Raw genomic sequence first — 104,381 nt, 5'->3', positions numbered from 1 at the left:
TTTTTTCATTTAGCAAACTGTACCAATAACAGTCCTCAGGAGGAGGAGGAGCAGCAGTCTTTAGGGAGGGTGGATCTGGTATGCGGGGCCTCTCTGACTTCCTACCTTCACACACTCTCTGCAGTAACACTCACAGATTAACTGCATGACCTCTTGGCTTTCTTCTCTATCTGTACCATGTCTGAGAACTCCGCGAGGCAGGGAGGGAGAAGCATAGAGCCAGATGTGCATGGTGTGGTATGGTCGGGGTGGGGGCTGCATAAGGGAGTTACCGAAGCCATGAGTCAGGCTTTGCAGCACTGCCAAAATGTCTGGCAGCAGGACGTTACAATTACATAGTGCAGTTGGTAGAGAGCAGCCACCAGCCGGCAAGACGAGGCCTTTTTCCGACTGGAATATAAGCGGATGCATGAGAACAGCTGATCAGTCTGCATGACGTGGATCCTGTTTTGCATTTCCTACAAAGCAGATGCAAAGCAGTTTCCAGCGGTTGATGCTGAAGGTGTGGATACTGTATGAACTTAAAACATTTTAATTTCTTGTGTAACATCTTCTCTCATTCCTCCATGACCACACGTCCTCCTTTTAACAGCTACAACTCCACTGCAGTGTGTTTACATTATGATCACGGTGCGTTTGCATCATGCGGAGCTCGTCCTCTGTTATCATAGACTTTTAAAAACATTAACTGCGTATAATTAAACAAATAAAGCAGAGAAAGCATCAATATTCATGATATAAAAAGTTCATATATGATGACTTACTTACACACTACCTGCTGACCCTTAGTGGTGATAACAGGTCAGTGCACCAGAGAGAGACAAATGTAAAAACAACCCCCCCCATCTCTGTCATCGGTGCGTCCATCTCCATCAGGATGGACAGCTTTGATTGTGGCCTCCAGCTCTCCGTGAACTGAGAGCTTTTTAACAGCTTGAATATTATACATATTAAAAAGCTTGGACTTTAAGTGCCAGACGTCTTTTAATGATAAGAAACTTCATTTATATCTTTTCAAAACATAATTGAACAGTACACAAAAATAAAGAATTAAAGGCTAAGACTGACGTCAGTTTATATTTTTTTTAATGTCAACGAAGAAGAGTCCATCTCTCAATACCGTCTTACTTCTCTATCCTGTCCTGTCTCAGGCCCAAGCCCACTGGTTCCTACTGATTCATCTTTAAAAGAATCAGTAGGAACCAGCATAATAATCACTAGGAATATGTCTGTTACTCATATCTCTGCTTCTTCCCTCCTGGGTTAAAATGCTGTATACTGAAGCCGCCTCCTGCTCACAGAATGAAAGACTGAAAAAACAAGAGCAGCAGTGGAAACTGTCACTGTTGTGAACGGCATCTTCCTATAACAGGACACAAAAATGTCTCTTTTAATGGACACTGCCTCTGTTTACATAAACAAAACCAACATACAAAGGTTTTGTAGACTAACATTTCAAGATATTCAGACAATGTCTTTCCAAATGTTCCCTTTGTCAAAGCTGTTGGGAGAGAACAAATGTTTTCCAAACATCTGATAATCTTTATTCTATTAACAGCAATGACAACATACCGGTTGCTATACTATAGTTTTTGGTGACAAAAATGACAAGCAGAAAAAGTGTTTTACTCACAGTGTGTATTGTTGCATTTACATAATATCTACACAGTTTTTTAATTTAGCAAATTTTAATTTAGCAAACTCAATTCATGATCCACAGGAGGAAGAAGAGTATTCTTCAGGGAGGGTGGATCTGGTATGCAGAGCTTCTCCGTCTTCCTCTCCTCCTACAGCTCTGGAGCACAGATGAACCACATGACCTCTACTTCTTTGGTTTCTTCTCCATCTTCACCATGTCGGAGAACTCTGCGAGGCAGGGAGGGAGACATAAAGAGCTGGATGTGAGTGAAAGCCATATTTTTTTAAAAGTTAATTTAGGCTTTTTAAAGAGAATTAAAGTATGCTCTCACAAAACAACTGTAACATATTGATTACAACACCTCTGCATCATGCTGAGCTTATTAGCCTTTTAAAAACTGTTTGACAAGTTTAATCAGACGCAGCAGAGAAAACACGTTCTCTATTTACTCTCTATTTACTGTGTCAAAAGTTATGTATGATTCAGCTCTGTCAGACATGAAGAGTGACTAACTGCTGACCCTCAGTGGTGACTACAGGCCAGTGCACCAGAGAGTGTGAAATGTAAAAAAGCCCTCGCCTCTGAAGTTGATGCGACCGTCTCCATCAGTGTCAACAGCCTGGATCATGGCCTCCGCCTCCTCATCAGAGAGAGGGGCTGACGGGGGGGCAGTCGGTACGGTCGACAGGATGTACCTGTGAAAAAATCTTTATCAGCTTGAATTATTTTCTTTTTTTGTCTTTGGTTGGATTTTTAACTCTGTATGTAAGGAGTCTTTTTATATTCCTAGTACTACTACTAGTACTACTAATACTAAGTAAGAATTGTAAAATAGGTTTTAGTAAAAATTCTTTCACAAAAACTTTTCACAGGCAGGTCAATCCAGAGTTTACGAGCCCTGGCAGCAAAATATGTATTAATGTGGTAGAAACACACATTTAAAGGATAAGGCAGACATAGCTCCATATTTTTCCCATGAAAAGACCAAAATCAACAAGTATCGTCTTTGTATCTCAGCCTGATATCTCGTCTTCCTCAGTGCCACAGAGCTCCATTGTTGTCCGAAGACTTCACCTCATGAGCCACACTGTTCCGCTGGGTGACATGTTCCTTCATTACCATGAACTCACTCACTGTAGTTTATTTTGAACACCATCCTGCTGCCCCAAATACTCACTAGAGCACCAAATGTGGATTCATCTGCCGCTGAAAATAGTCCCCAACAAATGCACTATTTCCTCCTGTTTGAGTAACGTTTAAAACCACAATGACCAGATGTTTTAAGAAATTACTGAGCCTTTTTAAAAAAAAAAATGAAAATATTTGTAATAATAACTTTGTGACACATTTGTAAAGATTTACTTTTGTCTTCATGGGGATTTGCTGACATCGTGTGCATAGAGTGAGGGCTCTTACTTGATCTCGTTCCACTCGATGTAGCCGCTGCCGTCTTTGTCGAGCATCACGAAGGCCTTCTTGATGGCCTCCTCTCTTTGCTCTGAGGTCTTGAACTGCCTCATATACTCCAGAAACCTGCTGTAGTTGAAGTTTCCTGCAGAGAATCACAAAAGGTGACATCAGACAGTGAAATCATCATCATGACTCACAAGTGAGCACCTCCTCCTTCATCATACTGGTGCACACACACAGTGTCACCCTGTGTCGTCATCTCCCTTGGCATGCAGTTGATGTCCTGCTCTGTGAGTGATGCGCCCATGGCCACAGCCACCTTCTTCACCTGCGGCCGAAAGTCCTCCTCCATGTTCTCCAGGTGTGATACAGGTGTGTCCTGAGCTGGAGATCAGGAGACCAATAACCAGACAGTTCAACAGTTTCATCAATGACTTTTTTATTTGACGTTTTAAAGTTAGGCGACTGGTTACTCTTCACAACAAGACTTTACATTCCAAATATAAGATAAACCTTCAAGGGATTTAAGTTTTACTGACATTTTGGGAAATACACTTATTCATTTTCTAGCAGAGAGTTAGATGAGAAGATTGAAGCTACATCCAGCAGCCGGTTAGCTTAGCTTAGCATACAGTGTACGTGTAAAAGTGTGTAAACAGTAATTCTCAGGGGTTATAAGAGCAGCGGTTGCCTGGCAACTGCTCCTGGCCCCAGCGGTATTGATCTCCACCTTTAATCCTTCTTTGTCTCCCTCTTTCCTTTACTTCCTCCCTTCCTTCTTTCTTTGCTTCATTTCATTCTGGTTTTCTTCTTTCAGTCATTTAAAACATGGAGATATAAGATACGAAGGCTGAGTACGCAGTCTGGGATCCTGCTGATCACTCCACAAGGACTGACAGGAAGTTGTGTGCTGGTGACATTTACTATATCTACCTCTTCATTTTGACTGAATCTCCAACAAGAGTTTGCTGTTCTTATTTGTAATTTCTTGGCAGACTGAGAGGCTTATTCATCATCACTGGCACCAAACGTTGCCCCACTCCAAATCAATACCACCTCAGTTACCTGGTTAAGTGATTAATCATAGCTCTGTTACTCATGCTGGGGTCATGGATACTTTCAGGGGACACGTCATTTCATATGTAGTGAATCCGTAAACAGCATGCAGAATGCAGCAGAGAGGGAAAGCAGCCAGTGAAGCTTCTCAATAAAAAAGCATAAAGTATTGCTGCATTTCCACTGGTTGTTTCATCATTCCTCTTCCCTTCAACCCCCCCCCCCCAATTTTACACCATCATTTGCACTTCAAGAACTCTCTTATCAAGATGAATGTGTGCTTTTTCTCATTGGCTAGAGGTTTTAAAGGCACACCGAAGCTCAAACAAGACCATTCAAGTTCTGAAGAGAAAAAGACAGAAACTGAACCACTGAGTCCACAGCTTGTTTACAACTATGACAAATTAGCACCATCAGGCGAAGCAACTCTGAAAATATTGGAAATCATTACCATCCCATCTAGCATTTTCCCCTTTCAACATATCCCATCCTGTGCTACTCACCAGATTCAAGGTTTCCCGGTCCAGCTGACCCTCCCCCTCTCTCCGTCTCTTATATATGGGAGGATGGAGCCACCAGTGGCCTTGCACCTGTCTTTCTCTCCCCAGCGGAGCCATTCTCCATTAAAGCCTTGGCTCCTGCTGCTGCAGACAGGACACATCTCTCCAGATGTACTGGGACAAGACCCCACATTAGGCCTGTTGATGGGGTTGAACTGGAGGACAGCCACCCTTTGGTGGTGTTTAACCACCAGCCAGCCTTGGCACGGCAACTGAAAATGATTCACAGTGTTTGGTGCATCCAGAGTTTATCATATTTCTGCAGTGGAAACTGTTGTGCAAGTTATACAAGTCATTCCTGAATGCATTCATGCTGCAAGATCTAATGAATAACTGATGGCAGCTACAGTACAGCAGCACCTTAACAGACACTTCACCAATAGCTGTTGTTGTTTTTATATACATTTCAGGCATTTTCACCTAGTTCTTCCTCTAGCTGGGCATCGTCCTTTCAATAAAGGATCTTTGGCTTCTTCTGTCACGGTTAGTTGTCAAGTGAATGACTCAAAGCTCTGTAGACGACTGAAATCCCAGTCTAAGCCAGCCACCCTGCACTTCTGCCAGGGCCTCACAGTCTCTGAGAATCTGGCACAAAGTCAGAGACAGATTTGACTGACACCAAATAGCCCAATCAGAGACTCAAGTTGTCCATCTATCTACTGTATATTTCTATTAATATCTCTCTCTCTCTATATATCAAATGATATTTTTAAAGTTGTGACTCAAGGAATGGCAACATCGCTCTCTTGGTTGTGTATACTTAGCAAATGTTAACTAAGATGCTGAACATGGTCAACATTAAATCTATTTAAAGTGTTTGAAAAAGAAGAAAACAAGGACTGTATTATTTACTTATCTACTCTCTTTCCTCCCATTTAACCTCTTGAACCCGAAGCCGTCTTTCACTCTGTTTTATTTCTGGGATCATGACACCCCGGATATATTGTTATTTTCAGGACACACTGAAGCTGCTCAGAAATGTAATCTTTGGACGAGTGGGTAGCACTGTGCATGTTCAAGACGCAGAGCACTTTGTAGTCGATTGTTCCTAAAGCCTGATGTCAGAGACAATCATTATATCTGACCCCTAACATATGTACCCATCAAAGGCGAGGAAGTGGAGGCTGAGAACCGAAGTCTGTCCCACACACAGCATAACCACTTTGATCAGAAACCACCGTCACAGTGATGAATCATTTCAGTACGAGGGCCCGGCTGCCCGCCAGCATCACGACAGGCAGGTAATCAGGTTTGCTGCTCGTTCGCCACACACTCACATACAAGAGCTAGAGGGCCGAGAGCCGGCAGATCGACACGGAGCTCTGCAGAGGAAGTCTTGTGCTACACACTTATGTAACTCAGTGTGCTAACATGTGCGTTAAGTAACGTATGAACAGTAAAACACTTCTGGGCAGTTGTGTATAGATCAGTGATCACACAAGAGCTGTGATATTTTTGAGAATTTCTTTTACAATTTTTGTGTGCAACTGTGTTCCTCAGAGACACTATTTATAGAAGAACACATGTCTACGTGCCTGTTGAAGCCTCAGATGCTCTGAGTTTGATTCCTGCTCTGTATTGATCCAGAGTATCTGAAATCAGAATTCCTACCCGGCCAGGCTGCCGGAGCACATCTCACCTGTCTAAAACATATTTTAAATGCTGGATATTGAAAAGACTCAGACGGGATGGGAACGGCAAAATCTTACAACAACTTGTCTTTCTAAAAAGTGTCTTCTCATTGCTCTAGATAATCCACAGACGTCATTGTGTTTCTGGATGCAGATGTTGCTGTTAGAGTTTTTCAAATGTATTTTATTGATGCTTTGAACAACACATATTTGGATGTCTGGATATTTGAAAACCACAGGCTCCTTGATATTATAATATACTATATTATACATACCTTTGTGTACTTTTGGTCTGACCTCAACCCCATCCAACACCTTTGGGATGAACTGGAATGCGAACTGTGAGCCAGACCTGATCATCCAACATCAGTGCTGGACCTCACTAACACTCTTGTGGCTGAATGGGAGCAAATCCCTGCAGCCTGGTTCCAAAATCACAAATACTTTGTTTGGCCCTGAAGTGTGATATATACTAAAGGGGAAATGAGATAGTAAAATTTACAGTTTAAAACCTGAGATTCATCTAAGTCCCCTCCCTTGACTAGATTTGGCACATGCTGACACTTACATATCTAGTAAATCTGTCTCTTCACTGTCTGTCACTGTCCTTTCTGTTCTCTCGGACATGTTACCACAGAGGAGTTTGTTGAGGGAAATTGGCATTATGGAAATCTGAAAATCTCATCAAATAAAACAGAAACTATGAGCACAGATACATAAAACTCACTGTGTGTGTTTGTGCATACAGTACACCACAGCAAGATCAAGTGAACTGTGTTTGTGTCAGGACACTTTCATCGAGCGATGTTTTGTTTGGACACACTTCGCTGAAACCTGCAAGTATAATGACTGCGATGCCATTGATCTGAAGGTTCAATATTCTCTCTTGGAGTGCTGACCGATAATACAGTGTGACTGCTACACTTCACTGGAGGATAGAGAATTAAAAACCAAAATCTTTCCATTCCTGTCAGTCTCACCGCCCTTTTTGAAAAAAATAAAAATATCTTTGGCATGAAGAAAAGTGTAATTAATCCCATTAAGATGCCTGCATTGGGTGTTAAAGGACTCTGCCAACAAGCCTCTGAGCCTAATTGAAATTGACTCCATAAAGACCCATTCAGCGGAGGCGTCACATTTAACAGACATACATTAGCGTGGTTGATTAGCACACCAGAGTTTTGCAGACAACTTCCTAACGATGTGTGAACACACGAAGCTGTATCCTGTTGCAGTGTGTGTAACACCACTGCACTGTACTATGTGTGAAAATGTGTTGAATCATGCAAACATTTCTATTCCTGCAAGATACAGTGAAGGAAAAATATCTCCAAAAAGGCACAGAGACAAACAACAACATACAGCATGACTGAGGAAGAGCTCTGACCTTCACAAATGTTACACGTTGCTGTGCATGTTGTATTGCCTCCACTCTAATGTGTCATTGGTTATCGTCGGTCAGTGGAGAGAGAGAGTTTTGGATTTGATAGGAGTGGTTGAAGGGCACTCAAACCAATCAGTGCAAGAAGAGGCCACCAATAAAGAGTCACTTTAACAAACTTCCAGGAAGTGACAGTTTTCCAGGAGTTTTCAGTCCACACTACACATTGCAGGAGACTTTGCTATTTGATTCTGAAACTGTACAGAAATGAATGGAGGCCAGTGGCTGCCTGGAAGGTGAGGAAAAGTACATTCTACTCTAATGTGACCCAAATAAAAACTCTTAAAGTCAGGGATGCTGCTAATGATTATTTTAAATAGCTATTCATCTGTTAATCATTTTTTCAATGAATCAGTTAATGAAATATTGAAAAATACTTGGGCAAAATGTTAGAAATACCTTTCAGTATAATGCACTCCAGTACAACACTACCACCCACTCAATAATAAACATTAAGTAGAATTATGACCTTTCTAGCTGTGTCAACACAAGCTGAGCAAGAGCTGTTGGGCAACCAGCTCTGTCCACTTGTGTCCCATCAAAAGCCTCAGTAACATCTTGCAGGAAAAAGCTTCCAGTTGTCTTTATGTTGAAAATGTTTTATTCCTAAGTTTGATTTCTTCTCATCAAAAACAAACAAAGAGAACTGGTAACCTGATTATATCAATCAGTTTGTGTGATGAAAGTAAACTATGAAATAATAAGTCGTCTGAAAGGACCAAACTGTATCGGTATTTTTGCACGTTTTAGCTCCTTGGAACGGTCAGCTATCCCTCCAAAAACATCGTTACCACCAAAGAGATACTGCAGTCCCTTTGAAAATTCTTCACAGTGTGTTCTGTTAAATTATTCAGAGCGACGGGAACATTGTGTGATTTTTTTTTTGACAGTAAAATTTAAATACAACAATATTCGATTCACCTCCACTGTATTTGGGTGGTGGCAGCTATCCCAAAACCTGAGACAGGAAATCAAAGTTACTGGCAATAATTTGGGTAAACCTTTAACTGTAAAGCATGTATATTTACAATATTGCCGTCTATGTGTGGTTTAGCCAAGTCATTCTGTCCCCCGGCCACGTACAGAAGGTGCTTGTACTCACTTGGTTTCCATTTATGCAATATGAAAATCACTCTTGAAACTTTCTTGAGTTGTGTAATCCATCACAGTAACCATCATGTCAACATGAAGTTTAGTCTGTTGAAATGTCTTTTTAATATAGATCAGATAAAAGTATCTTTATTAATCTTCATTTTCTTATTTCCTGTTGAAACAGGATGTTGAAGCAGGACAGAATGCAGTTAAGCACCAATAGAGAGAGAGAGGGTACAGGATTTGATAAGAGTGGTTGAAGGGCGGGACCACCGCGTCATTGGTTATGTTCAAACCAATCAGTGCAGGAAGAGGCCACCAATAAAGAGTCACTTTAACAAACTTCCAGGAAGTGACAGTTTTCCAGGAGTTTTCAGTCCACACTACACATTGCTGGAGACTTTGCTATTTGATTCTGAAACTGTACAGAAATGAATGGAGGCCAGTGGCTGCCGGGAAGGTGAGGAAAAGTACATTCAAATATCACAAACACAATATGTTGTTGCATGGTTTGCAAACTGGTTGACAGTAGTATGAAGTATATGTGATTTATAGTAAACTGTCAGAGTTACAGGTTACAATTATTCCTTTGGTTCATTGTTTTAGAAAGAAGACAGAAGACAAAGCAGGTGAATTCCTTTGTTGGGTGGAGAAACAGACTGTGGGGCAGCCAGCAGGGGTCTTAGCTTGTAAACAAGCAAAATGAGTTTTTCAAATGCAGTTCAACAAATTAACAATCTGCTGTTTCCAGAAGCAACATAACAAGGCTGTTGTTAGAACCACCGTGACAGACTCCTTTTACTGGGACTGGGGAGTTCCACAGCTCCTCTTTATCCCTGCAGAGTCGGTTACTGTATTTCTGTGACTGAAGCACTTTGTTTTCCCCATGGACACTGTTTCTGCCTGCAGGCTTCACACACATAAACAAACGTTTAGACCTCCTGATTGCTCTCCCTGTCTGTCCTCTAATTATTTGCTCATGCAGGAGAGGGATTCTTGGCTTAACAGTCTCAACCAATCGCAGGTCTTTTCTCCACACTTGCAGCTTCTCCTCTGCAGTCTAACCAGCGTGCACAGATTCCTGCTTTATACAAGCCGGTTTCCAGGTTCTGCATTAAACCGTCACATCCACACCGCTATCTTTGGGTGATTTATCACCTCAGAAGAAGACGTAATGTAGCTAAATGTACTGAATGTGAACGTTATGAGAGGTTATATTTGATTTATTTTATTTGATGATTAAAATATGTTTATATACAATAACACAAGGGAAAGACACATCCAATGTAAAATGATTTGTATGTATTTTGATTGAATACTGCTGAGATTTATTTTACATTTTTTTGTCTTTTCTTTTTTTTTTTTTACACATAAAGCGTTAGTCCAGGTGAGTCAACAAGGTTGGGAACCACTGCTATAGAACATGGATGTGTAGACCATAAAGCAGTATAATATAATGTAACAGAGAGTCTATATTAATGTAAATGATTCAAGCAACAGTGACTTTGACAAGTCTAAAATGTACAGAGCGACACAATCTCTCCATTTACAGAATATAAACTTTTTGCTTTGAAACTGTGTCTCAAACATCAGCTTCTCAGGAACCATTAAACACAGTGTTGTTTTCAAACTGACCGCAAAGCAGTTTTAAATGTACAACAACTCTGTTCTGACAGGGTTTCACAAAGCCAGAATAGTCTCAGTCAACAGAATAAAAGCTCAGTTTCTAAACTGACATTAAAGTGTTGGAGTTACAGGCCCGGTGGAGCGGATCCAGGCGGAGCTGCCGGCTGAGACGGAGTCCAGAGTCCAGAGTCTTTTCAAGCCCACAGTGAAACCAGAGAAGACAGCTGCCCGGGTGCAGAGTGACCGAGGCTCCGGGGGGAGCTGTTAAAGCTGGGCCTGAAGCCTGCGCCGGGCCCCTGCCATCCTCCCTCATCTCCCCTCGGGGGCAGCTCTGAATTGTGGGGTGAGGATGGAGATGGACGGGGGGGGTCTGGGTGCACGGCTGTTTAAATTCCACCAGTGTAAGTGCGTTTCTGCTTTCGTCAACACAAAGTGGACTGATATGCAGAAAACGCTCAGCATGATCTGATCTGCATGATGCTCCTCTGCGTGGGAGCAGGTGCAATTAGCTTTGTGCATGAGCTGAATTAGCTGATAAGAAGTGCGGCGACATACTGTAGTTAACCTAATGCTCATCACATTTCATGTGAAGTGACTGGAAAGCACAATCCCGTCTGCCGGCGTTTCACCCCAGAAATCCATCTTATCCTCTCCTTTCTGTTTCCAGGGAAACAGCAGACATGCAACACGTTGTATCAGAGACTAGAATATGACGTGACGAGACAGTGAAGCAAGACAAGGAGGAGGTGGAGGAGGAGCGAATACATTTAGGAGGAACATTCCTGTCAGAGACATCAAACATCCAAAAATAGGAACTTGTATGTAAAATATAAACATCTCCCTCCTCTCTGAGTCCTTCTTCTCATCAAACTGTGACTCCATTAGAAAGCTAACAGGTGATGACAGAGATGACAAGCATCATCCTCTCTTCTCATTCCTCTGCTTCCATTGTCTCCACAGGTAGATGAGCGACCAGGTTACAGACCTGCATCATGTCATGGTCACTAATGCTTTAATCCCGTCTCTGTTGGCCCTCCTCCCCATCTGCTGCAGATATAATTTTCGGTCATTATAATCAGTGGGAAAATGAAGGTATTATTAATGAAATATATGTTTGCTGTTGTAGAATAAACAATAGTAATCATGTTAGAGGCATTCAAAGAGTTTTTGGTGATTAGAATGATTATTTTCATGGGGTGGCAGACCCGTCTCAAACCCCTCACAGGTGAAAGATGCTGGTTAGTGATAAACGACGAAGCCAGCACATGAATATCTGCCTATGGAGTCAAAATGTTTTATTGTTTTTGTGATTCCAGAGACCCCCACCTGAAGCTGAGCCTTCAGGTGGAGCGCTGGATGGGTGTGACCTGGACCAGGACTCCAGAGGAGCTCACTGGACTGGACTTGAAGCTGGATCACACTGGAGGTTGAGGGATGGAGGTAGGTTTTGTCATGCCGGCACTCAACAGAAGGCTGGAAGCAGTCCAGTTTTGGATTTTAAAAGGAACAAAAAAAGTATTTTACAGTCATTTAATTACAGTTTAGAGGTATTTGTACTTCACTTGAGCATTTCTATTTTATGCGACTTCTACTCCACAAGCTTTAAGAAGTAAATATTGTGTTTTTTCCCGTATTACATTGATTTGACAGCCACAGTTATTTACAAAAGCAGTTTGTGTTAGATGTGTTGTTCAGACCACTTCTAAATGCCTGCGGGTGTCCAGAACAGGGTCCAAGAAAACCATTTCTGAATGAAAATGACCCATCACGACATGAGGCTGTGGGGGCAATCGGATCAGAGCACAGTCCGCTGATTGAGTTGATCAGCAGGGACAAAATGCATAAATGAGAGAGAGAATTCTTAACTGAACTTTTGCAAAGATTTCTCTATTTGTCAGCCAGAACCTTTGCTTGCTGGAGTCACCATGTTTTGATCTGTACATCGTTTCTTTAAAGCACCACTCTGGATGTGATCTTGGCAGCCAGCTCAAGAGAAGCTGCCAGAATGGCTCGATGTGAAAGTCTTTGACACTATCTATCTATTAATTATACACGATACATTACATAACTATTCCTCCACGCAACACAGAGCAGGGTGCACAATAAGAACGATGGAGAATCTGACAAAGACTGGATTTGTGCTTAAACGGATCTTTTTCCTCCTTTTTTGGCAGCTCAGTCTGTGACATTTCTGTCTCTGTGTGGGAAGAAGAATTACAATCATAGTAAGCTTGTAAGATGCACGAGGAAAAGTTGACTCCCTCTGCTGCCAGGAATCCAATCTGATGGGCAGAGAGGAAGAGGGAGGCAGAGGAGGAGGGGGATTGGGAGAGGATGAATGTTGTCGGTGGGGGAGGGGGCCTCATCCAACATGTATGAACAGTAGGATTAGAGCGGGGATAGTCCAGAGAGCCAAGTCCCGCTGTGTGCCTTTCCCCGGTGTTACGTCACAGTCTGTTCATGGGAGATCTTTTAAAATATCTCTTCTTATCTAACTGACACATACAGTAAATTCAGGACAGAATGTTTTGGCGTTGCAGGTGAAGATGCACCAGTTTCAGCTGCAACCTTAAAATAAAACATAGCCTCAGAAGTAGATGCTTGCTCCTCATCTTTCCATCCTATCTGATGATGTACTGTATATTTCAACATGTCCAAGCAGCACAGTAGCCTATCCACAGCCTCTCCCAGCCCCCTCCCCCCCCCCCTGCAGACAGAGCGCAAAACCCGCTCCATAATTTCTAGCATTACCGAGCAAGATGGCGCTCTTGCTGCCAGCACCTCGGACAGCTCCCACCGGCGCCGTGTCACGTGTCTGATCTCCTTCAGATGATGTGGCTGCATCCAGGTGTCGCGTGAAGCTGTGCGCCAGAAAGGGAAATTCAATTCTGGATCAACTTGATTTCTATTAAACAGGACTTTGTCGTCCAGCCGCTCTCCTCCTCCTCCTCCTCCTCCTCTGCAGCGACAGTCTAGATCTAGGAGTTCAGGAGGAAAAGAACAAGATAACAGCCGGCATCGGCCTGCAGTGGCTTTACACTGGAAGAGGAGTGCGTGTCTCAATCACACCGGTGCGAGGAGACATGGAGGGGCGCGTTCAGAGATCACCAGGAGCCGCTTCGGAACGGAGAAATGAAGCTGTGTTCAAGAAATAGTGTTGCTTAGTTTGTTGCCCCCCTGAGCCCTGCAGTTTTTCTTTTGGTTCTGCAACGCCGGTTATGAAGATGTTGGTCCTCCTGGTGACGATGTCTTCAGTCCTTTTCAGCCCCGGCTTTGCCCTCAGCTCCCATTTCAGCTCAGGTGAGCCGACATTCCGCTGCAAACACCCCCGAACAAAGCTGTCAGGGTGCTGTTGTTTGATAGTAATCATTTTAGTCTTTGCACGGACACGATAGCCTGCATATGTTCACCTAATTCTATAAGACGAGCAGGAGGCTATACGTGGCTAGAGCATATAGAAATGATGTAATCTTCCTCATTTGCGGTTGTCAATCCTGTGTGCGTCCTTGCGCGTGTGTATAAAAGGAGATACAGAAAGCGGGATAGAGGAAAATCCTGTGTGTAAATGATCACCTAGTTTTGAATTTCATAGACAAACATATAAGGTTTGTTCCCCTCAGCCCTCAGGTCAGCTGAGCAGTTTAAAGGTGCAGCAGGTATAAAGGTGAAAGCTAGAAGTGAAGGTGAAAGGTGAAAAGGAACTGTAGGAGTGGAGGAGCAGGGGCGTCCTCTAATTGGAGCAGGAGGATGTAGCTGGTGTTATCCAATTAGTCCTGGAAAAGAAGAGGATTATGGGAGATGATGAACGGAGGCAGATCGCCTCATTGTTTCTCACATGTTGGTGAAATACTCAGAAATCACTGCAAAGCAAATGCCTATTTTTTATTATGCAGCATAAGCAGCTACTGGCCTGTCATTCAGGTGGTTTCTATGGCAACCAAAAGGTGCAGCAGTCTATGGCTTTCCCATCTCTTGTTTCCAGCAGTGAATAAAACAAATGATCTTACTCCTACAGTGCCTGGGACATCGTAGTGAGGACACTGGCATGTTTTTCTTCCTGGATTGTTTATGAAATCGCCGTGCAGTGTTCAGTGTGCCATAAAACAGAAGCCTAATGTGCGTGATGGTTTGCCTTCCACTTGATATCCTCCAAATACGCTGAAGTGGGTCTCTACTGCCTTTCTCGCAATGGCTACCTTGGTTTCATAATGCCCTCTGGTCCTTTTCAAAACACATTAATTGAATTGCATAAATCAACCCTCCAATCCAGCGTTTTGGTCTCTGCAGCAGTTGGTTTGTAGCCGATGACCAAACGAGAAAAGAAAGCTTTTTATTCTCTCTTACGTCTTTCTTTTACTACAGATTAGGAACCAGGGTTTGTTTGTCTTTTCTGACTCCAAACCAGATGTTGATTTAACTGCACTGCATTTGGATTACCGCTTGGATCTCCATTCTGTTTTTCTGTTTGAACTGACAAAGATCCAACTGTGATTAAAATGTTGTCTTTTAAATCAATTTGTAATTCGGACTGAATGTGTTGGTGTTCCAATAGACTTAGAACATTCCTTTCTCTAAAATAACATCTGTCAGCTATTGTCATGGAGCTGACCAGGATACCGAAATCACGACTGGGATCATTTTGAAGGAACATTTTGGTCTTTTTAATCCTAGGTCTTACTCTTGTGACGCGTGTCTCTGATTTCTCTGAGGAGTGATGAGGCGTGAGTGATCAGATGGCTTGTTTGTATAATTTCCCCCCCGAGGATCAATAAAGTCTTTCTGATTCTGATTCTTATTACCTTGGGCTTTCAATTTTTAGAGAAAAAAAAGATTTACTCGTTTTCAAATGTTAATCTCCTCTGATTTTTTTTTTTTTTGTCTTTAGTTCAATTTAATATTTTCTGTGAATATCAGACAAAACAGGCAGTTTGAAAATGTCAACTTTGGCCCTGGAAAATTACTTTCTGACAGGTTATAGACCAAATTATCATCATGGAAATGAGCCCTACATATTATAGGTATTCGTTGAAAAAGGCCCTACTTGATACGTAGCATTAGTTCATTCAGTGAATCAGTCCCTTTAGAAAATAAACACACAGGAAGTAAAGAAGTCCGTCAGTGTTTTGGCTGGACAGAGACGTATCTGCCAGGTCAGATTCAGCCATATTTTGTTTGTGAATGTGTTTGTTGGAGGGTGCATCAGTTGCACAGACATGTTTTCAGTTAATTGATGATATTAATGAGGGGATGACAACGTGGGGGGGGGCAGGAAATGAAAGGATGGAGGCAGAGAAGTAACCTGATGGAGCTGAGAAATGGCAACGTGAAAGCCAAAATGATTTAAAAGAGAGAGAGAGAGAGAAGGGAAGGAAGGTGCTTGTTCTATAACTATAACATCTTCCTCTCGTGCCAAACCGCGATGATCACTGTGTAGGGCGGGGGTATTGGGATGACATCATAAAGGCAGGGCTTGGTATCTGTGGTGGTGGAGGGGGGGGTTTTACTGGCAGTGCTGGCTGGTTTCCCGAGCCCCAGGTTATCCATTTCACAATTCTCAGTGGGCTCCTGGCTGCGAATACAGAGGCACACTCTAATTATATGGACACAAAACAGACGAGGGAGCAGGACATTGTGTGTTTGAAAGCCCTGTGGACTTCCCTCTCTTCAGGCTATCGCTACACCAGCGGGTTCACGTGCTGGAGGACACAGGCAAGGAGCTGGAGGAGCAGGTAAACCCAGGGGTAAAGTCAGAGGGGCTGTTGGCACGGAGGCACTTAAGTCAGGAGTAGATGTACATAGCTCGAGGTGGGCTGTCTGTGGGTCTTTGCCTTTCATGCAGAGAAAAAACTGGGCTACAGTGGAAGCACAGAGAGGGGATTTGATTGAGGAAGTGAGAAAATAACTTAGAAGTTGCATCATATGCAAAGTATGTACGGTAGATGGTGATATGTTGGCTGAAAGAGAAGCTCTCGGGGGAAACGATATCTGTTGGCAAGCTGAAGAATTGGAGGGCTCTGGCTATAAACTGGATTCATGCCATTTACAACAATTGAACAGCCTCTAAAAGCTTTCTCCTCTGATCTACACCTCAAAACATCCTGTTAGGAACAACTCCCCAACACTTAGACTGATCTGAAAAGATGAAAGCTCTGTGGTAGTCTCAAGTTGTGAATATCCGCCAGCAGGATGCCTTTTTTTTTTTATACAGTGTTTTCTGTTTCTGTAGAACGACGGCTTGTTCAGAACATAATCATTCCCATATTGAAAGGCCCAGAGTGTCTTAAGACAGACATGCCTCTGATTGCTAATAGCTTCTGCACTCTGAGTGTGTGTGTGTGTGTGTGTGTGTGTCTGTAAGAATAGCCTCTGATTGCATAAAAACTATTTTTGTTGAAGGAAACAAACAGACTCTTGTTCATCCGTCTCCACCTCTGTTCAAATTAATTTCCAACTGTTGTGATCGAGGTGAACTCCCGTCAACCTCAGATGAATGTAAAAGGACATAAACATCACAGTGGAGGATCAGATACACAGACAGAAACCCCCCCCCCCACTGTGATGCTTTAATGGCTTGATGCTATCAATGAATATGGTGAGCAGGCTCTAAACTGCTGAGATACTATTTTTGTGTTTATGTAGACAGACGGCATCTGTTATATACAAACAATTATTATCATCATCGCTTCATAAGGAAATTTAACTGTTGAGTCTCAAATTAGTGAAACATGTTCATCACAGTTTCCCAGAAGCAAAGACGACTTCTTCAGATGCTTATTATAAGAGAGAGAGAGAGCGAGAGAGAGATCAAAAGATCTGCAGTGTATTATTTAGCTTAGTTTTCCATCTGTTGCAGTATGTTGACCCAACAGACCGGAATAGAATCGAGGCTCCCTGATCATCACAGAGCAGCTTCTTTCCCCCTCAAGTGTAAACTTAAAGATGGAGTCATGATGATTTTAAATCCACGTGGAGACACCAAGGCACACTTAATGAAATAGTAATGAAATGTAATTCTTCATTGATTCTGGGGGGAAATCCTCTTTGTGTCTTCCCCGCTGCAGGGTGGACAGGGTTGGTTAAGACACAGGAGGCTGTAGAGATTCAGCGTCTCGAGCACTTCAGCTTCCTGCTGACGGACACTCTTCTTACTATTATACGTCACTTTGCTCTCAGGAACTTGTTGGAAATAGATTTTCTCACTTTAACATGTGATGTGATGATTCTTTGAGTTCTGTAGATCCCTAACTTTCTACTTTGGATCATTAACATGCTCTCTGAGAGACTTGTTCCATATCATAAGAAGGTTTTGGAATTAAATCTTTACTTCTAATAAGATCCTTTTCTGAACTCCTCAGTACTTTTAAAAACAGTGCGTAATAAAGATATTTCGGCATTGCCATAAAATTGCGTCGATCACAAAGCTTTATATACTAGAACCAGCAGTAAACCGCTGCGTATATCACTGTGTGAAACCCTGAGGATGATGATGGACTGCTGAAGCTTGAGTTTACAACAACAGGAGTCAAAGCTGTGTTTTATCTCCTCATCCTCCCATCGATTGTTTCTATTGATAGTCCGACGCAGGCAGAGAGTTTCAGACTCGCTGCGTCTCTGATTTCTGATGCATGATCTCTGCAGTGGTGTCCTTGAGCAAGGTTTACTAGCCTGTCACTTCCATGTTGCCCTGTTGTAGGCCCGGCTAATGGGATGAATGATGGAGTGTGAAACCAGTCACCTGTTCTCTCTCTATCTCCACGGTGCTGCTGCTCCGTCCCCCTACCTGGATCTCTGTCTCTGCAGCTCCTAAATTTCACAGCGACAGCCGTGTTTGATCAGAGAGATTGTTATGTTTTGACAAAATACATAGCAGGCCTAATGGGTATTTTGTCCTCAGAGCCAGCTGAAATGTGAGGGCTTTCCTGTAATATAGCATCTGTGTTGGTGTTTCAGCACAATGGACAGCTCCTCCAGTGAACACAAGCTGGGCAGCGAGCTGAAGAAGAAAGCTGAGGCTACTTGAGTTTTATATGTTTTGTATAAATGATCTATTTTGGTAACACACCCGTTTATTTAGCATTTATAAAAGGCGTTTATTAGTGCAATAAAAAATGTATTAACATATGTAGATGGATTGTAAATATTATATTTGTTAATTGTTTATACACTGCTGATACACCAGAAATACTTTATTGATCCCTGGGGGGAAATTACACAATTACACAGCATGCACGCTAAATAGGGAGGTAAAAATACATGATTTATATATTTTTCTATTATCTTAAATTATGAGTGCGAGGATAAACCCCTTTTTAAATGAACCATCTTGTTTTCAGGGGGTTTCTCAAAAATCACATCCGGAAAATGTGATTACATGATTACACAGACAAGACTGTCGCCAGCCCTACACAGTGGTTACAATACTCTTGTGTCATCACCCTGCCATGAGAGCAGGAATTCATATCCCAGCTCTTCATGAATCCCGTCCCTCTCTCGTTCTCTTTTTTTCTACTTTCTTAAAAACAGAAATCCGGACTGACAGGCTAACCATCTCAGAAGAGCGTCTTCAGTCATAATGGCTGCCTCACACATCACACCAATGTCCTTTTTATTAGATAAAATAGCAAGCCTCAAAATAAAACAATTTGCTCTCCGGATGAAATCATGCGAGCTATTATTTATTTTATTACCCTGCATGTCCGTGTAATTATGAGTATACTAAGGGAATAATTTCATTTCCTGGTTCCTTTTTAGCCCCTCAGCTGAGGCATTAATGACAAATTGATTCGCTGTAGAGCGATACACTGTCAGAGAGACATCCAGTTATCGTCTTTGCTCTGTTTAGTCTGTGTGCACAAGAGAGGCTGATCACTCAAGGACAGGAAAGTCAACAGATGAGTGGAATACTGCACTGACTGGCTGACTGATTGCAGAGCATTTGCATTTCCAATCAATGCACCACATTGTTGATTTATTTTGATCCTGGTCTTGTCCTCTTTGGGTGTTGAGATCATAAAATGTTCTCTTCTGTGTTCATACCTGTGTCATCTTTACCGCATGTAGCCCTCTTTGTTTTCCCTGTTAGTGTTGTTCTTCATCTCTCTCTGTATCCCCGTCTCTATATCTATCCATCTCCATCTCTCTGTGAACTGTGCTGTGGAGGCCCTCCCCGTCCCTGCAGTATCACAGCAGGCTGTTAGGCCTGTGATTTAGAGGGATTCATCGCTGGCCACGCTTGCCTGGCTGAGAAATGGGGTGATTGGCTCAGACTCCAAGTGTGTCCTGATGCAGAGAGAGAGAGAGAGAGAGACTACAGACCAGATCTGAAGCTCCTCGTGTAAGTTCAGGCCTGAACATGAAGGCATTGTCACACAGATCAGTTGATCATCAACCTCATATTCATTCACGTCTAATTGGTTGATTGATTGAGAGTGTTTACATCAATCCCCAACATTTACAGATACAGTACAGATACATCAAATATATTGAGTATATGAAAAAATCGCAAATACCTTACCTGACATCTAATTTGACTAAACCACTCCGAGGCGGGCCTTTGTCACTCCACAAGTACTGTGTGTGATTCTTCATGTCCTTTTGTCGTGCCTGAACATACTGAAACACGTTAGATCCGCGTGACGGTTGACCTGAGAGCTCAGTGCCAGTGACCACCCACACAGCTGATAAGCCACCATATGCATCAGCAGCTATAACACAGCAAATACTCCCTCAGATGTGTCTCCATGGCAACACATCTCACCGAATCAGCGTGTTGTCATTCATTACAGGTTAATTCAGCATTTCAGAACTCTTTGACCAATCAAGGTCTGAGCGAGTGAATAAAACACATTCTCTCTCTCTCTCTCTCTCTCTCTCCTGCTTGCTTGCTCTCTCGCTCAAATAGGCTACATCATAATTTGCACGTGAGCAGTCGGACACCACACGTGAAGCTGCAGCAGCTGGAGGAGTTTGGTTTTTCATGTTATGATGGGGAGTGACGAGAGACTCATAACTGAGTGTGTGTGTGTCATTTCTTTCTGCACTGACTGAATATTTTATAATGCGTCTTCGCTGGTGACGATGTGTTTAAATCTGCGAGTGAATGTGTGTGTACATGTGCGTATGTATACTGTATTCGCACATGTCGATATCAGAGCAAGAAAAGAGAGCATCTGTGTAGTTTGTGTGTGGGTGGATGTGTGAGTGTTTGCACGTTGTGTGACAGCATTTGCTCCAGTTTCTAGTTTTGGCCGTTTCCCCTGCCTCTTCCCGGTCACAGATGAGCTCATCCAATATTTAGAAGTCACCCCGGCCTGGATCAGTGTTCCCTGATCACAGCCAGTGACCATGAGTCCCGCATGGCCAGAGCTGGACAAGTACAATCCTCCAGATACACGGACACACTCTCAATTTCAATTTACATTTTCAATTTTCTTTTTGGCTAGACAAGCAAGTACCAGGCCAAGGCATACAGAGAAGGACAAAAGCAAATAGAGGGAAAAAAGAAAGAAACATTTTCTTTACTTTGATGTACTGTAAAGTGCACAGGCTTTTTGTGTAGTTGTCAGTATGTACAAATCCATTTTTGCAAGTGGGCATCAACAAAACCAATTAAAAATATGTCATTAATTTTGGCCAAACTCCTGATTAAAATATCTGGCTTTTTAGCTGCTGAAATGATGTTCACCAGCTAGTTGCGAACTTTGTCTGTCTGCTGTCTGTGCTGAAGTATACAGTGCATTTAGCAAATCAATACCTTTTCAGTAAAGTTGCAGGCTGTAAAAACACAAAAAACACAGTGCTGAAAAATGATAAATTGCTCCGTAGAGCTGAGAGGAACTGTAAGTGGCAAACTAGTGACGCCTTTCACATTACACAAAGCCATTTGACCCATTGTTAATATAAAAACAATCAGCACTGGTTAGACAAACTGGTTATGTAAGAAACCAATTCGGCCTATGAACAATGGGCATAGAAAGAAAATATGATATATCTTGTGTACCCTTTATGTTCGTAGAGTATATTTAGTTTGTTCTTCATGCCAGAAGCTCCATACAAGATTTAACATGTCTCCTCTGCCTCAGCATGAATCCAGTTTTATGAAACAGCCTGTACGTGTTCATCACATGTTGCCTCATGATATACAAATTACTCCAGCTCAGGCAGCAGTACAGCTAGTACTAAATTTGGGTGCCATTTCCTGCTAAGAGCACTTCAAATACATAATGTTCCCGGCCATAAAGCCATTTCACATGCAGCCACATACTGAAATGAGGCAGCCTGATATACTAAAAGTGTCTCCATGGCAACTGTGCTTCGAAACCGGCGCACAACAGGGGGGCACTTTGGAGAGGGTCCGCTCCCTGTGATCATGCATAATCACGGCGGACACATATCACAAACCTGGCCAGCATCCCTCATTAATACTTGAAAAGACACTGCAGTTTGTAAAGAGATGCTCCACAGTCTCTGTGTTCTTCACCTTTTAAAGTGAAGACACTTGATTAGTTAAAAGCTGCTTTTATGTAAATGTCCGGGGTGAAACAAGAAAAATGCCACCACATTGAAAAGTTCTGGTGGGTCTGAATTTGCAAAAGTCTGTCATTTCCCATCTGCAGTAATGACTGTCATCATAAACTTCGAGATTCAAATGAAGTGATTTTCTCCGGTAATGCAGTTTCCTTTCCTCAAAGTGTCGTCTACAGGTTGTGTTTGTGACATGTGGCGGCCTTAGAGGTGAACGAGCTCCCTTCTTTCTTACTGTAATGGTGACAACACTGCAGCCAAAACTACTACTACTAGGGGAAGGAGAGTGAGAAATGGCAGGTTGAAAAGGGGGATCTCATCCCCCCTCATCCCCCCTGAAATCGCCTACTGGTTATTACATAAGTATTACATAGCTCAATAATACAAAGTGAAGCGAGAAACAGGGAGAAAACACAGAACTGCTCATGTGCTGGTGGTGCTCCACAGTGTTGTGCTGCTGCAGATGGTATTTTTAAAACATGTGAAGTAAAATTCAGCAGTAAATCGAATCGTTATTCAGTTCAATCCACTGCTGGTTCTGCTGCTGCAGCCTTGGTCTGGTGTGGCCTGTAGCTCATAGTGGCTAATGCTAGCTAACGTTAATGTGTTACCGACATTACTGAGTCACTGACTTTATGACTCTTCTCTACGTGTGCTAATGTTACGCTGAGTTTAGCATGATTTTATCACAAATGTTACCTATTCATACATCCAGCACACACTGCAGCATTTCTTTGGGAAGATGTATGTGTGTGTTTTGCAATTGTTCCTGCATGGCATCTGTGATGTGGTGTCACATCTGAGCTTGTGCATGAGTGCCAGTGGGGACAGAGGGCAGGAAGGAGAGATTCATTCTGCTCCAGCGACCTCTCTTTCATCCACATGCAGCTCCTGCGTCTGACGAGGGATGGCAGGAGAAAGAGTTTATATAAATAAATAAAACAATCTGTGACTGACTGTGAGTGAGCGTTGGAAAAGAAAACAGGTTGCAGTTTGTGAGAAGTGGAAGGCAGCTCCCCGGGGAGAAGGGTGAGGAGAAAGGAGGAAGTTAGAGATTAAGGACATAGATGGAGGACTGCAGGAACTAATAAACATGGAGGAATAACTGAAACCATGCTCCACAGACTGTGATGTGTGATAGCTTATATTTTCTCTGCTCCGTTGAGTCTCCCCGACTGAGATGATTCATCCAGATAAGAACCACAAACAGCGGGACGTGTTCATGCTCTGCTCTCATACTCTCCGAGGTTCACTCAGGTGAAACATGTAATGTTCCTGCGTGTTTCCGACTTTCCGATGCAATAGTACAATTTGTCAGACGTTTCTCTTCACTTTAACGGTACCTGTGCATGCATACGCAATGGCTCTACATCTGCATAAAGGCTTGTTTTGTTTTCATGCTGCACTGGTGGCGGTGAAGCTGTGCTGCACGTGAGCTGCATGCTCCTGGGACCCATAATCCCCTGCTTCTGTGCTGCTCTCCCCACTACAAGAGCTTGATAAATGCCAGGCTTTCACTACATTTCACACAGAATAATATTCTAAAGTTAACATCTTGACAAATACAAATATTCATTGATTGTGTTCACTGAATATTTATTTAATGACATTCAAGATCTAAAGGATTCATAAGTGTGTGTATCTAGCTGCTCCCACACTGACAAATATGAAGATAAATATAATGCAAAATGAAATAAAAACAAATAAAAAGGCTCAAGACTTTATAAGTTGCAGAAGCACTACATTCTTAATCTGTTTCATATGTGTTTATTATTATATGATAAACATTCAGCCGACACAGCCGTGTAAACTCCCCTCACCTCCACCGCTTTGTTTACTCTTTTGTTTAAGTTAAGTCCTCACAGTGGGTTCCCTGTTTCTCCACTTTATGACAAAGCGAGCCCACAAAGAACAACATTACTGCTGTTTATGCCCGTATAGAGAGGAACCCACGCACACACACACACATGCAGCAAATCCCATCATCCTCAGGGACAGTGATGTCTTATTAAGATGGAGAGAAAAGAAGGCAAACAAAGGAATGACATTAATGTTTGTTGTGGTGGGAGGTCAGTGGGAGGGATGTAGCTGCACCACTGGTTCTCTCAGTGTTGTGACCTTTTTAACAGATCACACACACACACACATGTAGCCCGCTATGTGGCCACACACACTTATAGCTGAATACCAGAGCTGATAAGAGAGAGGAAATCAAACAGAGAAGTCTGTAGGAACTGTTTATCCGTCTCACTGAGGGTTCACTACTGATCCTCTGTGAGTGTGTTTGACACTGAAATGTTGATGGACGGTCCAGAGAAGGAAATGTCACCGAGCGATGACAGCAGGTCATCAGACTAATGGACACAGCTTGAACTTAAGCCTCAAGGTTGAAGTCCCCTGTGGTGGAAGAAGAATTCAAATATTTTAGCCTAAATAAAAGGATTAGGGTTGCAACACCACAAGTGAAAAATACTCCATGATGATTATGGCAAGTAAAGGCAATCAAATACTGTGTACTGAGGTATAACGAGTATTCACAGGAAAAATACTCAGTGTGAAGAAATGTGCTGGTGGAAAAACCTCCTACCTCCAACTTTGGGGATTGTTTTTTTTTTTTTAGGTCGGTTGAGGAAGGAAAGGAAGGCGAAACAGCACAAACAGAATGGAGGAAAGACGAAGGGAGGAAGGAAGGAAGAAATGAAAGTATGAATAAAGGAAAGAAAAAGGAAGATGTTGGAAAAAAATGAAAATTAACAATATTTATCAACCAGGAGGCAAAAACAAGAACGTTGGAAATACTGAAGTAAAGTAATAGTACCTCAAATATTGTACTGAATTACTTCTGTTCCACTGCTGGACGTCCTGCTGATGTGCCCGTCAGCCCCCCAGGGAGCTGCGTGCTGGATAAACCAGACGAGGTTGAGGTGTTTGTGGGCAGTGGGTTGTCTGGGGAGGGAAGTGAGAGCCTCAGGTGGAAGCTGCTGTCTTCTGCAGGAAGCAGACAGCTGAGGCTCTGCCCAGCATACTGAAGTGTCGGTCTGCCGGCAGGAAATATCAGGTGAACAACTCGTCCATGCACACATACAAATACACACTGAAATAAACACACTCCTGACAGCAGAAGAGCCGACGAGGGTGATCTGAAGAACTATTCTCTTATTTGTACAAGGTTGCTGAACAGAGATAATATGGCTGCTCCGGGGAGAAGTGTTTCATGGTTAGTTGCTTTGAATTACAGCTTCCTGTGTAATTAGGTTACAGAACGTGGGCTGCCTGCTTATATGGACGGAAGGAAGACCTGATTCCTGCTTCATATGAATAGCTAATCCTCTAAATTCCTTTGTATGATGGGTTCAACCAGCACAATGTTCTGTAACTGCACTGGAGGATCTCACAGTGTGCTGGGGAGCAGCAGGATGAACGACACTGAAAGGCTTCAGGAAGGGAAATGGAGGGTGTCGAATTCCAACACAGGAAGTTGTGACGTGTTATGAATACACAGAGGAGAGGTGTCTCGTTCAGACATATTGGGAGTTGTTACACAATTCAGAATTTACGTCATATCTGCCTTAAACACGAGCAGCCAAGTGAGAAAGATCTGACTTCATAGGGCAAGTTGTGATCATAATGACTGCTGACTGGGTGAGGAAGTTTTAAAAGTACTGACTGTGGGATTTGCAAAAGGAGGTCTGGAGTAAAATACAGGCTATTGTGGAAGAGCAAAGTTGCCTTTTATGTTTTTGTGTAAAACGACATCCTTGTTGCTGTAATATACGCAGTTTTGGATGTAGAATGGTTCAATTTAACGGTGAATAGAGACCCATTGGACCGTCATAGGTCTTAATTCTTGTTATGAGTAGAAATATTATTATGAGGTAGATTGTGTTGAGTTGTTGCTTCTTTGTTTTGGACCATTTCAGAGCTAAATTAAGTTTCATCATTTGGAATTTTAATTCACTCTATTGGTTTATCTTCTTTGAATCTAATTCATCAATGAGAGTCACGCTGTGTTTCCCAGAAGTCCCACAACTCCAAAACAATGGTCCTGAAATGGTTGCATTCAGCTGTGGGATGTACATGTAGGTGTGAAAACGATAGTGATGAGAGATGCAAACACACACAGCACTATCACAGTGCATCCTCAGGCTGCGTTACATTCAGTTCTGTTCAACGTATTGTTTATGGAAAAAACTGGTTCGTGTTCTTTTTCTACAAAAGTTTTCTTCGTGTGAATAAATACTGAATCAAAATCCTGCTGTGCTCTTTAGAGATAAAAACACGCCGTGGAACTGGCATGTAGCTCACTCGCTCTGTCAGGCTACAGATTCTCTGCACGGGCAGCTTTTCAGTCATTGCCACCATTTGCTCACCTGCTCACCGATGACCTACAGGACTGGAAGGTAGTAGTGATGAACTGTATGTTTTAGATAAGCTCCAGTGCTGGAAATATTTTGGTGTGATGTGACGTCGTCCACTGGAGTAGGAATAATAGGCCATCAAATTATGCGCCGTGCCTATAGCGGTTAGCAAAGCTATTCATTTCCAACTTTCCTTTATCTTAAAAGTGTTGCTCTCCTACATTCTGCCAAAATACAAGAGTGGTGGTTTTATTTAGGCGAGAGTGTAGAAGGTTAATTTCCTTTCTGGTGTCAGAGGCAAGTTGTTCTTTGTCTTGGCACAGCGACTGAGAGCATTAGGAGGGCATTTGAATTAGTCTGAATGGGATTTTGGGGAAGCAGTCGCCATGGAAACCAGTTGATTTTTTTCGCAGCCTGTTCCTGAGTGAGAGACACCGGCAGCTGTTCACCAACATTTGGTGGTGTTTACATTCAGATCTCCAATGGCAAAGCAAAGAGGCATCGCAGGTGTTGTCCGTCTATCTGCCTGTATGTCTATCTCTCTGTGTGTCTGTCTCTCTGTCTCATGTCTGTGTGAAGAAACGACCAGAAAGACGACTCCTGCATCATTTCATGTGCTCTAGCAGATGTACGGCAGATTGGTTTTCTCTTTGGCCCCTAACACAGATTGTTCATGACCAGATCATCAGCTTCACGCAGTTCACATGTGTTTGCCCCATATGGGCTTGTTTAACCATCTCTAACCCTCCCTCTCGCCCATCTGTTTTCCTCCCGTCACCATCACGTCCTGCTTCTCCTCTCTTGTCTTTATTTGAACTGGTGAGTCTTCCTGGCGTCATCGCGGCCCTGTTTCTCTCCCAGCACCTGATAGAAGCATGGTGTCAGCAGTAGTGTTGCAGAGGACAGAGGGGGAGCCATTATTTATTTTACCAGCGCCAGCATTTTTGATACAGTGGCTCGGTTGGCTGGGAGCGAAGAAGCTTTGTCTCTGTCATCGGTCTGGCACACAGACACACTCATGCATATCTTGCAGTGAGAAGCATCTATTGATTTGTATCCATTCCTAAACTCCTGACCCAAATCCCAACCCTCTGCAATTTAGTCTGAGGTCCTTTTTGTGATTTCACTTTGCCTTCACAAGGGTGAATTAAGTACCCATATAATCTGTGATATTTACAGGACTGTGAGTTTATGCTACGCTGTAATTAAAGGGATATTTATCTGTTAGTGATTGGGTTTGGCATTTGTTTACCAAATGTTTTTACCATTAATGCATGACATCTTATTTTGTTGTTGGAGCTCTGCAGACATCCCAGCTGAAGGTTTACGTTCAGACTTTTCTTATTTTATGAAAGAAATGATCCAAAAAATGTCTAAACATATATTCATAGGTTACGTTTTTTTAATTGTCGTATGGAAGATTTCATGCATAAAAATAGCAACACTAGCTCAGTTTTGACTTGTAAACAAATACATAAATGCACTGCAGGTTTTGTCTGTTTACTTCTGGACCCTTCTGTTATGTTAAGAGTTAAAAGCTGGGTTTTAATCGTGACCCACAAATATGTAAAAATGACCGACTAACCTCGTTCCAAAGGTTAAAGTAGTTCTCACGGGTAGAAAAACAAGAAGACCTATTTACATGCACACACGTCAGCTTGTAGAGCATCCCTCAGCACTTTAGGCAGCCTGTTATTTTGTTGTCTGTCAGTGGCTGTCTGAGGTCTGTTGGTCACACACATCACTCACCTGTCTGTTCACACTCTGACACCTGACTGCCAGCATTAACCTGAGAGCTGAAACCACTACTTCTGGTCCTGATGCAGCACGCAGGGGAGATCCCCCAAACATACAGTGAATACATTTGGCACTGATCACATAATGTCACAGAGATTTTGCATGATTCATAAAGATTTGTAGTTTAGGCTTGCCTGCTGTTATTCCAAAGGTTAACGTTTCCAGCAAAACACTAACAGTCCACAGTTTGATAACGTGCAGGAATTAATTAATAGAGTTTTCAGGGAACACATCACAGCCACACAAGATGAAGCTAACAGGGTGTACGAGCTCAGCTGTCCCTGCTTTGATATATGTGTAGGATGGTGACCTTTATAAGACTCTATATCACATTTGTATCTGACAGACAGAATGCTCCCTGGTTACCATATTTATATCTTAAACATTAGTGTGTGTGTCTTGTCCATCAGGGGTTGTAGCCTTTACTTTCTTTGCTTCTAAGGCTTTGGTGATTTTCAGATATTTTATCTTTTTGAAACCTTGATGATGATTGCTGATATGAAAGGCGGTAGTCAAGAGGAGACTGCTAATGAAACAGGTGCCTGGTGAATTTCAGAGAGGGCAGAGCTGTAACTATCCTGGCTTTGACTCTGCTCAGACAGGGAGGTGTGCCCCCTCTGGATTACAGCACAAAACCGGGCATCGCTCCCTCTTTAATGGCCAGTCGGCTTATCTGAATGAAGCAGGCTTAACAATAGTGACACACTAATCACTGATGGCTGAATTAGATGTGGAATCACTACCTGTGAAGCTATAATACAGAAATAAACATTCATTGTTTTATGCACTTAGCAGCTGCAGAGTTCTTGTCACATTCAGGCTGATAATATTATATTGAGTAGAGTTAAGTGTTTGGACTCTTCTCAGTCTGTCAGCTCTGATTTAAATGTCCCACATACCCACCACACTTTAGTGTCTCTGACAAGCCAAGTCACAGTGAGTCATACCTGTACTGTACTGCTGGAGCTCGGTTCAGACAGCTTAGCTGCTTATTGTTTGTTCTGCCATATGAAATACAGACTTGGCTCAGACTCACAAACCTGTCAGTGACAGAACTAGCTGAGCTAGCACTACCACTAGTGAAGCATTCTTTTGCTGTGTGTCAATGAGTCTGATACCCAAGTGGATCCAAGTGGACTCTATTACCTCTAATAACGTGTATTGCTTCTCTTTTAACCGTGGCTGGTTAAGTATCGGTGGAGCATCACGCTGCTGCCAGTGTTGGTGTACTCTCTCTGTTTGGGTCCACCACATTTTGGATCGACCATTTTAAGATCTTTCTGTCCTTTGGTTCCTTTCAGTTCGGGTCTCTTCTTTTGAAAATGAATGTATACCCGTCATGTTTTCTCCGGGTCTTTGGATCAGGGCCAAAGTTTTAAACCCATGAAGACCTCCAACATATTGTAGCGGTCCCTTGTAGTTCAACATTTTGGGCTTTCCTGTTGAGAATGAAACGACGAGCTTGATGCCACTCTCAGACGTGACTGAGATATTAATGTTTTCAACCAACTCTTGACAAGAATGCAAATTTTCCCAAATTGTCAAACTATTCCTCTAACTCTCCCACTGAGTGCATCTATCTTAACCAACGCTGAAGTCTCATTCAACCTACCAGCCTACTGGTCTTCTAACAGCACAGAGTTCACAGGCTGTGGCGGTGTCTCATTCTGCTGAGGGCATCTGCATCAAACTCTGGAAATGTGGATGAAGCTGCCAGTCAGATATGCTGCAGCTAACTCATTAAGCTGCGACAACATCCTGCGTGATTTTTCAGCCAGTTCCATCTCTGTGAAGGCCGACAAACTCGTGAGGTTGTCTGATAGACTCAGTCTTTACTTAACACTCTGTAGTTTCTGGTTCTGTCTGCCCTCGGTTAGACTTGGAGTTGCTGCTCTTCAGCTTGCTGAGTTTCTGTGTTGAGTGCTGAGGAGATTCTCCTGGGGGAGACGCTGCAGAGTACACAGCTCTTCAGCCTCTTCTTCTTTCTCATATCCTTTCTTCTCTCCCCTCGTCTCTTCATGCTCGCTCCCTTTTCATCATTTAGTCATCAGGATGTGCTTCAGCTCTCTGCCTCGGGAGGCTAAAAATGGCCACCGCCTCTGAGTAGCTGAGAGCTATACGGTACTCAAGCTGCTGACATCAAGTAGTAAAAGGAGAGAAAAAATGCAGCAGCTCAGAAATTCAGTCCACCTTCCTGTGTTCTCCATTGTAAATGGGGTCTTGTGTTTTGGCATGTAGTTAATGAAGCTCTCAGGAGGGACGTCTCCCTGTGAACTAAACAACCTTTAGCAGGAGGCATTTGTCTCTTTGGATCTGGGCTCATTACAGCTAACAAGAGGGAGAATCCTCTCTATTTCATTAAGATTAGCAGTCAATGGCATTGATTTTACACAGCCAGGAAAGAAAACACAGCGAGGTCTTGTTGTGCGTTTCTTGAGGGTTCAACTCAGGTCGTTATAGAGAGTTAAGAGACGACGAATTATTACCTTCTAAATAACATCTTAGTTGTATAATTGCTGACTGGCCAAAGCAGACCTGTACGGCAGCATCACATGACTGTAGCAGTAGACTTCCTCCTCTCCCCTGCTATAGCCAACTTTTAATTAATTTGATTTAATAAATGAACTGCTATACTAAGCTTTGTTTCTGCTCTAGCCTGCACTACACCTCTCTGGATACTCCACTGGCATAAGTTTAGATTCTTTCTTTCTTCAGATTTCTCCCACTCTCCTGCACTCACCTCCTCCTCGCCCGGCTGCTTTGGCACACTTGCAGTGTGTCAGGTGGAACAGAGGTATCTTTGGATAAACTCAATAGATCTTAAATGTTTTGATAGAAAATGCCAAGATAACTAAAATAACATTTAAGCATACGTTTGGTGTCTCTCAATATTCTCTGACTCAAGATGTGCTATAAATCTTTACAAATGGGTCATTTTCAGTTTTGAAAAAAAAAATGATTTCCTAAAACAACAGCTCAGTGTAGTTTTTTAAGCAAACATTACAGAAACAGGATTAAATAGAGCATTTGTTGGGGACTGGTGCGTTTCACCAGCAGGACATCGTATGTGGGATTGACTCAAACAAACTACAGTGTGTGGTGGTTTTGGTCTCTTTGATCTGAAAGAATATAGAATATCACCATAAATATTGTATAAATCAGATTTTTTTGATCAATTACACAGGTTTATAACCACATGTGATGTTGATACAGTGATGTTGGTCATTTCAGATAATAATTTATTGACTAAGGGTGTGAATTTTGCTTCTGCTTATAATAATAATAATGTACAAGTCTATCAGCTGGACTTAAATTGTCTGTTTTCATTTCGACTACATGTGGACTTAAGTGTGTTCCTGAAATATTAATCCCGAGCCGCATCCCCAGTCACACTCTCCAACCTGCGCTGCTGGGGGAGATTTGTAAGCGAGGGAGTTTTAAATAAACCACAACAGAGCCAGGATATGTCTCTGCTCTCTGTAATTACCCCCCTGACAAATAAAAAGTAATTAAATCTGAGTCTTCTTGTATAGCGTTTCAAAGCACTAAATGGTTATTGACTGATTTAGCAAGCTGGCTTTTTCCACCTCTTCCTCCCACTCTGCTTCACGTGCCATCATGTTGCACTTTTTATGGCCGCTCTTACTGGGCCACTTGTTTTATTTAGCCCAGTCGAGTGACAAATTCAGTAAAATTCAGACTAGGACTCTATGTTCCAGAAAGCCCTGAGCTGGCCAGCTAATCCTGCATTTAACAGTTAAATTTGCATGTTTTTTTGGGGGTTTTTTTTGAAAATATTCTCTTCTCTTCCCATCCCGCCAGCCGGCCTCCGAAACAACAGTGTTCGCACTCTGTCCAATTATACTAAGAGCCTGATATTCACTCAGAGCCAGTCAACAGCTTTCAGAGGATCAGCACAAACTGGCAGCAGAAATGACTCTCTGTGCTCTGTTTATTATGTGTATGTGTGTGTGTGTGTGTGTGTGTGTGTGTGTGTGTGTGTGTGTGTGTGTGTGTGTGTGTGTGTGTGTGTGTGTGTGTGTGTGTGTGTGTGTGTGTGGAGCTGGGTGGCACTGCTGTTGGCAGGAATCAGTGTGAGAGATTTACAGCTGAAGGCAATCCTGCACGGTTGTCCGTCCAATCTGTTTCCGTGGTAACCGTTGCATTTCGGAAGCAATCGCAGAATAAGAAAAATAAATCATCCACTGCTCAAAAATGCCCCCAAAATTGGGAACTTTATATTATTTACAAGATTGGACAGCATGCACGCGGCACACACAAAGGATAACTCAAACCATCAAAGTCTGAAAATGGGCTTCGCTGACACAGAAAGAGGCTCAGAGCAGCAGAATGAGAGAGAAATAGAGAAATCTACACTGTACGGCTCCAGAGGTGGAACTAGAGTGCGTAAATATTGTAAGTAAACGACATTAATGTTGGATCATTATTAGAACTGCATCTCACTTTTAATTAAATCACCAAATGTCTTGTTTTGAAATGAGTCATACTGAAAAAAGTGAACACATGGGAGGTGCTTATCATACTCCTCAGCACATGTGCCGCTAAAGTGTCCTTCAAGGTGTCTTCAGTGTGTTGTAAGGTATTTTATTACCCAGCTTTCATGTTGAAAAGCATTTATTTTGGGCATTCCCATGACCCAGTGGTGTAAGATAATTGCAGCGTCCAGGGGGACCTTGCAGGGCTGCATGTCAGCCTCTTTGCTTTCTCCCATGTTTCCTGTCTGTCTCCTGTTTCTACTGTTCCTGGTGGTTTACTTGGTGTTTATTTGTCCAAAAGGTCTCTGAAAGGAGTCTGATGCCTACTGGAGTTGACGTTTGAGATTCCTCCAAATGAAACTACTCAACCTCTGAACCCATCTGAGTATCATATAAGGACCAACTGAGATGTTTGACCTGGTGGAAGACACGTGGGTTTTTCACAAAAGTCTGCTTGGAAGATATCTTGGATGACTTTTCCAATTCCATTGTTATTTATTATTTTTTACAATTATTATTTAAAAAAATTACAAAATGTGAGCAAAAGCAACAAAAAAAGCAGGTCAACATCTATACATAGGAGAGCGATAAGAATAAACGCCATAACACATCAAGCAGAGGTTGTTGCAGCAGAAGTGTGTTTCTGGGGCGTCGTAGCAGTGACACAAGCAAAAACACCCAATTTTCATCTTCCACCCGCCTGAATCCTCATTATGTAAACATTTCCCTTTTATTTGGGTAAAAATGAATGATTTATGAAAAACCAATTAGTCCAAAAGATATGCGTCTGTTGCCGGGTGACGGTGAAACATCCGAGCAGAAGTGTGATGTTGTTCATTGTGTGCTGGATAAAATCCTACAGGCCTATAATGAGTTGGAGAATTTCGTTTTGAGCAAAAACATGATGGCAAGCTATAATTGTCTGTAAAGGGAAATATAAGATCTTCAGACAAAGCAGTCAGGTCATGAGCTACTGTATCCTGCTCATACACACAGTAATGCGTCAATGTAAATTCATCCTTTTTATTGTTGTGATCTAATTGCTCTCATATGTCATACATGCTTTAATATGAATTTAATCACATTAATGTAGTCCACACAAACAATACAGTCTTATGCCTCCGCTAATATTCTGTCTGTCTGTAACACTTGATGTGTCCTGCAGATGGCGCTCCGCTGAGTGAGTTGTCCTGGTCGTCGTCCCTGGCTGTGGTGGCCATCTCCTTCTCGGGTCTGTTCACCTTCGTCTTCCTCATGCTGGCCTGCCTCTGCTGCAAGAAGGGCAAGATCGGCTTCAAGGTGGGCCTGTCCTTTGAGCTGATGTGCAGAACTTCTCAACTTCCACATGAAACATGAAAAAAACACAAGGCATGAAGGAAAAACTAGCACACCTCTGCATCCTCATACACACTCGTTAAATCGTTAAGTTTTTATGGAGTCTTGAATAGAGATACGCACTCTTACTCTCTTTGCCCATGAGTGTTACTGCAAATGGACTGAACGCGGAACGTTCCTCGCAGCCTCTCATTAGATGTCCATTATATTCAGTACACAAGGTCTCCAGCCATTTATACTAAGAAAAGGTTGATGGGAAGTAGATAGAGTTCCAGACAAAGGTGTAGAGGCTGTGTTTACGGAGCGGCGGGAGGCCTGCAGCTTTTCAGGGCCATCTTGTGTCGTTGATTTAGACCCCATTTCTGACCAGCGTGCTGAAATGGGTCACGACACCGGAGAAAATAGGACAAGGAGCCAGGAAGATGGCGTGTGTGTGCGTTGGAGGAATGGTGGGATTGTGCATATCGCTGCAAAAATGCTTGAATATGTGTCTGTGTGACTGTATTTCTTCTGTGTGTCAGTTTAGGAACTGTATGTATGTATGTATGTATGTATGTGGACGTAAATGAGCGCTGTGTGTTCCTGCTGCTACATGTTTAAACTTATTACCTGATGGAGTTTTCTTGTAAACAAACAAAGTTCTGCTTACATTCTCACCGAATCTCATTCTGTGTAAACTTCAGGCTTAACAAATGTCTTTCACCTCATAAAACATATTGTTTACATCCACAGCTTCCCCACCTTTTGCTGGCACATTTCTATGTTTCTTGGCACCAGCAGCTGAAACTGAGGGTTGACATGTAGCTTGCATGCAGTACGCCCCCCCCTCTGTCTGATGTCAGTGTCAGGCACTGTCCCAAGTGCTTGTGCAGGTATTTGTCCTCACCCACAAGATACAAACAAAATGGGGACATTGCTTCACAGCACCACTAGTGGTCAAAATCTGTGTGAGGATGTGAGGATTTGCAGCTTTTCTCTGCTTTATATCATTGTAAACTGAATATGTTTTGGGTTTTGGATTTTTGGTTGAGTCAAACAAGATTTTAAAAAGTGACCTTGGGCTCTGGAAAACTTATGAGACCAAATTGAATATTTGGAAACAGATCTACCATAATACATCAAACTTTCTGTCTTTCTCCCTCCATAACAAGCCCCTACTGTGATTCATATTCCTGCACACTGTCAAAAGAACATAAATTATTCTTCAACTTATTAATTTATGTCGCTGCATTATGTAAGCAATTAACAGAATTCAAGTCGCTTTAGAGAAAATTGCAGACGCGTTTAGACACGTTTATGCAGCTGTGACAGCGAAGAGAGGCACATGATTAAGTCGGATGACTTTTCTCACAGAGTCAGAGAGAGAGATTGTTTTAATAATGAGGAAGGTTTGACTTTGGGTACATCTCCATCTTCTCTCTGCACCCGCTGCCTTTCTTTCTTTCTTTTTCTTTCCACTTTGAACGTGCCTGAAGAAACACAGGGCTGCACAGATCACAGTCTGCAGCCATGTTGCATAACATCCTGTTCTTTCTTGAACACCGTATGTGTTCATAAGTGTGCACCTCGAGTTGTTGTTGCTGTATGTTAGGAATAGGCATCTATCGAAGATATACAGTATGATGTGACGCATGTCTGGTTTGTGTCTTCAGCGGGTCGGACCACCCAGCTTGAACCTGTCAGGGTGTGTCCGAGGAAGGGGCCAGGGTGGGAGGAGGGGGAAGAGAGAGGGCGCGAGGGCGTGAGGAAGGGCATACCCATGAGCCCACAGTGCATCCGGCCTCAGGACCCCATCTGGAATTAGACACAGCCTCTCCCAGAGCAGGAAAAGGGAATTTCAGGGGAAAAAAAGGAGACGAGAGAGAAAAGCTCTCTGTGTTTTACAGACGGTGACGGAAAGAAGAGGAACTTCCTCCGATGATCCTCACTGCTGTAAGGGGCTAGTTTGGGGTTTGGACTTGGTTTAGGTGGTTAAAAAAAAGTTTTCAGCCTTTTCTGAATGTGTCATGTAGAAATAAGTGGACCTAAGTGGAAATTATGTAATTCTTTTCAATTACAATACATTAAACCTTGTGACTTGAAGGAATAATTCAACATTCAAGAAAATGTGCCTATTCACTTTCTTAATGAGAGTTAGATAAAAAGATTGATATTTCTTGTGCCTGGCTGAGAATTAGTGCGGCATATAACCTCTTGTAAAACCATAAATTGTCTTTTTAAGACTTCGGTTTTTGTACAGATTAAACAAACAAGACACATGTTAATAATCAGTGAGCTGTAGAGGGGCTGGTAGGTGGATTCTGTTATGTTTGGACAGAGCCAGGCTAGCTGTTTATGCTAAGCTAACCAGGTGCTGGCTGTAGCTTCTTATGATAGTGTTGTCAAACCATTCCTTTATAGAAAAAAATATAAATAATTTGATATAACTGATTATTGTTTGACAAAGAGTCAAATTTGAATTTTCAAAACATTTAATACATTTGACTCCAGACCCTCAACCAAAATGATGAGGAGAATTAGATCAGGATTTTCAATACATTTGTTTTCTTAAGATGGCAAACTAATTTCAAATCCAATCACCAGCAAAACATTCATTGCTTTTAAGGTTTGAAAATAAGGGCGTCCCGTTGCCTCATGAATGTAAAGCTTAACTGCAAAACCTCCGACTGTAACTGTGTAAACTGTAAAGGCCTCAAATAAGTGCAGTCAGTTTAAGGTCAGAGTAAGGGTTAAATTTAAGGGTTAAGAGTTGGGCTTAGGATCACATTCAGATGAAGGCCTGTAATGATGAAGTTAAAGGTCGGGTTCAGAGGGCAGGGATGAAAGTAGTTAGTGGAAAGTCCTCACAAGTATGGTGTTAGCAAAAAATATGTGTGTGTTTTCTTGGTTTAGTGGGGAAGGGGACTGCCCTGCAGATGTTCTTTGGCTTTTTGGAGAGAGAGAAAAAGAGAGGAAGAGAGTGAGTGATGTCACATGTATAGTATGTGAGCCCCCCCACCCCTTCTCCTCCCCCCTCCTCCCACTTGTATTTTTCTCCCTCACATTTTTGTGGGGGCTCAATTTCTCTCCTCTCCCTCATGAGACGACCACAGGTTTGGTCTCGCCTGTGAACTGGGAGATGGGGCTCCTCCCCCCCCCCCCCCGTTTTCTCTCCCTCCATCCCCAGCAGATCCTGGGGACAGTCAGTGGTCAGCTACAAAGCCTCTTCCTCCTCTTCCTCAACAATGAGACTCTCTCTGCAGAATGATGATGCCTTTTTGTGCAGCCGCTCTTCCTGACACCACCAACCTCCTGCTGCCCTGCACCCATCACACAAATGGGAACCCTGGGGGGCCACTGAGTGTGTGTGTGTGTGTTTATGGTTGTGTGTGAGAAGTGTGTGAGCTGCTGTAACCAAAGCTGAGGGCGTTGTCATCCTCACCTATGGACTCTGAGGAAAGGTAAGCTAACTGGAGATGCTGTGGAGTCACAGAAACACTTATTTTACCAGCAGGGGAGTCGACTGGGTTTTAGGTATTAAGGTGGAATGTAATGATCTGTAAACATTTTAGGAAGTTCGTTGGACAGCTTAAGAATGAAATCATTGGATTTGTGATGTTTTTTTTAAGCAGCTTTCCATGTGAAAACCAAGTGTAAATATATTTTTGTTTTATAGAATCCTGAAAAGAGAATTGAATGATTATCGGATCAAACAAAAAACTATTTAATCAAACAAAAATGCCAAACATTCTGTGGTTTTAGCTTCTTACGTTTGACAATTTGCTGCTTTTGTCTGTTTTATATCAATGGAATATCTTTATGGACTGTTGGTCGGACAAAACAATTTGAAGGCGTCACCTTGCATTCTGGGAAACTGTAATAGGCGTTGTTTTTTTTCTATTTTCACAAAAGGATGAATTGTTTTTTGTTTTTACTGTTTACTGCAGGATGCATGGAAAATAAGAGATAATATTGCCGTTCTGTAAATGCTGGTGTGTGTATGTCTGTGACAGGGTGTGTGTGTGTGTGTGTGTGTGTGTCAATGTGGAGAGTGAAACCACATGTTGAACAGGAGGGCGAGCAGGGCCGTGTGAAGATTTGGATCTGAGGCCGAGGGAGGGTGTGCAGCCTGCACAACTGCGTTGTGTGTACGTGCTCGCATTCTTGGGGGACAGGATGAAGTGAAAGATGGAGGTGTTTATGTGTGTGTGTTTGTGTGGGTGTTGCGGAGGGCTGCAGCAGGTCAGATTTTTCCAGCGTTGGGACCCTGCTGCTCTCCAGCTCCCAACTAAGAGACTTTTATTCTGACATCCGGTCTGTGGATGCAGCCAACTCCCTCCCCTCTTCGTCCTCTGCTTCATTCCCTCTTCGTCCTCTGCTTCATCCCCTCTTCATCCTCTGCTTCATTCTGCGATGTGTCATTACGTTCAACAGACAGAAGGAATCTTCCAGGGGCTCCTCACTGTTCATCCAACCCAGCCCTCAATTTAACAAACGAAACAGAACAAACAGAACAGAAAAACCAGTAGAGCCTGCAGTGTGCTTCAGAGGGATTTTGAAAAGCTAGAATGTTCTAAAATACGTATAAAATACTGTAACTGACATTGACTGGAATACTTTTCTTTGAGAAAACATTATTACATCAAAATGCTCATCATTAAATATCAATCTTAAGTCAAGAACCTAGTTTTTGAACAGTAATGATATGAATAAATCTTCCCCTCTGCACCTTCTCCTTCCAATCGTTGTTTAGAGTTCAAGGTGATTATTAGTTAGTTAGTTTTAGATCTACATGAAAATAAGTATAAAGATATTGTTGTATATTTTAAATACTCTTTATTCATCTTATCCATGTCATCATTCCAAAAGCAATTATGTGATTACAGAATAGTTTTTCCCTTTGAGTGGATCCATCAAATAAAAAAAGTTAAATACATAAACATATACACTTACAGGTATAGATAAAAAAAGCAAACAACAGGTTGTTGTCAATGACATGTAACTTCATAGTTTGTGTGTTTCTTTTTTCCATACGTTGGATTTCATTTGACAGTTGTGGATTTTTGCAGCAGTTACTCGTAGCGTCTTTTGTTCACAGTTTCTTTCAAGTACAAAATGATGGTTAATACATATTAGAAGTTCTCTTTTGCCATTGTTGAGAGTGTGATCAGGCTATCGAGGTCTCTTGCACTCTGCTACTGCAAACTCGTTGTGTGAAGACTTATTGATCTCCTGCTTGGTGCCATTTGGGGTGAAGCTGAGAGTTGGATCAGAGGGCAGTAAATCAAGTCCAAAGTAATTTTCTCATTATTTTGTGAATATGCTCATTGTTAATTATGAAAACATTAAAAAATATATTTCCAAATATTTAACACATTATTGGTGTGTGAAAGTGAGTCACAGAGGCTCTTTGCTCTGCGTGCTTCCAGAAAGCATCTCGACACTAAAAGAAGATTGAGATACATGTAATCTTTGGGTAAATACGACTGGCGTTGTTTACACTGTGATGGTCACTCTCACAAACTGGTTAGAGACACACTGAACTGGGCCAGGACAGCTTGCTTCAGATTATCTCAGTTCTGCTTCAGTGGTCGAGCCAACATATCATGTTTAAACACATTTCTACTATGTCACTTTCTACATATATGTGCGACAGTGCAGTCAAATATTACATATAGCACTTTATTATACACATTATATGATCTACAATCCCCTAAAGGCAGACCAGCTTGTGAGGTTTGTTTCCAATTTTGCGTCTTCACGTCTTCACATTTGTGATCTTCTTAAGTTACCCAACCAGTTGGCAGTCTAATGCAAGAAACCAGTTTCTTTGCATGACATTTGTGTATCTGTTTTCCAGGAATTCAAGAATGTGGACGGGGAGGAGTACTGTGCAGATATGTCTACCTTGGCCTCGCCGGCCTCCCAGGGCAGCCCGGACGTCTACATCCTGCCACTCACCGAAGTGTCCCTGCCGGTCGCAAAGCAACCTGCTCGATCAGGTGAGTCCGCTGAAGTTTGGGGGAAATAAGAACAAAATGATTCACACGTCGACAATATTTCTGTATGAAAAAAGATTGAGTCTTGAGTTCAGAGAAAGAAAATCATACAAGGACATCGAAAGTAAAGTGTTCAAGAGGCTAAACTTTCCAGTTCTTTCACTCAGGAAATCTTTGAAATCCCCACACTACATTTCAAAAGATTTACACTTTCCCCTGCAGTTGGAAGGGATAAACTATAAGATGAATGGGTGGTCAAAGAATGTCCAATCATGATATCATTTTTGACTTTTCAGTGTTTTGTAATTTACGCCTGCAGTCATTTGCCGCAAACTGATGCAAACCTTGCAATAGTTTTGTAAAAGTGCCAGAGCCTTACATATTTAAGCAAGTGAATTTGAAGGGTGTGAGAGTAATGCAGAGGAGAGCTGTGTGTCTGGCATTAGTCAAAGTTTGTCCCCAGAGTGAGCACCACCCTGACGCTGGCCTCGGTCAGCTGGGCCTCCACCTATCTCACAATCCCTCACTGCAGGTCCCCACAGAATGAACTCTGTGCTCTTTAACTTTCACTCTCTCCCACAAACATCTGCCTGTTGCATAATAACGTCCAGGCGGCCAGCCTACACTGCTGCTTGTTGGAATGTCAGGCATGTGAGAGCACAAAACCCCAGTGAGAATATTCCTCTTTCACTCTGTCGCTTTCTTTCTGTCTTTCTGCTTCTATGTGACAATGGTCCTTCTTGTGTGTTAATGAGCTGATGCTGCCTGATAAACTTATGACACTGGAGATTTAATGGATCGTGCCCACGCAGTTAACTCGGGGATCGGTCTGCATCAAAGCTCAAATAGAAGTAAATGTGAGTATTTGTATGGAGTTTTACCTTCATACAGTTTGACCCACATTGGTTAAATACGCAGTGGATGAAGAGGCAAACAAATCACAATGAATATATTTTCTAAACTACTACTAGTGGTATCTAGCCATGCAGATAGGTTTGGTTTTCTTTGCTGAAGCTCTGAGATAACAAAAAATCAGGTCAATACAAGGAAGGTTAATGGAATCATTTGTAATAAATGGGTGAAAAATATCTTCATGGCTTGATACTACTTGGGGTAACTGAGAAAGTATGTTCTGTGATTTGGGTAAACTGGCCCTTAACATATTTGTCTTCTTTGTCTTCTGTGAATAATAGAAACCATATGGTATTACAGTAGTGGCAGAGGTCAGGGATTCATTACTGCACCTTCAGGACTGCCTCACCCAGTGACATCATGAGGGGAAATACATTTTTGTTCTTAATGAGAAATAGATTGGCTGAAATAGATCCATCATGCTCTACTTTACCTTGCTAATACTTTCTTATGACTTTGTTAGCTGCTATTTTCTGTCTTTACCAGGACTTCGTCTTCTGTTCCTTCAACTATCCTAGTTCAAAGTTGAAGCTTATTTGTATCGCACCACTTCATACAAATGCTGTTGAAAGTGCTTTACAGGTTGATAAAATATTAAAACTAAAAACTAAACTTACAGGAACAGAATGAAGGCATGAATAAAGGTCTTAAGTTTGCTTTTAAGCAAACACATTGCAGGTCTCAGATTGTGAATCTCTAACGATTCCTGAGAGCTGATGTAGAAGATGTGTGTGAGTTGAAGTACTTATTATGAGTAAGTCTGGTTACATTCAGCCAATGTTCCCATCTCCTCTGTCCTGCTGTGCACTGGGGCTGTCGAAGGACTATGTGGATAGGTGGAGTTCCTAATGAGACACCAGTACTGTAAGAGCTTGGCTCAGTCTGTGGCCCGGTCCCCAGGACCCGCCCTGATGCAGCTGTTCTGTGCTGCAGGCTATACTGCAAAGACAAATGGAGCTCACACCCACTCAGAGAAGACATGTGAAAACACACAAAGATTACTCTGAGAAAAAAAAAGAAAAAAGTCCCGCTCTCATGTTCATGTGCACATACATTGGAATTTCCTCCCACACAATCTGCAGAATAACATCACACATTCACTCACATACATCGACCTCTAAATCCTCGCCATGCTACCATTTCTGCTTGAGTTACACAACAGGAATGGGCCAACATCATAAGTGAATTTAAATGTTTGTCCAAGGACAGCACTACAGCTCAGCACCTCAGCCGAGGCCGGACCAGGATGCACCGGACTGGAAGAGCATGATGGGAATTCCATTAGGCTCTGAGTGATTTAGACACTGTGCATCTCGCTAAAGACTTCCTGGCTACTATAGCGATTAAGCTATTGCATTCTTCAGAGAGAGATGCTCAGCAGCAAGACCAGACAGTGTTGTCAAATGGAAATTGAGTTAGCGTATTGGCTGTAAGAAGATCTGAGAACTTACCAGGGTTTCAAAAATAAAAATAAATATAAAAAAGAGAGCACTGAGTGAGCGTATATTCTTCTGCCAAGATCTGCCTTATTTTATTATTATTATTTTAAAAATACACAATGACAGACAACATGGGATACATCGTTTATTTCATTCATGTAAGTGAAGTAGTTCATGAAAAAACAATCTTAGATCCGCACCAAAAACGTCTCACTTGTTCCCTGACCCATGGACTTCTTTTTCTACCGAATGTCACTGAAATCAAAGTTCTTGTCCTGCTAAGAAACAGAACCTCTTTGGCAAAGATAATAAATGTTAAAGTTTAGTCTTTGAGAATTTATTGTTTTCCCAGACTGCGTTGTCTCCCCTCATTGTTCCATCAGCATTATAAATATTTAATATATTGAGGTTAACATGATGGTGTAGGTGGGACCCATTGCTTGCCACTGTTATCACCAAAACTCAGTTCATTCCTATGTCATGGAGCTGGTGGATAATAGCCCCAGTGTGTGCGTACTAACTGGTCCTAACTGGTGCCATGCTGCCCTAAGCGGCCAGACAATGGTGGTTATTCTGCTGTGGGCCGGGGAGAGCGTGAGTGGGTGTAAGGAATGACCAGTCTGGGGAAAGAGACAAGGGTGTCCAATATGGCCTCCACACAGTGACTGGACTGTGGAGTCTGGAGGGGGACGACAGCACCACAAAGATCTGTCTGTCTGCCTCTACACCCAGAATCTAAGTGTCATCGTGGGAGACACACAGAGAAAGAAAGGGATAGATGGTGAGGGGTGAGAGATGGAGGGGGGGGGGGGGGGGGGGGGGGGGGTTGCCGTCAGTCCCGTTTCATTTGGATGAGCTGGGACTGGATGGTCAAACATGTTCGGCGGGCAGGAAGCACTCGGGTCATCAGGGGATGCTGGAAGAGATGCACCGGGGAGTTGGAGGACAGTCAGACAGATCGGTGCCCGAGTCGGCTCTATATAGAATCAGACTAAAGAGTGGAGTTTGTTTACTCGGGGACCATGGGCAACGTCCACTGGCATGTTCGGATAGTTCATTTTAGAAAGAGTTGATAAGAATCGATTGGACGGAGGATGGACTCTACAGAGGCCACCTAAGAGCCTGGATATGGTGCGTTCTGTCATGTTACTGTTATATGTGTTACATGAGTTATATGTATTTTTTATTCTTTGTTATTGAGGTCTATGACTCACCTCCACATAAGTGCGGACACACTGTATCCTCTTTTTGCATATTCGGAAATAATTGGTGCCTATGTGTACGATCATATTGGAAATGAGTGAAATCAACTAATCAATAACCTGATATAAATACATGCATACGTACATAAGCTCATTCATTTCATGGCAAGCCAACTTCAGATTTGTAGTTATTCTCTGAATGATTTGAACAATGGTAAAGTTAAATAATAATCTTGGGAGACATGATTAGCGTTGTGTTATGTTAGTGTATATATATTCTAGCCTGCATCGTATTTGATGGGTTAAAACTCATCTTTGTGTAGTTTGATGAAATGTTGCAGTGTGTAGTGCGTCTTTTCATTCATGTTCACCTCCACTTCAGTGCCTGTCTGCCACCCTCGTCTCTGGTACAAAAAGGGCTCCTGACGTAACACAAAAGCAGCAAAGGCTGTTTAGTAAATGAAGAACTGACCCTGGAACTACAAAGGAAAGAATGAAGAATGACAGCAAATCTGACTGTGAAGTTTTTCAATGGGACTTAACAGTTCTTAACTGAACTTAATGTCTTAAGTATTTTGTATTTAAGTTGAAATAGCTTACAGGACCATTTAAGTACAAGCCATTTATACTTGATATTTTTGCTGACTATGTAGTATGCTGTGCAGTTGTAGATTTTATTTGATATATTTTTTTATTCAAGCAGCCATTGGTTTCCATCCATTTTCTTATGTTATGAAAATAGATTAACATTACTAACTGCCACTGGAGTGAACATCAATCCTGTATTAATATTTGTCACAATTATATTACTGTTGCGTGTTAATGCAACTTAAATGTGGAATTATTTGAAAAGACTGCGTAGCGTTACATAATAATGATAATGTAACTTTGATCAAAGTTAAAGCCGACTTGATTTCAGTGAGATGAAACAACTCATAGATTTTCATATCATATGAAAATGAATGGGAACCAATGGCTGCCTGGAAAGGCGGGACAAATACATTTACATTTCTGAAACACATCACATGGTTTGTGAAATAGTTAGCTGTAATGTAATGTGACTGACGTGATTTATAGCAAAACGTCATGTAGAACCACTGGCTTTGCGAAGGCCACGACAGCATCATCAAGAGTCCGATGGTGGAGGATTATCTATCACTGTAACACCTTTCCTCTCACTTCTTTTCCTCTAGTCCAACTCGTGAAATCCATAGATGTCAGCCGCCACAATCTTCTCTACCTGAAAGAGATCGGGAATGGCTGGTTCGGGAAGGTAAGCCCACTTCTGCCGGTGGTTTTGACAGTCGCCCCTGCTGCCCCCGCAGTACCTGCCAGGTAGATGAAATGCAGCATCAGTGAGTCTCACATCATGGCTGTGATCCAAGCCGTGTTTAGAATGGAGTCAGTTAAAAATGGCCGACACGCTGAGTTACCTGTAATGTCTGAGTGTGTAATGCCATCCTAATCCCCGATCCTTTGAAGTCAGCTTGTCCCAGAAGTGATAGATTCAGCCTCTTGAGAACAAATTCTTCACAGGTGAAGCTAAGCAAAAACAAAGTAATAGCCCTCCTCTGCAGGCTGAACCGTGTCGTGTTTTTACAACCAGATAACATGTTATTGTCATTGTCTCTCGTTCCCTCCCTCCGTTTCTTTGTCCTTTTCTCCTCTTTGTCCAACTCATACTGTTCACTCATGAATATACATCCGTCCTCTTCATCCTTGTGTACACTGACTGGGTATGTCCATCTGTATGTGTGTTTGTCTGCATTTTTGTTGTCTCTGCATTGTCTTTGAATTTTTTTCCGCTGAACTCCTGCATGACTGTTTTGTGTCTGTTTGTCTTTCTCTGTGTAACTCAATGTTTAATGGCTTTGCTTCTGTGTAAATGTCTGTCTGTCTATCTGTCTTCCCTGTGCGTATATGTCTCTGTCTGTACTGTTTCAGGTACTGCTGGGGGAGGTGAACGCAGGCCTAAATACCACTCAAGTGGTGGTGAAGGAACTCAAAGCCAGCGCCAGCGTGCAGGACCAGATGCATTTCCTGGAGGAAGCACAGCCTTACCGGTACTCACTCACCTCGGTCACTTGTCTTTTTACATTCAAAACTTGATATAAGCTCAGAGTCTGACATTTTTCTAATATATAACATTTATATAAGGGAGGGGCCGTTCTTCAAAATGAGCACTTTTACTTGTTGAATAAATTTTAGGCTGAAATTTTACATCACGTCCTGTAAACTTACAATCATACATTGCACAAGTGAAACAATTCTCAAACAAATTCAATTTGATTTAACAAGTTTAATGTATTCTTTAGAATTTGTGGGTAATAATGGCATAACTTGCAGTATATTTTCACAAATACTGTCGATATACTGTATGAATTTTCCCAATTGATATGTCTGTCTGTCATGGAACTACTATGTGTCAAGTCTCACTTTCTGCCTTGTGCTGTGCTACGATCTCATGCTCCTCTGCTCTCCAGTGCCCTCCAGCACCATGCTCTGCTGCAGTGTCTGGCCCAGTGCACTGAGGTCACTCCCTACCTGCTGGTGATGGAGTTTTGTCCGCTGGTGAGTATCCAAACCTACGGGTCAGGTGTGGGGAGAAGCGCTTACAGTATGTGTAAAAGAGATTAATGAAGATTAAGTAACATCTGAAGCTAATACACACCAAGTGCCAAGCGGATGAATCTGGAGTGCTGCCACATCCCTGCTGTGTTGCCCTGTTGGAAATCTGTCATTTCTTTTTAATATTCTAATTAAATTACTATGGCCTAAATGTGCCTTTGTATTTTTATATTAGGCTGTACTATATTTGGTGCATGAAGTGAATTGAAATAATCTACTGTAAGAGATATGTACTGCAGTTTATGAGCCCCTGTCAAGTATTTTGACCTTTGCTTTAAATTCAAAGTCTGCATGATATCCTGTAACTCATTCAGTACATTAAATGGATTGAAAACTTCTTGTAATGTGTAGTTTATGGGAATTTCTTGTTAATTACATTCGGCAATAAAAACTCTTTCTTGGCAGCTGCTGTAAATATTTGGCAGGCGAGCCTAAAGTCACCAATAAGTAACACTACACTTGTATCGTAGGATTGATTAGTTCAGTAGATTTTACACTGATATTTGTGATGATATTGAAGTAATCATAGAACTAAGAACTGGCTTCCTGCCTCCTCACACCTTTCAATGTTTAATTCACTCCACAGTGTAAGTGAAGTAAATGGGTGATAGCTGATGAAATGTATTGTTCACAGTAAAAATTTGACTTCAGATGGGTTTTTTTAAGATGTCCCTGTAGTAAAATGGAGGATAATGAAGACTCTGTCAAGGAGACAATGTTAGTCCAAAAATAACTATATATATATTCCCTCTGATGGACTGGTTGGTCTGTTCATCCCAAACAGTTCAGTTATACAAATAAAACTGAGGACGCCACGTTTGCTAGTTCATCTGGTGCACTCACTTGCAGGACTGCAGATTCTAATACTAATGAATCAAGCCAGATTTACATGATTGAACAAGCAATGGGCGACTCAATGGGTCCCATGACAATGACAAGACTGCCCTCCAGTGGTCAGAGGTTGTAACATACAGATGTTTTATTACTATCTACTGTGTCCAGGGGGATGTGAAGGGTTACCTCCGAAGCTGCAGGACCACAGAAACCATGACCCCAGAGCCCTTGATTCTTCAACGGATGGCCTGTGACGTCGCCTCAGGACTCTTGCACCTGCACAAACACAACTTCACACACAGGTAGCGAGCAATTTCTTCTATTAAATATCACACACTTCAAATTTACAACACCAGGCCAGTATCTTGCTATGATCAGTAAAATCTGCCTTTTGCCTCTCGGTTGCTTCCTGGAACAATATCCTGGTGCTGCCTGAGTGCCCCTTACAGACTCCAGCATCAGTGATTTTGTTGCAGGCGGTGACCCCTCATCTCCAGAACAACTCAAGCCTCCACTCTGCTGCACCTTTTCTGAGGCAGGAGTTGATGTTGATATGTGTTTTCAGAGATAGCATAGTGTTGTGTTGTTGAGCTAGGCCAAGCCTAAAAGATAAATCATTTAATCAGTGTTTTTGCATGCAGTGCTTCTAAATATTGTCGTGCCTCATGGAATATGACCGTCCTGTAATGTTCTGGTCTTGTTTTGTATGTTTATAAATGATGAAGAGCTGTAACAGCTGTTTACCCCCCCCCCCCCTCCTCCTCCACCCCACCCCCTTTGTCACCAGTGACCTGGCTTTGAGGAATTGCTTATTGACTGCTAATGTCTCAGTGAAGATCGGAGATTATGGTCTGTCCCACACCAAGTATAAGGTCTGTATATCAGAAAGAAAAACATGCACACAGTAAAATCTGTTGTAGTATTTGGCCGAATTGGACAAAGAAATAGACCACATAGATGCAAGTGATCATGGTACAGTTTGTTGCTGAGTGAATCAGTGTATTAATGAATTAATGAAAAAAGGTTAAGCTTGCTAGTGAGTTACTCAGGTGCTATGCATCTGCAAAGAGATCTAGCATGTCTACGTTTCTACAGATTTCACATTTTATTTAATTCCCCAGAGGTCATTTCACTTCTTTTAGAATATTGAGTTTAATAAGGGAAGACGATTAACAACAAAGCAAATACATTTGTTTGGAATTTTGAAAAAGAAACTCTTTTAGTCAGAATTAAATGTTAAAACACTGGTTTATTTTTTGGTTGTTTTTTTTACTGTGCAGTTGATATCAGTGAATACAATTAGTGTGATTATCTTGTGTACTCACTGTCTGCCTGTTAATAATGCACTATTCCTCCTATTAGGATGATTACTACGTGACATCAGATCAGATGTACGTGCCGCTGCGTTGGATCGCTCCAGAGCTGGTGGACGAGGTGCATGGAAACCTGCTGGTGGCTGACCAGACCCAACAGAGCAACATGTGGTAGGATTAACACACACACACACACACAAAGATGCACACACATCTGTTCTTAAAAACTAAAATCAAAGTGAGATTTCATAGCATACAGCATTGTTTCAAATTGTTTTGAAAAATTGAAAAAGAATTTACTTTTAAGGGCCTGTTCACAGCCTGGGAATAAGAGGATAAATGACTGAATACTTTGTAAGTCTTGTTTTTTTGTTCAGACAGGGAGAGATTGGGCCTTTATTGTACTCCATTGCCTTCAGAAATACAACAAATTGCAGCATTTTATGTCCAAATTTTCTGTTGTTTATGTTGCATTTTGTTAAAATGAAAGTTGTAAAAAGAAAGCATTTCTTCTTTTTGAAAGAAAGAGATAATATAAAATATATTGTATAATGATACAATCAAATCATTTATCCAAACGGCTGGAGTTGGTTCCCTGGGAAAGACAGAAAATGCAGAACCCTAACTTGTGCTTGTAACTGAGAAAACATGGAAGATAGAGAGAAGTTTTGCCCCTTGGGGAACTTTTATTTTTTGCTGAGCTCCAGTTAGCTCTTCATACTAAAATGACAAGAACAGAGAGCAGAGGCGAACTGGCCAAAAACAATGTTTGTCTATAACCTATGAATGAAAACATTGAAGGAAGCAAGAGAGTAGATTGTGTACATTTGGGGAATGACATTTACTTGTTCTGCTTACTGTTTTATGTTTCATCAACACAATGTCCATGTTATCCTGTGTGGCAGGTCTCTGGGTGTGACTATCTGGGAGCTGTTTGAGTTGGGCAACCAGCCCTACAGACACTACTCTGACAGACAAGTACTGACCTACGCTGTGAGGGAACAGCAGCTGCGACTGCCCAAACCGCTGCTCAAAGTGCCTCTGGCTGAGCGCTGGTGAGACACACGCAGAAACACATTTAGAAGCATCTTTAAAATATTTAACAGTGTTTCAGGAGAAGGACAAACACAGCAAAACAATATTCAGATCAACACAATTAAATTCCTCCCAGCCAGGATGAGTGGATTCTCATTCTCTCCTCTCTCTTCTTTTTGCTTCCCTGTATTGGGGGTGTTTTTTTCCAGTTGTCTCTTCTTTTTAGCCCTGTTATTTCAACTTAAGAATGAACTGATTAATTATTGTTTTGTTATTTGTTGGGAATGGGGCACATTACATACATTAGACCAGAATTATTTGGTGTAATTGCATGTTCTCTTACATATATTGTGTATATGACAGTCGTCTGCCTTATGCTTGGCCTTCTCAGGTATGAGGTGATGCAGTTCTGCTGGCTCCAGCCTGACCAGAGACCCAATGCAGAGGAAGTCCACTTGCTGCTCAGCTACCTGTGTGCCAAGGGGGCTAGCGAGGTTGAAGAGGACTTTGAGAGGCGATGGAACTCCCTGCGTCCCAATACTGGATTCAACAGCCACCGTGGTGCCTCGGCAATGTCACGAGACCACCCCTCATCGACCTCCTCCTCTTTCCCCCTCCTTGAGCAATTTTCAGCTGGTGATGGCTACCACTCAGAATCCGGAGATGATATACTAACAGTCACTGAAACCAGCCACGGCCTGAACTTTGAGTACAAGTGGGAGCAAGCCAGGGCAGACCAGTCGTATAGAGCCCCTGACTCTAGTACCCTGGGTCAGGTCAACCATCATTGTCAGGAAGCATTTTACCCACCTGGGGGCATCGTGGGAGGGTGCCCCATGGAGAGCCTCAGCCATGGAGTTTCTCCAACTTACTACCAATCAAAACATCTACACGCTCCAGGCATACTTCCTGTCCTCAGTGCCCATAGCCCTTCAGTAAGCAGTGACTACTATATCCGCATCGAAGAGCCAGTAGACTGTAACATTGATCCGGAATATACCATGTGCTCCTACAGCCCAGACTACCAGGGCAGTAGTGGGAGTTTTCTGACCGGAAGTGCAGACTCAGGTGAGTGCATGGCCTGTCCATCACAGTCTAAGAACATGGGTCCCTATTGGTCAGCAGACATCCATAAGTCAGACATGTACGACTCGAATGACTCAAGTCCTGCCATCTCCTTGACAATGGAGCCCCTTTTAGGGCAAGTGTCGGACAGCAGCCCACTACGACCCTGGGAGTCTAGTCACTATGTGTCCTATAAAGACAGAGATGGCGGTTACTACTATGAGCACTCGCCCCCTTTGGGAATAGATCACTATTTGATTGGAGGTGAGCCCTCCAGTGAGCATCATCGGGAAAGCTGGGGGTCAAGGAGCCTACGTCAGGCCTTGGGTGAATTGGAGAACCCGCTAGGTATAACCCCATCTGTAACCAGTCCACCTCAACAAGCCTATAGAGAAACATACCTGGACACAAATCAGACATCCATCTTAGGAAAGAACGTGACAGGGGGCTACTACGACATGATGGGCTCCTTGAGGAAGACTATGCCCAGCCACACCAGGCACAACAGCCACTCTGTCAGTATCAACATGGAGACAGAGGGGGCACTCTTCATCGGGAGAGACAGCGATTCAGAGGAGGAAGAAGAGGACATATTTATTGAGCGACACACCTGCAACACTTGGCCTTCAAAACACCGCCACAGCAGTGTGGGTCACCACAGACGCCACAGCTGCAGACAGGATGCTTATGTAGATTTCCACTACACGATGCCAAGTACAGACATTGAAGACTCCTGGCCGGAGGAGCATAGCCTGGCCTTCCACTCTCTACCCAAACCCATTGACTATCTTGAGCCCTACCAGGCCAAAGACAACAGTACCTGCCTTAGTCTGAGTAAACATCACCCAATGGTGCCCTCAGACAACTGCAACGCCTATATCTACCTGTGCCATGAGGGCGAGACTCAGGTGCCGCCATCTGGAGAGTGCTGCCACTCGCACTTTGTTGACCCGCTTACAGGCTTGCTAGTCAGAAACAACAGCTATAGTCACAGCTACAGTCACAGTAACTACATCAGTGATAAGGTCATTGACATCCCAAGCAATGAGGAGATGATCAATCTATCACCGGCTCCAGGGGGTCCTATTGTGCCCAAACCTGCCTTGATGAAGACAGAGGACAGTAGAGAGCAGTATGTTGACCTTACATTTGATGATACACCATTCAAAGAGAAGAGGGAGGATGTAATCAAAGAAAATCCAATCATGCAAAAACCCACAGAGCCTAAAATAGAAGAGGTGACCCTGGTGACAATGACTAAAACCACTCCACCTCCTGCTGACAACATGCATGTGATGGTGGCCCTCACAGATCCACAGTCAGAGTTGAGTCACACTGGCGACAGCGGTGTTGACCGAAGAGACTCCAGCGTGAGCCTCGCTGACATCCTCGACTGCAGTGACGATGACGAGGATGAAGACATCACAGATGATATCACTGACGTTACCTCAGGCATCTTCGCTGACGAGTCCAGTGAGCTGAACGCTTCTCCTGCCTTCAAGTCCCTACAGAAGCAGGTAGGAACTCCTGATTCTATGGATTCCATGGATCTGCCATCTGCAGCCGGGTCTTGTGAAGGCTTCAGCCCTGCATCCTCCCACCCTTCCAGCTCACCTAAAGCTATGGACAGTGGCTATGACACAGAAAATAATGAGAGCCCTGAATTTGTACCCAAAGAGCCTCATGAACCCCGTGAACAACCTCTGGGAAAGCCTAGCCTTGATACGAGCCTGAAGGAAGACGAGGTGCCGGAGGAGCGTGGAGTCGAGGCTAAAGTAGAGCCTACAGAAGATGAATCATCATTGGGTGAAGTTTTGGTCTTAGGAGTTTCACAGACAGGCGACAACATCCTTTTACCGCTGAGCAATGAGACTCCATACAGAGACTCTGCCTACTTTTCAGATTATGAGAATGAAAGGCAGTCTAGGGATGAAGGGGAAGAACTGTCAGACAGAGTAAGAGACGAAGAAAATGTTGAAAAGGAGCAGCACATGGAAGAAAAGAAGGGTGAGAAAAGGAAGAATGAAGAGGAGGAAGAACTAAATGACACTGTTGCAAACAAAGACATAACACTTGGAATTAAACACATTTTAGCAGAGGGAACAGACTCTCCACCGGAGATGGAGATATACATGACGGAAGTGTGTGGCCAGGATGAGGAACTGGGGCTACCTCTGGAGCCCTCTAACACTGCTTCAATAGCAGAGGGTGGGCTGGATGAGTGGCCATCTCAGGAAGAGAGCTCATCCCTCGGAGACTGGGCAGCAGAGGTGGTGGGGGCCATGGAAGAAGCCCTTGGTGCCCTGGTTGGAGATTGTACCTCCAACGTCAAGGTAGAGGAGGAGGAAGCAGAAGACATGAAAACCTCTGTTCAAGATTTAGAAACAACAGAAGAGCCAGCGATCAAGACAATTCAAAACAGGCCATCTGAGATATCCAGTGAAATCCTGCACACTTTACCCAAAGACGAGGTGGCCTTGCAGCACACGGCAAACACCAGACGGTTTTCATCTTCCTCTCCTCCACCTCCATCCACCCCTCCCCCTCCACTCCCTGCAACAGAGGGCCGAGGGTCTCCAGCTGATGGGGAAGAGGCAGATGAGGAGGACGGCGACACTGATGACAGCGACGAGTCGGATGAGGAACTGCAAACATATAGTGTGCAGGAACAGAGCGGAGGGGAGGAAAGCGAAGACGAGTGCCACCCAGTACCCATTGTGGTGAGTGACAACGACGAAGCCCACAAATTGCGCAGCCTGCTTAAGATACCAACCCTGCTTACAACAGAGAACCTAGAAGAGGAGCTTGAACGCAAGAAGAAGACTGTGTCTTTTTTTGACGATGTCACGGTCTATCTGTTCGATCAGGTGAGTGGCAGAGAGATTATATTTGAAAGCATTAATCAATACTATTATATGTTAGACCTATCTAACAAGTGCTTTGTCATTTTCTTCTACATAACTTCACTGCCACTAGGAAAGCCCAACTAAGGAGCTGGCTGAGCATGGCTTCCCTTTAGGAGCAGAAGGTCAGAGTTCACGGAGCAAATCCCAAGAAAGGGTTAATGCTTCAGATGACTCTTCAGATGGAAACATCTCAGAGGAGAGTAAGTACAAGATTAAATATAGTGTTGATGTAAATAAAGAGCTGTTCTGCTTGTTTCAGCATCAAGAAAACTCATTTAGTTACCAAATATCAGTTCTTAAATATCTTACTATTGTCTGCTCTCAGGTGCAGGGTATGAGTGGGAGGACGACTTCCCCCTGCTCCCTCTGCAAACATCCTCAGTGGTATCTGACTCCCCTCCTCCCCGCTCCATCCCCATAGCTCCGGACCCAAAACCAGCCGTAAAGTACTCCCGCTTCACTGTCTCCCCCTCCGTGTCCCGCTTCTCCATCACTCACATCTCTGACTCTGATATGGACTCCGCAGGAGGTGGGTCACCTCCTAAATAACAACCCATATTTCCTCATAACGGTGTATTTTTTTATTTAATAACGAGATTTTACACATAAAATATCTGGTTTTCTGGGACTGAGATTTTTTTGTCACAGCTGTTCCGATTTGAAAAGAGTTAATAGATGAAAGTTGCAGAGAAACTTGTGACTGAATGGTCAAAGCTACTAAAACTGGGGAACATATCATATCATGTGAAAGCATCTCTTTTCATAGCAAAGCTAAGGGACTGGAACAAAAGTTAGTGTGAAATAGTGTGAGCAGAAAACACAAAAAACAAACAGGGTATACATTAATCCAGGAGTGGTTAATTCTGGCTTTCTGAAACTCTCCTTAAATTTGTATTAGCTCCTTCTCGTCTCTGAAGTGCTGGACTAATGAAATGAGATTCAGTTCAACTACCTGTGTTAGTCCTCATTAGGGAGAGTATTTGCTCACAGCACTGACCTGAGGGTGCAGTGAAACAGATAGTGAGACGATGTCTTCTAAACATGTGAACATGTTTTAATTAAAATAAATGTAGTTATTGGTGCTCATATTTGTTCATATTTCAAATATTCCAAATAGTAATATTATCTATAAACATGGCTCCTTTGAGGTTTAAATAAAGCCTTGATTACTGGAGAAACTCTAAATATAAACCAATAACAAATCACGTATGGACATGTTTTAGCTAATACGGTATTAAAAGGCCACTTTAATCTTGTATTAGACTTAATCCCGGTCTGGGAAACTGGCCTGAATAAAGATGCAATCGTTGGCTACAACATAATGCCACAGAATAATTACAGATAAGTGTTCCACAATAATGAGATATTGCCAATTTCATGGAAATCTGCCAACATTTTGGAGGAAGAAGATGCCCAACGGCCTATAAAGAGTATTCGTGTTCATTAATCCTCTCTGCCTCGTTCTGTCTTTTGCAGGAAGCAGCGAGGATGGGGACAAAGAGTAACAAGCTGTGGATCTCTGTGACAACAGCTTGGCCTGCTAGCATGACTTCTGATTTAGTTTTTAACGTCAGGTTATAGAAACACAAGACAGTGCCTCTTACCGCCTGTGGACATTTTTGTCTTACCACAATATAAGACTGACCGAAGCTGTTTAGACTACTGAAGAGTATGGTTAATATATACAATTTATAGAATATTAATATATATATACTGTATGTATGATGTAAAGAATATATGAAAGCAGGGGAAACTTGTTGAATTCTGCATATTTTTTGAATCAAAGAGACAAAATGGAAGGACAGACCTTTGGAAAGAATCACATTTGCCACCTCTTTCACTTCTTAATTTATGATGGGAAGCATTAATGAGAGTGTGGATCCACCTGGACTCATAGAAATAGGAACTGTCGCTGAGCAACTTTTTGGCTTTTCAACAAAGAAACAGCACTTTGAACAAGACTGTACAGCTCCACAGACTTTGTACTTTTTGGGAAACTGCTTTACTTGTCTTAATGAATATCAACGAGAATCTTTGAGGTATCACAAGGAATATAATGTTAATATTTGGGTTCATCCAGAGACGAAGGGCACGCAGGCATGAAAGAAGGAAGCAAAGGGAACTTAAATGGGTCATGTCTGGTTTACAGATCTGGCTGATCGGACCTGACACCCTGATATTATGTGACTATTTCTTTTCTTCTTTTGTATCAGGACCACTACTGTACTGTTCTACATAAATATGTGGCTCATTCTCTCCACCAAATTGAGTGCCAGCACTACCATCAAAACCAACCACTCTTTGTTGTAAACATCAGGCACAACATTGTAACTATAGTGACAAGAAGTGAAGGAAGTAATTTCAGATTTAAGTCTCATTAAAGGTTTATAAGGTTTTTCAAATATAGCAATGCATGGTTTCAAGTAACTAGAAAACAGTATCTATAAGAATTTATTGCTTAGGGACAAAAGGGGACAGTTTTTTTGTTTTCTGTTTTGGAGTACAGACAGGCACACATGGTCATGGAAATCCATTTTCATGTTACACGAGACTTGCAGGATTTGAACTACTACATAAAGACACTAGTTCACTAATAATGACATGGGCCAATAGGGATGGGCGATATGCATAAAATCTTCATCACAGCATATGTAATATCATTTTGCGATAATGGTACACATCTTCATATAGTCCTTTTTCTGAACTTCAGTTAAACAGTTAATAGATAAAATGACTACTTTGAAGTTAAATACCTGACAAATCAAGGTTCTTCATCACATTGATGCAAATATCCAGTAAATCCAATATTGCCAGAAAGCAACAATGCTCATTGATTTGCAACAGCATCCACAATGGCTACAGTACAAGCAGAGATATTAAGTGGATAGACACCTTGGTAGAAACATTTTTTTAAATCGTCAGTATGTATCACCATATTGCCCAGCCCTACAGGCCAATATATCAAAATACATACCTGCACAACAGTATTAAAATGGCTGTTAAATTAGACTTTTGTCTGCACATAGGTTAGTCTGAACAAACATGTGCTTCTTCGTATGTAAATCAGCACGTTATACATCCAGCATTTCTCTGTTTCTGCCCATTTCTACCATGTTGGCTGTCAGAAGAGAGATGAGAAAACTTGCTGTGTATTGGCTACAGCGAGTGCGCTTTGAGCAGTTTTGAACACGTTTCTGGTATTAGAAGCTGAACTGTTGAAGCTTTTCAGATTCGAAAGAAAAATGATTGTTCTAACTCGTTACAGGAAGACAGATCTGAGCACCACATTGAGATTTTATAGCACTTGGATGAAATATTCAAAAACTGAGACTTGTTGAGCCACGCTGCTTTTAGGTGGAACAGATCGATTCACTGTTAAGTCTTATTCGTCTGATCGGCCGGTTGAAAGGCGGTGGCCGATCATGAAATGTTTCAATGCTTTGCTTTCTGTGTGCGTAAACGGAAGTGACATGAAAGGTGTGGCTGTCGAGTTGTTGGTTTGGCTGTCGGCTCAAAGAAGCAGGATGCCACCTTTCAAAACACCCTATGATCAACATGTAGTGTCTTCTGAGTGTTTGTTTGCCTTCCAAGGCTTTAATATTCTGTAACAATTTAGCATAGAACCATCTAGACAGCTGTCCGTAATATTTTTGTATCTTGACAAAAAAATACTTTTAAGAGTATTGATGTACTGTACCTGTGAAGGAGGGAATGTCAAACAAATATGTCTTTTATGTTTATGGTTGCCAAAGAGATGTGTTGTGGTCCAGGGGCAACAGTTGGTGTTGTTTTTACCCCAAAATGGAGACAGACGGGAGGAACATTACAGCAGCTTTGGCCTGGTTGTAAAAAAAACAAAAACAAGCAGTTGAAGTTTTGGTTTGGGATACTGTCAGTAACATGTGCCACCACACTGACACTGGTCATTACTTTCTGTACCTTCTATCAAATATAAATAAAGTCTGTTTTACACATCTTAACATATCTTTTGACCGTTTGTTAGTTTTCTTGTCACAAAGATTATTTGTGTATTATTGTGTTCACACGAGGAGAGAACCGTATTCACTCTGGCATTATTCCTTTATTTTGTATAATTTTGTCTCTTAAATCATTTACAGATGGAGATTTGAGACAGCAATCTATGACACGAGTCTGTCATGTCTCTCGAAAGAATGCAAGACATACAGCCCAATATGGGTAAATACTTGATTTGTTTATTCTCAATTAAAGTTGAAAAACAGACACCGTTTGCCATCAAATCACAAAAAGATACAGGTTTGACTGTTAGTCGTCATATTTGTATTGTATTAGTCTTCATGTATCACAACAGAGTTACACTGACACAAGTTTTATCAGTTTGGATTTAAACTGCTGATATCTGATATTTGACGAGTAACTACACCCACGCTGAAAACTCTGCTTGCACCGCCATCTAGTGGTTGCTGCATGCTCTGTCTCTCTACAGTACAGTGTTTCAAAATGTACAACTCTGCAATGCTATGTTACAGTTGGGCGTGGTCACAAGTATAAAAGATCACAGTTGGCCACACCCAGCTGTGATGATGAGTATGGTCTGAAGGTGTCAGTACAGTAATCCTTTTCCTACAAGTGCAGCTGCTCTTTAAAACATCCTGTACCTAATGTGAGCACTAACTGTATTTAAGAAGAAACTGATTATTATGAGGTGAATTTCCTTTCACATTTAGAAAAGGCACATTTCACTGAAACGACGTACTGTCTTGTCTGCAAAACAAGTTGCGAAACTTTGAAGAGAAAGTTTGCAACTTGTTTTGTAACATTGAAAGCATTGCACTGCTAACATGAAGCACACATTTCACACATTAAAGTCTCGCTTTTAAATGTTCGAATCGGTTTTAAAATCAGTGTTGGTGAGGGGGAATTCACCTCAGTTCTTTCCACTAAAGGTTACACTGACTCTCACATATCCTCACGTCCGTCAGGATAACATGGGGGAAAATTAAAGAGCAGGTTCACTCAAATTATGAAAAAACAGTGTCTGATTTACCTCTTCTGGTATCTAGCCATCCAGATGTTTCCAGGCTTTAAGATGTACGCCTCCAAGATTCCTGTCTCCACCCCAACATGGTTTTTCATTTGTGGTGCTCACAACATAGAAAATATTCCATTAAAAAAAATACAAAAAAATCAACAGCAACATCTCTCTACAGAAACAGTGTCCCTGTAACTCTGGATAACTTCAGAAGATGGTAGCTTCAGTGAAAACTGTTGATTATAGCAACCAGGACACTGTTGTTTTTCTTTTTCAGTGCACCACAAATTAAACTCCATATATCTCCATTGTGTTAGGGTGGAGGCAGAAATATAAGAGACGCATATGTATCTCAAAACCTAGACAAATAAATCCCAAACTATCTGCATGGCACCACTAGAGGTATTTGAAAAAATATATTTTGTAATTCGAACCTCTACATTTTCAATGAAAAGCAAATATCAGCTCAGTCTAACTAATCATAACTTACATCAGTGTATCCAGTTATCTTAAACATGACAGAAGACAACATGCAATCACAAAATATTTCATGATTATTTTTGTATTATTGAATCTTTCTCTGTTGAAAATGTTGCTTTAAGTAGATCTTATAAACTGCTTGTACACAATATTAATCAAACATCAAATCAATGAAATCTGAGAACCAGTACATTATTACTGTAGGTACACCTGCAGTGCTGCTTACAACTAATATTACAGAATATACGATTTCCTGTGAGTATACAGTTAGTTGAAGATACAGTACTACGAGTAGTGTGCTTATCAGTTTCGATGCTATCACTCAGCACAAATTTATTCCACAGATACGATTGATTTTTCTGGCTAGTCTATTTTCTCTGGTGTGTTTCAGTGCACTTTTTCTCTCCATCGTCTGCTGGAACATCTGACTTGTCGTACTTTAGATTATCCATCTTGGTTCAGACAAACAACAGACTTTTCTGAGTGTTTGACGCAGCACCAACACAAGTTGGTATATTTGCCCTGTGAGAAGGCAGTATTAACAGGCGAGGCTAAAAGGTGAAACACCTGACGAGATGTATAGCTTACCAACATTAAAGCCCTTTTGTTGACAAGGCGGGGGGGAAGCTGTATTTTAAAAGCACAGGGATGTCGTCAGGCGACTTCTCAGACCGGCTGCATATTGTGTGAGTCTACATGAAGAGCCAGTCATCAGTCTTTGGGTAATGATACGACATAAGAGGCAAAAATTCAGGCATTGAAAAAGAACCAAGAATCCAAGTGAGCCACGCAGGCAAACATCTATTCTTATTCCTATTTCACACCACCTGCTCCTTGTTTGTTTTGAAAGTGAAGAGGGTAAAATAACTCCCCTTCTGTCCATCACTATAACCCAGCACATGCCTTCTTGCCAAAAATCAAGAGCCTCATTTTTTATTCTCCTGGCTTTCCATGTGCTTTCCGTGCTCGAAGATCAAATATAAATCAATTCTAGTTTTTGTTTACATTACATTATCCCTCAACTAATACAGATATTACTGTAAATGTGAATTGTTGTGGTTTAGTTCATTTGCTGGTCGTATTTAATTTGTTTTATTTAGTAGCACTATTGTAATACTGTGGTTGAATCAGAGCTTTACATCTGAGGGGATCCACCTACAGCTGGTTTACACTGAGGGAGAGCTCAGTAGTCCCCATCTGTAGTCGAGGCCTTCTCCAAGGAGTCATAGTGAGCTTCATCAAGCTGGTCGTCCTCCACTTCCTCCTCATCATCATCAGAAAGGGGCGGATTGTGTGGGGCCTCTACGGCTGGCTCGTCAGGCGGCTCATACCTGGGAGGAAGGGGAAAGAAAATGCAGTTATTAAATCATGCATACAAATATAATAACATCAGAAAAGTTCAAAGAGAGCACAGGATGAAACTGTTCTTTTTAGCAACAGTGCAGTTGAAAAAAGTAAAAAAGGAGTGAATGAAGTCTGATGAGTCATGCAAAAAATAAAAAAGGAGGGAAAGTTGACCATGATGCTGAAACATGCAACACGTTCCTGAGATGTTCCCACAGTCAGCTGGTGAGGTCAGTACACAGCCACATCAAAGTGAAAAACAGTTATGGAAAGAACCCAAAAGCCGCTCCACGGCACCCAAAGCCGACGTGACAATGAAGCCGTTTTTAGTGATAATGGAACATTGAAAGAGGAAGTGGTTGCGTGAAGACCCTGAAGACCCAAGTCAGTCACTTACGATGGGTTTTGGTCACTCAAAAGCGGGCGTAATCAGGCCCTGTACTGAAAGGCAGAGACAGTCCCCAAGTGTCAACATTCAGGATCTTCTCAAATACCAAGTGACATATTCTAATTGAATACAGGGCAACGTATAACTATATACACACAACGTGTTCTTACATGGCTTTACAGTATACAGTAGACATATTTAATTACTATTAACACAAGTTGTCATTACTAATCAAAAGGAGCACTGTGTAGGATTTATGATGTAAACAAATGAGAACATGACTGAGACGACTGGGAGCCTCCATTTAAAACTTCCCTGTTTCCCGTCTGAGGCAGGATGTTGTATTGTCCCTTCTACCCCTCCAGAGGTGGTGCATAAATGTGTACATTTACCCAAGTTCTCAGATATACTGTAATGTAGTCAGACAGAGGGTATCTGTACGTCTAACATATTATATGGTTTACAGGTCAACGCAAATAATCTAACATGCTGATTGGACATATACAGCATAAACCTTTACAATTTACTGCTAATACTTATTTATGCTTTAGTTTTTAAGTTAAAGTTCAAATGCAAGTTTTTACTTTCAATTAGTTTTTTCCATTGTGTTCTTACTTTTTCAAGAATGCTTTGCTCACCACCGTCAGTGACACACAGATGCAACATGCAGTGTCGAGGCTGCCAGTCCATCTCAATCACAATCTTGCTTGTTCACGGTAATAATTCTACTGATGTATTTAAATTGACTGTGACGTATATTTATTGATGTTAAAATGCTACACGAACACATTCACGAAACCCCAAACAGATCACTCAGGCTCTACAAACTCACAATGTCTGTGTGTCAACATGTAAATTATGACCCAAATATATTTACTTCACAACACAGGAAACAAAAATAAAACAGGCAGGCACACAGACGGGCATATAAACCGCCACACAGTGAAAAACAGACACTGGCATTATAAAATGAATATGCTGCGATTAGGACACACATACACAAACACAGCTGAGTTGTAAAAGGTACCTTTGCTAGCAGCAGGAGGAGCAGGCCGGTGGGTGTATGGCATTGGCAGGTCAGGGCGGGTAGGATGCAGTGTAACTACTACTGTGCACTGAACAAACACACTGTACATGCAACAAGGCCGGTGGGAGGTTATGATGGGAACGGACTCTGTTCCAGAAATGTCGACATGAGAAGTGACACCAAATGTGCAAGAAGAGCCGCTGGTTAATGTGTTAAAGCGAGAGGATGATCACCAGCTTGGTGACGAAGAGAAAGGAGCGCTCATTCTTCTGTTAGGAACGTGGTGAATAAGCAAACAAAAGCTAGTCTATAAAGTCTCTACAACGTTTGTGGCAGCAAGTAAACTCAAATTAAGAGCTTAATTAAGCTGCTCTTTTAATGAACTGCTGTAGATTACGCTAAAATAAAGATAATTAGTTTTACAAGATAAAAAAAGAAAAACACATTTGGCCTTCAAAGACTTATTTAAAGACAATTTAATAAAAAAGAAAGAAAAATTCAAAGGCTGAATTCTTTCTAATTGTCTCTTGGGATGTAAAAGGTCTTCTGGATACAAAGAAATGAACGGAAACCAACAAAAATGTCCAGCTGAATACATTTATTTCATACTTTTTAGAGTAGAAATTCACCATACATTTGAGGTCATCAATGTTACACTTTTTGGTGCCCCCAAAGCATGCATGTCCATAAATTCTCTATACAATATTTAGATGTTTTAATTCTTTTACAGGAAAACCCCTCAGAATAACAGCACATCCGTTGATGTAGGAGTTATTTGGCCACAGGTGGTTGGTGTGCTATCTCTGCAGCAATGGCAGTCGTACCTTGGGCTTATTTTAGTGGAGAAAGAAGAAACACTGGCAGCTTCCAGTCGTTTGCACTCGACTTTTGTCTCTAAATTCATCAAAACAGAGATGGAAAAAAGGGGTGTTGGCAAAGCTGAGGGGGAAGACGAGTGTTAGGTAACAGACAAACAGAGGGAGGAGAGACATGTGCAGCAAGGAAACCTTTCTGCAATGCAAAAAAGTCCATCTTGACTCAAGTCTCCAATGAAGTCTTAAAATATTTTTCTTAGAAGTGAAAACCACGACGCAGAATATAGCCGATCAGGAAAAAGACACTTGTTTCTAACAATTCTGAAGATTTTCTAGCACCAAGTGAAAGTACCTGCCTCGCTTTTTTCACTAATTTGAAGAAAAAACTATTTCAAGACTCCTCAAACACTTGACCATAATAAATATTTGGTAAAGACAGACATTTTTGCTGAGTAGGAGGCATGGGAGAGGTGCACAGTTTAAATTTTCACCTCCTCTCTTTGGTAAAGACAGTCCTTGGATGAGTTTTTTGAAGAAGAAAAAAAAAAAACTTGTAAGATTTAGAAGCCAAAGAAGAAACAATATGAGAAAGGCCAATTCCTAGTAGGTTAGTTAGTGGACTTGGGATGTCAACAGACGGACAGTGGTTAGTAAAGACAGGCACTAACTGGACCGACATACAGACAAGCAGACCAGCATCTTTATTTAGCACAGAGAGAATCAGACAAACAGTTCCTTTATCTTCAAAACATGATGTTTTTTTACTCGCTGAGTAAGCCTTTAATGGCGAAAACAACAGTACAAGAAGGCTGAATGAGGTTTCAACATCAAATGAACTCCTCTGCCCGTCACGGCTGCAGACAGGCTGTGCCATCAGTCTGTACCCTGGATAGATGTGGCACAGTGTAAACACCACTTTGATGCCAATGACCCTGTTACATTATCGCAAATCTGCCAATGCCTCATTTGAATCTCTGGATGCAGAAGTTCATCAGCACATCTGTTATTGACAAGCATTTAAGTCTTAAGTTTTCATAAGAGTACATTATTCACGTTAGTCATTTAATTCACAGTAAGAGGCACTATAATATATCCGAAAGTAGAAAAGATTTTAAATGGTTACAAATGAAAAGTGATGTTTCAAGGTCACGTACACCGAGCCAAACGGCAGTACCAGTTGTCTTTTCTTTCATGCATGAACGGTGGTTAACCCAACCAGGGCTGCAACTATTAATACATTTTATTAGACGTTAATAAGCCGATTATCCAAAATGTCCAGTTGCCCGATTATATAAAAACAGAAAAAAGCAGCAGATTCTTACATTTGAGAAGCTGGAGCCAGTTTGGTAAATAGCTTTTTTTTTGTCAATCGACTATTCAACTAGTAGTTTCAGCACTAAACCCAACTCACAGCCTTGCAGGTCATTCAGGGACGAGGGAAAGTTGACCCCATTCAGCCTTGGCATGATATTCACACACCACGATAGATAGTCAAAGAACAGAGTCCCTCCATCAAGATGTTGGAGAACAAGTTCAAAGGCTGATACTGAAAATGTTACAGTCGGTTTTTTTTTTTTCTTACAGAAAGTCAGAAATATAGACTATTACTTTCATAAGGTGCGTTTTTTTTAACGAACTGATCATTGATACTGTATGACAAGCACTTCTGTATGGCACATTTATGTACAGTTAAGATTCCTGTCACGTTGTCTCCGTTCCACAAGTTAAAACATTTACATCAGCTGTTCACTACTCGTGATACATGGCCTCTTCTCTCCAGAGGAATACAAAACCTCACAGCATGAAAAGGTAAAATTATTGTTAAATACTGAAAGACCCAGTAAAGGTATTGATTGTAATGCTGTTTTTACATTATGAAAATCCTCTTTGGGATCAACATCATTAATTTCACACCCTGATTTACATATTCTTTACATTGTCATTCTGATGGAGAGCACTGACATTTGTAAAAATCAGGTTCCTTTGGTGGGGAGATATAATCCCCAGCGATATATAAAAGAAATGTACATGCATGAAAGACAAGCAAAAGATACATTTTCCTCAGAGAAAATGTCCATCACATTGATTTTGAATATTTGGATGGCACAGAGTCCGTTTTGTTCTGGTTTGGCTTGCCGTGGCTCTGAACCAAGGCGTCGCCAGTGGTCCGGTGTGGCTACCGGCCAGTTAGACAGCACAGGGCAGGATTGGGGGGAGGCAGGAGGGAGATCAGAGAGGGGAAATGATACAGACCCAAGCCTCTTCCTTGAATCGATCGGCTCAGGGAGAGTTTATTGCCGTAAGCGGGAGGTAGGGAGGCAGGAAGGAGGGGGTAAGGATGAGGGAAGGGGTTGGTTGAGGGGCAGCGAGGTGCCTGTCCTATCGCATCGTCTGGCTGAGTCTGTGCCTGTTTGTCTGTCTGTCCTCACACTGTCGAAATCAATTTGCCCTCTGTGGAACTGTGGACAAAGAGAGGGAGAGGCTTCCAGGTGGGCTGGCTCAGGAGAAACAGCAGCAAACACAACCAGCACACACAGAGAGGCAGAAACCACAGCTACCCTCCAACATGAGAAACAAACCCCACAATCTAAAAGCTCGACTTGATCCGGCCCTGAACGCACTACTTTGTTTTAATCAAACTAAGTGTGAATGAGAGGTTTTGAAGCAGGATGAGATTATAAAAGGGACTGGGTGGGTGGGTGCAGTTAGCAGGTGGAAGTGCTACTGGAGCTGCATGGTGCATGGGGAGAAGCTGGGAGGTCAAAGCATGAGTGCTTTGATATTAATGAACAAAAAGAAACTTAAATCAACTTAAGCTTAACATAGGAACCAAATTAACCAATAACATGCCTTAAAATTAAAGTTTTACTTAAAACAAGAAACTTCTTCTCGGCCCTGTGTGTGAGACGGACCTTTTAACGCTCATAGCCGACCAAACACAACGCCAGTCTTCTACCAGTATGCAGTATGAACACTACATGATATTATCACTTATGTTCTATCAAACAAGTGAAAACAGAACAAAACGTAAACAAAAGAGCACAAAGAAAACAACACAAAACAGAAATGTGGTGTGTCCTGCTGGTTGTGTGTTTGCAGGTCTGGACTTGAGGCTATGCGCCACATGACGCCCCGATCCCTCAACTCTCTTCAGTACCCAGACGAAAAGCACACAATCCCTCACTGGCTTCCCATCCACAAACACTTCCGATTGCATTTGACCAAAGTGGAAGCACATCGTCCTATCTACGTATTAGACTTGAACCTGATTTTTGTATCACTACAAAATAAGATATTAACTGCAACAAGTGGTTCTTACCTTGTGGGGAAGCGGGGCTCGTATTCTTCAACTCCTTGCTGCAAAGACAAAAAGAAGACGCATGAGAGAATTAGTCACTGAATGTATTCTGAACCAACATGATAAATAATCTTTAAACTGTCATTAGAAACTGGACAGTTGCAGTGACCACAGCAGCCAGCAGATGGCAGCAAAGACACGGTAGAGGAGATACCGCAGCATCTCAGCAACAACTCCACCAGACTCTTCCTACGGCAGCCTCAGCTGGATATCAAGACTGATAAAATGTGTGACTGCAAACCTCACTTGGAAATGTTGAAATTATGTCGATCAATGAAAGAAAGAGAAATATATAATGTCTTATGATCTAGTCTGAACTGAATATTGAAATATACTCACTAAAATGCTTTTGAATCCACCGTTTACAAAACCACCTACAAATACTTATAAACCAAATTTAGCCCGTTGTTAACCAAATGTCTGGATGTCTTCTGACCTACAAATCATCAAATCAGTGTTTACCGGGTGACCGAAGCATTTCAGACACTCCCAAGTGAACATAAACCTGATGACAAAACCCAGTTCCCCTTGAATGTCAGCAGAGATGTTTCCATTCCTAAACGCTGTGAGGCGGAAAGAACAGTTTAAGTTGTTACGTGACTGCTGAGCAATTAAGCGTCGCCCACATGTAATGTTCCAGGTGAGACGTAGGAGGGAAGCTGGGCTGATGGAGAAGGGTTCAGTGTTGCATAAGTCTACTTCTGACTTTGCCTTTTGAAAAATTAAACCCCCTCCCTCCCTCCATAACCACTGCTGCCTCCTCCCTCTCTCCTCTTCCTCTCAGTCAGCTGGGCAAACACTCACTCTGGTATCAACTGATGCCTGTCAGAAGAGCTTCCCTCAGAGACAGAGGCAGCCAGGCGCAGAGGGAGACTTCTCCGATCCGAGCTGTGCCACATCTTACACTCGACCTTCCGTAAACAGGAACGTGTGAAGCGAAGGAGAACTGATTTCTGCGTTTATACAAGCTAATGTAGCAGAGCGTTCTCTGTGAACTTTGGCACAAGGGAACTCTGAGTACCGCTAAAGGAAGAGACAGCCTGTCAAAGCTAAGCTATTCCTGTACTGTATCTCGGGTCAGCAGCATGTAGGGAAAAGCTACTTCCAAACTTTCTGAGACAGACAAGCGCAGATCTTTGCCAGGTTTCGTGCGACGGCTCAGCTCATGTGTCATGTGTGAACTCATGTGTGGGTAGATGCCAGTGTGTGCTTGTTTTGCAGGCACCCCACCTGTGAGAAGCCAGGCACCGCCACGCTGTAGGGGCGTTGTTGTCTGCCATGCAGCGCAGCAGCGCTCTGTGCCGCCATACGGGACTGGATGCTGTAATCAGGGACGGAGAGAGCCATGTCTTCTCTCTCTAGAAGGTTGCCTGTGCTGCTACTCTTCCCGTGGAGGCTGGAAACACACAGGTGTACAGAAAATGGTAAACATTGTCCCCCGTGGCAATTCCCCCTGGGCCAATCAGGAAGAAATATGTTTAAAGCTTGTGGGTGTTTATGGGGAAGATCTGTGGGGGAGCCGTCAGTGCTTTTGAAAGTACTTGCAGTACTTTGATGAGTTATTTAATACTCAGTTTTCATTGGAAGGCATTACAACCCACAAGCACTCAATATGCCAAATTTAAAAAGTAAAGAGTAAACAATACAGTTTCATCAAAATCAGGTCAATATTCACCCCAAATAAAATAAACAAAGACAAAAAAACACAAGTATACCTACAAGACAAATATATAGTAAAACATCCATGACACCCAAAAACATACTTGTGTACTCGAAGTTGCCTCATGGAGTTTCCATCACCATCAGCGATCACCCGGGTGTAGGAGAAGGGAAACCAGCCACGCCTGGAAGAGATGAGGGGCCACCAGATGTATCAGACAAGCAGACAAAGAAAAATGTAAATGAAAACATAATCTTCAGAGAAGGCAATAAAAACTTTCTTTGAATACATAAGTTGCACTCACATCCTCGTCTTCTCATTCTCTCCATAGTGCCACCCATCACGGGCCTCGGGGACCAGCAGGGTTATCACGTCGCTCTCAGCGAAGCTGAGCAGGGTGCTGTTGTCACCGGCTGCATGGGAGAAGATGGCCTGGACTCGAGTTCTCCCATTTCTCTCCAGCCCTGCCGCCATGGAGCTGGACCGGGGCAGCGTACGGGTCTCCGCTGGTAGAGATAACAGGAGGAGGAAAACGGGCAGCTTTCAGTCTCCATCTCTCTGATAAATAGTGTTGAATGGTATAAAATGTGGCGTATTTCCATATTCTTCAGATATAAATATAGATATAGATCTAGATAACTAGATGCTACATATCTGGCTTTTTAGCTGCTAGATGTTCTACTTCCTTCAGCAGCTAGTCTAAGTTTGTCAGCCTGTGGCTTGGTACTGGGCAGCTAGTGTGCCAGTAGGTCTATCAGAGCTTGGCTGCTGACAGCAGTACAACAGCTGCCTGCTACAGGAAACGGTCGATGAGACTAATGAGACTGAGCCACACAGTAAATGTGCCGTAAAACCAAAACAATTTGCTGCTCAAAATATCTTTTAGCCTCTTTCAGCTGAGTTGGATGATACTTCTACCACTTTAATAGTCATTTGATTCACTGTTGGTATAATAATACGATTAGGACGATTTCTGGACTGTCCAGTTAATAAGTGCTTAACTACAAAACTGCTTTTATCAAATGTTCCTGGGACTTATGCTACCTTCATCCTTCCAAATCCCTTGACAGAGTGGATACATTTAGAGCATAGTTGGACATTAGTGCACAGTATGTGTCCTCACTCAGTGTGGTCTTGCTCTTGGCTGGGGCGACCTTGCGCACAGGCAGGGTGTTGGAGTAGACCTCCCCACCATGCCGCTGGGTCTGTGGTGAGATCTTGCCCTGGGCCACCTTGCCCTCCATCCACTGGTGGTAGTCCTCTCCTCCGTGAGCACCGCCCGTGCCGTTCATAACCGGCATCCCTCCTTCCACACCTCCCATCAGCCTCTGCGAAGATGAAATTTGCATACAGGCAATTAAACCATAAACTCTTTACATAAGCTGTTATATAACATCCGGCAGCTCATTATTAATAATAAAAGAGGTGGAGCTGGATCTGGGTCAGGAAATGATTAATGGAAAGACTACATTTGAGTATATGTTGGTTTAAAGATAAACATATGGAATGACCACTGGGAGCCTGCAAAGACTTTCAAAGTGTATTTAATCTGGGAACATAAAACACCACTGAATTTGCACCACAGTTTTTAATTAGAAGCTCGGGCCAAACTGAGGCAGTCTTTCATGTAAATCTTGAAGTTTTATTTTCTGTAACAAGGCCTGCAGGGGGGGGGGGGGGGGGGCGGGGTGTAAAAGAGCCCAAGGATGTGAGGAATTTAAGCCTCTTCTGTGCAACAAGCTAATTAGCATGGTTCGCTAACGATTTCATTTGCATTCACAAGAGTTTTCTGAGCATGTGATGAGGGCTCCCATGATGCAGCAGCCACATCCGGGAGCTACACCCCTCGACACACTCCAGGTCATTATTAAGCGTCTCATTAGACAACACTTACCTGTGTTAGTGTGTGAGTGCATTTGTGCTTCTATCTTTATGAGGGCCAATTTGAGTTTTAGACCTCGAGAGTGAAGACATTTCTGAGAGTTAAGACTTCGATTTAGGGTTTAAGCTTAGAAGCAGGTTTAGGCTAAGGTTAGGGCTAGGGAATACATTATGTCAGTGAGGATTAGGGTTGAATAACACCATTCAATACAACTGCCATTTATATAAAGACCTATTATCATGTATAATGGATATAAATACTGCCAAGTGCACAGGTCTCAGGTGGACTAAATGATGATTTAAGGGCAGCAGAGGAACAGACCTGCTGTCCCATGCCCCCACTGGCTCTCAGGGCTGCCAGTTCTGGAGGCACTGGCAGGGGTTTAGCACCAGGGATGGGCTCAGGAATGGGCATTCCTGGATGATGAGCACCGGGAGCCATGATGCCCACTGTGCCGCTCATCTGCTGGGCCAGGAACATGGCACGATCTGGCAGTTTGTTGGGCTCGGCACATGCCTGCTGCCACATCGGGATCTTCTGGGATAAAAGCTCCTTCCCCTGAAAGAAAGGAGGAAGAGAGGGGTTCAGTCTCGTGTTTAAAGGACAGTATCATTAGGTTAGGCTACTTTGCTGGTTTATCAGGCCCATTTGGACTTAAGACTGGATATCAAGTTCCATTTTGATCAATCAGAGAGCAAACACATCCTCTACAATTACACACTTTTCATCATTATTTGCATCAAAATTATATGATATAGTACATGTGTAATGTTTTCATTAAAAAAATGTAGTTTGCCCTTAGTTCATAAAAAGTGAAAATGTTCACAAATGCCCCATCGCACGATGCTAATAAATCTGTTATATCTGCACCAAATGAATCACTTGTTTCTTGTCCCAAATTACGCTGAAATCTGTTGAGATATTTTGTTAAACAAGCAAACAAAAAAAATATACCTCTGGAAGTAATGCTGCTTTTGTAAATGTTGGATGGAATTTCCCTTTGGACATAAACATGGCATCACATGATTCACATAAGCAGAAGTATTGAATAGATAACAGGAGGAAAAGATGGCTGAAAGGGAGGAACTTAGAGTAGATGAAGGATGAAGTGAGAGACATGAATCCTCTTTATGAATGCACTCATTTGAGACGCTCTCAGCTGGTACGAGTTACATTTCCCCCATACATTATACAGTAGGGCAGTTACATAAAAGATACTCATCATTTGCATTCATCGTCAGTGAATAAATGAGGCAGTCCTGAAACCATGAATACTGAAAAGATACTGAGGAGAATCTGCTGCTCAAACAGTTTTAACTGTACCAGGCTGGCGTGGAGGATAAACACAGTGTGGTTCCAAGTTTGTCTGGCCCTGAGTGGGCGTCAAGGTGTGGGAGGGATGATCAAATAAATTAACACATACACAAATGTAAAAGTACGGCAAAAACAAGTCCATGCTAACAGGGTGAACATCATGTTATAGGGGATTTAAGCTCTGACTGAAATAGCTTTTTGCTCATCGAGGTTAAGCTTGTGATTTCTCTGCCACAAAATGTGACATTTAACTTTCACAGGCGGCTGTATTAATTGAATTGAGATGCATGTGATATCACCCATGTATTTCTATGTGTGTTCAGCAAAGTCTCTCTCTCTGTGTTTCTTGCTGCTGATAGAAATGATGAGTCACTACGACCTCAGTTAGCCTTTTCAAATAGCTAAGGTAGAGTGTAGGTGGGTTAGCGCCTTTACCAGTGTGATGATAAAACCGGCTAGCAGACGTCTTTACCTCACCGCTCACCAAACACACTCTCTTACAGAAACGGAGTTTGTGGGAGATTTGCCAGTTTTTAAATATACCCTGTAAGTAAAGGGCTTAGAGACCAAAATCATCAATGGTCTTCACCCAGTCCACCATAGCACACTTTAGCATAGACCACGTCCAGTGACGGCAGGTGGCCGGCATTATCCGATGTAAACAGGTTTGAAACAGATTCTTACTTTCTAATATCTGAAATAATGCTTGTGGATTACTCACTCATCATTATGCAGAACCCTAATTATACGATATAATGTTTATAATAATCATGCTCAATATGCTCGCAACCCTTCAGCCAACACTTTAGCAACCGCCTCACAATACCCTACTAACATTTAGCAACACCCCAGTAAATGTGCAGAAAACTTAATTTCAGTGAATCTGCCTATCATATGATACATCGATTAGTCTATAAAATCCTTGTATAATTTCCCACAGCCCGAGGTGATGTGTCCCAATTCCTTGTTTAATTCGACAACGCCATCTTCAAAGACATTTTAGTACGCATCATATATGACAAAGAAAAGCATCGAATCTTCACGTTGAAGACGCAATTAATAAGTTAATTTCCTGTTTGTCGACAAATCAATTCACCTACTAATATATTCTGTAATCGTAACAGAGATTAAGACTAATTTAATATTTCTCTGCTGTTTATGCATCACCACATCAGCTGTTTGCGCTCTGTGCTTCCTCCCTCTGTCTATCAATCACTCATTCAGACACTTTCACGCCCACACACACAGAGTCTAAACCAAGTGTTCTTGCAGAAGTAGGTCATTCTCTCTCCCGCTGCCTCCCTACTTCACCCTCCTCCTCACCCACTCACCCTTCACTTCTCCATCTCTCTCACTTCACATTTCCCCAGTGTGAAGGAGTGAGAGGTGGGTGGAACATTCTTTCCTTATCAATTTCTTGGATAATATAAAACTCCTGACAATGATCTCCTGGCTGCACTGATGCATGTGAGAAGACACAACAACAGAACGAAATGGACGAACAAATGCAGAAGATAACGGTGTTTGGGACAGAACGATCACACAAAGCAACATGCCTGCTGTAGTAGTTTTAAATGTGTGGAATGTATTGAGTTTTTTGTCTGTATTTTAATTGATTTAAAAAACTAGTTCCATTAGATAATTTTGTCATATGTGACATTTACACGTTACATTAATCTATATCCAAATACCTGCATTTGCAATAACACACTTTCCCATGTAGCAATGAAGTTTCAACTAATCTAATCATATATTTATCATAGATATTTGTACAGGGCCCTCATTTTCAGAGCTTACATTAAACAAGAGGTGATTTCCAAGGAACTCAGCTAGAAAGCAATGATTTGGTGATTTGCAGGTTAAAAGAAGCCTAAATTCAAAGGTTCAAACTGGGCTAAATATGGCATTATATATAAAGATATTTACCTAAACATGTCAATCACCAAATCAACATTGTTTTCAAATCAGCAGAGCGACAGATGCCATCACCAACAGACGAACAAGTCGAGGAAAGGTGTTGGCTGCAGCCGTTCCTCCTCACCTTGTTGTGGTAGGCACTGCTGTTCTTGGCTACGGCACACTGACGGTCCACCAGGAAGCAGTACCTCCTCCTCTCCTCGGACAGAGCGTTCTTGTAGCCCTCAGCGATGTAGGTATCCAGCTCGCCCTGCTTATTGCTGATGGCCTCTACGTACTGTGGAGAGGAAGGAAAAGGATGCCATTAAATAAACACGGCTGCTCTGATAGGGTTAAAGTTACAAGGTGTGAGAGTCGGATGCCAAAGATTAAGGACAGCTTCTACCCTGAGCATTAATGAGCCAAACGGATCTACTTTGAATAGAGTAGAATGGAGATTGTCTGTTGCTCTCAAAGCATTGAAAAACTGCATTTAAACAGTAACATCTTCCTATAAATGATGTCCTGATTACTCCAGATAATCTACAGACCTGTGAGCAGCACAAACAAAAATTGTGTAAACTGGGTCAATCAACCCTTTAACAATTGAAAAAGCTTTAAAAGGACTCCTGCAGATAATTTGGCATTTTGATGGATTTTCATTACGGACCAAACCAGACATCACACATCACAATCATGACACATAAAACACAGACAAACTGTGCTTTCATTTAGCGCTTTGAACATCAAATTGCTGTGCATCTGGAAAATGTCACAGCACATCAGACCTGAAAACCATTAATTAGAACAAAAGAAGTCAAGCTCCACAGACTGTGTGATCATACAGGAGTGTGTTATGCGATAATAGTGACTTGTGTTCTGCATTTCCTGTAGATTAGCTGAATTAGAGCACTCACTCACCCTTGTGTTGTACCTGGCTTTTAAACCCATTCACCCTCTACTCCTTCAACTTCCCGCTGACTCATCTCAGTGCTTGTGTTGAGGTACAGGACATCTCCTCTCCACCAAGCAACTGGAACCACTCATCCACACCTCGCCTCACCTTGACAAGCTAGAATGTGCTGAGCCCAACTTTATGTTCAGGTTCACTTATGTAACTGAAAGTATTTGAAGATTCCCACGGTGTCGGATAACGTGAAACAGCATTCTCCAAGTGCCAGACAGCGCCGAGCTCCAGTATGAGGTGTTAATGACCGCGGCTGGTTCGTTTGCTGTTGTACGTGACAGCAGCTCTGCTAAAGGCTAAAGTCTGGATGGAAGGAAACAAACTGTGGTGGCAACTCATGGTTTTAAATGAGGGACTTATGTTACCTAATGCTGTGCTATAATCACCATCACATTAAGCATCTCCAGACGTGCTAATTAGGTTATTAAGCTAATTCATGCATTCATTAGTAGATATTTCTGCCTCAGCAACACACTAATCTAAACAAAAAAAAAAAAGGTACATAATAAAAGGGAGAAGCTGTAGTTTTCTAAATGTAGGCTAGTTTTACTGCTGTGTTTCTAATGAAAACAAATCTTTAACAGCATAATTAAAAAATATAAACATAAATAATAACAACAACAAACAAATAATACTAATAATACATATAATACTAATCTGTGGATATCTGTGTTTTGAAAGGGCGTATTATTTTGGTCTTATGTAATATGCTGCGTAGAGAACAGCATGAATACAGTCAGGGTTACACGCTCAGTTCTCTGTAGTAGCCTTGACGAAATTATTCTCTCTTGCAGAGCCAGTTTCACCTCTTTTCAGAAACGTACACTTTCAGGAGTTTACAATAGACTATAAATGATAAACTACATGTTTTTTTATCCAGAGAAATAGAGGGTTCATCGTGGGTTAATTAGTTAACCAGATGAGTGTGTGGCTCTTTAAATGTTTTTAAACCATTCACCATAATTCATAGTAAATCAGCAAGACAGTTAAGGACTATTTTCTTTTTTTTCAATTTTCAGTTATCTGGCAAAAAAAAAGGGAAAAATAGAATAGTATCTTAATAAATACAAAAAAATGTGGTTGTGTTTATGAGTCTATGGTTTGTGCAAAAGTTGACAATTATTGACTCTGATTATCCTTCAGTGGGGGTCATCATATATTTACTCACCTTTATTTTCCACAACTGTTTTAGAAAATCAGAATACAATAAGAGGAAAAGGGTACAAAGAGAAAAGACTTTCCATAAACATTACTTTATCTAACCGCCTGCCTGCTTCATCTCCCCCTCAGTCTATATCACACTCTCACTGTCCACAGCCTCTTAAGGCAGAGTGTTTGTTTTTTTACCCTTCCACTGTTTGACTGTTTTCTCTTCTGTAATGACCCCAATAGCCCAGGATTGACAGGGAAGATGACACTACGGCTGCAGACACCCAGCAATTAATCTCATCATCTTACGCTTTTATGCAGACTGATTACAGAGAATGAAAAAAATAGAACAAAATGAAAAGTGAAAAAAATAGAGCCTCATCAGTATTAAATACAAGGTGGCGCAGAATCATGTGAAGTCCTGACTTCCAAATGATTCAATCTTATTTATATAGCGCCAAATCATAACCTCATATCAGGGCACTTGTCATATAGAGCAGGTCTGGACGGTACTCTTTGTAATATTATTTACAGAGACCCAATAATGACTATTACTTAAATGTGACATAGTTGATAGTTCTCTCAGGGAAAATGAATGCCTATTTATATATATTTAGATTTTAGAATATTTAGGCTATTTGAAAGTCAAAATTAGACACCTGAATTGTTTTTTGTTATGACAAAACATTCTGTCTGATGCTTCAATTACTGACAGGAGAGATGAACTCTTTTCTTTCACAATTCAGCCAAGTTCAACCACCTTTTTAGTGTTTTTTCTACAACTCATAAATTTATTTTTATGAGAATGTATTGACATTTTTAGGCAGAACTTCGAATATATATATATATATATATATATATATATATATAAGATGATATTACAGTATGATTTAGGGAATATTCATCATCATTTTCCCTTCTATTGTATAAAGTCTCTGTCTCTGTTGATATACTGATATGCCACATGGAGGAGCCACAGTGTCACACCTCAAATCTTTGAAATCTGTCGTCTCTCATTCTCGAGTGTTTGACCCCGACCTGTTTCCGGTAGGAGCATCAAGTCAAAATGAGTTGAAGAAAACCATCTACATTATTTTAATTAAATAATCATTTATCAGGAAAAAAACAATTTCTACAGACTGAACAAGGTCCTTCATGTGGGCGCACAATGGCTGAACATGCACTGATCACCCACAGTGAAACATTAAATGGTGACAAGCCAAAGTGGCAGCAGCAGAGGAAGGTTAAGGCCACTTATGAATCATACGAGCGGTGGAGGTGGAGATGCTTTCAGGTAGCTTACAAAAATACACAGCCGGCGACCCTGCTGATCAGGTCAGGTGGACTGCGAGGGAGCTGTCAATCACCAGAGAGTGACTGACAGGCAGTTCTCCCCTCCCACATCTCTCAGCTTGAGGATTCACATTGTGTGCAGTTAGGAATGCATTTTACAGATACTGTGTAAACTCAACAGAAAATCTCAGAAGAAAGTTTATAGGTGGTTTATTCTGGAGTTCACGTGTGTGCTTTGCTTTGTTTATCTGGCTAAATTCTTCCTGGAATTCCCTGTGAGCTCCGACAAGGAAACAAAAAGAAAAACAATCACATAGAGGTACGTCTAGAGAGCAGAACTGTCAAACCCGTCTCTGTCACCTCAAGCATAAAGTCTTCCTCACCTGGAATCAGGTAGATCCAGTATCTGTTCACAGAAAGTAAGGTAAAAAGGTCGAATATACAGTAAGGTCACAAGCACAGACCAAAATAGTTATAATAATAATAATTTAAAAAAAAATAAAAATCAAGTTAATAATTTCATCTTTGAAAAATGTGATGTTTGTTTGCCGGGTTTTAGAGAGGGGTCCTGTATCAAATCCTAGTTTTAAAACCTTTATTATTTCAGTATGTTCTGTGCTAATGCTGCATAAACCTACATAAATGTGTATTTAATCAAATCACCACAAACTATGCATAGTCTGCTGTGTGCTCTGTACTGCACTTAAAAGGTGACAATATATATACACAATATGGGACAGAATGGGAGTCAATAGCTCATATTCCCTCAGGGTATACAGTATATATCCTATAATAGTCATAACTCCTGTTTAATTTGGTTCCTCAGTTCTGACGTTGCATGTGTATGAGCACGAGAAGCATAAAGTATACAGGATGTGAAATGTTTTAATGCTATGAGCTAGGTACATTATTTATGTAGTTTTAATACATCATGCCTCCACATGTTGTGATCGCTCTCAGATAAGACGCCCTAATTAGATTCCAACCGGCCTTTCATGCCACTGCCAATCAAGCGCTCTCTGGCTGAAGCTCCCTCTTTACACAAAACATAAATCTGGCAAAATGCTGCTCCTGGTTTCTGCTGACAGTGAGCACAATCAGCATTTAAGATGTGTGCTGGGAGGGCGAGTGTGTGCTTGTGTGTCCAGTATTTATTGACTTATTTCACATTAAAGATGGTCGGAGCCATTGGTGCAAAAAACTGCAGGGCCTCTGCTGAGTATGAAAAATGTCAAGCAAGACTGTAACGGATTGATTAGTAATTATACTTAACACGTGTAATATTATGATATGAGATGTTTTCTTTAAATTAAACCAACCTCACCAGAGCGATATGAAACACTGTGATGGTATACAAATTCTTCCATGCATGCTTGATGCCGAGCTAAAAGAATACCTGCACATCTCAAATGCATTTCCCTCAGCTCAACATCTCAAACTGACAAACCTCTTGGTTTCAGGAAAACAGAAACTGCCCAGAGTTAAGTAATAACAGACAATTGTGTTAACTGGCTCAGAAGCTCCCTGTCAGCTTAAAAAAAATGGATCTCAGGATGGAATTGATTTTAAAGTTTCTGGCCTGATGCCAGTTATAATTTCTACATACGGTAAGCACCTTTTTCAGTCATCTCAGCTGCAGTCAGATATCTATGGGCAGAAAGTTTAAATGTGGGTGAAATGAAGCACACACACACACACAGACTGCACCCATAAACTCATTTGACAACATCTGCATAAAACTGACTTATCACCAGAAAGAGAACCAGATCATTTGAGATGTGTGTTTACACTTGAAACACAGGGACATACATATCTCCTAAAGACATTAACACAGGCCTGGAGCTTTTATAAAAGAGAGTTATAAAGAGTCATAAAATGGTGGAAGATGGTGAAACTACTCAAACCCTCTTAATCCTGATGTAATGTCTCCTCTTCTACTACCACATCACCGACTCTCTCTCAAAACAGTCCAAAGATATTCCTTTAACAATGATATAAAACAGAGAAAAGCAAGAAGCTGGAACTGCAAAGTCTTTGGCGATTTAAGTTTGATAAACGGCTTAAACTGGTGGTTACACAGCCTATTGTCACCCCTTCATATGATGATGATGAAAATCTACGGTTTGCATGTCTATGATCTGTGAGCGGTTCAATCAACAAGTGCTTTTTCCTGTCTTCGGTAGTTTCAGCTGAAAAATCTGTAGACAAGTAATAATTCTAATTCTTCTTTCTTATTACAGAATAACAAGACAGTTCTGCAGGATATGATGCTGTGGACGTGGGAGCGAGGATGAGAGATTTCTTTTACATTAGCATCATTTAAAGCCACAAACTACCCTTTTCCATCGGTCATGCTTCAGTAGCAAATGTACCAGAGATTTATCAGACTGTATATTATGCTCAGGCAGCAGCTCGGTGCTTTATGGCCCCTCAGGGACACCGTTGTAAACGGGTGACTTCCCGTGGCCTATAGTTTAATATTAACATCAATCATGAGCAGGAGGAGTGAAAGGCGATTACTTTAATATATGGTGGGGGTTTTTTCTTGCTGCTCCAAAAGGCACCAGGAAGCTGCTGGATCACTTAATTAAAAGTTGGACAGTGGAAGGATACATGAAGTGAGGAGGACACCTTTACTGGAGTACACAGCCTCATTGTGTAGAAGCAAGTGAGCCAACACACATCCACAAGGACAAGTTTTCAGGCTTTGCACAAACATACTGTCCGCCATAAGTACCCAGATAAATATATCTGCCATGTTGTATGTTCAAAAATCTGTCCTTTTATCTGTGAGCTACATAGTGCAGGCCACTGGTGTCTCCTGTTCCTGCCAAGACCTGGTTCCCATGAGGAACCATATGACGCACAGCAAGAATCTGGCTACCTAAACACACAGTCTCCCTCAGCACGTACACATGCTATTCGGGAGGTCCAGTATTCAGAGTGCACACCTTCGCCAAGGCTGCACATTGTAAAAATGGTTGGTTAGTAACTCTGGCACCCCACAGAGGCAGTTATGGCAGATCACAACCATTGCTTCATACAAAAAAACCAACAGAAATGCACATGCATCAAAATGCTATAATCACGAAAAGTCTACACATGGTGGCTTTAATATGGCTCTGGATCAAAGTCTGCATCAAAGTGCTGAACACTGCAGGAATACTTCTCATTAACTCTGAAATATATATTTTTTTAAATGTCTGGATCTTCACCAAAAGATAATCTCTTGTTCCTCATTAAAGCCCAGAGGAGGTGCAGGACTTTGGGGCTGAAAGTTCCTGTGCTGTTGTTACTCATAGCTTCACGTATCGATTTTTGCACCGACCAGCCCAGCCGTCCCTTTCACGCTCCACCAGCCATCCATCGAAGCAACGCTAACAATTACACAATAATTACCTCCCCTGCTGCTCCTACAGAGCGGTGTGGAGCGACTCCTTCGGCCTCTGGAAGTGCTGCACAATTAGCCCTTAACCTCTGACACCATGTTTTCTCTGCACTGCCATGATGAGTTAAAACCATACAGTGCCTGCTGCAGTATCGGTTTAGCCTAGTCTCACTGTCTCACCGTGTGCATAGTTTTTCTACTAAGTTGTTAAATTATACATTTTGTCTGGTATTTTTGCTCGTTTCATCACCTGTCTGTAAGTCTTCGTCATTCAAAATGATCCAGATTTTGACTCCTTGCTTTTTCGTTTTGTTAATCTTATTTTGTCAAAAACAATTTACAGACATACAGACTGTAAACACACATAAGACATACAGTCTTAATAAAAACACATTTGAAGAGATTTCTAGCCCATAACCAATCAGCTGGGACCTGAATGTGATCATATATTCTGTTTTTAAATAGAATTTACTGTATTCCCATATGATGGCTGTTGGAGAGCCACAGTGGAGCTGCAGGCGAGTACGTTTTTGCTGTGTACAACATTGTGAAGACGGGCCGTCAGTGGATGAAGCCCCATATTCCCTGTTCCATTGTGAGTTTAATTGTTTGCATCACATTTGACATCTGCAGACAAGGCAGAAATGTAACATAACAGAAGTCCATCAGCCACAGATTCATCCTGTCGCCCCATACAGAAACCTGCTGAAGGCGAGGAGACCTTGTGTGCCTGGCATTCGAATAGTTCAGCTGTGGACATAATCACCTTCTAAGTGACCACACACATATATGAACATGGTAAACATGCAGACGCCTACACAAGCATACAGCATGAGGATTTATTCACGCGCATCTCCTCATCACCCTGTCCTTTGTTTCACTCGTCTCCCTCTCAGCCTCTCATTGTGCCCAGGAGCAGCTGATTGGACAGACATCACATCACAGCGGCTAACAGCAGCATGTCCAGTGCGGGTTGTGTAAGAGGGCACGCCCACCATGTGTCACCACAACACCTACAGACAAGAGCAAAGAGACTCGCACCGTCTCCTCACGCCTCCGCTCAAGCAGCTACCTGAACATGAGGGAAAATATGCCTCACTCAACTCATTCACCTGCCCTAGATATCACAAACAAACATTATGTAACACTGATAAAGTGCAGCAACTAATGAAATAGTGAAAGTTATGGGAGAACTTTGGCAGAGTTACAAAGTGAAACTTTGATTAAACAATACATTCTCATGTTGTGTTTCTTTATGGTGTTTTTAATATTCAAAATGTTCTCCCTAAAATGACCATTTAAGCAATTTGTTAGGTATAAAACCACATGACCATATGATCTACTTGTGAATACTCCACTAATTGAATTGTCATTAGCTGCTGTTGTGTATTTTTGAATTCTCCTACTTAAATGCACTTTGTTGTTTGATGACCTTGATGAAGGCCACGGACTGAAAAAGGCCAAAAAAGTCGTCTTTCATACAACTGTACTAACGTTTCAACTTCCAAAACCATGGTAACAAGCCCAATTCAAATCTGTGGAATTGTTTGCTGTTCAGCCCATGTGTTCAAGTCGTAACCTTCGCCATCTCCATTTCTCTCACTGTGAAGAGCCTTTCAGGCTGGCACCCTAACTGTGGGTGCCCAGTCGGGGGTCCCATCCCATTCGGCTCAGCACGTCCTAGCCCATCAGCACCGGCAGCCGTCACAGATTACCAGGCGCACTGAAGCTCAAATCCCATCAGGAGGAGGGAGAGCATCTGAGAGCCAACTCTACGAAGAGCAGGGTGTGTGGTACGCCAAGGAGTCGGGATGAGTTCACTAAAAGTCTGCGTTGGTGATTCTAATTCTGACTTTGCTGAAATAAAGATGAAGAAAATTTTAAGAAACTAATCTTTTCTCTGGAGGCTGACTGGCAGGTTGTCTGCACCACATACTGGGCTGAAGCCAACTGGATCATTTCTTTTCTTGGCACTGCCTGTCATAACCATGTTGTTATGCGTCTTTATACGGTGGTCTTCCAGCTGGCCATCAGGATCCTCTGTGAGTCACAGAGCTGAGGCATCTGTTTTATTCCTCATTGATCCACAGGAAAAGCTTCAGTCCAAAGAAGCACCAGGAACTATACTTTGTACCATTCAAAACATCTGGCACTTCAGCCTCGTGCACACATCTGAAGACACAGTTAGTTTCATGAACACACACACACACACAGGCTGACCTGCATCTCCTTGTCTCCATATTTGGAGGGGTGCTTGCTGCCCTGGCTCTTCCTGCGCAGTTTCTTCAGCTCTGCCTGGCACTTCTCCAAACTCTCCCCTTTGCTCTTGTGCTCCATCTGGTACTTCTTCAGCGCAGCCTGAGGGGGGCAGCACAAAGTCAGCAGGGGCACGGCAGTGCTCGTATGTGTCAGCATCCACAGATGATATTTTACACTGACGTACATTCATTTCAAACCGGCCTGACAAGTGGTCAGCTTCTGTTTTACTGCCTGATTGGTGCACGATGTGGACTGGAGAACTAAAGGTTGTGATGTATTGGTAATTTCTCCTCTTTCTTCTTTTGTCTTTATTCTGTCCTCTCTGGCTTTAGCAGTCTAGCAGTGGCTGGACCAGGGCTGGCCCAAGCCTTATTGAGACCCTGGGCTAGATTTGTTTACAATGCCCTCAAAGCCTAAAGTTTGGTATAGTGCCCCCAAATTTGTAACAGTGGGGCTTACCAGCAACAAAGTTTGATACTTTGGGTTAATAACTCTTGTTTGATATTTGTTAAAAGTTTTGATGAAATGCCCTCAAATCATAAAAATAGTAGTAGTGGGCCAAAATAATTATTAATAATGTGTCTGTTAGCACACACATTTACTGCTCTGCTTGGCTTTATAGTGAGTTTCATCTCATTGTTTAGCTGTCTGATCTGTAAAGTCGCTGTTCTGCTTCCCTCTCACTGCTCTCATGATGTCGTCATGTAAAAAGCCACTGTACACTACCTGCCCAACACCAAACAGCACACAGACACAGTCAGAGACCAGCTGGTGAACATAGTGAGTCCTCAGGAGTTGGAAGAGACCACAGAGGAGACCAAAAACAGAGCTAAAAGAATGATTTGCATTTGAATACATCAGAATTTTTAACTGTAATGATCTGAATGACATTCATCCAAGAGCTTTCCAAACATGCCGGTACATCTCAAATGATGAAATGTTTTTGGGAGTGATTCCAAACTACTGATCACCAAAAATGAATTTATCCATTTAATTTTTTTTTTTTTTTTTTTTTTTTTTGCAAAACAACTCATTTTCACAGAATGAGTCATAATTCACAGGGCAGAGTGGGAAGTAATTTATGTAACTGCAGTGGTTTGGATGAAAGCCGGTGGAAAATTAAAGAGAGAGTGTGCATTTTGTGTTTGGCCAATGATTTTATGAGAACATGGTTCATACGATATTCCCCATAACTTCACTCCCTGGAGAGGCCCGAGTGATTCATTATGTTACAGCGTACCTGACCCACCGTGTGCTTAAATGCAACACCACTTAACTCTCCTGCTGCTCCACGTCAGAGTACGATGCCGAGTGAATATCTTTGAATAGTTAAGATTATGATTGGTGCTTTAAGTATAGGCCAAGCAGTTAATAACTTAAGTTGGGATTGTCTTTCTCACCATTTCAGTAAAGAAGAAAAACTACAAGTGAGGCCTAAAAAAAACAACAAAAAAAACCTACAATTAAAATCACTTCCAGCAGCTTTCTAGTTTGGTCTCTATAAACTCCGGAGTTGTTTAGCTGGAGAAGACAGTGAAACATTTAGCAGCTGCTCTCTTAACTCTGTCTGGTGCTAGGCATTTAGCACATTATGGGTTTATCAGAGCTTGTTTGATGAAAACAGCCAAAACAAAACAATGACCTAAAGAGGCTAAAGGGCTCTTAGAATTATCACCCAACTCTGCAGCTCTCCTGTGGTTCCTCACTGGACACATAGGCTTGTGAAACAGAGACTAGCTTAATGAGGGGTGGGACTTTGTCACTATGAAACTGTACATCAAGGGAATCTCACGTTCAGGTAGCGTGCATCCAACTCAACCTTCTTCTCCAGCTCTGTGAGCAGCTCGTTGTGGAAAGACTTCAGCTGCAAGACACACAGGAATACAAAAACCTCAGAAAACAATGCAACAACATTAACCAAACCTCAAGTAAGTTATATGCACAACCACAGTGGATTATTTTCAAAGAGTAATGTAACGTTTCAGTGTTGTGGTGCAAGAATGACTTGAAGGGATGTATTTGTGTTGCCATCGGAAATGTCACACCCAAAGGATTAGGGAAGGATGTCTGGTATGTAAATGCATGCCAAAGTCAATTTGTTGTCTCTGGTCATGTATGCACGTCTCTCTCTCTCTCTCTCTGTGTGTGTGTGACGGGTGAGCGAGTAAAGTTGAACTTGTGGTGAAATATCGCCAAAATAAAAAATGTTTTATTTACCTAATTCTTCACTGTCACTACTTCACATTTACTAGACCCAAAGAACACATTACAAATAAACAAAAACCCCTAGGAAAACACATCCATTGTCGCACTTAGTGACCTCTCACCGTCTTTGTTTCTCTCTTATCATCCATGCTGGGAGACGTAACATTTTCCTAAACTACTATCAGCAGGATATTTGCTGAAAAAGCAGGAACTCCGTTCAATTCAGATTGAAAGGAACATTGAGTTCATTGCCTAGAAATGTAGACAAAACTGTTTATGGGTCTCAGCGAAGCGCAAGGTCTGACCTGTGTTACACAAGTTATTATATTTTGCTTAACATCACTATAGCATCTGCTCAACGCCTAATTTGTAATTCGTATTGTTGTACAAAAAATCATCAGTGCCTTGGATCTTTGACTTCCATTACCCACAAGGATGAGACGACATACAATTTAAAATAGCCTTGATAACACACTTTGCATTTAGATTAAAGCTAGACTGCTCCTCAGTTGACTTAACGTTCCCTGCTAATGTTGCCACAATTGGCCAATTTATTCTTTGGATATAGATCTTTTGAGCAACGGAATTGAAAAATGTTTTCAGTCTGTAATGACTGTAATTTGCATATCAGACGATCAGTAAAAAAAATAAATAAAAAAATATATACTGAAGTGAAGCTGCTGCCTTCAGAAAATGGAAGTGCACTAGAAGCTACTCAAGTACAGCAAAGAGTGTGTCTAGCTGAGAATTACATATTAAAGTATATACTGAGACGTAGAGACAGGCAACAGGCCCACAATCTGTTTGGCTCCCAACTCGTGGCTTAAGAAGTGCTGATTTTAGGAACACCACCACCACCACATGCTCACCATCTCTTCAAGCTGGATCTGGATCTGTCTGTGCACTTCAGCCATCTGAAAGAGAACCTCCCCTGCAGAGAGAAGACAAAGAAAAGAAAGACAATAAACAAAAAGAGGGAGGGGAAGCGGGGTGGGAGAAAAGAGAGAGAGTGATATTAAATCTTTCAAATGTCTGTAAGAGCTACATACATCGTGCAAAAAAGACCATGCAGCCACACAGAACAGATGAGAGACAGGTGTATGGTGTCGAGGGAGGAGGAGAAGGCAATGGACAAGATGAAACATCTATCATGATACTGACGAAGCAGACGAAACTCAGAAAAGTGACGAAAATCAAAAGAACATTACAGAAATATGCAGCACAGACAGAATGAATGAAAAACCTAAGAGTTTATCTACAAATCTACTGCATGTTTTAAATACTGAAACCAAGGGTTTCCCATATTATCAAGAGCTTACAACACTACTTCTAATAAACACACAGGAACAGCATGATAAAAAAAATATCTTTATAAATATTATATCAAGTACTTCATCTTTGCACTAAGACATACGCTGTGCTACAACATAACAGGGGAAAAACACCAAAAAGCAGAACCCAGAAAGAAGTCAAAAGCTAAAGAAATAAAAGAAAAACACAAAAGAGAGAAGTCAAGGATGATTCATGCAGCCAGGGAGGTGCGTGTTGTTTTAAGATACCTACATGCTGCCTCTTCTGAATATGCAATGCATTGTAAAAAAAGGAACAAAAAGATCTAGTTTGAGCAAAGAACAGAGGGATAGAGACCTGGAGAGACAGTGACAGATCAAACTACCCCAAGAAAGATGAGACACACGACAGGTTTTCACACAGAAAAACACTCAGACAGGCAGTTAGTCAGACCCTCCACTCGTTTACACACCGGCTACAGTAAATACTGTGCTGATCCACGAGAGCCCAAACCCATACTGGATTCTTTGTGTTCATCCTCGTATTAGAAAGTTAAAAAACATCCAATAACTACGTCAACAATATCAGATGACATTTCATTTTTGTTTTGTTTTTACATAAACATATAGATTTCGATCATTTGGTTGTTAAAAAACTGTGACAAAGATGTGTACTGAGTAGAGCCCGTCCAATACATCGTATATATGTCAAGATATTTTTAAAGTAATGCAAAAACAGTGTCACCATTACATAATTTGCCCACCAGAGACCACTGACTGTTTTATGTTTACACTGTAAAATGTACAGCACATCACTTGGTCACCATTCTATTAACAACATTTATGATTTCTTTTTTGTTTTACATTGTGTGTTTATGTCAGGCAAATCGGTCAATGCATCATTATAAATTCTCAAACATCCATATCTACCTCAAAAATCCAGTATCAATCGGGCTCTAGTAAGGTAGAGGTCTGAGGGAAGATATTTCACAGTTGAACAATAAACTTTACCATCAAAGATGACAGTAACAGTAAATATAAGTAATATAATAATACTAATATTATAACTCAACCCCACAATCATGAATAATAACTATATTTAAAACACAAATGAAACTAATATTTACTTTATACAACACTTGACTTAAGAAAATAAGAGTCAAAATACATAAAAAGCCATCTTATAAAACATACTATATATGTACTCCAATTTCTTAATATTTCATATCTACCAACATATATGGCAATACTGATACAGTATCTCTGTGGGAAAATAACACCAGTATATCAGTGAGGCTCCATCATCTATAAGAAATATTGGCACACTGGAAATGTCCACAGTAAAATGATCTACAGCTGCAGCACGACCTCGAAGCACGAGAGCCAACTTATTCTAAATGAGTCCACGAACATGCATTAACTCATCTGCCTCCTGCATAATGTACGCTGACATCAGATAATGTATGTTGCTCTAACATGGGGACGCTGGGCGAGGTGTGTGTGGGGGGGGTGTTAGTGGACGTGGGGACACTGGACAGTCAGAGGGGACACTGCGAGTGGGCTGTCTCAACAGGATTAATGGGGCTTAATGGAAGTGCTGCAGTCATGCAGACGAGACTCAGTTGGAGAAGAAGGGATTTAGGAGAGGTCGGAGCAGGGGCTGGGGGGGCAGAGGAAGAAATTGAATAAGTTAAGTACTTAACTTGAGTATTTCCACAACTACACTTCAGGTGGCTGAAGACACTAGCTGCTTTGCAGATTGAGAGTAGAGTTGCAAGAAGAAGTACTCGTTTAAGTGTTTTAGTGTAAAATGTCAATCTTACTCCACTCACTATCACTGCTCTTTACACAATGCTCTCGTCTCCAACACACCACCCCACTTTACAGCCACGCATCTGCTTATGAAAATGCAGTGACAGCTCTAACACTATAGAAGTGTTTGGCTGCCGCAGGACAGGGCATTAGGAGCAGCGAGGCAGATAAATGCACTGGCGTGTACTTTCAAACTCTCCTTTGATTCTTGGAGGGCGCCCAACACACACACTCCATCCCATCCATTAATAAACAGCCACCGGCCATCGACAGGCTACGGCGAGTGGGCTGAACTCAAGCACCTCTATCACACACACTCACACTCACACTCACACAGATGTTGATCTCAGCCAGAGGGGTATCACAACACTGCACTTTATAAAAAAAAGAGGGTGGAATTCATAGGATATTGGTTTACAGACAATAACAGATTATCAGGGAGCGGGTATGTTTCACTTTGTTTATATGTTAATTTTATTACTCTTATTTTAATTTTAGTATCTTTAGTTTTTGTTTCCAAATATCTCTGAATATTAGTAATTTCTTACTACAGCATTTATTAGCAAACTATGTCCAAATAAAATTAAACTTTGTATTTCTATGCTGTGCAATGTCGAAATGTAAAATTTCTAATGACAAAATAAGGAAGCACATTCAAACGTTTAAAACAAGGGAAACTATTTTCACCGCGGATTAAGGGACATGGTCCCTCAACTTTTCAAAATCCTGTCTTTGCCCCCTTTCACTTGATTTAACTTTTACACTGATATACTCGAGATGCTGCACAAACTGTTGTGCATCATGGAAAACACTCCTGGTCAGAGAAATTTCAGTAACAGGCTGATCCAGGACCGATACAGGAGGTCCCTCCTGTACAACCAGTCCCCTCTGCATCAGGACTGGGGGGTCAGGAGGTGAAGCCTCACTCATCCCCCTAACGGACAAAGACTAATATAACTTACACCTTTCAAATTCATCCTTCAGTGTGAAAATAACATTTTCCTAAAAGGCTATACAGAACATCAATCACAGTGATGGTCAGTGCATTTTAATACGACTACAACCCTGTGTACACTCCCTCTACAGATCAGTTACGGTACAGAAAGAGGGAGCCATCAACTCACATCCGTGCTTCGCTTCACTCCTGCTCTGCCAACATGAAGCTGTTCAGCTGGGGATGAAATATAGCCGAAGGGTTAACTACACTTCACACTATGCATGCTTCCATAAAATGGAGCCTTGATCGGCATTTATAACAGATGTGTTCATCTATAGACTAATTAAGGTTATTCTTCATTGATCCCTGTGGGGAAACTGTCTTCTCTGGCAGGTCAGGGTACAGTTACAGAACTCACTTCACGCTTCAGTAGAGCAGATGGTCAATCAGAGGTCACCCTGCCACCAGCTGCTGCAGCCAAAAAAATATGGTATGGGATTTTTTTTTTTTGGCCATAATTTCTTTCAGTTATCATAACAATATTCACCAAACTTCAAAAGTAGCTTCTGGGAATGAGCTACAACAAATGTTTACAACCAGACAGGTTGTAAACAAGAAAACGGTTCGTCCAGATTATCGAAACCACTATAGTTGAAATGGACAAAACTCCCTCACTGCACAGGAAAACTCTGAAGACAACTACAACAAGAGCTTCTCTGCTTGTCTAACTTCTTTTTTTTTAGCAATCTTCCTGATAACCAAAACTACAAAGATGAGACCCAAGTTGTAATGAAGCCGAATGATCCTTTAAAATCATCTTTCTGTGTCGTAAACCGGCGACAGGTCTAAGAGCACAGGTGTGTATGTCCTGAGCAAATGACTTTGTCCGTCACCTGGAAGGTTCCCAAATTCCTGGATGTTCTTGTTTCATTGCACCCCTTTAATCCAAAACCTCTCCACCTTGAATTGTGAAATACTGGACTTCTACCCGTCACAACTAAGCTGCTTACTGATAATCAGAGCAGATCACAACATCTGAGGCTTAGAGGGGAGTAAAGCACCTTGTTGTCCGTACGCAGTGTGCGCGGGTCCGGATCAATTAAAGGCTACACAACTTCTGCTTTTGTCTTTTGTCTTTTGTTATTCCATGCCAGTGTCTACAAATGGAAACTGAAGGCAGGACTTTAATTGAGTGCAAGACCATTTCATCTGGCAAACTAGCAAAATGTCCAACCAAATTAAGCAAAAAAGGCCAGCTATTGTTTGAATAATACCTCACAAGATCCATAGTTAAGTCTAAGATTCAGAGATTTACTGCACACGTGGAGAGAAAGTAGGTGAACACCTGTAAACAGCTTCCAAAACACGGCTCACAGAATTAAATTTGATAATTATGGCTTGTGTATCAACCCTGAAACCAAACTGGGGTAAAGTTCATTCTGAAACCTCTCAAGTCTTTAAAACACTGTGTGTGTGTGTGTGTGTGTGTGTGTGTGTGTGTGTGTGTGTGTGTGTGTGTGTGTGTGTGTTGAGCAGTTCTGACTGCAGGGTGAGAACAGGCCCAAGGGCAGCGCTCACATCTGGGTTTATTATCCCAGCTACTTTCCATGCGACTCCTGGGCACAACAGAGGGCGAGAGAGAGACAACCACAGTTAATGGCCATATGGAGGAAGGTGTTTTATGTAGTGTGCGTCTCTGCAGGGACTGTATTATAGCAGCCTGAAAGCAAACACAAGCAGCTCTAATCCCCAGAAAGCTGCAGTGGACGGAGTACAAGGTGCTGCAGGGAGATTTGTCCTCCTGAAAGCCGCATGATTGACACTGTTATTGTTGTGCTCCTCTGGGGCTTTAATTTCTCTAAAATATCGGCTGCGTGCACCCAAACACATTCGAAGACATGCACACATTTCCACTACCGCAAATACAATTCCTTATAAGTATTAACATTAAGCACATAGCTGACAATAAAGTGACTTGACAATGACTCGTTTTGTTGCAGTTTGTACATCTGTCCAGCATGAAAGAATATAATCCTGCAATATGCTGGCAGTTATATAGGGGCCCAAATGTTTAAGCTAACCCTCGCTGTCATCATGTTCCTAGTTATAAATTACAATAACAGCACTAATCCTTGCAATCTGATGAGACACATGTAAGCACGTCCTGTCATAACTGGGCTCTGGTTGATATCTTTACCTCTCCAGTGTCTTGAAAAGAAAAATGAATCCTTTAAAAAAAGGAATCAAGCTACAGAAGATCGATAGGAATGACCAGCAATACATAATCATTACATTATCTGACACAGCAGACGCAAGCTAGACGCGAGGGATGGAGGGGACGGAGGGATGGAGGGGACGGAGGGCATGAGGGGAAAGATGGAGATCAAACCTGATAGCTTTTTGTGTTTTGACAAACACACGTGGACCTCTGCCAGTCAATGTGATCCCTGGCATCCAATTGGGTCCCACAGTGGGAAAATGGCAAGTAACTATTTTCTTTACGGTTTTCTTTAAGTGATGCATCACCTGGGCCACCCCTGTCACTGTCCGTCTCTATGGAGTTGGCACAAAAGGCAGACATAGTCTACATGAGGCGGTAGGAAGGATTGCAGGTTTACAAACGTATCACTTCTTCAGCATTGTCTTAAAAGCCTTGACAGACAAGAAAAGGATTCACTGGCAGCTTCACACTACAGCTTGGTGACAATAAGATAACAAGGAGCTAACAGGTGGTACCATGTTCAGTTTAATGATATAAACTGGGAATCCCACAAGAACAGGGAAAAAGACAGACATAAAAACCTTTGTCTTTTGTCAAAAATGGCTGTCTGTTTGAGTTTGTGTGATCTGGATGTTTGGCAGTCAGTTTAATTCTGCAGTGCCTCAGATCAGAGCCTGTACTTCACATTATTGTCGGCATCATTAAGTCACCATTTGGCTGAATCCCCACATCAAGGACAATGCGACACCTCAAGGACATTTTATAGAGCCTAACACGTTATTAAAGCCACATTAACACCCTATTACATCCATTTGCTCAATCAAACGCTACACAATCACTCCCTGATCTCTTTTTGCAACTTAACTGGGACTCCAAAAGACGTGCAGCTTAGTGTTGACAATACAGCTCGTTTGAAAGTGCGGATGAATGTGACGCTCAAGACAGAAACATGAAATGGAGGGAGAAGAAAAGCAGCACACAGGTGGTGTGGGTTGTAGTAATGAATGGCGGGTGGGGGTGATCAAAGTGCTGGTACTCGGACCTGTGTGCTCTTTTGGCAGCGAGGTTTTGATTTGACCAGAGACTCTGAAGGCTGCTAATGAGCCAGGAACAAATCGCTCTCTGTCTCGCCTTCCTCGTTCTTCGGTCTCTCTCTTCATTATGTGTCTCTTATTTCTTCCCGTTTCTCTGCGTCCTCCCTCACTTCTGGAGGTGACTTGAGGACAAGGACTTTCTAAAGGGCAGAAACAGTAAGGGAAATCTAAACTAGTACAGTGGAGCTCCTCTGATGACGTGCAGACAGACAAAGGATAGCTATGTCTCCCATCTGAGATTGGTCACTTGGGTTTTGGTAATTAAATAGTAAGTTCACCCCAGATGGATATTAAAATACATAACAGGTCAGAGAAAAAAGGCCCAAAACTCACAGCAGGAGGGGTGAGTGCCAACATGTCTGTTATTTCAGCACAATAACTTTATGCCCTAGTAGGACTCTTGCATGACATCATTCTTCCATAATGTCCCACGGGTTGCCCCAAGTGTCCATATGATTGACAAATGCCACTCTAGTCAGCCCAAGTGCCCCTCAGGCCAGAGCAACTGTCCCTCCAGTCAGTCCAAGTGCCCCACTACCACCTGACCCAACAGCCAACAGTTTACCCTAGGGCCAAAGAATCTTTATGGGTTGCCCAACTGCCCCACTAGTACTTGGGCATTTGGGTGATCTAGGGGGACAGTTGGGCCAACAGCAAGGACCCATCGGACTGGCTGCCCCTCTGGCAGTCCAAAAGTGACTGTGGTTACCTCATTACTGCGGCCTTCAGGGGAAAACAAATCCTAAGCCTGACTGTGAAAAAGATGCCCCTTTGTCTTTCTGCAGCGGTGTGGGGGCAGAGGCAAATATGATACACTTGCATAACACATTTATAATTTTCCATCCACTAAAAAAGGCTCAATCATTCTGTTCTGTGACAGCACATCACCAATCCCTCAGCGTTACACAACTCAATTAAATGTAAACTCCCTCAGGTCTGACTTTGTTGTCAGACTTGTCATCAACTGATGATTCAAAATGCCACAATCAATCCTTTTAAGGTTGGACACAAGCAGAAACCGTCCCCTGTAGGATAATGTGCGTGGGATTGGGAGAACTATTACATTGTGAGATGACGAGGCGGGGGTAAAAAGGGAAAAAAAACACTTTTAAAGACTGCTCTTGCTGCGGTTTCCCTTAACACAGAGTAAATGCTGGCTGAATTCAGATTGGGGTCGAAGCTCGAGGGAAATTCAGTCTGTGCTGGCTCAGAAAAACGAGGGTCACGGCAAGGTCACGTTTTTTCCTCAAATTGAGCAGCGCGAGATTTCAAGAGAGACACAGTTGGAGGAGAAAAAGAAAATATTGTGGAAGAATTTCCCTAAGAGATGCTCGGTGACTCAGCAACACAACAGTCTCGTCTCAGAGAGTCGCTGAGGAAGTTGCTTCCCTGTCCTTGTTTATGAGTCCTTATTATTGCTTTCATCTTCTGTTTTCTTTACCTCTGCTTCCAGGAGCAAGTGCTCGTATATCTGCGATATAGTGATTTAAACCACTTCGCTCCCAGACGAAGTATAATTATTTTAGAGACAAATGAGGAGAAAATTATACAATGAAATCCATTGATGAACACTGAACCACAGGAAGGACATTTTTGTCATTTTGACCCACCAGAATTACATTCTCCCCTGCTGTTGCCTAATCTCGGAGTCTGTGATATCGCCGCTTGTCTCGGAGACTTGTTCCCATTTGTGAAAGCCTGCTATCCTTTAACAGTAAGTCTGATGAAGTGGAGGAATATGCCTTGAAGGCCAACACACTCTTCTAAATCGTGTTCCTATGAATTAATTAACCAAGGGGTAATTGTTTCCTGGACCTCAAATTTGGCCATGTGAATTAACCTTTAATTGTTTTAATGAGATGGATTTTATGCTAAAGCATGTTCAGCCCTCGGCAATGGGAATACATGAGAGAATGATGAGAATTAGATGAGAGGGATGGAAGGAAAATTTAATTAGAACCCAAAAATGGAGCATAAAATATGTGGACACTGTGTTAATTAGCCATCCAACAGGAAATATCTAGTAGGGTCGTAGCTGGAGTTCTAGTGAAAATGGTCAAGAATGTTTTGGCTGAAACTTTTAATAGATAAAAATATATGGAAATTTATCAGTTTTTATTTTTAGTGTGTGTAAAACTTAAGTGAAGCTCACTTACTTTGGGCTTTAGTTCATAACCATTAACCCATTTCTCTTGCCCTCTATTTTTCTCTTCATATTCTTTTTCCAGAAGCATTTTTTTCAAGAAACATTTACAGAAGCAAAATGCAGTTGAAAATCTGTTTAAATGGATCCCTTAAAAAAAAAGTTTATTTTAGAAGATTCTTCTTGATAATTTTATTTATAATTTTAAATTAGCATTTTGCTACATTCTAGTATAGACGACATATTTTATGTTATCCATTTTATGTTGTTAGTCCATGACTCACTGTTATCGCAGTTAGGCTTTCCTGGTTAGACAAAGGTTTAATCGAATGTTAATAATCCTCTCCATCTTTTACTCTAGACTAAAAACCTCCATTTGTGATGTTGTCTCCACTGTTACATACTGCAAAAGTCTGATTGTGACAGTGTGCAGAAGTTTCTCCTTCTAAGAGTTAGGACCTGAGGACAGAGGACGTGACAGGTGAAGATACATATACGAGTTCATGTATAAACTGTATAAAATGTAGATTCAGATATAGAATCTACTAACATGAAATCGGTTACATCCACAAATTATACAAAGCAAAGCCAAAATGGATGTTTTTCTTTGTGCCTGAGCACAGACCTGACGGAGTACCACCTCTGCCCAGATTTGCATCTGAATGGCAGAGCCCTTATATGGTCAGAAAGGGGAACCGGAACTGCAGGAGCTTCCTATTTTTTTCTCTCACAACCATGTCCATATTTAGTATACGGAAGAAAGACGATGGTGTTTTCACCGTACTGACATCACCGACGAGCCATTTTTGGGCTGCAGCTCGAGCATCGTATTCAGTCTCTCCTCCTCCTTCGAAGCAGCTCCAGTCGAGGCGTTTCGTTTTATCTATTTTTAGAAATGTGTGCAGAGTCGGCGTGCTCTCCCAGGGCTGCCTGAGCTCCCACATCAATGCGGGGGCGTTCGCAGACACAGAGAGAGCAGTAGTGAAAGAGGAGAGGATGCGTGGGGCGACACTCCACACTGCAGTCGTGGAGTATCTCATCTCTCCACACAGGGAGTCATGCAGCAGAGCAGTTGTTCAAACTCTGACAGCATCGTGTAAATTAAGAATAGCTGAATGAAACAGAGTGAGGCATCATTTCCTCTTCCTGTGCAGAGCTGTCAGGGCTGTGTGGTATCAGCTGTACAAAATGATAAACAACAGCGCTCTCCATAAACAAGTGTCCCCATGAGGACGTGAGTCAGTTTATTTCAGGCTACAAAAGTGGATAATAATCATGTAATTTTTTTGTCTTAATTACTCAGTTTGAGCACCGCCTGCTGTGGCATGTGAGGGTGTGCACTTGTACAGTATTCAGTATGGGTATGTGTGTGTGTGTGTGTGTAGGCAGCTGAAATCTACCATTAAACTGTTCCCCTGCCTCTGCTGCTGTTTCTAAAGTGAGAGTGTTCCAGTGAAAATTACAAGCTACAATCACACACACACACACACACACACAGATGAACATCTGTGTATAATAACTTCTTTAGCAGTTTTTCTCATTTCGATAACCATGTTACTGATAACAGGAGTCAGAACATGAGGGGTGGGTATCCAGAACCAGGTGTCATCCTAGCTTCAGCCCCTTATGGCTCCTTATATGGTGACCGTGATCTTTATGTATTGGACTTAACCAAGAAGACACACAATATACGTGATTGACAAATGACACCGGAAAATCTGCTGAAAAGTAACCCGTGTTTGATTTTTGCATATTTATGTTTCCCTTTATACCCAATAACAAAATAATCTGAAACAAGATTCAGTGAGAACCAAGAATATATAATAATAATAATAATAATAATAATCTGAATCAATAAAATCAGTACCAAACCCTAAACCACGTGGATCCTCAGACCCATTATTAAACCAGCTACAGCAAGATGACGTTCCTGTTTGTTCCTTTCACTCAGCTGTGGAGGTATGTGAGGCATCTGTTCACTATGTTCAATTATGCTGCAGGAAAAAACTGACTCAATCACACGGAAGAGTATTGATCTACGAGTCCATGACCAAAATAAAACATTTAATTCATGGCTCCACCTTAACGCCCGTAAACTTGCATGCTAAAACAATTACAATAGGATTCATTTCCTGTTTCTTCTGACTAGTTTTTAAACTTTCCTTCAAGGAGAACAGAGGTGGTGTTATCCATTAAGTCTGGATATTATTAGCGATGCTAATAAAGCAAGTTAATTTATCAACAGTCCCGTGCTTCTCCACCCTACATGATGTTCTTCACTTTCTCCATCAAGCTGAATTTCTCAAACCTGCCCCTTTGTCTTCTCCTTATTTCGCCCTGTCACGTGCAGTTCCGCATCCTCTGTTCATGTGCTAACGTCATTAGCTGCTGTTCATCTTAATACTCTGATTAATTACATTGTTTGAACGAGTACAGTCAGAGTGAATTCTGGCAGAAAGGCTCCGTCACCTCAGAGAGTTCCAGCGGTTTAAAGTCTAGCCCTGTTAATTCAGCTCTGTGGCACCCAGACATTTTCCCCTCAACAAAACCCAATTAAATGCACAATCACAAGTTCGCCAATTTTACAAATCTGCCTTCAGTCCTCAGCAATTATAAAGTGCAAGGTAAAACCCCGGGTGAGTGATTATCCCTGACACACACACGCACACACAATTATCTGAGGTCTTAGCTCTGCTCAGTCAGAGACACGTGCCGGCTGAGGAAACACACACACACAGTCCCTGTTATCTGGTAATTAATAAGCTAGCAGGGTTTACTGTATGCCACAACAGTAAAGCGCTCCACTTTTCTGTGACCTCTTCTAGACCAAAATAGACCGAGGTGGTGGTGGTTTGCTAAAAGTCAGGATTTCTATCATTATTATAGTTACAGGCTTTAAAACGCATCAGTGAATCTGCCTAATTATGTTAATATTTCTCTATTCATTATTTTTTCTGCCTTTCAAAAGTATGATAAGAAATGCAGCTGTAGAACTGAAAAGATGCATTCATGTGCATTTGTAGAGAAAAATGGCCTCCCTGCAAAAAAAGTTTGTTTTGGACGAGTCGGAGCTCCCCACGATCACATGAACATGCCAATAAACAAATACTCCATCTGTGGGAAACATTGTCATCAGCATTTAGGAATCCTCCTAAAACTACACGTTTCATTCTTTTTGCATTTCACCAGGTCATTTGCATTCTCTCACATAATTTACTGAAGCCGTAAGGGTTGCGTTGTCAGAGCAACTCCCCTTTCAGTCTGCACAGACCACAACTGCTCTGAGCCCTGCTGATACGTGGAGACGGCATCAATCCATTCTGCCCAGCCTAGTCGGTCATTGCACTGGAGGCAGAAGCAGGTTCTGCCGAGTTAAAAAGGCTGCTGACTCACGGTTAGGCTGCCAGAAAAAGAAATCGAAAAGGAACACAAAACAGGCAACCCCAAAACACACGCAGACAAAAGACTACAAAAGCACTGTCGTGTAAGACAGAAAACATGAAAGGCACAACAGCAAAAGCAACCACGCTGATGGAAATGGGGATGTACAGATGGATGATGGGATATCCTGTACTACATAATAACATGGACATACGGTATTTTACTACACAGGTGAGGTTAATTCATGAATACAGAGTTCATGTCTTTTGAGCATTTTTTGTGGGATGCCGAAAAACACAGAAAATGTAACAATTCCGTTTTATAGACATTTTGGAGATGGAAACATCTGCAGGACACAAAATGGTTTTTAATTTTTAATGTCCGACATTTTCAGATGAAGATAAGTGTCTTGGATTACAAAGGCTGTCACTTATATTCTGTGGTTGTTTTTAATAATTGAATGTTTAAGATGAATCATTGGCTCGTAAGTTCATTAAAGCTAAAGGATTATAGCAGGAAGTAGACAAATCTCTAAGCTTGAAACATCTGTGATACGAATTATGGCGTCGAAGCTGGATGGAGCGACAGTAATGAGCTTCTCAATTTTCAAAATTAGAGTGGGCGCACAAGCTCAACAGAGTATTTACTCAAAAGAGACACAGGGAAGAAAAATGAAGTGATGAAGCTCTGGAAGAAGTACCCAAAAAGGTCTCCTCATGAATAATGAATGCTGCTTTTATATCCTCCTTATTCACCTCGGATATCCCTGTTTTACCCTCCTCTCACATCTCTCCCCCCTTCCTTCCTTCCTCTCCTACCCTGTTTCAGTCCACGTCTGCTATTTTAAGTCACATCAGGGTAAAGGAACCAAAAGGATGCAGCGGTCCAGGGCTAACGCTCTCCTCACACTCCTCGGCATGTGACTGGGTCCACAACTATGACACAACTTTGCACAGAGCGCGACGATGATATACAGGCCTGTCTTACTAAATACAGATATTTCTACGTGTGTATTTGCTATTAACGGGCCTTCAATTCTCACCTATGCAATTATCACTTAAAGGTAAGTCTATAATGAGCAGAACCAGAGCTGATCCACCACACGGAGCTGAACGAGCTGGGGAAACCGTACCTCACATCCTGCTGGAAACAGGAAGATTTTTCATTTGCACTGAAAATATATTGAGGGCTTATTATGAATGGAAAGCAAATCCACCTCGCCATGTGTGCTGCTGTGAATATCAAATGCCAGACAAATTTGTGAATTTATTATTTGCTCACAGTGGCACAATAAAAAAACAACTGGAGAGCGTTTATCTTTCCTGATTGTGAGGAAAACAAGAGATTCACCAAATGGGCATGCTGTGACAAACATGCAGAATTAATTCTTCACAAATTAGAATGTTTCTGGTTATATGAATTGGGTTGATACTGCGGTTTGGAATTCATTTGACGCAGTAAGGAGTTGAAAACAGTTGCTCTGTTTTTAGGATTTACAGTCTTTAAGCACTGAATTACTGGAGTGTGTCTGCATGTCCGGTTTCAGGTTTGTTATCAGCTGCTTCTGCTCTACAGCACGAGCCATTGCATTCACCATCTGCTTGTGCAACCCCCCTCCACCCCACCAGGGGTACTATAGCCACTACGAGGACTCACCAAGATCCTTAGAGCCTTGACTTTCGCTGGCCATCTCGCCCATCCGCACCAGAGCGTCGAAGTAGCCCTTTGCAGCATATGTGACACCTGGAAACATGGAAGCATTGGGCATCAGATCAAGGGTGCGGAGTTGAAATTATGTCTTCTTTAGCTCTGCAACCCTCCCCTACAGCCCCCCCCCAAGAGAGGTAAGGTTGGGCATGGGAAATAAAGAGCGACAGGCGGAAATGGAGACCAGGCAGGAAAAGGAAAAGCTCTATGGAGGCAACTACAGGAAACAGAGAGAAAGCTAGACTAATCTCAAGCAAGACAAGTTTTAAAAAAGTAAAATTACTTCGGAGTAAACCTTTTTAAAAGGATTAGTTTACCCAAATTACAGAAAAAAACATGTTCTTAATTGCCCATAATGGTATCTAGCCATTGCAAACAGCTTCAAGTTCTACTCTATCTCTGAAACTTCTGCCAGGATTAGGTTTTGGTAGCCGGTTCCATTTTGGATCCGATTCCACGTTGGTGAAATATGTGGAATTGCTAAGCTCAGAGGCCAACATATCTTCTCTCTGTACTTCCTCTTATTTGACTTCAAAGTGCGACGTACAAAACATTCAGCTTCCTGTTTTTAGCTGGCGCAGACCATCATTGATGCCTGCCGAAATGACATAGCTAATTAACGTTAAACCCGTGAGTAACGTCCCTAAAGGCCATTGTCTAGTTAATATGCTGTCTGTAAAGTGGAGTCTGCACTCGGTAGAAGATCTTCTGTTAGAGAAAGAAGCATCACTCTGAAAGCGTTCAGACCGAAAACAGCCTTGCATTAAAACGATACAAGAGGCTGCGCTGGAGGTGGGCATGTTATTTGAAGTACGATATAGAGTGAAGTCCAATTTGAGTAATGGATCTGAGCACATACCAGTTTGAAGGCTTATCAAACGCCAAAACACTGCACTGTCTGAACATAGCCTGACACCACTCTACAGTCACAACTGTGACAGTTCAACAAGACAAACATGTAATTCTTCTATAGTGTAAAACTTATTGTGTCACAGCACGTTCAGTAGTTCAGATCTCCCTGTAAATCTTTCATGTAAATCATATTGATATTTCAAGCTGATCAGCTTAATAGTTCTGAATATAGAAAAACAGCTCAACCTAGATTCTATAGTTAGTGATATGAAAAGATGTGAATTCAACACTGGGATTGATGAGATTCGATAAAATGCGATCAAACCTCAGCCCTAGCAATCGCCCTGGAGGTGAACGGAGGTTCATTTGTGCTACTTGAAGCATTCAAAAATGACATTTCAGCAGTTAAAACAAAAACTGTCTACATGGCTAGATGGCTGGATACCACTGAGGGTATGTATGCAGAAAAAGGTGTTTTTTGTAATTTGGATGAACTGAATTTTTAAAATCATTAACAGTGCCATCTTAACAACTCCCTACTTGAAAAAAACAAAACAACTTTCCACAGCAATGATCAAAGCACTCTGCAATTCAAATACTGAATGTCAGCCATTATTCTCTGCGGTGCATTGTCACACAAGCAAGAGACACTGGCTGAGACATAATGGTGACTCAGGCCTTAAAAATGCGGACAAGATGGCCTCAAGCAGCAGCGACGGTGAATTAAAGCAGGTCAGGGGTTAGCCACACAAGGACTGACAGCCATGATGACAGAGGACACATGTCCAGTCGGGAGATACATATGGATGAGGGCTGAGCTTATTACAGAGCCGTCACGTTGATGGGTGTTTGTGCTTTGAACTGCCAGAGGACACTCATGCAGAATCCCCAAGAGAGGGGAAAAATGAGTATTTATATCTCCACATGGAAAACAATGTGAATATATTCAAGTTCAAGTTGAGTTCTAGTTGTTTTCGTGACGTGGGTCCACAGAGACGCTGAGCCAAGCTCGCTGCTATGCAAGTTATTGTTCTGAAAATGAAGACGGAGTCTGGCTGCTCAGCCTGTAAACATACTTAATTTCGTTTCTTCAATAAGACAATTTTGAGACAACTTCTGAAATAACTTGGCCTGCTTTCTTTCCTTTTCTTTATCAAAACCATGAGTTGAGATAAAAGCCAGTAAATCTCTACACAGCAGTGCAACCCTGTCCGGTAAGCTATGACAAAGAGACAAGCCAAGACCCTTTTGTGGCTTTTCCTAAGCCTGGTTTGAGTTAAGGCTAGGTGGGATATAAGAGTGTGGGAGAGCGAGGGGATGGAGGTGAGGCTAAGACAGCTGGGAGAGCACAGCTAATTTAATCGATGTCTGGAGAAAACCCAGCTGGGAGGAGAGCGGGGCCAGGTGAGGCAGGACTAGCTTGAGGGGATGCTTTGCTTGTCTGTGAGCCGAAAAATGACAGAGAGGGAGGGAGGTAGGAGAAGAAAGGAAGAAGGAGGGTCTGCCTGAAGAGGATTAGAACAGGGATATAAAGCCGATACAGAGCGGAGAGTGTCAGTGTAAATGAAACACAAACAAGAAAGATGTCTCTATCAGCTGAGATTGGATGCACTCCATCTTCCTTCCCACTGAAATCAGGTCTTCCACAACGTCAATCAAACCTTCTCTCACATTCCTTCCCAGTAAGCAGTGATTTTATGATTTGCAGATCCAAAGACATCTGGGTCAAAACTGGGCTAGTTTTTAGAAGTCTATACGTTACATGTGACTATGTTTGGTGTGTAGTTAGGACCTACATCACACTGAAATGTGTGCTCAACAGATTTAGACGACAAGATTGATAGTTGATTAATCATTTAAATCATTTATGAAGCAAAAATGTCCTGGTTCCAGCTTCTCACACGTGAGGATTTGCTGTTTTCATTGTTAATTAAATATATGTGTCTCTGCTTTGGACTTTACAAACAAGTAACAAAACAACCAGTTTTTTAAAAAAAAGGCGTCACTTTGGGCTTTGGGAAATACATAAACAAGATTATCAATCGATTAGTTGAAGAAATTGTTGGTAGATTATCTGAAAATAAATATATTTATATATTAGTTGTACCCCTATTTCAAATAAAGCAATTTAAATTCAGTTGAAGCAACAGTTATATGTAATCTAGATCTCTTAGCCAAATGTAACCCAGTTTTAACAAAGATCAGATGTCTTCTGACCTTCAAACAACCAAATCGTTGCTTACTGGGTTCTTTCCTTTCACACAATTAGCCTCTCCCAGGTGAGATGTCCTCTCGGCCCTGAAAGCAGCCTCACAGCTCCTGTCTGCTACAGTGCTGCACTAACCTGAAATAAAGATTTTGATTAAGACTGAATTCCAGCGAAGCACCACATCCAAAACCACACTACCCACATCCAGTCCAATCAAGCCCAAATGCTTTTAGACACAAACAAACAAACAAAACAGACCAAGTCAGCTTCCTCCCTTCATCATGCATGTTTTCACACTCCCCAGAGATGCAAACTGGCCGTCCCAGCTCTACTTATAAACCCAGAGGCTGCACTGGCATTTTTCCTGTGGCAATAGATGCTCGCTGGGTGCCCAGCCCTGCTCTGCTCTACTCTAAACCATGCCTCTGTGCCGCTGCCTGGCATTGATGAAGTGTAATCCCCACTCAGGGAGTCGCAGGGCTATTTTTAGCCTTATCTATCACACTGGAGTGAGGCCTCCTTTATTGGTCTTGTGGGCTGCTGAGTCTTCCCTGCATCTCCCCTCCAAGCACACGAAGGAGAGCCCAGCTCAACACAGTGCACACAGCATACCAAGCACAGCCGCACCAGCACTGAAAATGAGATACGATCCAGATAACCTCCTCCATGCAGAGTGACATGAAAGAGCGGAGTGGAAAAGAGGTTTTCTTATCAATAAATGAGCTCAACATGCTTAGAGGCTTCTCTTATCTGACGACTTGTACATGGCAACGCTAAGAGCGTTTCCAGCCTGATCTGGAAGCATGAAATATCTTAATCAATGCTGACTGGGTGACTTTAATCAAGGACCATGAGACACTTATCAATAGAAATAGACATAGTCTTCATCATTGTCCTGAAGAATGTCCAGCAGCTTATGTCACATCTTTCAGCAGTTTCTCCCAGTGTTTCTGAATATTTCTCTACCTCCTCCTGTTTTTTATTTTTTACCCCGTCTTGTCCTGGATACCGGCTCGGTCTGTTCTCGTTTCCTTGGCCCCGTGGGGGGGCACCGTTATTCTCGCAACTCCTCCTGTTCCACTTCCTATTGGCTTATGCTCCACTTAGCTCCCCCAAGACATTTCCAGTGCTTTTGTCTTTAACCTTGAGCCACTGCTGCATGTACACCTCAATCTCTCTGCCTTTTTCTCTTACACACACACACGACCATGCAAACACACCTGTGCAAGCCACAAAAAGCAAATGACACAGGACGTACAGTAGAGGCGGACATTTAAGATCTATGAACCAGTGTCACAGGGAGGGAGGAGGACGCGTGGACATGGACATCATCACAGAGGAACAATCAGAGGACATCAACCCCAGAGATTCATCTCTGATAAGCAAATCTTTAACATTTGAAAAAGATCTTCAGTGTACACATTTATTCGGACACAAAATACCCGAGGACTGTCTCTGCAGGGGGACATTACTGCTGTCACTTTCGCGACAGCACAACAAGCTAGCTTCTGTAGTTGAAAGCCTAAAACGACATCGAGGGACTCTGGCTTGATGCCGACATCAACAGTAGGAACTGAATGTCTGTGTCGTCATCACACCACATCTCTACTTGACGTTAATTAAGAGGATATAAAAGTGTCGGGTCAGTTGGCCCCCCCGCCTGGACTACTGGACAGACAGGAGGAATGACAGAAGGACGAAGACAGAACCAAAATAAGAAATGCTTGGTGTACTCACTGGTGAGCGCCTTCTCGTAGCTTTTTCCCATGGCTATGAAGTTCCGCAAGCAGGGGTTGAACTGCTCCATGATGGACTGGAAAGGGGAAAAAAACAGCACGTTTGGTTAGTCAAGTAGAAGGAAAGATAGCGATACAAACACTGATATGAGCTACAATGACAGAGCATCACTCTTTACTGGGGCACGAACACACAGCAGAGTCAGCCGAGCCAACCAGGAGGAAGAGGAGTGCAGCAGGGATTCATTTCAAGCTCACAGCGAGGACTGGAGGGATGAAATAGAGGGAAAAGGAATGAGAAAGAAAGAGAGAGAAGTCATTGGGTGTGTGTGTGTGTTTGTGGAGGAGGGGGGGGGACTGTTTCCTCTCACCTCCCCTGCTGTCTCTATTAAAATAAGACCTGATTTTGGCTGCAGACTCCCTCAGCTCAGCAGCAGACCTGGACCCATTGCTATTTCCCTCCATCTCTCCAACATCACTGAACTCTGGCACACTGTTCCTGCTAATTACTTTTTTTTTTTTTTTTTTTTTTTTTTTTTTTAAAGGTCAGTTCACTAAAATTATAAATAAAACACATTTTTCTCACCTAACTCTGGTGGTATCTAGCCACGGTGTCATCCAATCTCAAAGACAGATCTCAAAACCTCACAAATAAAACCAAAACTATTTGTGTGGGTAGATACAACAAGAGATAAGAGAGTCTTTACCTGCCTACCTATTGACCCTATGAAGCTCCATGCAATAATTTGGCACCATAGCGACACCCTGGTCAGGTCAGAATAAGCAGCTGCACTAAACAAGGTGATACTACTCAGAGTTCACAGATCAAGGTGGAAGAAGAAGAAACGCAAGCGAAAACGTAGAAACATTGTTATGATTTGTCATATCACGTTAATTCAAACAAGGTCATTCTGTGACAAGCACAGCTCAGAAAATATGCTAATAGAAAATATGGAGTAAATGCAAAAAAAACTGTTCTGTTGCAAATGGTATTTCTAAAAAAAAATAATAATAATAATTCACGATATATGATCTAAATCTCGCTCTCGGTTATGAGTGTGTCCACAGCAGAACACACAACAAGCAGCGGCCTGAGCCCTCGTTAACAAGTGAAGGAAAAGTCAAGAAGAAATGTATAACGAGTTTTACTGCCTCTGTCTGTGCAGTGACTCAACCTCCCCCTCAGTCAGCTGCCCTTTCACTTCTGCTGCATCTCAGACAGAACCCAGTAATTTAAAAGTCAGCAGTTCTCTCTCTCTGACTTTCTTTCCTAACTTTGAAATGGCAG

The 104,381-nt window shown here is 42.0% G+C and overlaps 3 protein-coding genes across 4 annotated transcripts; 1 reads left to right on the top strand and 2 right to left on the bottom strand.

The window, feature by feature from the left end:
- Positions 1-1,822: 1,822 nt before the first annotated feature.
- Positions 1,823-4,651, bottom strand: LOC139302864 (parvalbumin-like EF-hand-containing protein). The gene is made up of 5 exons (XM_070926470.1): positions 4,609-4,651; positions 3,296-3,433; positions 3,056-3,191; positions 2,219-2,334; positions 1,823-1,866 (listed from the first exon to the last, which is right to left on the bottom strand). Exons 2-5 carry the CDS (start codon positions 3,399-3,401, stop codon positions 1,823-1,825), a joined length of 402 nt encoding a protein of 133 aa, XP_070782571.1. The 5' UTR covers positions 3,402-3,433; positions 4,609-4,651.
- A 9,022-nt stretch (positions 4,652-13,673) lies between these two features.
- Positions 13,674-54,781, top strand: aatkb (apoptosis-associated tyrosine kinase b). Its single transcript, XM_070927033.1, has 14 exons — positions 13,674-13,755; positions 33,795-33,928; positions 39,804-39,945; positions 44,689-44,768; positions 45,440-45,558; positions 45,979-46,066; positions 47,126-47,259; positions 47,745-47,829; positions 48,320-48,441; positions 49,176-49,325; positions 49,697-53,237; positions 53,347-53,476; positions 53,602-53,805; positions 54,753-54,781. Exons 1-14 carry the CDS (start codon positions 13,674-13,676, stop codon positions 54,779-54,781), a joined length of 5,040 nt encoding a protein of 1,679 aa, XP_070783134.1.
- Positions 54,782-62,199: 7,418 nt separating this feature from the next.
- On the bottom strand, positions 62,200-103,170 carry baiap2b (BAR/IMD domain containing adaptor protein 2b). 2 transcript variants are annotated; one of them, XM_070926788.1, is made up of 13 exons: positions 103,095-103,170; positions 98,246-98,332; positions 84,582-84,643; positions 83,300-83,371; positions 81,469-81,606; positions 72,597-72,749; positions 69,563-69,799; positions 68,483-68,687; positions 67,664-67,865; positions 67,463-67,543; positions 66,930-67,095; positions 65,661-65,698; positions 62,200-62,420 (listed from the first exon to the last, which is right to left on the bottom strand). In XM_070926788.1, the coding sequence occupies exons 1-13, from the start codon at positions 103,162-103,164 to the stop codon at positions 62,363-62,365; spliced, it is 1,569 nt and encodes a 522-aa protein (XP_070782889.1). In that variant the 5' UTR covers positions 103,165-103,170; the 3' UTR covers positions 62,200-62,362. The 2 variants fall into 2 exon arrangements, with proteins under 2 accessions (XP_070782889.1, XP_070782890.1); XM_070926789.1 differs by lacking the exon at positions 62,200-62,420 and adding an exon at positions 64,756-64,800.
- Between the last annotated feature and the right edge of the window lie 1,211 nt (positions 103,171-104,381).

Source organism: Enoplosus armatus, chromosome 20 (assembly GCF_043641665.1).
Source record: "Enoplosus armatus isolate fEnoArm2 chromosome 20, fEnoArm2.hap1, whole genome shotgun sequence".
Classification (NCBI taxonomy): domain Eukaryota; kingdom Metazoa; phylum Chordata; class Actinopteri; order Centrarchiformes; family Enoplosidae; genus Enoplosus; species Enoplosus armatus.
The sequence above is the reverse complement of the archived record's forward strand: the minus strand, read 5'-3'. Positions and strand labels throughout refer to the sequence as shown.

Coding starts and splice junctions, on each gene's coding strand:
- LOC139302864 (XM_070926470.1), bottom strand. CDS start 3,401: ATGGAGGAGGACTTTCGGCCGCAGGTGAAGAAGGTGGCTGTGGCCATG. Junction 3,192..3,295: donor AAGGGAGATGACGACACAGG/GTGACACTGTGT, acceptor GATTCTCTGCAG/GAAACTTCAACTACAGCAGG. Junction 1,867..2,218: donor CGGTCGCATCAACTTCAGAG/GCGAGGGCTTTT, acceptor CCTGCCTCGCAG/AGTTCTCCGACATGGTGAAG.
- baiap2b (XM_070926788.1), bottom strand. CDS start 103,164: ATGGAGCAGTTCAACCCCTGCTTGCGGAACTTCATAGCCATGGGAAAA. Junction 84,644..98,245: donor TCAAGGCTCTAAGGATCTTG/GTGAGTCCTCGT, acceptor TTCTCTCTGCAG/GGGAGGTTCTCTTTCAGATG. Junction 69,800..72,596: donor GCAGTGCCTACCACAACAAG/GTGAGGAGGAAC, acceptor CCTTTCTTTCAG/GGGAAGGAGCTTTTATCCCA.
- aatkb (XM_070927033.1), top strand. CDS start 13,674: ATGAAGATGTTGGTCCTCCTGGTGACGATGTCTTCAGTCCTTTTCAGC. Junction 33,929..39,803: donor AGGGCAAGATCGGCTTCAAG/GTGGGCCTGTCC, acceptor TCTGTTTTCCAG/GAATTCAAGAATGTGGACGG. Junction 46,067..47,125: donor TGATGGAGTTTTGTCCGCTG/GTGAGTATCCAA, acceptor TACTGTGTCCAG/GGGGATGTGAAGGGTTACCT.